We start from the raw sequence: 143005 nt of genomic DNA, 5'->3' as shown, positions 1-143005 counted from the left end.
TTTCTCATTTAAGGCTATTCCATTTACATGAATAGAAAACTGGTTTCTAGAATTTTCCCAACAAAAACTGTATTGGGATCTCATCCTCCTACTCCTCGAGTTGCAGCATTTTCTTCAAAAAGTCCTAATGCCTTAATCCCAGAAATTTTGAAGGTATATTCCTACTAAAGATCATCAAATTTTATGCTGGCTGCTCCTTTAATTACTTGTTTTTAATTTTACTCATGCTTTATTTCTGATTATTCTTCTTTGTAGCCTGATCTCACAGCTTTAATTTTCTGCAAATGTTGGAGATGTTATAATATTAGAACTGTTGATTTTCTATGATGCCTTGATGTCTTTTGATAAACTTAGAATGAATTGTGGACTTGGGAATGGAGGATTTCATCAATAAGCATGTAAGAAAACACCATAAGCACATGTCAGTAAGAGAGTGATTGAACTAGGGCATGAATACCAAAAAATGTAAAAATTGTAGCTATGGTAAAATAATGGAAGTTCAAACTCTGAAAATAATGCATTTTTCCTTTTTAAATTGATCTATGCATGAAAACATGAAAAAGATTGTTGAGGTTGTGACCATTAACAATCTATCCCTAGAGGGATAAAACAACATCATAAAGAGAAAATTTGGAAAAGGGACACCCTTGGGCTAGCCTAGAACTATTAGCTAGGACAAGAATTGGTCACAGCCATGTACCTACAATATCTACTTATAATTTATATGGAACTTGAGAGTGCATGTACATGTGTGTGCAAACGTATTCACTAGATACAAAAATTTCTTGGTGTCACTTGTTGAGACTAGAGAAATACCTATTTGGATGTGGTGATTAGATTTCAACATAGGTTTCTTGATGGTTGGTTCTTGAATTATGAGGCGGCAATGTCTATTGTACCCTTAAATTTTACTCTGTATCAAGTAATTACTAATTTATGACGGAAAAAAATCCTTGTATCATGAAAGGAATAACAGTTTCTTGTTCATACCATTTTGTTTGAATGTTAGGTTCCTATACTGTTCAAAAATGCGATTTTGATTAACTGATTGTTGCAACTCACATTTCATTTGTTGCTTCTGTTTTGCCTATAGGGTAATCTGATACTGTCTGATATTAGACTTGTTGAGAAGCGAATATATCATGCCGCTCTCAATGGTAATAATAGTTTGCCTAGTGTTTTGCATCGGAATGATGATTGATAATATCATGGCTTTGCCCCCTAATCTCAGCTAGTTTCTTTAGTTTTTGTCCATGAATGGCATTTTGTTCAAATAAGCATTGGTGTTTTGTTACTCGTATAATTTCTTTTATCTTATTCATAGAAAAAGTAACTATTTAAATATGTTGTTCCATGTCCTCATTGATCTCTGTTAACAAAACATCAAATCTCAAAGCTTCTTGGCCTGTCTTTTTTAGTGTCAAGTCATATCCTCAATATGTTGATCTAAAGGATCTCTTTCATGTTCGTGCAGGTTTGTTTTGCTGGGACTTCACCATCTATATATATTCATTGATGGTTCTATTATTTTTTTTTGCTGAAAAAAGGTTTACAAATGTAATATTGATATCATGTTTAGAAGAGGCATTTTTGTTGTTCTATGCGTTTTGTATTTCTCTAAATTTTGGAATAATACCATGAAGCTTTTGTGCCAATCTTGAAGGGGTTAGCCTTTTTCTTTTTCTGTTTACACAATCTACAATTTCTATTAGCGTTGAAAGGGATCCAGAAAAAAATGTCATTCAGTTAGGAGTTGGTTGGTATAAGGTCCAACTACTATTACAACATGAAATTGAATATAATATCAAAAGAAAAATTATATATACTCAAATTCTCAAAAGAAAATTTTTGAATGGAATGTCGAAATATCTAGATTCAAATTCTCAAAAGAAAAATGCTTTTGATCCAAACCATTTTTGTAGTGTTTGGAAGGATTTAATGGAGAACCTCGTAAATGAGTCTCAAAAAATTAATAATAATAACCTATAATTACAGCCAACTCCAAACTGCAATTATATGTCATTTAGTAGGGGCCAAAGCAACATGCAACTATAAGAACCATTTGTTGCACTTTCTTGTGGCTACTACTATTGCTTTGACTTTTGCTGTACTTTACCTGTGGTTGCTACTATTGCTTTAACCAATGTTTTAAAAACTGGATCGAACTGACTGGTCTAACCTGTCCAACCATCGGCCAGTGATCTTTCCGATCTGGTCCACCTTTTGAAGCCGACGACTTATTAAACTAGCCTCAAACTATTGGAACTGACGATTGGATCGGTAAACCGAGTGGATCAATAAACCAAGTGAATCGGTCAGTTTGTAGTGAATCGAATAGTTCACTACACTTTTTTTGTTCCCATGAGAGAGAGATAGTGGGATAGTGGGGATGGGATGTTGTTGGCAGGCAACCGATCGTTGTAGGAGCTATTGTTGGCAACGAGATGGTTGGCGGTGACAACAGGCGTGAGCACAACGAGAGAAAGAGAGAAAGAAAGAAAAGAAATGGGAGAAGATGAGAAGAAAAAGAAGAAGAAGAAAGAGAGGAGAAGAAGAGAAATGGGAAAAAAAAAATGGGGAGGTGCAATTGTGCTGGGAACTGGAAGAGATGGATTTTGAGGAGAAGAAGAAGAAGAAAGTGAGAAAAAGAAGAGACAGGAAAATATGGGGAGGCGATTATGGTGGAAGAGATGGGTTTTAGGGTTTGTTTCTGAATGAACGATGGAGATGAATTGAAAATGAAGGGTTAAATAGGTTCAAAATGAAGGGTCCAAATAGATTCTCTAAAAATAGGTATAAATGGGCATAAAATTGGGCTCTCTAGAAGTAAAAATTCATTTATATTTCATCTTTATTATTTTTATATTTGATATATCAAATATAAAATTGAAATATTATTAAAAAAATTTATTATATATACATATATATATAATTTCTTATAAATAGTTTATTTTTAATAATATTAAAAAAAATATTAATTTTATAATGTCACCGGTTCAACCACAGTTTGACCGTCGGTCCGACCACTGAACCGTGAACCATCAATTTTTTCGATTCAATGACCGGTTCGATTCTGAAAACATTGGCTTTAACTTGTGCTCACGGTCACCTTCACAGTTGCAGCTACAAGACATAGTTGCACCACTTATAGTTACAGTATGTGACGATCAACTTTTGTGCAACGATAATTTGTAGCCACACCATTTATGACCTTTAGTGAGAGTCATTGGCCGCTACTATAAGACATTATTCCTATAGTGAAACTTGTGACAACTATTTGGTGAAAGTCATTTTACAGGAATGATATTTAAAAACTTTCTCGACTAGATATGGTGAAGTACAGGTAAAAGTGTGTTTATTTGTAAAAATAAAAAAAATAATAAAAATAAAAAATAAAAAATAAAATCATAAAATAGGAATTCACTTTATAAAATTCAAATTTCATACATCTATCTAAAAAATAATTAAGACCTACCTACCTAAGTATGAAAAGAAAACACAAGAGGGCAGCGAAGATAGGAGTAGAATGAAATGAACAAAAAGGAGGCGGAGTCCACCAAAAAACACCAAAAAATTGAAGTCTAACTCAGAATGCGGTGAGACGGCCATCCACCGTTCTACACGGAAACGTCGGTGGCTAAGTGGATAGGGGGGTCCCACACCGGCAAGTGGATCCTCATATACGTCTGTACTAATCCAATAATGAATTCTGACCTCTTCCAAATGACTCATTTCCACGCAGAGTCGCATCACCTGCCCAGAAGAGACCAATTTTGTGCTCTCTTCTGATGATGTAATAATTAATCATGCTTTATCTTTAGTATGTTGTGATGATAGCAGTGAATGGACAGATAATTTATAAATCCATCCCCCTTTTGAAGTCTAACACGCATATCTATTGCCTTGGTCAATCGCACAGCAAATTTGAAACAAAGAGAATCTTTTCAAAGGTCAAGCTAACGCGGAGTTGAAAGCAAAAGCAAAGCATTGCTGCACCCACCTTCAAATTCTAAACACAAAGTGCATATTCCCTTAGTGGTGTTCCCTCTTCCCACCATCTCCTGCATCAGCTCTTGAAACCACTCAGCTTTTTTTTCCTTTTTTTTTTGAGACTCTGCTATGGAGGATAATCTTCATTCCACATCACTAAGAAGCATTAGAACAGTTGAAGAAGGCAGTATCGCTCAGTCACGCATGGATCAACCCAATACTTCTGATGATAGTGCAGATCTAGACAACTTGGTCCCATTTGCAGCTTACGATGATAGCCAAACCAAGACCACATACATGGATGCTGGTTTGTACACGGCTACATTAAAAGGCAACATCAGCAAGCTGGAGCAGATGCTAGAAGCTTGTGATCTTGGCCTCCAACTGACCCCAAAAAGGAACACTATCCTCCATATAGCAGCTCAATTCGGTCAAGTGGACTCTGTCAAACAGATCCTTCAATTGACTTCCTCTTCATCTCTACCGGGACAGAGCAATCTGAAAGGAGATACCCCACTTCACCTTGCAGCAAGAGAAGGGCATTTGACAGTCGTCCAAGCTCTAATTCAAGCCGCAAAAGCACTTCCCGATGAGATTGAAAGTGGGGTTGGAGTAGATAAGGCCATTCTGAGGATGGCCAATGAGGGGAAAGACACAGCCTTGCATGAAGCAGTGAGGTATCATCACCCTGAGGTGGTGAAATTATTGATTGAGGAAGACCCTCAGTTTACCTATGGTCCTAATATTTCTGGTGGAACGCCTCTTTACATGGCGGTGGAGCGAGGACATGGAGACTTGGTGCAAATAATCATAGACAACACCAGCACTTCACCAGCTTACAGTGGCATCTTGGGTAGAACTGTAACGACCCGCACCCAACCATGTAGATATTGTCCGCTTTAGGCCCAAAGGGGCCTTCACAGCTTTAAAACGCGTCTACTTGGTTAAGAGGAGTCTCTACATATATAGCGCCAGGAACTTGCTCCCCTATCCGATGTGGGACATCACAAATACCCCCCCATGCAGACACAACGTCCTCGTTGTGTCCCATGGGATTACGGGGCCAAATAGACAAACACCCCTTACGGAGCCAAACAAAACCCCACACCGGGGTCGGGGATCGGCTCTGATACCATTTGTAACGACCCGCACCCAACCATGTAGATATTGTCCGCTTTGGGCCCAAGGGGGCCCTCACGGTTTTAAAACGCGTCTACTTAGTTAAGAGGAGCCTCTACATATATAGCGTCAGGAACTTGCTCCCCTATCCGATGTGGGACATCACAAGAACTGCTCTGCATGCTGCTGTAATTCGCAACGACCAAGGTACCTATATGCAGATCTGAGTGGTTAATTAGTCATCCAATCTATTGTTAAATATATTTTTTTTTCTGTATTAATTTTAATCTTTATATATTCATTTATTATCAGAAATAACAACGAAGTTATTGGAATGGAAGCCATCTCTAATCAAAGAAGTGGACGAAAATGGATGGTCTCCCCTTCACTGTGCTGCCCACTTTGGTTATACTACCATTGTGAAGCAATTACTACACAAATCACCAGATAAATCTGTGGCTTACCTCGGAATCAAACGTGGCAAGCAAACAGCCCTTCTTATTGCAGCTAAACGTGGCCATAAAGACATAGTAGATCTGCTGCTATCTTACTCTCCAGATTGTTGCGAGCAGGTGGATGATAACGGCAAAAATGTCCTTCACTTTGCCATGATGAATAAGCAAGATTATTATCCTGGGATGTTTTTACAAAATGATGGATTAAGAGTGAGAGGACTTTTAAATGAGAAAGATGCTCAAGGAGACACGCCCCTCCACCTGCTTGCTTCTTACCTAGTTGATGATGAAGAATTTGTAAAGGACGATAGAGTGGATAAGATGCCTCTGAACAATGAAAACTTAACCCCTAAGGACATAGTTTCAAGAGTCAACGACCGTTGGCTGCAAAAGGTAAATCTCTAACTTGATTTCATATGACCGGTTACATTCATACACATCTAAATACATACACATAATTTTATATTATATTTTTACTTGCCTAATTTTGGTTACTACACAATTAATTTACATGATAATAACACAAGACAATAATATAGACATCGCTATTGACTGCTTCAATACAAGCTCACAATAACCTAGATTTTATTAGAATAGAATCACTCACAAACCGAGCCGAAGCAGTTGAGAGGACTGAATTTCGAACCTCATTCTTGCCTAAACAGCCACACATGTACTATGCTTCTTCTCATGACAAGGGATCAGAAGGCTAAAGTTTTTATTTTGTAAAATTTCAGAAATATTTCCTGGATTTCTTCAGCAAAAGTGAGGAAGTGGGTATTGGACCTTTAAGTTGGGTCCCGGGTGACAAGAAAGACAATGATAGCAGTGAAAGTAAAGACAGTAAAGACAATTCCATCTCTAAGTTAAAGAAAACGGGTGAAATTCATTTGATAGTGGCAGCACTTGTAGCAATTGTAACCTTTGCGGCTGGCTTCACCTTGCCTGGTGGTTACAATGAAAATGATGGCAAGGCAATCCTGGCAAAGAAAGCAGCTTTCAAAGCATTTGTTGTGACGGATACCTTAGCCATGGTTTTCTCGGTATCCGCTACATTTGTTTACTTTTATATGGCAATTCATGAAAAAGTGGAGTATCTCGAAAAACACTATGTCTGGGGCTGTCTTCTCACCATGCTTGGCATGGGGTCAATGGTGGTGGCATTCATGACCGGCATGTACGCTGTGCTACCACATTTCTCTGGGCTTCCGATCGTTGTTTGTGTCCTCTGCTGCTGCTTTTTCCTCTTCTTCTATTATTTATTTAGACAACTTCAAAAAGGCTAAAGGGCTTGATGGGATGTCATTTACTCATATGACAACCGTGAAATTAATGGAAGGTCTTCCTACATGGCACGACCCTTTAATTAATATATATTTTCATGTTTGTATATAAGAATGATTCTTGGTGAATTTTGAGTGGGGTATGAACTTAAATTATATAGTCTCCTAGTTGGATAAATTACCGGGTGCATGCTTTATCGTCATATCTTATCTTTCATTATGATTTTCAATTGCTTGTATTTATGTAATATCCGGTTTTCACTAATACTTCAGATTTAGAGGTTCATTTTTCGAAAAATTGTCAGTTGAAAGGTAAGAAAAGATGGTGAAAATCTTTGGCAAAATTTTGGAGTAGCTTTTCAAAATTCAATGGTTTGAATTTTTGCCATGTCAATTTTTTATGGTGAAATTTTCAGAATTTGAATTTAAATGTAGAGAGAAAATTTAACTAGTTTTGAATAATTTTCATTAATACTAGAGAGGTCCTAAAGATCCCCTTCTTCTTAGCCTAAACCACTACTTAAAAGATATGAAAATAGAGCACAAAGAAATCATCATTAGAACCCAAGATTCAACTTCAATATTGTTATAAACTAAAGCTTAAAAATAAGTACATCTAAGCATACTCATTCCCGCATGCTGATCTTAAAACTTATTACCAGCAGAATCAGAAAAATCATTAGGGAAATTATGAGCCTAGATCTTAAGACATGGTAGAAAGTAATCAACTTCTGAGTCGAAATTTTGAACCCAGTATAAAATAATCAATGTCACAATAGGATATAGAAACTCACAATATTGCCACATGCTCTTTTGAGATTCCCATCCATTATTTTCATAAATATTTCACCATTATTTTGTTATAATTTCTTTTAATATTTATTTATTTTGTTATTAAAGGAATGTTTATAGGTTATTTGAATGAATAAGGATTGTCTATTTATTGGTTCACTATATGATATACCTGTTTTAAAAATTTTATAAATTTTTTTTTTTTTTTTTTTTTTTTTTTTTTTTTTGCTTTCTCTTGTTTAAATAAAGTGTTAAAGTTGATTTTTTTGATAAACTAAAGTCATGGCTAATTGTGAGATTTTAATTGCTAGAATGTTGGAACTTACAAATGTGTTATCTTTGCAAACAAAATAGAGAATATTGACCATATTTTTAAATATTATCCTTTTGTTCAAGGGATTTGGGGTTGTATCAAGTATAATTGCCCTACACCTCTCTTCTATGAAAGTGACTTCCTATCTTGGCTTGAAACAATGTATAAAAACTATAAAATTAATTGCAAAATTTACAAGCATCCTATGGAAAAATTTTCCATTATTTAGTGGAATGTATGAATTCATAGAAATCAAGTTTTATTTAAGAAGATTCATCTCAACCTCTTTCTTGTCATTGAGAAAGCTACTTTAAACTTTTAAAATCTTCAGAAGTATATGATTGACTCCTATCTTCAAACCAAAGGACTCAAAGTCCCTCGAATTGTTGAAAAATGGATTCGTTGGATTCCTTTAATTAATGGAAGATTCAAATTAAATTTAGATGATTCAAGGATAAAGAATAAAAGTACTTCAAGATGGATTATTAGAGACTCTAATGGTACCATAAAAATGGTTGCTAGTAAACATATAGGTAATGCTTCAATAATTATTGCAAAATGTACTACTTTAAGAAATGGCATGTTAGCTGTCAAGAACAATGGGTTCTTAAACCTAGAAATTGAGGGTGACTCGAAAATAGTTATAAATTGTTATAATAAAATAATAAAAAAATAAAAAAGTAATATTCGTAGTTCTATTATGTTACTAATGAAGGATATTTTGAAGTTATCTTGGGACTTATATATTTATGATTGTCATCATATTTATAGGAAATTGCCATTATATTTATAAGAAAGCAAATAGAATAGTAGATTATTTAACGAAGAAATGTATTTGTAATCTAAATTCAATCATTTGATGGTCAAACTTTCCTTACGATGTTAAAAAGTTTAGTCTTAAAGATTATTGTAGCACATATTTCAATCATATTTGTCGGTATTCTATTTCGTAATCTCCTTTCATCATAAAAAAAAAAAAAAAAAAAAAAAAAAAAAAAAAGGGTCATGACTAATGAATTTCACAAACATTTTTTTAAATAACAATTTTAAAACCTTCTTATTTAAAATAAATAAAAAGTCAAACTATTTTTTATAAAATTAAATAATTTTTATTAAAGAAAATGAAGACTTTCCTTTCCAATGGATAATTGTCTTTTAATGGAAATTGAATTGAAATGCCTTTTAAATAAAATTTATAAAAAATAAAATAAATAAAAATAAAAAATCTTTTCTTTTTAATAAAAACTATTTGGAAAATAAGAATTGAATCCAAATATTTTTTTTGTAAATAAATTTGTAAAATTTAATTTTCTAAATAAAAGCTATAATTTTTTTAAAATAAATAAAAGTCCATTTTCCAATAAAAGTTGTTAAAATTTTGTTCTTAAATAAATTGAATTTGATTAGTTTTGTAAATAAAATTGTAAAAATCCATCTTTATTAAGAGTAAATCAAAATTCAACCTTTTAGATAAACTTATAATTTTATTTCATTATTTTACGCAAAGTTATCTCTTTCAATAAATTTTTTAAAAAAAAATCTTTTTTAAAGTGGGATAAAATCCTATAAAATTATAATTTTTTTTTTTTTTCAAAAGACAAAATTCTTTTTTTTTTTTAAGTAGAGTTAGATAAGAATTCCTTTTTAATAAAAGTTAAAAAATTCCATTTTTTTGGGATAAAATTGTGAATGTTGTAAAATTATAAAGTAAAAGGAGAAGAAAACAAGAAAGAGAAATTAGAATGTAGGTAGAGATTAGAATAGATTTTCATTAGAGGTATCTCCTTTTTATAGGGAGTCACAAAGAGATATACATTAATATGGTTGATCATCCACAAATTATCATAATCCGATAAATTCTCATATTTTCTAACACTACCCCTTGAATGATCATAAGAATATGGTAACTGCCTCATTAAAAATCTTATCAGTAAAACCCAATGGGACAAAACCTGGACGAAGGAAAAAAGAGTGCAATATATCCATATTAGCATTCTCACTCTCATATAAACATGATTATGATTTCTTCAACATTTCAAATGGTGGATCTCTCAATCTTCGCATTCCAATGTCATACCTTAACTTTTTCAATATGGTCGAAGATAACGCCTTTGTGAATAGATCTGCTGGATCATTGCATTACTGAATTTGTTGAACATCAATCCCACATTTCTTTTGGAGCTCATGAGTATAGAAGAATGTAGGAGAGATATGCTTAGGTCTGTCACCTTTTATGAATCCTCATTTAATTTGTGTAATAAAGGCAGCATTATCTTCATGTAACACGGTTGCATTGCCTCTGATGGAAGGTAGTCCACATGTTTCTCGTATATGTTGGATCATTGACCTTAGCCATACACATTCACGACTTACTTCATGAATTGCAAGAATTTCTTAATGATTTGAAGATGTGACTACCGTTGTTTGCTTCACTGATCTCCAAGACATTGTCGTTCCACCATAAGTAAAGACATATCCCATTTGAGATCAAGCTTTATGAGGATCTGAAATATATCCTGCATCTGCATACCCAATAAATTGTGATTTTGATTCTTTTGAATAATAGAAACCCATGTCACTTGTTCCACAAAGGTATTGCAATATATGTTTAATCTCATTCCAATGCCTTTTAGTTGGAGCAAAATTGTATCTTGCTAGCAAACTGACAAAGAATGCTATGTCTGGTCTAGTACAATTTGTAAGATACATTAATGCACTGATTGCACTAAGATATGGTACTTCTGGACCAAGCAATTCTTCATTTTCTTCTTTAGGACAAAATGGGTCTTTGTTCACTTCAAGTGAACGAACAACCATAGGGGAATTGACTGGATGTGATTTGTCCATATAAAATCGTTTTAATACTTTCTCTATATATGTCAATTAATGGACTAATATGCCATTTGAACAATACTCGATTTGCAGACCGAGGCAATATATTGTTTTCCCCAAGTCTTTCATTTCAAATTCCTTTTTTAAATAATTGGCTGCTTTTGTGAGCTCTTCAAGAGTTCCTATAAGGTTTAAATCATCCACATACACTGCAATTATTGTAAGCCCAAATTTTGATTTCTTGATAAAAACACATGGGCAAATTGAATTATTCACATATCCTTCTTTTAACAAATACTCAGTCAAACGATTATACCACATACGTCCAGATTGCTTTAATACGTACAAAGATCTTTGTAGTTTGATTGAGTACATGTTTCGAGGTTTTGGATTAGTTGTTTCAGGTAATTTGAATCCTTCAGAGATTTTCATATATATGTCAATATCTATAAACCCATATAAATAGGTTGTAACAACATCTATAAGACACATATCTAGTCCTTCAGAGACTGTTAAACTTATCAAGTACGTAGTGTGATTGCATCCATTACAGGGGAATAAGTTTCTTCATATTCTATACCAGGTCTTTGAGAGAAACCTTGAGCAATAAGTCGTGCTTTATATCTTATGATTTCATCATTCTCATTTCTTTTTTTCACAAAGACCCATTTATATCCAATAGGCTTTATGTTTCCAGGTGTTTGAACTACAGGTCAAAATTCCTCTCGTTTTGTTAACGAGTTTAGCTCTATTTGGATTGCTTCTTTCCATTTTGGCCAATCATTCATTTTTCGACATTCATTCACAGTTTGTAGTTCTTGATATTCATCATTTCTCATGATGTCCATAGCCACTTGGAATGCGAATATATTATCTATGATAATGCCACTATGGTCCTTTGTTTCTCCTGTGTGGCTCATTGAGATCTCTTCAATTTTTAGATACTTGTGCCCCTTCAAGGGCTTCTCATTCAATATATATGTGCCTTTTCAAAGGCTTCTTGTTCAATATATGTGCCTCTTCAGGGGCTTCTTGTTTATTTGTACCTCTTTTAGGGTTATAGATTTATCAATTTTAAATTAATTTATAAGCATCTTCTTTTTTTAATAATAAAAGTAAATCAAATTCTTTTCCTTTTCGATAAAATTGTTAAAGTGTAAACTTCTTTTTCAAACAAATAAAGTCTTTTTAAAAGAAAATAAAAATCAAAATTGGAAAATCAAAATAGGATGTTTTCATAAATAAAATGTGAAAATTGGTTTTCTTTAAATAAAATTGGATAAACTTTTTCTTTTATTTGTTTATTTATAAAATCCAAATCTGTAAAGATAAATAGAATTAAAGATTTTTATTTATTTTTTTTAGTTTTAATAGAATTGAAAAAATTTACTTTAAATCAAACAAAAATAAAATCTCTTCTTCAATCAATCTTTTTTTATAAACTTTCCTATTATTATTATTATTATTATTATTATTATTATTATTATTATTAAAATTGGATTAAATTTTAATATTGTTTTTAAATAAAGCTATAACAGTCTCTTTTTTTTTATAAATAAAGTCATAAAAATCTTTTTTAAATAATTCATATTAACCACTTTTCTTAAATGAAAATAAATTGAAATACTTTTATAAATAAAATCATAAGAATTCATCCTTTTTTTCTAGCAAAATAAGTAACAATTATTTTAATTGTAAATAAAATCAAATTGATTTTTTTTAATGATTTTTTTTTTTAATAATGACTATAAATGACTTTCTTGAAAATTGAATACAAACAAAATTAAATCAAATCACTTATTGAAAGTAAATTGAAACATTTTTTAGATAAATAAATTGAAATCACCAACTCAAAATTGTTTCTTTTTTTATGCCAATAAATTCTTTTAAAATTTCTTAAAATTGCATTGGGACATTTGAAATAATAAAATCTTTTTTAATTAACTTAATAAATTGATTCATGTATTTCTCTTTTTATTTATTTTGCCCATTATTATGATTTGATTTTATCATAATTTTTATATATTTATGCATATCATTCTATTCATGGTATCTATGATTAGTAGAGAACGTATGTATATAGGCTTAGAGAGTGTTATAGCTCACTACCGTACCTTCTCAATAGGTAACCCGATCCTCGAATCCGAACTCAAGTTTTTACAGACATATATTTTCCGAATAAAATGTCACATAGGTTTTCTTTTTTATTTTGCTTTCCCTTTTAAAAAATAAACTAAAATAAGTAGCAATTCTAACTTTTTTTTTAATTATTTTTTTCACAAATAAAAAGTGAGTCTTGTTCAAATGGGGACAACTTATCTATATACAAATATAAAATAAATTTAAATATTTAAAAACATCCTTTAAAAAAAGTAATAAAAAATTCAATAATTGTTCTTCCACCACAAAAAGTTCATTCAATCCACAAGGTCTCAAAAATCAAAACCTAAACCATATATTGGCTACTATTTTTATGATAACCGTTCGATCTTCTTTTAAATTCCAAATTATTTGTAAAAATTGCTAGGTTGTATAGTTGTTTCAAAAAGGAAATTAATCCTCATTTTTTATCTTTTTTTAATCCAAAAATTTTGGTATTAATTGACACAATATTATTGTACTTGTTTATAATTTAATTTAAATAAAATATTATTAATAATTTTTATTTTCTAAAAATATTTTTCTTTATTTTTTTTTTTTAACAGAGGCACAACTTATGGTTTTATTAAGATCATATTTTATAATTTTTACTGCTTTTAGGGAATATAAGGTGGAACATCTTTTGACAATTCTTAAAGAAATAATTCACTGATAGATAATTTGACTCATTCACGTCCATCCATATTATAAGTATTTAGAATCCATATTATGGAATGAGACATTGTTGATGAAATATCTAATGTTTAAAATCTATATTAATCTTCATATTCCCCTAAAATACTATTATTATTATTATTATATACCATTTATATTTTTACTATTGATATAACCATTTATAATTCGCTTAGAAAAGGAAATTCAATGAACGAGCAAGAATTAGGGAATTTTTTCTTGGACATTTACTTTTATTGAGGAATGCATTTATTCATTGTTTAAAAAAAAAAATACACATTTTTGGGTAATTTACAAATGTAATAGGAAACTTTATAGTAAAAGCATAAACAATATGTAAGACTTGAAACATGTTTAAAATCACTTACATTAATGTATAAGACTTTACTTTTTTGCCATACAAAATCCACCTTGGGTTGGGTGTCAATGTAAGAAATATTGGAAACAAAAACAAAAGCAAGAAGACCCGAAGGATGAAAGTGGTGGTACCTTCAAGCAATGAAGAAGGATGTAGAACAGCTCGCAGGCCCTCAACAAATGCAAACACCATTGCAGTCATCGCAGACATGGTGAGCGCATAGCCGTACCATAAGTATCCCTGGACAGTCTTCTTATTTTTTTATAGGGAATGACGCAAAGAAATAGATACCAATAGCACACATAGAAAGTAACATGGCTATGCTATCTTCCATTACAAAACTTTCGAAATTTTCCATTGTTGCAGTTGCCCTGTCTCGGTCCGTGCCCTTGGTGCCATTGGTAGAGAGCGACAAGACTGCCATGCCCTGGTTATTGCTATCGTTCTGAACGTAACCACCAGGTAGTGTGAAACCTGCCACGAAGGTTACAGTTACTATGAGTGCCGCCACCATCATATGGCTTTTCATTGTTTTCTTTATTTCAAATATTTCTTCACTTTCTTTGCTTTCACTGTTTCCAATGTCTTCCTTGATCTCTAGCGAACCCAAGGGTCTCATACTAACTCTGGAACTTCGCATCCGTCTCTGAAAGCGTGGATAGATATTCAATTAAAAGGGGTGAAATAGTAATCTATGGTGCAATTGTTTTTAAGAGAAAAATCCAAAAAAAGTGGTCAAATAAATTGGATGTCAAAAACTAACAGTACATAGGAAATCCAAAATTTTCATGGCCTTACCCTTAATCTTACTAATGATAAGGATATACAATCAAGTTGAGAAAGTCAAGGGAGAAAATCAAGGGATTTCCAAGTTTTGAATATTTTGGAATATTTGTAGTTATACCATTTATTTGTATAGTTACTCAATTTATTTTGTTTCCTATTTCTTTGTAATCAGTTTCCTATTTTCGTGTTCATGCAATCTGTATATATACTAACCATATCAATGAGAATCAGCAGTAATAATTCTTCAATTTCTCTCTTCCAAAAATCCTTTATGGTATCAGAGCAAAGGTTTGTTCTTTAATTTTTTTCCCAGCCACGTTCTTCAATCTTCAGCAAGCCTTTCATCCTCCTCATTCCAATGGCCACTAAGAATTCTCAACTCATCATTCCTAATGCCCAGGAACCCACAAAACCACTAACCATGATTACTATCCATAACTCCATTAAACTCACACCCACCAACTATCTTTCTTGGAAAACCCAAATGGAAGCCATTCTCATCGGCTATGATCTACAAAAATTCATTGATGGATCCCACCCTGCTCCTCCAACCACCATCACCACCAATAATGTTGTCTCTACTAACCCTGCATACCAAACATGGCTACGTCAAGACAAACTAATATTTGGAGCCCTTGTCGGCACTCTCTCATCTACTCTAGTTCCTCTCATCACCCAATCAAAAACCTCTTATGAAGCCTGGCAAATATTGGCCAACACCTATGCTCGCCCATCTCGTGGCCATATCAAGCAACTCAAAGACCATCTTAAAAACATCACCAAAGGTTCTCAGTCCATTACAGACTACATGCAGTCCATTAAAACCCGGGCCGATGAACTTGCTGCTCTTGGTAAGCCTCTTGACCAAGAAGATCTGATTGAAAAAGTACTTGAAGGCCTTGATGAAAATTATCAGTCCATCATTGATGTTGTCAACGGTCGTGATTCCACCATCTCTTTTGATGAACTCCATGAAAAACTCATCAACAAAGAATTGTCTCTCCGCAACAAGATAAGCCCCTCACCCCTACCGGCATCTGCTCATGCCACCAATGTTCGTTTCACTCCATGGTCTGTCACCAATCGCACTCCTCGGCTCCCTGGGTCCACATCCGCATCCACTCAAGGTATCATAAGAAATTCTCCCACCAACACCCACGACAACCGTTCTCCTGCTCGTCCATTCCTTGGTCGCTGCCAATGGTGCAGTACTCAAGGTCATGTAGTCTCTCGCTGTCCTCTTTTCCGACAACAGTTTCCACAGGTGCAGCCACCTTCTCGTCCCGGCAATTCATCACAATCTCGACCACCAGCTCCCTGGCAAGCTCAAGCAAATGTTACAACCACCATTCCCCCCAACACCACATGGCTACTTGATAGTGGAGCCTCACATCATGTCACCACTGACCTACACAATCTTGCTCTCCACAGTCCTTTTGATGGCACAGATGAAATTATGATCGGCGATGGCTCTGGTCTCCCCATATCTCACACTGGTTCCACCTCTCTTACCACTCCCTCTCATTCCTTTACTCTATCTAATGTTTTATGTGTTCCTACCATGAAACGTAATCTTATTTCTATTTCTCAATTTTGCAAGTCTAACAATACTTCCATTGAGTTCTTACCCTCTTCTTTTCATGTGAAGGATCTGCACACGGGGGCAATTCTTTTGCAGGGTCGAACTAAGGATGGTGTGTATGAATGGCCACTCTCCACTACCCAGTCACGTCCTCTAATTGCGTTTTCTAGTGTCAAGACCACTTTGTCCGAGTGGCATCATAGGCTCAGTCATCCTTCTTTGTCAATCTTCAAAAATATCATGTCTTCATTTCATTTAGATGTCTCTCGTCCGTCCAATTTCAATTTTAATTGTAATTCGTGTCAATGCAATAAAAGTCATAAATTACCATTTTCTACTTCTACTCTCTCTACCTCTTCCCCTCTTGAAGTTATATTTACTGATATATGGACATCACCAGTCTACTCTACTGATAACTTTAAATACTATGTCATCTTTGTCGACCATTTTACAAAATATATCTGGCTTTATCCCCTCAGACGCAAATCCGACACGCATGATGTCTTTGTGCGCTTTAAGGCCCTAGTCGAAAAATTCTTTAACCGTCCAATTATAACTCTCTACTCTGACAATGGGGGGGAATATCAGGCTCTCTTCTCATTCTTAACAATCAACGGGGTCTCACACCTTACTTCTCCACCTCACACTCCTGAACACAATGGGTACTCTGAACGTCGTCATCGTCACATTGTCGAAACGGGTCTTTCTCTACTTACCCATGCATCCATGCCTCTATCATATTGGCCTTTTGCCTTTTCTACTGCCGTCTACCTCATCAATCGTCTTCCTACACCGACTCTAAACCACCTCTCACCATATTTCAAACTCTTTGGCACATTCCCTAACTACTCCAAACTTCGAAGCTTTGGATGTCTCTGCTATCCTTGGCTTCACCCATACACATCCCACAAACTCGAGTCTCGTTCCTCCCCTTGCGTCTTTGTCGGGTACTCTCCCACTCAAAGTGCCTATCTATGTCTTGACACATCTACCGCTCGTCTATACACTTCCCGTCATGTCCGCTTTGTTGAGTCAATCTTTCCCTTTGTCACTCCTCATACTTCTCTTCCTCGCGCCACTTCATCCACCATCTCTGAATGGTGCTCTATCACTTTACCAGTCGTGGCCACACCATCCGTGAATGTCGACTCTGCTCCCCCATCAAGTCTGCTCACTCCTACCGCACCAAGCCAATCCCAAGACCCAAGCCAAAATAATACCACCTGTGCCACACCTATACCAGAGCCTGACAGCCATTCCAGTGTGCCCGTACCAGAAACCAAGTGCGACTATGCCAATAACCCACCCCTCCCGCCTACTCAAAATGACCCTAATCAACCACCCGACCTCTCACCCTCACCTCATGTCATAGTCACTCGCTCCAAACATAACATCCATAAACCAATTCAAAAGCTTAACCTCACAGCCCAACTCCAACAACCTACCCTTGAACCCACCACTGTTACCCAAGCCCTCAAGGACCCTAAGTGGCGACAAGCTATGTCTGCAGAGTTTGATGCTTTACTACGTAATGGGATATGGGACCTAGTGCCATCTCATCCCACTCAAAATTTGGTTGGTTGTAAGTGGATCTTTCGCACTAAATATTTACCTAATGGCTCCATAGACAGGTACAAAGCTCGATTGGTTGCTAAAGGCTTCCACCAACGCCCTGGCATTGACTACTCTGAAACCTTCAGTCCCGTCATCAAACCTACCACTGTCCGCCTTGTTCTCAGCCTTGCGGTCAGCCAGGGTTGGTCACTAAGACAACTTGATGTCAACAATGCCTTTCTTCAGGGCACTCTCACTGAGGATGTGTTTATGTCTCAACCACCGGGCTTCATTGATCGTGATCATCCTCATCATGTCTGCAAGCTACGCAAGGCTATCTATGGCCTCAAACAAGCCCCACGTGCCTGGTATCATGAGTTGCGCCAATTTCTTCTCCAATTTGGCTTCATCAATTCCATTGCCGATACCTCCTTGTTCATCTTCAATAACCATGGCACCATTCTTTATCTGTTAGTTTATGTCGACGATATCATTATCACTGGGAATAATGTTGAAGCAGCGCAGACTTTCATTCAACAACTTTCTCAGCGTTTCTCTCTCAAGGACCTTGGCCCCCTGACATACTTCATTGGAGTGGAAGTTACCTCCCACACCAATGGTATTTTCCTCAGTCAACGCAAATACATTGCCGATCTACTTAACATAACTCACATGACTGAAGCCAAGCCTGCTCCTACACCACTAGCAACTAGTCCAATTCTCACTTTACAATCAGGAACCCCACTATCTGACCAGACCGAGTATCGAACAGTGGTTGGTAGCCTCCAGTATCTCTCCCTCACTCGGCCGGACATTGCCTATACGGTGAACAAACTCTCTCAGTTTATGCATCAACCAACAAGTGACCACTGGAATGCAGTCAAGCGTCTGCTGCGGTATCTCTGTGGCACCTTAGACCACGGCATCACACTTCGTCGGACCTCCCCACTAGCACTTCATGCCTTTTCTGACTTTGATTGGGCAGGTAACAAAGATGATTTCACCTCCACCAGTGCATACATAATCTATTTGGGTCACAACCCTATTTCTTGGAGCTCTAAGAAACAGCGAACTGTGGCTCGCTCTTCCACTGAGGCTGAATACCGATCGGTGGCCTCTACTGCTACAGAAATTCGTTGGATTTGCTCTCTCCTCACCGAACTCGGTGTCACTCTTCCCCAACAACCAGTTATTTATTGTGATAATGTTGGTGCAACAAATCTCTGTTCCAATCCGGTCTTTCACTCGCGCATGAAACATGTTACCCTTAATCTTACTAATGATAAGGATATACAATCAAGTTGAGAAAGTCAAGGGAGAAAATCAAGGGATTTCCAAGTTTTGAATATTTTGGAATATTTGTAGTTATACCATTTATTTGTATAGTTACTCAATTTATTTTGTTTCCTATTTCTTTGTAATCAGTTTCCTATTTTCGTGCTCATGCAATCTGTATATATACTAACCATATCAATGAGAATCAGCAGTAATAATTCTTCAATTTCTCTCTTCCAAAAATCCTTTAACTAAGGTGTCCACTATCGACGTGAACGTCGTTTCCGAAGGTATGAAATTGTTGTTATCTTTAGACGAGGGAGAATTGTGAAACAGATGGATGGGTGTCTTTCCTTCAACATTCTTCTCATTCATGAGACCTCTCACCCTTAACTAGCGAATGTTTGACAAACCCGAAGTTACAAATATTTTCTTTTCTGGCATAACCAAGTGAAAAACATTATTGCCCTCATCATCAACTTTCCCACAACAATCTGGAAAGTGTGACAGCAGCACCTTCACTACGTCCACATGGCCTCGGCTCGCTGCAATGTGAAGAGTTGTCCTGTTTCCAATTTCATGGTCTTCAACACCTAGATAGACAACATACCTGTCAGATTTCTCTAGCAATTGCTGTTGGAAAATTTTTTATATGGGCTAACATTAATTGAATAATTTGTATTTGAAAAAACGTGTTAATGGATAGTCTATTATATAATGAGCCCAATTAACTAGTGATCACATTTTGGATTGGGTTTTGCATCTTTTGAGTAGAAGCTCAATTAAGTGGTAAGTGTAGGCTATGGGTCTCATTGAAGCCCATTATGGGAGGGCCTAATGAGAATCCAATTTGAGTTATGCTAAGTCCCCTCTCTAATCTAGATGAAAAGGGTTTTTCTGCTTTCCCATAGATCCACCATAGCTGTTATCAAGATCATAGAGAGGAAGACTTGGTTGCAACAATCAATCACGGTTTTTTATCATGGCTTAAACAGGTATGTTCTTTATAGTGATTTCCTATTGTTAGTATCATTTAATCATGTATGATTAATCTATGTGATTATGTAAATTATTTTACATATGGTATCAGAGCCAAATTTACATGATTTAGGATCTACAATTGGAAATCAAAAATAAAATTTTTAGTTTCTTATTTTATTTTATTTTCGGAGCCGAATCTGTGATCCATGAATGTGTATGTTTTTTTTTATAGTTTCTTTTGATTGTGACACTTTAGGCTTTTTTGTTCCTCTTGTCACAAGCTTCAAATTGATATATCATATGTGCAATTTCGTTGTTTAAATTGGGAGTAATTAAGTTTTTAAATTTTCAAAATTTTCTTGTTTAAAGATTCAAGAAAAAATTTATTTGTTCAAATTATTGTGTTTTACTCAAATTAAACTCTTAGATTTTGTTATTTACATATATTATAGTTGATATGTAGCATCAATTTCTATTTTTTGGCTCAATTTGGTGAAAATTGAAAATTCGAAAATATGGGTATGAACCCTAGAAAATTCGTTTTATATTTTTAAAAAAAATTGAGCAAGATTGAGAAGTTTTTTTGTTTAATTAATTTTTTTAGAGAGATTTCTTATATTGTTAAGGTAAAAATACATGTAAAATGGGGCTAAAATAGGTGTTAAAATAGAGTTTTTCGATCTTAGCTATGGAGGTATGAAAAACCGAATTTTGTTAATCAATTATGGAGATTTTTAAGTTGTTTTTTTTTTATGATTAAATGTCCTAGAATTGTTAGAAACAACCTAAAGTTTAAAACCCTCAAGATCTCGATCAAAAAAACCTTTTTTTTTCAATAGTTTGTAATCCGGGTTGCAACCAGGTCATTTGACCCGTATTGCAGAATTTTTGACCCAATGCTGGAGGTTGAAGATGACCTCCAACACATGCCACATGTGCCACACGTTCCCCACCTGCGGGTCAAGTGTGTGAGGCACATGTAACCTCATCCGGTGTCCGTTTTGAGCCCCATTTTTTTTCCTATGCGCTCATTTTTTTGTAATCTATTTTTTTTAAGTACCTTATAGTCAAGGACTTAGTGAAGAAAGGAGATATTGTGATTGAGCACATAAGAACTGAGTCTATGCTAGTTGATCCTCTAACCAAAGGTTTAAAGCCCATAACATTCAAGGAACATGTTGTAAATATAGGTGTCATTAAGTCTTTTGATTCTTTGGTTTAGTAGGAGCTTTTGTGATTTCCCTTATTTCAATTATTGTTTTATGTAAACATTGATCATTATTGTTCTGCGACTTGCAAAATTAAAATCTTTTTATTATGATCATCATAATTAAGTATTATATTATAGCATGTCGTAATTGAATTACATACAACATGGTATCTTGAGATATTGAACCTTAAGAATTACAGTTGTATACTATTGGATGTCACAAATACCACTATTTTGAGATCTTGTGGTGCACTATTTGTGACATATGACTTGTTAAAGTCAAGCAATTTCATATTGTTTAGAAATTGCAGCAATTTCACTTTGTTGAGAAATTGCAATTACAATTTCATTTTGCTGGTAAATTGTAATGAGGACTGATAAGAAACAATGCATATAGATGATGATCACATGTTGGCATTGATTTCTTACTACACTATTGGGTTTACGATCCATGTCGATATGGTTATAAATATTCGTGACTATAAGGGGCATTATGTTTGTTGAGATTAACATATAGACCATCATAGTCCAATATTAAGACCATGTTGGACCGGATAAGTTTAACAAGATGCTACTTATAAACTATCATTTCTTTAAAAAAAAAAAAAAAAAGTATGGCCACACAAAATAAACTTTTTTGTACTTAACCCGAGAGTCTTATTTTCAAAATGAATTTAAAGAATCCTAAAAAACAATTAATGTAGCCCAAGTGGGAAAATGTTGGAAAGATTTTTATATGGGCTAACATTAATTGAATAATTTGTATTTACAAAAACGGGTTAATGGATAGTCTATTATATAATGAGCCCAATTAACTAGTGATCACATTTTGGATTGGGTTTTGCATCTTTTGAGTAGAAGCTCAGTTGAGTGGCAAGTGTAGGCTATGGGTCTCATTAAAACCCATTATGGGAGGGCCCAATGAGAATCCAATTTGAGTTATGATAAGTCCCCTCTCTAATCTAAATAAAAAGGGTTTTTCTGCTTTCCCATAGAGCCACCATAGCTGTTATCAAGATTATAGAGAGGAAAACTTGGTTGCAACAATCAATCACGGTTTTTTATCATGGCTCAAACAGGTATGTTTTTTATAGTGATTTCCTATTGTTAGTATCATTTAATCATGTATGATTAATCTATGTGATTATGTAAATATTTTACAGTTGCCTCACTATTGTTGGATCACAGCCCACATATGCAGCAAAGTGAGGGGAGGACCACCCATTTTCATCCAATTCTTTAGTTAAAGTAGGCTTCCAGTATCTTCTTTGTCATTACTGATAAAATCAACAACTGAACAAAAGAGAAAAAAAACACAAGACAATAAAGAAAATGAATAAAGTTTCCTTTTGTAATGTGATTCGAGATTTGCAAAAAAAAAAAAAAATGGTGGATCCTCCACTACCTTGGTCATTGAGAATTACCACAGCATGCAAAGCCGTTGGACCCTTGATACCACTATGAGCTGGTGAAGAGCAATTGTCTAGGATCATCTGCACCAAGTCTCTGAATCCCCACTCAGCAGAAATGTAAAGAGGAGTGTTGCCTTCAGTATTAGCACCATAGGTGAACTCGAGATCTTCCTGAATCAATAACTTCACCACCTCAGGGTGATGATATCTCACTGCCTCATGCAAGGCTATGTCTTTGTCCTCATTTTTCATCCTCAACATCACCTTACAAACTGCTGTACCCCCTCTCTCCATGTCTCCCTCTTGAAGTTGTTTGGCAGCGGCGATCAGATTTTTCACCATTGCCAAATTCCCTTCTTTGGCTGCAAGGTGAAGCGGAGTGTCACCTTTCTCGTTGGGTTGTTGCAATAGTAATGAAGGAGAAGGCAACTGAAGGATCCACTTAACGCAGTCCGCTTGGCCAAATTGGGCTACAACATGAAGGATTGTGTTCTTTTTTGGGGTTAGCTGGACATGAATATCATATTGCTCAAGTACATGGATGTCACCATCTGCTGAAGCGACGTACAATTTAGGATCCATGAATGTGATCTAGGTCAGGCTACCATCTTCAGCTCCAACCTGATTGGACTCTGTACTCAAGTGAAGGCTGGAAGTAGCGGAATCGGCCATTGTTGTTTGATGAGCAGTCTCCTTTCTATACTTTGCTCCTCCAAGTATGAGAAACAAGTTGACCAATTGATTGGTGGAGTGGCTGGCTCTTAGCTCAACCCTCAACCTCAGCAGAAGTGGATACATTTTATAGGTCGCAGGCCAAAATGTTAGGGGTGCATCATCCACAAGTGTTTCTCTATTGTTCTTTTTTCGTTCATTTTTCCATTCATTTAGCTTCCTTCTCATCATGTTCTCCTGATTGTCGTTGTTGGTCAACTTCTTAATTAATTTTATTTACTAATTCTGTAAGACCAAAACTTATTTTAAAATTTTAATTGAATGGAATATAATTATTTAGTATTCAAAAACTTGCCACATTGACAAACTCGGGGTAATTTTCACTGGGTCAACTTGTTTGTTGTGGACCAATTGAAAGCTCTAAGCCATTTCCCATTCGTCAACAAATAAGCACAAAATTGAATAGTCAAATTTGTACACCTAATTAATAATTAGATTTAATTAATAATAAATTTTAAACTAAAATAATAATAGAATAAAACAAATTGGTAGTATTTTTCCTAGGGCTAGTAAAGCTTGATACAATTTGCTAACATGATTCGAATCCAACATGTTTTTAGCTAATTTAGATTGTATATCATCATATTTAGATCAAATTTGTATCAATCTATATAATTTGTTTAATAAATAGATAATTGTGGACCCCACATTTCGACTCATGCGTTTCCCACTTGATGGCGAGCTCGATTTTTTTTTATTTTGAAAAATTGATTTTTAGTTTATTAAGAAAATGACTTGGAGTCGCCACTTATTTTTATTTTGTTTTTAAAGGGTAAATAAAATAAGAAAGAAAACCCTAAGTGTGACTCCTTACTTTGGAAAAGGTGGTCTGTGAAAAACCGGATCGGATTCGAGGGTCAGGTTACTTATCGAGAAGGTACGGTAAAAGACCATAGCACCCCTCTAAGTCCCTAAAGTCGGGTCTCTACTAATAAAATGAAGCTGACGTGGCAATTGACGAGTAAATGAATGAATATCCTGAATGATCGTGCACACATAAGAGCCAAGACATGCATAGACAACGATTAAAGGGAAAATGGGTACATACTTGGGCAACGAGCCACCGTGTGCTATCAATAGAGAGGGTTAGTACGCCATATAGAGCACAAAACAAATCACATGCATCACTAAACAAGGATTAAAATTGTTCGAAGGACAACTGGATTTTTGAAATTCATTTGAGAATCAGAATCTTAGAGATTATTTGAAAATTGGATTCTTAGGAATTAAATGTAAGAATGAGAAATTTTAGAAATTAAATTTGAAAGAGAATTGGGATTTTGAAGAATCACATGCATCACTAAACAAGGATTAAAATTGTTCGAAGGACAACTGGATTTTTGAAATTCATTTGAGAATCAGAATCTTAGAGATTATTTGAAAATTGGATTCTTAGGAATTAAATGTAAGAATGAGAAATTTTAGAAATTAAATTTGAAAGAGAATTGGGATTTTGAAGAATTATTTGAAAGTTTGGGATTTTTAAGAATAATTAAGTTACGAAAATTGGGATTATAGGAGTTAAATTTTGAAAGAGATCAGAATCGTAAGTTATTTGAGGCGTAGAAATTATGAAAGTTGATGTGTAAAAATTGGATATCTTAGAAATCATTCGAAGGCAGAATTTATAGAAATAATGAATAAGATGATAATAATAATAATAATAATGATAATAAGTAGTGGGGCAAATACGGGAATTGGAGCATAGGAAACTGGAAATTAAGTTCGGAGATAGGACAATTGGAATTTCAAATAGCTAAATTTAAAAATCGGAATTTTGAAGAATTGGACTTTAATGATTGAAATTTTTAAGAGAAATAAATGGGTAAGTATGGAGTAATGTTACTAATTAATCAAAACGATATTTGGATGGGTGAATAGTGAATAGTGGGATTTTAAAAATTAAATTTTGAAGGTCGGACCTTTGAATAATTGAACTCTAATTATTGGAATTTTTAGAAGAAAAAAATAAGTAAACATGGAATTTACAATAATGATAACAAAGATGATATTAAATGAATAAAAGTGATTGATGGAATTTTTTAGTCTCAAGGTTAAATTTGGAAATCCGGTTTTGAATAATTAAATTTTAACGATTGAAATAAATAAATAAACAAATATGGAATAATAATACTAATTAACAAAAATAATTTTTAAACGAATAAAAAAGAGAATAGTGGAATTTTTCTAATTGAGAATTTGAATTAGGGCGTTGGATTTTTAAAGGATATGACTTTGAATAAATAAGTAGGTATGGGATTATAATACTAATTAGCGAGAATAATATTTTAGGCGAATAAAGATGGATAGTAGGATTTTTGGGATTGAAGTTTTAATTCAGAAATGGGATTTTTGAAGAATTGGACCTTATATAAATAAATAGATATGGAACAAGAATCCTAATTAACCAAAATAACATTTAGACGAATAATGGAATTTCTGGGATTGAATATTGGATTAAGACATGGGGTTTTCGGTAGATTGGACTTTGAATAGATATGGAATAATGATTCTAATTGATGAGGATAAAATTTAGACGAATTGTAAAATTTTTAGGATTGAAAAATTGAATTAAGACAAGAGATTTTTGAAGAACTGGGTTTTAAATAAATAGATGAATATGGGATAATAGTCCTGATTGATGAAAATAAGATTTAAATGAATTATTGAAAAATTAAATTAAGACAGGGTTTTTGAAGGTTTAGATTTTGAATAACTAAATGAACATGGGATAATAATTCTAATTGATGAAAATAAGATTTAAACAAATACTTGAAGAATTAAATTAAAACATAGGATTTTTGAAAGACTAGACTAGATGGATAGGTGAATATAAGATAATAATTCCAATTGATGATCATAAGTTTTAAACGAGTGTTTGAAGAATTAAATTAAGACACCTAATTTCTTTGAAAGCTTTATACTTTAAATAGCTAGATAATATATGATAATGATTCTTGATTGATGAAAATAAGATTTAAATGGATTATTGAAATATTAGATTAGGATACGGGGTTTTTCAAGGATTAGAATTTAACTTTGATGAATGAGATTTTAAAAAGATGGCAAATAGGTACATGCGAAATGATAATAATAATAAATGACAAACATAATATTTAAACGGATGAATTTGAACAGTATGAATTTCAAGATAAAAAATTAATTAACAATAACAATTTGTCTTTTAAATGCCTTTAAGTTTGAGTTAACTAAACTGGTAAAAATGAAATAAGGTAAAAATAAAAATGAATGAATGACTTAATAAATTACTAATTTAGAGGTCTTCCTTTTCTTTTCTTTTTCTAAAAAAAAAAATTATTTAGAAATGAAGTGGCCAAATGGGCTATCTTGGAATGGGTATGGGCCATGAGAGTGAATAGCACAGGGGGCATGAGGCCCTTCATTAATGCAACTGGGCTTGGGCTTCCAACCAGGCCCATATCCATCATCTTGGACAGGCCCCAAACTCTAACTCCATCACATGCTTGGATTGGGCTCCAACTCAAGCCCAAATATTCATCTTCTCCACAGCTCACCCCTCTGAACGCAACATCATCCTCAGAGGGAGCCTTTGCCATCGGCGGCAAGATAGAGAGAGGAGTCGTGGAGGCGGTTCGGCGGCAACCAGAAGGTGCAACCGTCAAGGTGGCTGATGCGAGTGATGGCGGCTGGTGAGGCGAGCAAGCGGCTGGTGAGGCGAGCAAGCGCCTCGCCGACGTGGTGCGCACAGCAAGGAGATGCAAGGAGGGGCAGCAGGCGTGCTTGGACTCCATGCGTGTAGAAGGGTGGCTTTGGGAGTCCTTGTGGAGACGGGTATGGCGGTTAGAGGGAGAAAGAGGTGATGAAGAAGATAGGTGAGGATGACGGCCATGCATGGGACGTGGGTGTGCAGATATGGGGCTGTTGAACAAAAAGGGACTGCTGGGGATATGCGTGGCAACAGCCTTTCGAGTGCTAGAGACGTCCGCTTGGAGGGCAGGGTTCGAGTATGGATCCTTCAAGGCATTCTCGACTTCGGGGTTGGCATTCTCTCTGATAAGAAAACGTCTGGGCAACTGATTCCTCAAGTTCAATGGGTCCAGAACCCCTTTTATCGATTTAAATCCATTGCACGGCTCCCCTTAGATGGACATCTGAAACAGGGGAAAGAGAGGAAGCTACGAGAAAATAAAAAGAAGGGCCCCAGCTAGCCAAACAACTAAGGCAAACAAACCTATGTTTCGCGCTTGGATCCATGGTCTCAAGATGGGTGGGATTAACGAAGCAAAGAAAAAAAGAAAACAAGAACAAAGCATGTATGCAGAGGACTAAATTTAACCAAAGCAAGCAAATAATGGTTTTGGACTAGAACTAAGAAAACGTCAAGAAGGATAGGAGAATAATGGAAGGTGAAAGACATGAGGTGCGCACCTGCAAGGGGACTCTCTACCAGCCAACACCAGCTTCCTTTTCGTTCTTCTCCCCCTTGTTCCGCCTCTCTTTTTCTTCCTTTTCTTTTCTGCCAATCCCTTCCCCTTAGCTATCTTTCCTTTCCCGCCTTTTTTTTTTTCTACCACCCTCACCCACTCTCTGCTGTTTTTCTAATCTAGCCGCCCCCATCAGCTTAAATCCCGGGGTGGTGAGAAGGGTAATCATGATAGAAAAATCACCACAAAAACTCCTCCCCGGGAGGGGTCTACAATAATATTTGGATTAATCTGTATAATACAAATTTCACCTTAATCGACCTATTTAATAATAATGTTTATTAATCTAGTTATAATTCTAAATTATTTAATCCATATTTAACCCATTTTAATTTTTTTTTAAAATAAATAAGTCAATTGAGTTATAAATATATATAGTTTAAACATTAATTATAGAACCTTATACAAAATCTAACTCAACTTAATTATTAAATATAATAATATTGATTATTAAATGAGTTTAAATGTGTTACATGACCGTTTATATTTTTTAACGCGATTATTATTTATGTCATCTCTCCAAACTTCATTCTTCTAAGAAATGGTAGGGATAGAAAGCTAAATTTGTTATATCACCTATGGACTCTCTCAAAGGTGATTTCATTTTTCCAACTTGTTTATTGATGAGTTGGTGATGGTGGGAATAATTTAAATTTTTTATTTATTTATTACTTCCTTCTAGCTAGGTGGACAAATTTAACTATTATAAAATGTGTAGGATTTCCATATATTCTAAAAAATTGTAACATGATTGACCTTTGGGTCATTTAAAATTTGTGCCCCTTTTCATCTAAATATTTAATGAAATATTAATTCATTTATTGAAATATAAATTTTATCATTAATTTTGAACATGGACACGTGTACAACACCCTTTAATCATAATAAAATGACATATAAGTAAATAAAATATAAAATGATGATTTAAGACTTAGGTGGCATTTGATAAAAATTAATACTTAATATAGACTTCAACTTAAAACTTGTTATCAAATTATTATTATTAAGTACTAAGATCATTTATAAAAATAATTTCTCAAAAAAATATATACTATTAAATTGTTATATTTACCTTTATTGATATCAATAATTATGAGGTCATAAGAGAGACACAAGAAAAGAAAGAGACATAAAAAATTAAAATAAAGTATTTTTGGGATTTGGAAAAGAAATTATTTTATTTTAACTTATTACTATAAACTATTTTTTTAAATTAAATTATAATATTAAGCTATTTTATTAAACATATTTAATATATTTATTCATGTAAATTCAATTATTAAGTCATTAAAGTAGTTTGTCAAATTTTAAGTCAAACTATATATGTTTATTTATTATTTTAGTTAGTTGAATTTCTTCTACTTGTTATTAAAGATTTAGATTATTTGTTCTTTATTCTTGTTTGAATGTTGTTAAGTATGAACTCATTTTTTTTTATTACTATTAAGTGCTAAATTAATTTTTTTATATATTTTAAAAACATCTATAAAATTATTATTATATTTTTTTCTTATTTTATGTATTTAAGATAAAAATATCAAAAATAATAATAATTAAAAAAATAGTAATTTAATATACTTTCAAATATCAAAATTTATTAAGTTAGCATGGAGAATATGGTTATATATCACTTTCATTTTGTTTTATTTTATTTTATTTATTTAGTGATGGTTAGATGGTGGTTTACTTTCAATAATGTCAACATAACTCTAAAAATAAGCATGAAGATGATATATGCCATGTCATGTATTAAAGGATATATTCCATCCTAAGCCTTATATATCAAACTCCATCCAAATTTCTAGACCAATCATTTTAGTTGAATGACACTATTTGGGCTTTGTTCACACCCACCCTCCTATGGGATTTTGCAAAAAAATAATTTTTAAAAATATTTCTTACAATATGTTAATTTAAAAAAAAAATCAAATTTTACAACACTTCAAAAGAATTTTGAAGTTTTTTTTTAATATTTAAACTAATGTTATCTTTTAAAGAGAATTTTGAGATAAATTTTGAAGTTTTATCATATATAATATTAATTTATGCTAAATTATATATATTTATCTGTAATTTATATTAGTTATTTAATGATAAAAGATAAGTATATATGATTTTTAAAAAAGATTTATTAGGGAGATTATTAAAATAGTTTTGATGTTTCCAATTATAAACTAAATGAAATTTAAAAATAAATAATTCAAATTAATTTATTTACTAAAATTTTAATTTACTATTTCATATATATATTATGTGGATATATAACAATAAGGTTAAAATTGTCCTGGTGGGTAAGGGACCCCCTTTCCCGTTGTAAGGCATAGGTTTGCTGCCTGCACTTCGAATTTTTTAACAGGCATTGATGTGGCGGAAAGCTCCTCATATTTGTGGCTTTTTCTACTTTCCCTCTAAATGCACTCCATTACACAAAACACACTCATTCATGCATCTTTCCTATCCATTACACACACCTTTAATACTGACATCATTACCACCCAAGCCCAACCCAAATAGAGACCACACTCACATGCAGAGGACAGCCATCTCTTCATTTCCCTACACATGCAACATGAAACGGTGAATCTCAATGGAATACACCTAGAGGGAGGTGAATAGGTATTGTAGAACAATTTAAAAAATTCTCCCAACAAAGATTACCTAACTTTAAACTTTCTCAATGTCAAGAAATTTCTCTTCCAACAACTATTCAACAAAGCATAACATCCACAAGCAAGAATGTATGCATTAACAGTCTCCCAACAATTTATAAATGCAATGCACATGCAAATGTTTCATCAATCCTTAAAAATAAATCAAAAGAACAATTATCTCTTCAACTAGTATCAATTTACTTCATTATATCATTAACCAAAATGAGCAGAAAAATTATTAAGGATATTTCATGGATCATCACACTTATATCACCTCGTATTTCTTCCATTCAAAAACAGAAATTAAATCAAAGTGTAGAGTGAGAGAAAGAGACAATTAACACCGGATTTTAACATGGAAAACCTCCGAATAGATCAAAAACCACGGGTCTGCCACCGATTGAAAAACTCCACTATAAAGAATAAAAACTGAGTACAAGGTTTTACCTAACTCAAGCCAACCAATCCTTCCCGAACCACTTAAGTAGTACTTTCACTTTCAACTTCTTACCTTCATCTTCCGGAGCACACTTGGAGTCCGCACCAAGCTCAATCTCGGCTTCTTCTTGAATCCACACAAGAAGAAAATGAGTTTTTGTACAAAACCAAATAGAATGAGAGATTGATATTGAGTGATCTCCAGAAAGTAGCAAATCTCCCCAAATTGAATATAGATAGAAAGGGAACCAACAGGACAATCATAATGATCAGAACCATTGAATGTATCCTAACATTTGCATGAAAAATAAAATACTAACACAACCTCTCTTGTGGATGACAGTTAAAGTAACACTGACATTAAGTTTATGATGTAGAGTCCAGTGATGAGAATAAACTGGTGCGTTTGCCACCTCTCTCTGTCACAGTCAAATTTGTCAAGTACAAGTGTGACCTCTTGCCTTTTCTTTCATATTTGTATATGGCATAAATATTGCAAAATTTTGTGAATGAAGGATCGGTTGAGTCAGAAAAGACCTACTCTGTATTTTAGTTAAGACTTGAAAAACAGCTACACCATAATCATGTTCAATGCTAGATAAAAATCAGGACTATAAAAAACCATGTTGAAAAATGTGAATTCACGTATGTTTACTTTGATGCAATCAATAAACAAAAGGAGGAAGACTCAAAAACTGATCCAAGGACAGGAAATTGCAGACTCTGAATGAACATTATCCATGAAAACCTCAATGAATGCAGGTAATGGAGTGGAAGAGAGCAGTGAATTGGAATTGCAAGACTATCCTTATCTTTACAAGTAATGAATAACACTAGTCAATGTTAAAATTAATTAAGCTAATATACCTATCAAAACAAGTAGGAAAGCTAAGTATAAACTATTCATACCTTGACCATTGAATACCTTCCAAGGATAAGCAAAGGCCAGGTCATAAGAGCCAATACCACTTGCTTGGTTTTTATCCACAAAATCCTTAACCATACTCAAGGTGCTCATCCCAGGAAGCTTCTCCTGTAGATATTACCATTTGCAATCGGATATTCAAATGAACATCTATTGTCAACTCACAGTTTGATGCCAGTCATTTCATCAATCCAATTACAATAGGGACAAAACCACTGCAAAAGAAAACTTCAACACTCTAGGTTTTTATTACAAACTTTATTTGGTCTTAATTCCATACCCCCAAATTGTTATAGAAGCAGTCACCAAATAAACAGAAAATATAGGCTTTAGGGGAATTTTGAATCAGCTTAAAAAATGTGAAGCCTTATTTAATACAAGAAATTATATGGGAATTTGCTTATACTACAGCAATCACTATCTTAGCAAATAATTTGCTAATTAGGACAAAAAAAGGGAATGCACACAATTAATTAAGCCTTGAACAATCCATGGCCTTCTCTAAAAATTTGAGTGTTGAGGGCAACAAGAATCACTTCCAGCTCATGATTTATTATTCGGGAAAAAGAAAAGTATCAGAATCAAAAAGGAATTTTGAAGAAAAAAGTCAGGAAATAATGCAAGACGAATACAATTAGAACACATCATCAGTAAAGAAATAAGATCCTTCAAAAATTTTTCTGTATAATTTTGAATCAAGTTGGCTCTGCCTAAAAGAATTAGGACACATTCTATTATCAATATTGGAAAAAGGTATCCTAAAATTTCTCTCAAGCATCCAAAAAAAATTTATGTGCATTTAGAAGCTATGGAATATCTGATCAAAAAGAAGCTACAGAATACAAAAGAGCCAACAAAAATCAACCACCCATCACAAAACAAAACAATATCGTAGGATCTATATGCACAGAAGAAATCTCAGAAATTTCACTGATTATAATTCAAACAACATCACTTTATGAAAGGCATTAATGAATATACACCAAAGGGAAATTTGAAATTCTTATTTTATTGAACCTTTACTTTCTTCAACCTGTACATTAGGGATTCTATAGATTTCTGTATCTTATTGCTGTCAGTTTGCATCACTGCCTGAGATGCTTGGTGTAAGCTTCGGATACCACGACCCAAACTAGCAATTGAAGGAGCTGCAGGGACTGACTCAACTGCACACTCAATTCCATCTCCATACATAAGCAGCCCTGAGCAAGTTGCAATACTACACCCAAACGTAGCCCATGGCAAGAAGCCAACTGCCCTGATGTTCCGCTTTCTCATTATTTCATAGAATGATGTTCTCATTGCTGAAAAGCTGGTCTTTTCAGCAGAGGCTATCATACTGTGGGCCACTGCCCGAATTTTCTCGGCAGAAGCAGCTGCTTTCAAGACAGAAGTTGTTTTAGTTCCAGAGCTAGCAATACCAGGCACTACCACTTTTGTTGGACCAACAGTTTTACCAAGGCCAATTGCAACTGCCTTCTGGGTTTGGGTCAGGATGAGCTTAAATGAAGCAGGAACTTTGAAGGAAACAGCTTTCATAAAAGTAGATACAGGAAGAACTTTTGAAAAAGATGAAGCTCCTAAAACCGCTGTTGCTCCAGCCCCAACTGCCACCACTGGTTTATCAGTTAATAACCGTCTTCTGTCAGTGTGGTTTGAGGTGTCCTCATCACCCTCACAACTTGTTACAAGCTGTCCTACCAAATCCTTGACCTCCAGAGGAACAGGAGTGTTCCAGTGTTTCCTAAGACCTGATAAGCCACTAGCATCCACTACTGCTACGATTGTTTTGAATTTCTTGGTCTGACTCCGAAGGACTTGCGCAAATAGAGCATGTGACTTATCCTCAACCGGAAGATCCGAAAACTCAATTTCATCCAAGTTTGTACTGCTCAATTTGTTAATGGGGAGCCGAGCAGCATTATTTAAAGCAATTCTCAGCCCCTCAACTGCAATCCGAAAGGTGTAAATTTCAGATAAGAGCTTGGTATCCACAATTTCCCCTCTGTTCACATCAGAAAGCATCTTCTGTGCTTGAGCTAGAGCCCTTCCAATAGAAGGGAGATCAGAAAAAATATTATGCAAATCCTCAAGTAAGGGGTAAACAGACTGCGCAAATGGTGGAGCCTCATAATCGCATCTTGGCACAAAATCTCCTAATCCCACATCCGAAACAGAACTTGAACTCGTTAATTTCAACACAGATGAATCCAAATACGACGACAATAATTTCACCATACGTGACCCAGCTTCATCAGTAACACAGAATCTCTTTGAACCCACTGAAGCAACATTACCCACTTTCTGTGACACCAAACTACTCTGCCCCAAAGCTAAACCCTGAAACTTGTTTCCCAATTCAGGAGAAGCACTATCGTTACTCAGAGACCCCACAATTGGAGATTCAACCAATAAGAATGATGAACCTACTTCCTCTGCTGCCCGTTTGGCAGCCAAGAAATGACCATGAAAACCAATCCCAAAAACCTCTCGCAAAACCAAGCTGCCAGCCACATTCTCATATTTCTCCTTATTAATCTTATCAATAAAACACCGCTTAATTACTGCAAAAGATGATGTAGGGACTGGGTCATTGATACCATTCTCCAATTGGCCCTCTTCATGTTGAACATCAGCCACAACTGACTGCCCCACCTGAGCAACAACTGCATCAGGCCCAATTGCCCTAATCAAGTGGTCTGCATCTGACGCAGACCGCTCCGATAAATTCTGAGCACAGAGTATGTAAATCACAGATTGTGATTCTGGATCACGGACAGCAAACACGAATTGTTTGGTATGTTCTGGAATTGGAAGTTTCCTAACTAGTGCATCTGAGGCTTTTAAATCATCAAATTTGAGAGCTGAAAAGGGCCATAATTTTTGCAAATTCTCGTATAGCAATGCAAGTCCCATCGCAAGAACATTGAATTTTATGGTACCCAACCTACAAGGTTATTGAAAATTCTGACTACTTTGAGAGAGAATGAAAGAAACTTTAAAGGAAAAACAAACAGAGATTAATGCGTTTTCTCGATGACTAGTTGACTCTAACCATCCTAAAAAGTTTATCTGCAAAACCATAAAGAACAAGCCGAGAAAACGACAGAAAATCAAAACGCCAAAGAGAGAGATCGATGTGCTTTCTCGATACCAAGTTGCGTTTGATGCTAACTGATCTAAAGAAGGAATTCCTAACTTTTGATTGTGTCCCGCGAAAAACGAAAGAAAATCGAAAGGAATAAAAAGAAAAAGAAAAAAACACACACCGAAAAGAAACAGAGAGATCGCCGATTTTCGATATACCTACTTGAGTTTGATGCTAACAAACCCTAAAAGGGTTAATCGGCTAAACCCTAAAGGAGAAACCCCAGAATTCTGTCTGCTTCCCGAGAAAACGAGAAAATATCGAATTTGCCGATAGCATATTGGTTTTTACTTTTCAGATATCAACTGGCCACTGAAATTTGTCAGCCTTCACAACAAAAGTATCACGTGGAGCACACGTGATTTCAAAGAAAATTTTTCCATTTTAAAAATATTTAATAATTTGATTTCAATGACCTAATTAATTCAATTTCTGAAATCTTAACCTAAAATTAGAAGAAAAGTGGGATAATTCTTAAACGGTATAATAAATATTAATGTTAGTCAAAGGGTTATCCTAATCATGTTTTGATGAAAACAAACCATGATTAAGTTACTAATTGGTTTGAATTATAAAGAATTTCAGATGTTAGTTTGAAAATTCATCAAATGACCTGGATATAAGATTAAGACTTTTGAAAGACCTTTTAATTATAGGAAACATATATAAGATGAATGCATAGGTGCACTTAAAATTTACGTATCATTTCATGCATCTTTGAAAAACTTGGTTAATACTTTAAAATTACATTTCCATCAAAATCCGAGTTCTATCAAATGAACCTTAGGCAAAACGTTTTAAAATTTGCATATTATTTTACCTAAAGACCTTGTCTAAGTGTTAGAAGTAAAAATACCAGAAAAAGATAGGTTTTAAGGCCAAAAATAGTGAACCGGTCGAGGCATTAGCCAAACCGGCTCAATCGGCTAGGGTACCGGCTGACCGATTACCCTTTCCTAATTGAGGTTCGATCAAAAGATGCAAAAAACACACACACACACTCTCTCTCTCTCTTCCAGTAGCCTTTTGTTCCCAGTCAAAGGATTTGCCTTCTCGATCGAGGTCCGATTAAGGGTAACAATCACCTGCCAAACATTAAATGTTCAAACGATTAATGAACCAATCGACCCTCAGCTTGACTGGTCGAAGCTGTTTTTTGGTTTTTTGGCTCTTGAGGTTAGAAACCTATAAATTGAGAACTCCACTTCATTTATAAGTAAGAGAACACTTGCATTTATTTGTTTACCTACTTGTTTTTGTCATAAAAACTCTCATTATTTTTTTGGTGCATTAAATCTTCATTTGCATATTCTTTAGTGCATCCTAGTGATTCATCCTAAACTTCGAGTTGTATTTGAATAATTGTTGAGCTAGGTTGAGAGATTCATATTTGTTAATTGAATGTTAAAATCTTTGAGAGAGTAGAGACTTGAAGAGATTGTATAAGAAAAGAGCTTGAGGAGAGTGAATGTAGGTAAGGAAGTGTCGAACCACTATAAATTCAAGTTTGCTTTCTATATTCTTATCTCTTTATATTTGTGTTTTTTGTGTTTAATTTTATTGTGTTTAAAAAGAAATTTTTTTAAACTCCAATTCATGTGTTTTTATAATTTTAGATTAGCCATTTATTTTCTCAATTAATATTGTATTTTATTTTCTATTAAAATTTAATTAAAAATGACATGCTAATTAAAAAGATCTTATGGCCTTATCTTATAAAATTCAATTAAGACTCAATTAATTATTGTTAAATAAAAATAAAATTAAATTATACGATACATTTAAAAATAATATATATATATATATAATAAATACAAATATTTTATTTTATTAGAAACTTATTTGAAAATAAAAATATTTTAATTGTAATTTTTGAAAATAAGATAATATTCGCAAATCTAAATTTCTTTTACAAAAAAAATATTTATTATTTTAGGTATGATACAATTTTTGTTTTTAAAAATTAGAAAATAGTAGCAATATTTATATAAAATATAAAATTTTTAAATGTTTATACTACAAAAATATAAGGTTTGGTCATGTTTTTTAAAACTTACTTTTTTTAAATATTTTTTATTATTTAACTTAAAAATAGTTTTTAAAAACAAGTTTCAAAAAATATGGTAAAATGAGTTCATATTTTCCTTTTATTTTAAAAAACCAGTGAAAATAATTCATACTTATTCTCTAAATATTATCATTTATTTCACTTCGTTTTTAAAAATTGTTTGAAAAGAACAACGGTCAAATAGTATTAAAAAAAATTAAATAGTTTTCTATTTTCAAAAACAAAAAACTATTTTTAAATTACATGACCAAATAGACTCATATAGTCTTAAAAATTATTTTAAAATTTTGGGATATCAAAAATTACTTCAAATTTTAAAATTTTTAAAAGTGATTCTTAAATATAAATTTATGGTTTTGTACAAGTTCTATTTTTGTATAAAAGTTTATTATTGTTTAAGAAAAAAAAATAGAAAGTGTATCCAAATGAACGATATTCTTTTTTGGATATTTTAATTGTAAATTTTGAAAATAATATAATATTGGCATATTTAAATTATTTTTATAGAAAAATACTTATGTTTCGAGACTTAAAAAAAACGATATTAACTTCTATATAAAATGTAAAAAATCTTTAAAACTTAATTATTTTTAAATATATAAGGTAAGTTGACGTGTTTTATATAAGTCTCTATATTTTATATAAAAATTATTATTATTTTTTTATTTTAAAAATAAAAAATAGAAATGGTATCTAAATGAATACTTATATATATAAGATTTTCACTTATTACATTTTTAAAATATTAAAAATATTATTTATATTAATATTATCCTTTACTCTAATGCTTTACTATTTAGACCATTTTCTAATTATTATTTTCATTAAATTTTTTACAAAATTTGGAATTAAATTAAAATGTAGCATGATAAAAAATAGGCTATACTTTTTGTGTATCAAATAAATATGATTAACATTTTAATAATTGCCATTTGTTTATTGTCTCGATATAGTAAACAAATTTAGAATATTTTATAAAAATGATGAAGCATTATATAAATTATTATTAAAACTAGTGAACAAAACCTACCATGCACCTTAGGTTATTGAAAAGAACAATAAATAACGTGTATTTTGTTTTCAATTAAAAATTTAAAATAAAAATAAAATATATTAATACTTTCAAAAAAATTTAAAAATATATTTTGGTTATAAATTTTGAAAATATACATCTTTATTTATAGATCACATGAAAGATTACTTGTACACAAAAAAAAGGTTTATTAATTTAATTATAAAAAATCTAATTAATAATCTCTAAATACATCAACATTAACTACATTAAGTTATAGTAGGGCAACCCCCTTCTATTTATTCAAGATAATTTTGATCCTTGTCTTATTAAAAAAAATTAAATAAGATAGGGTTGGTATGAGAATTTCTTATACATTTTTTTTTTTGAATTTTTTTATTTTTAAAAGTTATTTTAAAATTTTTAATTATATTAAAATAAATATATTTTATAAATAATTAAATAATTATATTTTTATAATTTATTTTATTAAAAGAAATTATCATTATTATTATTATCTATGTATTAAAAATAAGAAAATAAAAATTAAATTAAATTAATTTTATATATAATCAAAATGGAGTGGGACGAGTCAAGACAATACCCAAACCGGCCATAAATCTTCCCCGAACCTATCATGGGTTTTTTTTTAAAAAAAATTCTCAAACTCATTTCAAGCTCATTTATTTAAATTTCAAATTGGTCTGTATCCGAAAAAACTTGTCCCGTTGTATCCCTATGCATGGCTTCTTGCAAGGAAACTATAATAACTTTTTTATAATTAGGAAACTATAATAACTTGTATATAATTTTTATTTGTATGTAATATAGTTTAGACCAAGTAACAATCCTATCATGATTTGAAAGAAAATAAGGGATGGGATATTAATAATGATTTGGATATCAATAAAAATCTTATTTACTTCATATATTTGTTGGAATTTTTTATGTGTGTACTTACATAATCAATATGATAATGTCATAAATCAATGTTGCTTTAATTTTTGCATTGTGGTCCATAATGAGGCTGGACACATTATTGCTTGATTTATGGGCTCACCCTAATTCACTTGACTGACCCATTAAGTCAAGTGGTCCAAATTGTGTATGTGTGATATGTGGTATATATATGAATTATTTATATATAAGGGAAAAAGGCAAGGTGTTGTTCTATTCTGTTCTGTTTTCTCTTGGGGCTGAGAAGAGCACACACACATATTGTTTTGGGTGTTGAAAGGGAAGAGCCAATTGAACCCGGGTTTTTACTCCATCACGAACTGATCATAGTCTTGGACATCAGTGCAACACAAAATGGCTTTCCATAGGATTAATCGAGGTCATTTTTTCATCAATTCCCAATTTTACTGCATGCTTTAATGTCTACATGAGATCCTGTGTGGTTTAATTTTTTCAACAATTGGTATCAAAGCCACCATGGATAACATTTAAGCTGCATTTTTTTGGATTATTTAGGGTTTCCGTTTTTTGATGTGGAAGCCATTTTTTGGGGCTTTTTTCGTTTGGTGTTAATTCTCCAATTTGAAGCCCAATTGATGTTGGAGACTTGTAGAAAACACTATTTGGAGCAAAACCCATCATTTTTTTTTTTTTTTGGTTTTTGGAGATCATTTGATGGGATTTCGAAAATTAGGGTTTGTTGTGGTTCTTCATTTGATGCGTTTTTGTGCTTTTTTTTTGGGGGGGCTTAGATGGAAAGATTAATGTTTGAGGATGGAAATTTGATTGTTTTTCGTCGAAAATACACAATTTTTTGGTCGGAAATTTTTTTTTTCTTTTCCAAGAAGAACCAGGACTCTTTAGCCCGAACCAGGTTTGTTCATCCCGTGGAGAAGACGATGACATCATCATGATGTCATTAAAAAAAAGAAAAAAAAATTTGGTTGTCTTGGTATTATTGGAATGATAATGCATATGTTGGAATTATTATGCATTTGTTAAGTTTGGCTTTATTGGGACAATTATTATTATTATTATTATTGTTCTTTTGAGTATATTTTTTTTATATATATACAAATAATGTTGTCCTAAGCTATTTTGTTAAATATTTCAATTTATTGTGACATTAAAGAACACTTGTGTGATTGCCTATCGCAATTCCAAGTGTGTCAAGTTGTACAAATTGAGATATTTTGAATTTATCATGACAATTGTGAACATATATGTGGTTGCCTATCGTGATCCTATATGTGTCAAATTATCTTTGTTGAGATATTTTATCTCCCACTTTTTATTTTATTATTATGATTACTAAGGTCCATACGGGTATTGTAATTGTCTTATCGATGATTATAATACTTGATATAATGCTTAAATTGGTAAATGAAATTAATTATATATTATGAACTATACTAAATTTCTTTGTCCTTTCGATAATAAAATTAGTGCATCTTAATTATGATATTTAATTAGTTGTCCTTACCGCTGTGGAATTTTCAAAATTCCAAACTATTAGTAAATTGAGTAATTCTGGAAACTAGCAAATGGCATGATTTTGTGGTAACATGCATATTGTTTGATTTTGCTATTTTCCAGCTACTAGCAATCATGGAATTACTCTACAATTGTCTGCCATCAAGCCTCTCACTGGAAATACTTTTGAGGAATGGTATGAGTCCTTTAATGTGCATATGACTCTGCACAATTTGGACTTGGCTTTGAGAGTTGATGAGCCAAGTAAGCCCACTGGTATGAGCTCTACAAATGAAAGATCCTTTAATGAGAAATGGGAGCACTCCAATAGGAGTTGTTTGATGGTGATGAAATACACTATGGATAAATCTATCAAAAAATGTGTGCCAAAGACGGAAAGAGCCAAAGACTTTTTGGAATATGTGAAGGCTAATTATACCAAGATTGATAAGGCAGAAATGACAACTTACTTGAAGCTTCTCATAACCAGCATGTATGATGGAGTAGGTGGGGTTAGAGATCACATCATCAAGCTAAAGCACTACTTCAACAAGGCAAATGAGATGAAAGTGGAGTTGAGTGAGAAATTCCTGAAATGGTCGATACTTGAGTCTCTTCCTACTTCCTTTGATGCAATGAAGTTGACTTATAATGCCTTGAAGGAAGAATGGACTTTGGAGGAGTTGATGTCCATTGTGGTGCAACATGAAGTCTCACTGAAGAAAAATGAGACTCACTCCTTTGCTCTTGTTACTAACCAAGGGAGCAATATGAAGAAAAAACCTCCACACAAGAATTTTGGAGGCTCTAAGCAATTCAAGAGGAAAGAGAATTTGAGTCAAGGAGCCTCTAGTGCATCTGCTTCATCTGATGCTACAAAGAATGAGAAATTCAAGGGGAAGTGCAACTTTTGCCGCAAGATTGGGCAGAAGCGGGTTGATTGCTTCAAGTTTAAAAATTGGCTAGAGAATAAGAAAAAAGGTAAAATTGTGGTTGTGGTTGATTTGAATGCAAACATGATTGAGACTAATATTGTTGATGTTCATGTCAATTCTTGGTGGTTAGATACTAGTGTCACTATTCATGTTACTAATTCTTTGCAGGAGATGACAAACAAAAGGAGGTCGTCAAAACATGAAGAATTTGTGTATATGGGTGATGGAAGCAAAGTGAAAGTAGATTTTTTTGGCTTGATAAAGCTAAGATTGGCCACTGAAAGCTTTTTATTGTTACACAATGTTGCTTACATACCCTCACTTAGGAGGAATTTGATTTATGTATCTATTTTGGATAGACAAGGTTACTCTTTCCACTTTGGAGGAGGAAAAGTGGATATTTTTAGCAACTTAGTTTTAATTGGCAATGGTGTTTTGTTTGGCAGTCTTTATAGTCTCAGTTTGCATCATGGTCCTTTATGTGATTCATCTTCTGTTAATTTTTTTATTGGTTGCAAGCGTGTTAGAATGAATTTGAGTTCTTCCATGTTGTGGCACAAACGCCTAGGTCATATTTCTAGGCAAAGATTAGAAAGATTGGTTAAAGATGGTGTGCTTTCTAATCTTGATTTCTCAAATTTCGAGACTTGTGTTGTTTGCTTAAAGGGGAAGATGACAACTAAGACCAGAAATGAGAAAATTGATAGGTGTGGAAGTACTTTAGACTTGATCCACACAGATATATGTGGTCATTTGACACCAACTGCTTTAGGGGGTTATAAATATTTCATCACTTTTATTGATGATTTCTCTAGATATGGTCATGTTGAACTAATCCATGAGAAATTTGACTCCCTAAATGTGTTTAAGGCCTTTAAGGCTAAAGTGGAGTTGTAGTTGGGAAAGTCCATTAAAGCTGTGAAGTCTAATAGAGGTTGTGAGTATTATGGGAGATATGATGAGACTGGACGGAATCCTGGACCATTCACTAAGTTTTTGTTGGAATGCGGCATTGATGCTAGATATACAATGTCAGACACTCCTCAACAGAATGGGGTTGTAGAAAAGAGGAATCACACATTGTTGGATATGGTGAGGTGCATGTTGTCTAATTCCTCCTTATCAGAATTTCTATGGGGTGAAGCCTTAACGACTGCAACATATTTTTTGAATCAAGTGCCTAGTAAGTCTATGCCTAAGACACCTTATGAGCTATGGTCAAGGAAGAAACCGAGTCTTCATCATTTCCATGTTTGGGGATGTAAGGCTGAGGTTAGGCCATATAACCCACAATCAAAGAAACTTGATCCTAAAACCATTAGTGGTTTCTTCATTGGTTATTGCATTGGATCAAGGGGTTCCAGATTTTATTGTCCATCTCATACCACCAGGATCATTGAGTTAGACAGGGTTGTATACTTTGAAGATGAAGTTAAAGTTGATCTCAATTTTGTTCCTCATGAGATACCTTTTGGAGAAGAGCATGTTGAAATTCTTTTTCCTACATCTCATGTTCCAAATGTGGATGTTCTTATTGTCCAACAGCCAACCACTAATCAAAGAGAGCATGGTGATCAAGTGGAACCTGACATTCCTGTTGATGATACTGTTGTTGATGGGATTTCTTTGAGAATATCACAAAGGGTTTGTAGGTCGGCTATTTCAGATGACTACATGATTTATTTGCAGGAGCATGAGTATGATGGTTATGATGTTTCTGATCCAGTCACTTATCAAGAAGCAATTCATTGTCCTCAATTCACTTCTTGGAAAGAAGTCATGGATGATGAAATGAATTCTATGTATATGAACGGTGTTTGGGATTTGGTCGAATCGCCACATGGTTGTAAACTAGTTAGGTGCAAGTAGGTCTTTAAGACCAAACATGATTGTAGTAGGCAAATAGAGAGATATAAAGATAGACTTGTGGTTAAAGGTTATAGTCGAAGAGAAGAGATTGATTTTAAAAAAACATTCCCACCTATGTTGACCAAGGACTCTTTCAGAGTGATTATGGTCATAGTGGCTCATTTTGATTTGGAGCTACATCAAATGGATGTCAAGACAACCTTCTTGAATGGTGATCTGGATGAGGACGTGTATATGGAGCAGCATATTGGTTTTACAGAAGTTGGAAAGGAAGACTTAGTTTGCAAGCTTAATAAGTCAATTTATGGTCTTAAACAGGCTTCGAGGCAGTGGTATCTGAAGTTTGATAGGATTATTACCCAAAATGGTTTTAAAGAGAATACAGTTGACAGATGTATATATTTGAGGGTCAGTGAGAGTAGTTACATATTTCTTGTTTTATATGTTGATGATATACTACTCGTATCAAATGATTCTGACTTGTTGATTGAGACAAAACACATGTTGTCAACCCATTTTGACATGAAGGATCTTGGTGAGGCTTCTTATGTTTTGGGCATAAAGATTCTTCGTGATAGGGCTAATGGGATGCTTAAATTGTCTTAAAGAACCTATATTGAGAAGATATTGAAAATGTTCAATATGCACAACTGTAGTTCTACTAAAGCGCCAATTGAAGGGTGATAAGTTTTCAAATGCTCAGTGTCCTCAAAATGATGATGAGAGAGAGGAAATGAGAACCATTCCTTATTCATCTTTAGTTGGCAACCTTATGTGTGCTCAAGTATGTACATGCCCTGATACTGTTTTTGTTGTGGGCATGTTGGGAAGATACTTGAGCAATCCTGGGAGTCAACATTGGAAAGTTGCTAAGAAGGTCCTTAGGTATTTGCAAGGAACTAAGGACTTAATGTTGACATATCGATGCACCAACATACTTGATGTAGTTGGGTTTTGTGATGCTGATTTTGCTGGCTACATAGATGATAAGAAATCCACTATGGGCTATATTTTTATGATGGTAGGAGGAGCTGTATCTTGGAAAAGTGTCAAGCAGACACTTACAACATCCTCAACTATGGAGGCAGAGTATGTGGCATGTTATGAGGCTTGTTGTCATACTATATGGATGCAAAATTTTATTTCAGCTTTTGGAGTTGTTGACTCCATTTCTAGACCGCTGAAATTGTTTTGTGATAATTCCGTAGTTGTTGCTTTCTCTAAAAACACTAGGAGTCTTTCTCGCTCCAAACATATTGATGTAAAGTTCTATTTTGTTAAGGAGAAAGTGGCAGAGTCTCTTATTGATATTGAGCACATGTCCACAAAAGGTATGTTGGCGGATCCACTAACAAAAGGCTTACCCATAGTTGTGTTTCAAGAACATGTATCTCAAATGGGGTTGTTGGAAGCCTAAATGATTGGAGCCAAAATATGTGCTCTAATGACACATATTCTATATGATTTGTGCACCAAAGGACATTCAAATCACCCTACTTGACCTAAATCAATGCTAAGGCCCTAGCCATGAGTTTAATCTGTACTTTGGAGACTTATCTCAGGTTCAAGGGAAGAAAATTGTGCAAATTGAATGACTTCAGATTTTGAAAGATCAAGAAAGGGCTAAATGAGGAAATAAGTGAGTCAAGACTCATTGAACGTAAGGAAAGGCAAAACGAGGATATCATGAGGTTGGAAGATAATAAATGACCATTATGGAGTAAGAAAGAAGGCAAGAAAGCATGGGAAATGAGGCATCAAGCAAGATTTAGCTGCATGGAAATTTAAAACTCAAAAATCTGATGGCATTATATACTTTGACTTTGAGGACAAATTTGGAGCACTTTATGGAGTCCATTATATACACACTATATATCGTTTCGAAGCTCAGGAAGTCAGGAGTCCAACGCTTCAAACGGTTTGCAAATCGGAGCTGAAATGAAGAAGTTATGGCCATTTGAAGACAACTACACCAAGCTGGAGGGTCATTTCGAAATGATTTCGAAATTCAACTTATGATTTCGAAATCCACTTCGAAATGACACCAATTTCGAATTCACCCACTGCCACTTTGATGTTCTGCCTCCTCTACCCTAGGAATTGCATCTGTTCAACTTACGAATTTGAAATCCACTTCGAAATGACACCAATTTCGAATTCACCTACTACCACTTTGATGTTCCGGCTCCTCTACCTCGGGAATTGCATCTAAAGCACTCCATCCACCCTAGGTGGACCCCACACGACTAGAAATCACCATTTTATTATTTTTTTAATCATTTTTAGGAAATTATTTTGTAATAAGTGGCCAATGAGAGTATGCCACATGTTAGGTAATTGAGGATATTATATAAACTCTCTCAATTCTAGGTTTTAGGGATCTTGGATTTTTTTTTTCTGGAGAGTTTGACATTGAAGGTGGAAAAAGACGAGAACTTTGGTTTATTTTCTTTTTCTTCTTTATTGAATATATTGTTTTTAGTTTCTTTTGATTCAAATTATGGATTTTTACCCTATTATGGATTGTGAATGTGACATCACCCCCATGAGAGGCTAAGAGCCAACTTGGGGTTTGAAGCATGAAAACCTAAGGGCTAAGAAACCTATAGGGACAATGGGTAAATTATTATAACAATGAAATTAATTATTGGTTGGGTGACAATTTATCATTTTTTTATCTTATCCTTGTGAGTTCGTTTAGGGAATGATACGGTAGGTTATTACTTAATACTTGTGATTTTTGGTAATTCTTGATCATTAGTTATCCTTGTCTTACCTACCGTTATTTGCCCCTAAACAAAACTATAATGAGTATAAAGGGTTAAAAAGTCAAATCTTAAATTGATAATCAATCTCATTCATTTGATGGTTTTAGGAATCTGTTTTAAAAAGGGAAAATTAGGTTTCGGATGCAATTTTGAGTTATAGAACTCAACTTGATCGCGAGCGGCCAAGGATCCCAAAACCTTAAGATCATATTACTTAAAATACCCTTGTTTTCTCTAATTTCTATACCCTAGGTTGGATTGTGGAAAACTCCAAACTTGAATCAATTGAATTTAAAATCAATATTCATTTTTTCTTATTAATTTAATTTCTTTTACTTAGTTTCACATTATTCACATATTGTTTTTCACTTAAGGATTTAAACAAAAACAATTCATTTATTCTAGTATTGACAATTTTCATAAGCCAGTCCTTGAGAACGATACCCGGAATACTACAAAAGTCGTAGTGACTCTTTCTCTAGTTTTTCTTGACCACAATTACTACGTAAAAAGGCTAAGTATTTTGGTACAATAGAGAATTTCGGTCATTAGGTTGCATTAAGTTAGTGGGAGCCATTTTTGGTATTGTAATATTATGCTATTGTTGGAAGGATTGCTATTATTGTATATTTCTCTATGAATCAAGCAATAAAGCATGTATGATTGCTTTTTTTATTATTTGTTTTTTATGAGATTCTATAGGACAGTGATTTATAATTATGTATATGTTGTGATGTTTGATTATGTAGTCCAAGTGGGAAAATTGTTGGAATTTTTTATGTGTGGACTTACATAATCAATGTGATAATGCCATAAATCAATGTTGCTTTAATTTTTGCATTGTGGTCCATAATGGGATTGGACACATTATTGCTTAATTTTTATGGGCTCACCCTTATTCACTTGACTGACCCATTAAGTCAAATGGTCCAAATTGTATATGTGTGATATGTAGTATATATATGAACTATATATATATATATATATATATATATATAAGGGAAAAAGGTAGGCTATTGTTTTATTCTGTTCTGTTTTCTCTTGGGGCTAAGAAGAGCACACACACAGATTGTTTTAGGTGTTGAAAGGGAAAAGCCAATTGAACCCGGGTTTTCACTCCATCACGAACTGATTATAGTCTTGAATATCAGTGCAACACAAAATGGCTTTCCATGGGATTAATCAAGGTCAGTTTTTCATCAATTCCCAATTTTACTGCATGCTTTAATGTCTACATGAGATCCTGTGTGGTTTAATTTTTTCAACAATAGTAAGAAATAAAAAGTAGTTGTCCATGTTTCTTTTCTTTTATTTTACCAAATACTATTGGATAACAAATTTTACCAAATTAAGGCAAGTTTATATCTAATGAAATCCAATATTTTATTTCCAAATATTCCCATGAACCGGAATTTAGGATATATTTTTTAAAACAGTTCTTAAAAATAGTTTTTGAGAATAATTTTTTAAAATTGGTTTTTAACGCTTTATAGAACAAAAATCAGCTTGAAAACTTAAAAAGGTTTTAACATGTTTTTAATAATATAGATGTTTTTTGAAAACAAAATTTTTATTTTTATTTTTTTGTTCTTAAGAATAAAAAATAGAAAACAATTTTGTTTTTTGTCAAACTCGTATTTTCCTTATTTTTTATTCTAAAGAACAAAAAAAAATTATCAGAAGCAGTTATCAAACAACCCTTTAACTTCCCATCCATGATTTCAGTTGTTCTCTGAATAGAATATTCCAAAAAAAAAAAAAAAAAAAGTCATTTCCCACTAATTTCCAAAGTCTATACCATATATATTTTCTTATTTCTAGAAATAGTGAAATACAGACCTATAAAATTGATTAAAATAATATTTCTCTTTAGAAATTATTTTTTTCTATCCCTTAGCATTTCATCTATATGTGCCTCCTATCATTATTTTATTTAATTAGTTTGGATGGTATTTACGTTTTTCTTAAACACTGATTATCCCTTGATTTAGATAATATTTATCTTTAAAAAATTATCTGTGGACCCCATATTTTGCTCAATGCGTTCCCACTCAATGGTGCACCTCGCTTTTCATTTATTTGGTGAAAATATGATTTTTAAAAAAGACTTAGAATCGCCACTTATTTTTGTTTTATTTTTAAAGAGAAAACAAAATAAGAAAGAAAAACTCTAAGTTTGACTCCTTATTTGGAAAAGCAGGTCTGTGAAAAATCGAGTTGGGTCCAGAGGTCAGGTTACTTATTGGGAAGGTACGATAAAAGACCGAAAGCACCCCTCTAAGTTCCTAAAAACGGGTCTCTATTAAATAAGGTGAGGCAGATGTGGCAATTGATAAGAAAATCGATAGATACTAGTGAAATAATCAAATAATAAAGTGAATCATGCATCAAAATAAGCAAAATAGGAGTGAGATCGTACCTTAGCAGCAAATAATAGTGCGCTATCATGGAAACAATGTTAGCTCAAGTATGAAATTATCACATGCATATCAAAGAGCAAGATTAAGATCAAGCAACATTCATTAAGTATAACAGTCAACAATTAAAAGAGAAAACTGATATGTAGGGCCTCTACCAAAGTTCGATTTATCTTGCATGAATTGGTCTCACAAATTTCATTATTTCGGAATTATGAAAAATTTATTCTTGCTCATGTAAAATCAAGAGAAACGAAAAATTATTTGAAAACCGGTGTGAAATTAAAACTATTTGAAAGAAAACTAGAGTTTTGAAATTTATTTGAAAATTGAAATCTTGAAAATTAATTTTAAAAAATCGAAATTTTGAAGAATTATTTGAAAATGAAAGTTTTGAAAATTAAATCTTAGTGAATTATTTGAGAATGAGATTTCTTAAAATAAATTAAATTTGAAAATTGGAGTTTGAAAATTAAATTTGAAAGAAATTGGAGTTTCGAAAATTATTTGAAAATTAAATTTTGAAAAGAAAAAAAAAAAGAGTTTTGAAAATTAATTGAGAATTGGAGTTTGAAAATTAAATTTGAAAGAAATTGGAATTTTGAAAATTAAATTTGAAAGAAATTGGTATTTTGAAAATTATTTGAGAGTTTGGAGTTTTAAAAATTAAATTTAAGAATTGGAGTTTTTGAAAATTAATTTTGAAAGAAATTGGAGTTTTGAAAATTAAATTTAAGAATTAGAATTTTGGCAATTAAATTTGAAAGAAATTGGGGTTTTGAAAATTAAATTTGAGAATTAGAATTTTGAAGAATTATTTAAAAATGGAAATTATGAAAATTGGAATTTTGAAAATTTGTTTGAGAATTGGATTTTTTGAAAATTAAATTTAAAAATTGGAGTTTTAAGAATTAAATTTGAAAGAAATTGAAATTTTAAAAATCATTTAAAAATTGAGCTTTTAAAAATTAAATTTGAGAATCGGAATTTTAAAAAATTATTTGAAAATTAGAATTTGAAAATTTAAATTTAAAAATTGAAATTTTGAAAAATTATTTAAGAATGGAATTTTTAAAAGATCAATTTTTTTTTAAACATAAAAAAAAAAATGAATTAGGAGGGTGACAATTCTTATTTTCTAGCATCCATAGTGCAATGAGTGTGTGAAGCATGATACTTGACAGCTAAAAATAAAAATAAAAAAAACGGAATTGAACCATAAAATGGTACTTTAAGTTGATAAACAAATTTTCAAACATGAAAAAAAAAAGTGCTTGGCTTCTTAATAATAGATTAAATAAAGCAAAAATAGAGTGGGTGTTTTCTTTTACAAAGTGTGTGTGGATGTATTTGGCTAAACACTATCAAGGCACTCTACCTAGATTTTATGGCATCATCTTTATTCGAAAATAGTCAAAGTAAGGGGCATAAACCAAACTGTATTAAGATGTATTTGCATCTTTTGAAAAATAGAAAACTGGAAGAACAATTAAAACAAGCTGAAGAGAGGCCACATTGTGAACTAAATATCCCTTAATGGGGAGCAAAGAGAACTGTCAGCTTACTCTACCCAACATACAACAAGGAACATGGTTTACCTCTTCAATAGAAGAATTTGAAGGTTCCCTTTCTCCTTCCTCAAGACCCTTCTCACACATCTTTTCTGGAAATTCCTCTCTACAATAACCACCCGGAATCCTCTCTACTCTCTGTTTTTTTTTTTTCTTTTCTTTTTTAGTTTCTTCAGCTCTCCTTGCTCTGTTTCAACTCTCTCAGGTACTAGCTCACTTTTTGTTTTCCTTTCCTGAGCTCGTTTTCCTCTCCTTACAGCTCCTTTTCTCTCTCAAATGCTCCGAAAATCCCCTCACCCCTAGACAACCCTCTCCAAAATCTCTCATTTCCCAACTCTTTTTCTCACGGTCCTCTCAGCGCTCCCACAACTTTTTTTTTTCAACCTCCCGTGCTCTCTGTTTTTGCTCCATCTCCCCGCTTCTACCCAACCAATTACATATCACAACCCCTCACAAAACCACCACAAAACGAACTCAAACCCAGGTCATAACCAGAAAATCTAGCAACGCCCACTAGAAAAAAGACTGAATTTTGAAGATGGATTCAGGCCTGGAGAGGAAAATGAGGAAGACCCACCAACACCCAATCTATCGAAAGAAGAGCAACCTTCATAGGATTCGTGGTAGCAGCAGTAACCCTTTACCCCTTTCTCTATCTGTCCCTTTTTCAGATATCCTCTTCCCCATCTGGCCGCAAACAGCTCACTCGTGCCCTGTTTTTCTTCCCCTCCCAGTCCCATCTAGCCAGCCAATACAACTCATTCTCGAGGTGGTAAGAAGAAGAAAGAAGAAAAAAAGAATTCCTCCATCCGAGCGGGTCTACACTATCATAATTTTAACATGAAAATTTAAATATTATTATTGGAAATTTTTTGATAAAAAAAATAGATTTTTTTTTCTATTTCTATAAAATGTAAACCTACGAAACAACCAAAATTTTAATTTAGATAATGTTTCTCTTTAAAATTTAATATATATATATATATAATCAAACATTAAAAACCATTTTTTTTTTCTCTTTCTCTTTGCAACATTCTATTTGCTTACAAAATGATACAAATTGGCATTTTCTCATTGTTAAATTATGTTTGCTTACAAAATAACATAAGTTAGCATTGTAAAGGGTTTGGTGTTTGGTGCTATTTTATTTATTTATTTTGCCGACAGGAATCTTGTCATTTATGCTTTGTGCCTTTTTTTCAATGTTCTAAAACGTTGGGTATCCAGCATTGGGCCGCAACGATGGGCTTCTGTTCAACGCGTTCAACATTAGGCCTCTGTTCCACGTATTTGTACTTTCTGTCTTTTTTCAATGTTCTTAATTGTTATACACTTATACCTCTATTTTCTCTCATTTTTTCTCTAACGAGAAACATGAAGTTTCAATTTATTATTTTAATATTTTTCCTGTTATACTTATAGTATGTTTCATAGTGATTTTAGGAAGTATTTCAATTCTTTTTAATACTCGAGAAATAAAAATTTTTAAATATTATCTCTCAAATATTAAAAAGACTAAAAACACTTCATATAATCACTATCAAACATACTTTTAGAGTGTGTTTGACCATAATTCTTAAAAGTGTTTTTAGTTTTTCTAATATTTGAAATTTTTCATTTTTAAAATATTAGAAAGAATAAAATCACTTTTGAAAATTACTATCAAACACATTATTATAGTGCGTTTGACAATGATTTTAAGAAGTGTTTTTAGCATTCTTAATACTTAAAAAATAAAAAATTTCAATATTAAAAAGGTTATAAACGCTTACCAGAATCACTGTTAAACATACTCTTAAAGTGTGTTTGATAGTGATTTTAGGAAACGTTTCTTATATTTTTAACACTTAAATGATAAAAAAATTTTAAGTATTAGAAATGTTAAAAATGCTTTATAAAATTATTATCAAACCAACTCTTAGAGTGCATTTGATAGTGATTTTATGAAGTGTTTCTAATATTTATAACACTTTAAAATTTTTATCTTTCAAGTATTAAAAATATTATAAACACTTCTTAGAATTATTGTCCAACAACTCTAAGAGTAAGTTTGATAGTAATTGTATAAAGTGTTTCTAATATTTTTAATAATTGAAAGATAAAAATTTTCAAATGTTAGAAATGTTAAAAACACTTCACAGTATCACTGTCAAATGCACTCATAATAAATATCAAGTAACATTTATTTATTTATTTTATATTTTTTGTATTTTTATCTATACTATATTTACCTAATAAAAAACTCCTTCAAAATTTTTTATTGCTTTTTAAGTCCAAAAAAACCTCCAATCTATGCTATATTAAAAAAATTACTTTCTTGTAAACTTACCAAAAAAACCCTTCAATCATCATATTGTTTTTTTAAGTTCTCACTATTGATTTAGTTGACACCAATCCATTCCCCTTTTACATTGGCTTTCAAGTTCTTTTGTTATCTTCTTCTTCCTATTACGATCTTCATAACGTGTGCTCTTTTTTGACTTTTAAGATCTGAGTTTATCATTTCATTGTTTTTTCGTGACATGCAAATACCCCAAAATCTCCATTTAAAAATTTGTACTACCTATAAGCCCATTATTAGTATTTTCACTACGATTCATTTCAATTCTTTAATAAGTAACATCACTTATCACTTAGCACTTATTCACCTTTATATTCAAATTTATTATAGAATTTTAAAAAAACATTTATGGAAAAAATTCTTTAATAATTAAAAATTCTATTTCCTAAGCCAAAAAAAAATCAATAACTAAAAATTTCATTAAAATGTGTTTGACAGTGATTATTAAAAGTGTTTTTAATATTTTTAATACTTGAAAAATGAAAATTTTTAAGTGTTACAAAAATTAAAAACACTTTTTAAAATCACTATCAAACTTTAGACTCTTTATTCACCTTTATAAAGACTTAGACCCACTTATATGCATTGACAACATTTAAAAAATTACAATTTTTTCTTCTTTTTAATGTTTCTCACGTATTCTTTACCTACCCACTAATGTTTCCTCTTACCATAATATTTCCTTCATTGCCAAGATTGGATTAGGTTTTTTGTGCATATCTTCAAACAATTGAGTTTTGATGGGATTGATGTGCTTGTATTGGATTTAATTTTAATAAAATGGAAGCATTATTTATTAAATAAAAAAATTATAAATTTATTATAAAAATATTTATTAGTAATTATCTTTATTTTTATTTAATTATTCTACTTTTGATTGAAACAATGATACAATAGAAATCCAAGAAAAAAAATATCTTTTAAGATTTAAAAAAAAAAAACTAGAATTTTCCACCAAAAAAAAATGCATCTTTTAAGAATTCTTTTTTAAAAGCATCTTTTAAGATTTTTTAAAAATAAATTTTTAAGAATTTTCAATTATTTACGATATAGTAAAGATAATTGTGATTAGAGTTATTTATGTTATTTTATACATTTATATATTATTTTAATTAATTTTAAAATATCTAAAATTTATTTACTTTAAATAATTTTTTAAACTACATTTTTTTAACAATGAATATGGATAAAAAATTTCAAATTTAATTTAAATTATTCTATAAAAAAAATTTAAATCTTCATAATCACTAATCATCTTTTAAAACGTATCCTTAAAGATTAAAGAAAACAATTTGAAAATATGTTTGAATGATATTTTTCATTTTTATTTGTTATAAAATTGAGCGAAAAAAATAGAAAAGGCAAAACCATCATTTTGGCATTTTTAAAATTTTCTTAAAAAACATTTTTTTTTGTTTGAAAAAACTTGAAACTAAAGACTTTATGGGACCCAACATAAAATGAATATAAATATTATTGATATAAAATAAATATTAATATAAATAAAAAGTTATCTCCTATATATTTGAAGACAAATATTATATTTCTTATTAATATTTTATTTATTTATTAGACTATATTATAATAAATAAATATATTTTTTATATTAAAATAATTTTTTTGATTAATCATAAATATATTAGAAAATTTTATTAAAGCATTTTAAAATAAAAGGTAAAAAATTAATGAATTCATGCAATTTAATATAAGATATGCATTTAAAATAATAAAATCAAATTTTTATAATCACCAATTAGTTTTTATAGCTTTATTTCCTCTCGCTAACTCCACCTGTATCACGTATATTTGTATTAGTGATGTAGTTTTAACATTTGCATTAAAAAAATCATTCAAATAATTCAGTTAAAATAAAGATTAAATGAAAATCTAGATGTACATATAGTTTAAAATCTAGAGCGTCTTTCAATTCAAAGCCAACAATATTTATATGGTTGGATATCCATAATTATATAATTTGTATTTAAAGTAAAAATAAATTTGTTATCATTTTTTTAAAGTGAAAAATAGTAAATGTTTGTCTTTTTCATATTTATATTATTCTATTACCCCATTAAGATGGAGATTTACTACCTTATTTCACTTGTCATTGTTCCCATATTTATTAATTCATCATAATTACAGCCACAGGGCATTTTAGGAAATAAATAGTCAATTCAAGGGTATTACCGGAATAAAATGATTAATTCAACCTCACCACTTTCCTCACTACAGGTTCAAGCGAAAGATACAGCTAACCTGAAAAAAGGAAAAATAAACCTTGTGATAGAGTCATTGGCTGTGAGTCACCCACCCATCTTTGACCAATGCTTTCCGTACAAACTCGATATATTACTGGGCTGTGATGTATGTGAATAATAAAGAACAGTTCGTAGGGCGTGTTGTGAAATCGAAGCGAAGTAGAAATAAGAGCGAGAAACCCCGAAATAATATCACCCGAGGAGTGTCACCTGTCTGGTTTGACCTCGTATTTTCCACGCAAACTCCGCATCTCATTGGGCTGTGATGTGAATAAAAAAGGACAAACGCAGCACGGGATTGAATCACCCGCAGTATCTCACCCAACTTACTTTGAGTCCACTGCTTCCAAGGAAACTCGGTGTCTCATTGGTCCGTGACGCAAATTTAAAAGAGGGAGTGACACCGAGTGGGTGGTGTGAAACCGAAGCAAAATGGAAATATAACCGAAGCAAAATGGAAAAAGGGAGCGAGAAAGTGGAGAGAGAGAGTTGGAGGAGGCTTTAAAAACATTGCCCATAAAGCTCTCGCTCGGTGCCTCTGCATATTCCTAGCATCTCTTTCTTCTCTATTTCTCTCTCTTCACCAACTCCGATTCGCGCCCTATAAATCTCTGCTGCTCAATTCCCGAAATCTTGATTTGAGTTGCGGTTTCCGGTTGCCGGACCTGCGGATCTAGCCGGAAAATCCACTGCATACGGTGAAACTCTCCTTCGTGTTCCGGGATCGATCAGGTCAGATTCGTTTCCTGTTTTTCTATTTATTGAATGCTGTTTCTGATTGATTGGATGCGGTATTTAATTTGGAAATTCTGTGAGATTCGTTTCGGCAGCTTGATTTTGGTTTTAGAGTGGTAGGATCTGGATCTCTATGTTTGTCATGGTTTTGGTTAATGAAAGTGTATGACTTGAATTTGGTTGTTTTGAGGAGGAGATCTGGTTGAATTGTGGTTGTTTTGTGAGTTGTTCTTCGTTGAGTTTTATATTGGACTTGGTCGTTGGTTTAGTTGTTTGAGAATGTAGGAGAAGAGAGAGGAATTGAGGTTTTGAATATTGGAATTTAGGTCTTTGGGAGCTGTGGTAACGGAAATCTCCAGTCGTTTCATACTAATATGACTGCCTCGCTTAGTTGAGGTGACTTTTATTGTAAAAACACGAGGTTCAAAAGTATTGTTTTGTTTCGTTTTGCTTTCTTTTTTCCTCACATTTCTCGTGAACCAAATGGATGCTGGTGCTCAGGTCTGTTTTTTACGTTGGTAGCGTGCTTAATCTGTGGGAGTGCTGGCTTGTAAAAGAAAAAGGTTTCAAAATTATGCTAAATTTGGTTGCTGAGAAACGTAGGAAAATGAGTTAGTTCTTTCAATTTCTGGCACCCAGGGATTAAAAAATCTAGATTTGGCCGACCATATTACAACCATATTCACTTAGTTAAGGTGTTTGTGTTTTTTTTTTTTTTGACAGCCCCAATAATATAAACCATGAGATTCAAAATTCCGGTATCTTTTCTTTTCCTTAGTTTTCTTCGAAACGAAACCAGGGGATGTGTGCTAGTATTTTATGGTGTTTTTTTTTGGTAATTGGGGATCTGTGGGAATTATGGCTGATTTATGAATTTATCACATTCAGCTTATGTTGTTTCACAGAAAGAAGGGTATGGTCCATAGCTATGTATAATTTTTGGGATATAAACAGTTCTCATATGGTTTTCTTGATTCAAATGGCTGTCCTTTTTGTAGATCCAACTTTTCTATAGAGTGACAACTGGTTGGGGGGTAAAGTAATGAAGAACGGGATGATAGAATGCAGTGTCTGCCATTCTAGATTGGTATCCCCAAGTGCGAAAACTGTCTCAAGGGCTTATGATCGGCACAGGAGCAAGATATCTTCAAAGCATCGTGCCCTCAATGTCTTCTTGGTTGTTGGTGATTGTATCCTAGTTGGTTTTCAGGTAATTTTCTTTTCATGTTCTGTTTAATTGTTTGATCAAATTTCTGGTTAAAAGGAAATTTAAGAAAACTGTGATTGGCATTGAATGCATTTTTTGCATTTTAGTTTACCCGTTTGTTTCCTTCAGACTATGGTCTTTAAAGCTCATGGCAAGGGTGTTTATTAGTTTACACCTAAGCATACCTGTTTCTTCAGAAAATTACAAACATATATTCTTAAAAAAAATAAAATTCCCTTATTGAACATTGCAACTAAAACATCCAAGCGAATCCAGATATTTTGATGTGAGATTTCCTTAGGTTAATACCTACTTTGTTTTGTACTGTGTAAAAGGGAAAATGTAAAGACTACCATCAAGGAAGCAGCGGGAAGACTTGCTATTTTATGTGAATTATGCCCCTATCTCTGTTGATGGGACTAATGAGGATCTGAAAATGTGAAAAATTGATGGAAATGTGAATTTGAAAAATGATGGAAATCTATAGCAAACATGAAATTTTAATGAAATTTTGAAAGTAGTTAATAGAGACACTTGCATGCTCCAGAGTATTGTAAATAAATCTACTTATACAATAGATATTTGGTGTTTAGGGGGAAAGAGTATGTGCTTTTGGAGCATTCAAAGAGTGAAAAGTCATTTTTATGGTATAGTTAAATGGCTAGGGCAAATGCTAGGATGTGTGGTAGAGGCTCACAATCTTGGGTTTGATTACTTGGTGTTGGTTGTGGCAAGCATGGTTAGCACCTCAAGGTTTGTATCCCCATGGAAAATCCGATGGGCTCGACCATGGAAGGTTCCTTGGTTTTAATAAATCAATAAATAAATAAAGGTGATAAAAAATTTTAAACACAACCCAATCATGTAATCAAGATTATTACCAATTGTTCTATCCTCCATATTGTAAATCTATTTATTAGTAGGAAGAATAAATTTATAATTGAACTCTAAATTATAGTACATACAAAATGCATCTCTTATGTGTGTGTCTCTCTTTCTCTCTCTCTCTCTCTCTCTATGTATGTGTATGGATACACACACACACACACACATATATACATAGTTTTAAAAGGCACAAGGCACAAAAGTCTCCTATAGCTAAGGCGCAACACAAGGAGCGCACTTGAGTGAAATGAAATGCGACTTGGAATGCATATCAATTTTATAAAATATGATTCAAAATCTAATCCAATTAATAAAAAATTTAAAATTCCAAACATCTAAAAGAAGTATTCAATAAAATAGTAATGAAAGAAATTTCAAGAATAAAAGTGTTTAAAAAGGAAGAGTAAAGTTGACAAGGCACGCCTATTCAATAAGTCACATGTCTTAGCAAGCAAGGTGTTATAACTAGGGAGTGATTGCGCCTTGAGCCTAGGCATGTTTAAAACACTTCTTTTAAAACTATGTATATATATATATATATATATATATAGAGAGAGAGAGAGAGAGAGAGAGAGAGAGAGAGAGAAGACACATTGTTCTTAAGTATTTCCTTCTATGCAACATGGAAAACTTGGTGGAGATTGTAGTTGCTCTTTTGCATAGGATGCACGAGAAGCAAAGGGAGCCTCTAACTGTTTTATTTTTTATTTTTTTATGTTATATGTAGAAAATAAAATTTTAAATTGAATTTTTTTAAAGATTCCATCTGGTTGAACCATGCTTGTGTTTTACATTGATATTGTCTCTTTAGTTTTGTGTTATGTATTGCAACATACTTATCAAGATCCCAGACATATTTTTTAATAATTTTCATTCGTGTGAAAAATATTATCTTGTGTATTATGGGATACTGATTTTTATTTTTATTTTCGATCAAGGGTAATATTGATGATTTGACATTTTATTTATGCAGCCTATTTTGGTGTTTATGTCCAAGGTGGATGGAAAATTCGAGTTTAGCCCTATTAGTGTTAACTTTTTGACTGAGATTGCAAAGGTTCTATTTGCAATTGTTATGCTTTTGCTCCAGGTAAATATGACTTTTTCTTCACTGTCTAACTCAAATATCCTTAACTGAAGGGAAGATCTTGAACAAATTGAATCATTATCATTCCTTAGCTTGTTGGTTCTGCCTTGCATGGAGGTTTTAGTGTATTGTTAAAGTAGAATGGAAGTGAGTTGAGTAGCATTTCAAGAACCAAGGAATGGGTGCACCTTGGCCTAAGCACGCCTATGGCGTGTCTTTAAAAACTATGATGAGCACATGCCTTTCCAACCACCCATGCCCATGCCCACACCATTGCACATGCATAGAATTTTACTATGTATTTGACATATCAAAAAGTTGTGGATTTTGGTGAATTTATCCGAAGTTGAGAGTGTTTTATTTTTGGTGTTATATTTATTGACAAGCATAAGCTTGTTTTAATCTTGTTGAGGTTGTGGTAATTTGCAGGCTAGGCGTCAGAAAGTTGGAGAGAAGCCCCTTCTCTCAGTTTCCACATTTGTGCAGGTTCCTTTCTGATGCTACTACTTTTATGATTTAATATTTGATTTTTAGCCAATGTTTGTAATGTCTTTTGATAGGCATAGGCCAATGATAGTACTTTGTTGTCATGTTAAAGGTCTTTTTAGCTAATATCCAATAACTTGACAGTTATTAGAAAACAGGAATGCAGTTTTAGGGGGAAAAAAGGCCCATCCGAGACACCTTTCACTAAATGCAATGATCCCTAAATCTGGGTTGCCTGTTGGTGCATAACACTGCACTCTCCTGATATGAATTTCATTTTCATGATGTACACATCTTAGTATGCTTTTGTCTACTTTTATAAATGTTGATGGGCTAGATCTAGGAGATAGGTTCCTATGGGACTGAAATAGTTGTCATTTGAAGGTTTTTAACCACATTAGATAATTTTCATAATCATATTCATGGAGAGAAATATTATTCATTGGCATGTACACACTCTAGTTTTGGCTTGCTTGCTACATGCTGATATGGACTGGTGGAAATGTAGGTATTCAGCATTAGATGGACTGTGGTACAGTTGTTATGCATTGATATCTATCTGGGTATAAGATCTGTTTAATCCCAGCATCTCTGGATCCAGGGGAGAATAAATAAATAATTTTCATGTTCTCATTTTGCCTAAGGCTACTTACTATGAGTTGGGAATTTGTTTCCTTTTTCTTTGTTGGAAACAACTGGTTGTTGCATTTATGACTAATAGACATTTGAGATATATAACCCTTGCCTAAATCCTTTGTTCCATGTCCAACATGGGTATTATTTCATATTCTCTGAATAGTCACATAGGCATAGGTTCTGGGTTTTAGGGTGTAGCATGGATATGAGAGTACAATATGATTATCTCCAAAGATGGGATATGATAGTGAATATGATGTGTGTGCCGACAAAAATGGATATGATGTCTCCAATATGGTGCAAGGAGCCAATAGAGGAGTTTTCTTCTCCGTTTTTTTTAATAGGTAAAAAGGCAAATATATTAAAAGAGCTTGGAAAAGGTGCACCAAGTATACATGAAATGCACAAAAAGCACCAAAAGGCAAGCAAAGGGAAAAGAGAAACAAATCACAACACGATATAAAAATAGTGCCCTAAAGATCTAGAAAAATAGAGGGACACCCATATGATCTACTTTCAGACAAACCAAGTTTGCTATATTCTATCCGATCAAAGCCTTCATGTCGCCCTAAACTCGAGCATCAATGACCCACTTCAACAATTTCCATTATCCCTAGCCATTACCTAACACGACAACCTTCTACCAAAACAATTCAACTTCTTTAAATCCCTTTCAGGCTTTGGAGAGAAAGCATTCTTCCTCATCTACCCATCCTCTCAACCATTCACCTCATCTCTAGCTTGGATACTCAGAAACCAATTCCCATATGCTATTCCATCTCCTTTTTTTTTTTTTTTTTTGTTTTCTACTTGATTGATTATAATTCACCAAGCACTCTAACTTCTGAAGCTCCCTATCAAAGCAAGACATAGAGGATACCTTCTCTTAATACTCGAGGCCCCCACTCTACGGCCCTTTCTAGCTTCCAACTTTCTCAACAGGGATGTAAGTGCCTTCTCAAAACCACCCACTGGTAATCCTAACAACTTACTAAAGAAGACAAATCTCCTGAAAGACATATTAGATAGGCTCCCATCTCCCATCATGACCTTACTAGGCTTGCTCTTGAGGCGACCTTCTCATTGCACAATTTAGAGTCTGCACACTTGGCATCTTTGGAATAGTTCTTTGGGAAGTCCCCTCATTGGAAATCATTTGTAAAGGCAAGCAACCATTGCCCTTTCTTTCTATTGAAAGCCTCTTGTCCTTCTCCTACCACAAAACTAAGCTCTTAGTTCACACCATTGAAGCACCCCCATCTTTGAAAATAGAAGGGAAAGTCTTACCCCCAACAAAAGAATTGAATACGAGGCCTTACCTGCAACATTTCGCTTTAAACAAGAGGGCAACATCTATAGATAACACTCTTTCCTCGATGCTCTATGTTGTTGTTGAGAAGCAAAGGTCTGGGACAAGCTTTTGGACCATGCTTCCTTTACCCAACAGCAGAGGAGGCTTCTTAAAAAGGCCTCTGGGTTGGTCCACGACAATATTGCAAGAGCCTTGTACAAGAAGAGCCTGACCTAGGACAGAGAGGGGCTCTCCTCCAACTAAAGAGGAACGACTTGAAGAACACCAACCTATTGAAGTGGACTGGGATAAGTCAATAGAAGGAAGGTAAGGCTAAAGGCACTCAAGGCCTCTCAAGAAAGAGGGCTTAAGACTATGTGGCCTATCAACCCATCAAGGCCAAACAGGAGGCTTAGAGGCCTCCCCCCACCCCTATCTTATCTGACTCATCAACAACTAAATCTTTGATGTAGACAGAAAAAAGGTAGGCTTGCCACAACTTGGTCAACACACAAAGACTTAGTGGGCGACACCAACCTTTTTACATGCCTCCCAACCTCTACCCCCACACTCCATCCTCTGTGTGGCCTCTCCTCGCAGTCATCCTTGACCTCCAACACCCTGTGATCCTCCTTTAAGAACGCCAATGACACCCATTGTGGGATCTCCCACCATAACTAAATGATGTAGACCAAATACCCTACCACCACCTATAGGATCCCGAGGACACCCTCCTCTTGTTGGAACTGACTAGAATTTTAACCCACTATAAATGGCATCTCTCTATTGTATCCACAACCATAGCCACAAAACCGTCGCAAGCATCATCCATCGTCTTAAAGAAGTCCTTTCTCCACAAGTGTAATGGCAACCCAATCACTCTCACCCAAATTTCTTTTGCACAAGCCCTTTCCTTGAAACAACCAACTTTTGGGCTCCACTACTCCATCTACAATCTCTTCCTTCAAAAAAGCATAAACCCAAATGCCACACCCTTTCGACATTATTAGCATTCTCAAAATCAGACAAAATGAGGGCACTACTCATCAACACCAAATGAAGATTTCCATTTAACTTCCTATTAATACTAGCCCATGATTTCAAAGAAACTAACTCCATAACCTCATATGTAGAATCTCCCCATCTATTTATCAAAAAAAAAAAAATATGTAGAATCTCCCCATCTACTCACCAAACAATGCTCCAAATGCTCCAGATTGTTCTTTAAATCCTCCCTCCCAAAGTGGATCCAAACCTCACCCACTCCCCCATTGCCTCTGGATGCCACATTTGCATAAGGAGCATCTTCGCTAGGGGTTTCCTTTGTACACTCCCTTAGCTGACGAACATCCCCTTGGGGCACCTTCATAGGTCTAGGCACTGGAACAACATTGATAACCCTCAATTTGCTTGCTAGGATCTTCCATCCCCCCTACCTTGTGGAAAGATTAAGAAGAATCTCTTCCCCTCTACAAACAAAACAGAACACTACAAGAAACTACCTGCATTATTGCTTTGAAGCTCTAACTTGAAAACTCTCCCCCTCTTCTTTCCACTCCATCCTGAAAGGATTTTGGGTAAAATTTCCACAACAAAGTTCATCCCCCTCCAACAACATAGCAAGGCCTCTCTTGCTAAATCTGATCCAAGAGGAAAGACCTTGTCTCCTCTCCACAGTCAGAACAACTTCCTTATCTTTAACCATCTCCTTTGAAATATTAAAGGATTTTGAATCTACCTTGAACCAGCACTCTTCCCCCATTTCTGCAGGAGATCCGATTTTTGCACTACATCCATTTTCATGCTAAAATTTAAAAAGTGGGAATTAGTTGGATGAAGATAGATTCAGCATTATACTTGTGAGTTCTTGATGAAGTTGAGTTCCATGTGAAGGAAGTTGCTGAGATAATTTTTTTTTGTATCTTGGGTTTGGGGATTGTCTCCTCTATCATTTTTTTTTTTTTTTTTAAACTTTCCTTGAATTCTATTTAGAAGGACAAAGACATGGGTGTTAGTATCTAACATGAGGCATGGTGATTGACTGGATGTTTTCACAAAGTTGTTTCTCAGGCTTTATGCTTGGCTCCTAAAATTATTTTGTCCTACAAATTTTTGGTCACCCAGGCCCCTTACCAAGGCTGCTGGAAAATTGACTTTCACAAAAAATACTGCAATATTTCATCTAGAACTTGTTACATATAATCCATAATCTCTCAAATGTTTTAATAGACAGCTTGATTATTAACTAAGTTCAGGGTTTTTGTGTTTTGCATTCCATGATGTTTTCATATCTTAGATTTGGATTACTTTTTTCCCATTGGGGCTGCTTGCCACATTGGAAATCCTAGGTTATTGTTTATGTGCTTGTAACATTTTGTGTGGACTTGTTTAAGATTTAAATATTTTTTTAAGAAGCTAAATAGTTTCATTATATGGTTTTATTGGTTCTCAATACTGATGAGTTTTGACTTAATCCCTTGAAAACCAATTATTATTATATTAATTCATTTATTTTCTTTGCTTTCTTCTATGAGTTTTATGTTGTATAAATTGTAAGTTAAGTTCCTGCAAAATTTATAGTTGGGTCTGCAACTGATGGCCTTTAATCCCATAGATATATATTTTTTTCTTTTTCCGCAGGCAGCCCGCAACAATGTGCTTCTTGCTGTTCCAGCACTTCTATATGCTATCAATAACTACCTTAAGTTCATCATGCAGGTATAATTCCTTTAAAAGGTCGTTTTGCATATTTTTATGCTTGTGATGTGTGTATAACATAGTGTGCAATCTTAATGAATTGTAAGAGTGGCTACTTGGTTTGTGATTCGGCAATTTCAGCCTGTGGCCATGCTAGCATGTCTGGGATGGTTTTGAAGGCTGTTTTTGGGTGCTTTGCTAGAAGGTTACTCAAAGCTAGAAATTGTGGTTTAAAGTGTAGACCTCCTAGAGAAGTGTTATACTAGATGCTTAATCAGGGTTGTACATTGTGGTTCAGAATATAGGTCGGTGCCAAGTCATATTGCCTGAAACATATAAATGTTGATTGGGCCTTTCTAGATTTATAATCTAATGCTCAAATTCTATAAATAGAAATTCTAGTAATTGTCTCAAATACTGATATGATGTGCTTCAAGTTATTGTGATGTATCACTGACATATATGGTGATGCATATTGATGCTTGTTTCTTGCAGTAGTAAGATTATATAACTTCTAATCTGATAAAGAAAGATTTGTATAACTCAAAAGATAAAAAGAACAAATTAACAATTTGAGTTCTGTAGAATTGAAAATCACTTCTACTAAAAAAATTTGATGTGATCTTCAATTATGGCATAAGTTAATTGACCGAATAACAGATTAGAGATGCTTTTCATGGGAAAGATTGTATTTGTGGTATTAATTATGGAAATTCTGGTATCAATTTGTTATTTCAAAACCTTCCTTTGAGAATAATACGGAAGATTGAATATACAATATCAAAATCTCATGTAATGGAGTGATACAATGACATGGTCTGGTAAAAAATAAAAGTGTGGTAAATCTCAAGTAATGGAGCAATGCATTGCAATAGAAGTGTTAGCACATGTGCTGATCTTTTTATCCTATTACATGTAAAATACTGGTAAATCTCAAATAATGGAGTGATGCAATGCAATAGAAGTGCTAGCACATGTGCTGAACCTTTTATCTTATTACATGTAAAATTCCATATATTTTACTCATTTTATGATCCGCTGTGCCTCTTTTTTACATTATTGGTTTTCATATGCATTATTTTTGCATAATGCAATTTATCAGCAAATACCTAGCAGTATTAATGACAAGAAATTCTATCAATGCCCACAAATACCGTGAATGACATTGAAATTTGAAGCTATACAAATGCATGTCTACACTTTCGTTACTGCTGAATGGCAACTGTTTACTCAGAATATTTGTTAGGAGAATGTCTTATCACATAAAATACACTTAAATACACTTTCTAAGGATTTTACTTTAAATGTAATTGTACAACTTGATGCTGTACCTAGAATGGAGAAAAGGCAGGACATGAATTGAAATAGCGACAAAGAACAAAAGGAATGGCATGTGAATCAGCCAATGCCAATGATAATTCATGAATTGATTCGTATGAATAAAAAAATTCATATTTCATGTGAAATGGGGCAAAAAATAGAAATAAAAGAGTTGAGCCACTTGTCATCTTGGTTGTAGTAGTAGGGTAATTTGTTATGTGTAGTTTCTTATAAATGCCTTCAGGTGAGTGCTTGGCCTGCATATGAGCCAGTATTAAGCCAATGTCTATAAATTTAGTGAAGCATTAACATCAGCTTGTTCCTTGTAACTTCCATTACTGCATGTGAATTTTTCATCGTAAACCATCATGGATCTCCCTTTTCTAACTAGCAGAGCATTCTGTCTCTCCACATGGTTTTCCATCTGTAAGCAATGGAACTGGAATTGTTGTTTGCATTGTTCAACCTGTAACTGTCACAAATGGGGTAGTTTGTTCATTGAATTATCATAACTTACTAAGTATTTTTTTCCAAGTAGTAACATGGACAACCACTTGCAATGTAGAGATCACCCTGCCTCTGATTAACCTCATATTGGTCTGTCTATTTGTGGATAGAAATATGATGAGAGATTGTGTTTGATATTCAACAGCTTCCATAATCTTCAACAAGAATAGCTTGTAAATTTACAGAAAAAGTAGTCGTAGGTAATTCATTTAAGTGTGCTAATTCTTTAAAGAAAATTTTGGCTTCATATATTAAATGAAAAACATATTAACCTAGTTTCAAGTCTGGAGAAGATTTTTTTTTTTTGATAGATAACTCAAAATATTAAAGGGCAAAAGCCACCGAGCATACAGGACGTATACAAATCAGCCTCAAAATGAGAGCACAAAAAACAAGCACCCTTACCCTCCCTTAAGTGGCCGCTAGCCACTCCAAAAAACCTAAGAGTGAAGAGGACTCCTCTCCAATATACACCCTAGCCCAACTCCACAAGGTACAAACAAAAGAATTTTTGAGTTTCTGTATATTTAACACCCCTCCCTTGAAAGCTAACCTATTCCTTTCCTTCCATACCGTCCAAAAAATACACAACGGGATAGAATTCCAAATTTTTTTCCTCTTTTTCCCCACAAAGGGACCCCTCCAACTGAATAACGCCTCCTTCACCAACTCTGGGAACACCCACTGAACCCCCACAAGGGCAAAGACGATTTCCCATAAAGCCCTTACCACTATACAATGTAAAAGAATGTGATTTACACTCTCCTCTTCACAACCACACAAAAAACATCGGTTAGGAAGCTGCCAACCCCGTTTTTGAAGCCTATCCAAGGTGAGAATCTTCCCCCACGCGGCTTCCCAAGCAAAAAAAGCCGCTTTGGTTGGGACCTTGTCCACCCAAACGCCTCTATACGGAAAGTCGCAAGCATTGATACCAACCAGCCCGTTGTAGGCATCCTTCACCCCATACTTCCCATGACCCTCCCCTTTCCAAAGCACCATGTCCTCCTCTAAAGATAACTTGAAGTCCCTGAGCATAAAGCAATCCTCTAATCAAGTCCAGCTCCCAATCATTGAAGTCTCTATGAAATCTAAGATTCCACCCTCCTGGACCACTGCTATGATCCCACATCTCATAAACCATTGCATTCCTGTTGACCGCCATCTCATAAAGCTGGGGAAAAGAATGGGACAGCCTCTCATTCCTACACCACTGGTCAGACCAGAATTTTACTCTGGTCCCTTTCCCTATCTTAAACTTTATATTCTCCCAACACCACTTAGCTTCCTTCATAATCTCCTTCCATACCCCCACTCCATAAGTACCACGGGCTTCTTTAGTTCTCCACCCAAACTCTTCCTGACCATATTTCACCCCAATCATTAACCTCCAGAGATTATCCTTTTCAACGGCAAATCTCCAAACCCATTTTCCCAACAAAGCTTTGTTCAGGGAGTCAATCTTCCGAATGCCAAGGCCACCCTTCTCCCTTTGAGTACACACCACCTTCTAATTAATTAAATGGACCTTCCTCTCCAAGCTGCTCCCTCCCCAAAGAAAGTCTCTTTGTAATTTTTTGAGTCTATTTACAACACTCTTCGGCATTCGAAAAAGGGACATATTGTAAATAGGAAGGCTGGCCATAGTACACTTGATTAAGGCGATACGCCCTCCCTTCGAAATATACTGTCTTTTCCACTGGGCTAATCTCTTTCTCATTCTCTCTTCCACCCCATCCCAAATGGAGACAGCTTTGTGATGAGCTTCAAGGGGCAGCCCTAAGTAAACAGTGGGCAGCAATCCCACTTTCCAACCAAGTTCCACAGCCATCTCCTCAATATCTTCCACCTCACCAACTGGAATTAAAACGCTTTTATCAAGATTAATTCTAAGACCGGAAGCTGCCTCAAACCAAGCCAAAATCCAGCTTAGAGCGGGCAATTGCTCTTTGCTAGCTTCACAAAAGATGATCGTGTCATCAGCAAAGAGCAGGTGGGAAACTATCATCTCCTCTTCCCCTCTCCCCCGAATTCTGCAACCCGACAAGAAACCCCCATCAACCGCCCTTCTAATTAGATTACTAAGAACTTCCATCCCCAACACAAAAAGATATGGGGAGAGGGGATCTCCTTGTCTTAGCCCCTTAGAATTCGAGAAGAAACCAGCCGACACCCCATTGATCATGACTGAAAATTTGGCGGTTGAGATGCACCACCAAATCCACTCCAGCCACCGCGACCCAAAACCCATTTTAACCAGAACTTTCATGAGAAAGTTCCAATTAATGTTGTCATAGGCTTTCTCAATGTCCAATTTACAGATCAGCCCTTTCTCGTTTCTCTTATGCCAGAAATCGATTACCTCATTGGCAATAAGAGACGCATCCAAGATCTGTTTGCCCCTCACAAAGGCGTTTTGGTCCCCGGACACCACCTTATCTAACACCTTCTTTATTCGCGAACACCTTAGCCAAAAGCTTGTACAAACCCCCTAACAAGCTGATTGGCCGGAAATCACCCAAGTCTTCCGCCCCTCCTTTCTTAGGAATGAGGACTATAAAGGTGGAATTAAGACTTTTGGCAAAAGAGCACTGGTCATAGAATTCTCTAAACAATTCCATAATCTCCTCCTTCACTAACTCCCAGCTTGATTGCCAAAAAGCAATTGTAAACCCGTCCGGGCCCGGAGCTTTATCCCCATTCATTCCCATTAAGGCTGCGTAAATTTCATCTTCAGTAAATTGCACCTCTAGAATTTCAGCTTCACTGGAACTTAGACGTTTAAAGTGCAGCCCCTCAATATCCGCCCTCTAGCCTGGTTCTTCTGAAAGCACCTGCTGAAAAGCACTCACTATTTCCTCCCTCATCTCCTGCTCCTTAGTCATCCAAACTCCATTAATTTTTACTCTATCCAGAGAGTTATTCCTTCGGTGAGCATTAGCCATTCTATGGAAGAAACCAGTGTTTCTATCTCCCTCCTTAAGCCACAATTCCCTTGACAGTTGTCTCCAATGGGTCTCCTCCAATAAGACCCATTTTTTAAAGGAATCCTTGGCTTCTTTTTTCAGTTCAGTTTCACCTTCAGACAAGCTCCTTTCCCTTTCCACCCTGTCCCAAAACTCCACTTGTTGCAGGGCTGAGTTCTTGTTAGCTTCCAGCCTACCAAACACCTCTCTATTCCACACTTTAATCTTTTGCTTCAGCACTTTCATTTTAGTGGCTAGTCTGACACTGGCCCTCCCTCTCACCTCAACTCCCTGCCACCAGCCCTAAGAAGATCCGTGAAGCCATCAGCTTTAAGCCACATATTTTCAAACCTAAACGGGGACGGACCTCTCCTTAACCCTCCCCCCATCAGCACAATAGGAAAATGATCTGAGGTAGGTCTGGGCAGCCTACATTGCACGACCTCATTGAAGTGGTCAAACCAACTCTGGGTCACCAGGAACCTATCCAATCTGGCCCACGCCTGATTATTCCTCCTCCCACTCCAAGTAAGCACCCCTCCTTGTAATGGAAGATCAATGAGTTCTAACTCATCAACAACTTGAGCAAACCTTCTCATTGCACTCGTTAGTCTCCCCTGATTGCTTCTTTCCCTCAGTGACGGGGTAATATTGAAGTCACCCCCTATACACCATGGATCCTCCCAAATGCCTCGGATTGCTCCTATCTCCTCCCACATCCACTCCCTGTCCTCTTTAGAAAATGGCCCATAAACCCCAGTAAACATCCAGACTAGTCCGTCTTCCACATTCCTTATTTTACAAGAAATTGAGAAGCTCCCCACTTCCATTTCCATTACTTCCAAGGTTCTCTTATCCCAGTAGATCAGTATCCCTCCCGCGGACCCCTAAGCATCCAGAGTACCCCAATTAAGAAACCTGCCAGTGCCTAAGCTTCTCACCAGCCCCTCTGTCATTGCCTGAATCTTGGTCTCTTGGAGACAGAACAGATCCACTCTTTGACTCCTGATCATGGCCTTAATCACCTTTCTTTTTGAGCTATCGTTAGCTCCCCGAACATTCCAACTCAAGATTCTAAGCTTCATTTGACCACCATAATCTGACACCCTCCTACTTTCATTCCACTCTTCTGCTTCTTCCCCCCCTCATAGTTAATAGAGCATTCCAGCCTTTTCAATTCTCCAAACTTGGATTTTTCTAGTAGGTTTTTGCTATGGACTTTTTCCCTTCTCTTTCGGATTTTAATCAGAAACTCCAAAATTTCTTTCTCCAGACCTTCTGTTGAAAATCCCAAGAACTTACTAAATTTGGCCAACTCACTTTCCCCCCAACTTTCCTCCTCCCATCCCTTTCCGTCTTGTGGCATAGGTTGGGCTAACCTCAACTCCTTGCCACTGCTATCCATGCAGTCGCTTGGGCCCTCCCTCAAATCCCAGCGGCAAGCACTCTCCTCTTCAGGGGGTCCCAAGGGGAGAAGCATACGTAAGGGAGTTTCTCTCAGGTGGGTTACCCTATCATCCCCAGAAATGTCGCAAAAGTCCCCCAACGGGGTCCGACCAAAAAAGAAGAGAGAAGAAGGAGAAAGTCCAGATGCCATCAAGCCACAAGGGGTAGGAACACACCCGTACCTCGACGCTTCTTCAATTAGGGCGCAATTGGTCCTTGACTTCTCCGCGAGAAAGGGCTCCATTTCAGCTTGCCTCCGCCTGTCATCATAGTCCTAGAAAGGGAAGCCTTCGGCATCTGACTCCCTCAGCTGACTTGGGCCAGCCCACACAAGAGGCAGAGCCACTCCAGAGCAGCCCACCAAGGACTGGGTAGGACCATGACAATCTTCCTTCCCAATTAGCCCACTCGACTTGATGGACTTCACTGGCTTAAGGCCCACTAAGGATGAAGGTCCTTCAGATGACGAAGCCCCACTAGAAAGCGGCCCGGCCTTAGGCGAAGAATCGAGCCCAACGGGCCCAACACCCAAGCCAAGGCCTCGAGGAGGCCCAGTAGGGCCAAGCATCCCAAACAAGCCTTCTTGGTTCCCCAGAGCCGGCCCAATTGGGCCTCGGGACCGAGCCTAAAGGGACCCCGGCCCACCTGTCTGCTCCCTCATCCCATCAGTAGACTGCAGGTGGGTCTCAAGCCCCGCGCCTTCCACCACTTCCCCCACGCGCTTACCCGCGCGTGTAGCGACATCACCCTCAACCTCTCCTACATCACCGCTGTTCTTTCCCCTCCTTTCTGCCGGCTGCACTCTCATTACCGGCCTTACCTCCCACCATAGGACAAGCGAGTAACACACCCCTTCGACCCCAATTTCTAGCATACTAGGGAGCTCCTCGTCGGATAGTTTCACCAGGATTCTTGCCCATTGCAACTCTTCCAGCCTCTTCGTCTGAGAATCAATCGCTAAGAACCCCCCGCATTTCTCCCCTACCTTTCTAAGGATGTCCCGATCCCATAACGAGATGGGAAGCCCCACAATTCTCACCCAGGCCTTATTCTTCTCCTCGCCTTCTAACAGACACCCTATCCTAGGGTTCCACTTCTCTATTCGCAGCAATGTCTTCCCTACCAAAATCCCCCCCATATTTAAGGCTCTTTCGGCTTCAGCACTCATCTCAAACTCTAACAACACCTTACCCCTTTCCAACTTAGCCAAACCTAAATTGCCCCTCAACCCCCACACTCGAGCCATTTGGTTCCCCCAACTCCTCAAATCCTCCCCCTTTGCTGACTTCGGATCCCACAATCCAACAATGCACTGATCCAACCTTTTTAGGTTTCGGCATAGGTCCTTGTGGCTTACTTCTACCCTAGCCACTGACCTGCCATTGTGTTTTTGTCCCTTCACCACTTCCGCGTAGCTACTCCCCACACATGGCGCCACCGGCATCTTTTCCTCCTTCTGACACTCCTTCCTCTCCGTTGAAACGACCAGCGCCTTAAGAGTCTCCAACATCGCAATCCAGCCCCCTTTCCCTCCATTTCCTTTGGGGATAAAAATATTAAACCTCTTCTTCTCCCGATCCTCTACACCCAGACGGATGAAGCTTCCTCCCTTATTCTCATCCCGCAACAGTGAAAAGATCCTCCCTCTCTCCCTCCAATTTCTCACCCATCTGCCTATTCGTGTATCCTCAATACACAAAGCCAACCCTTCCACAAAAAACCCTAGAATATCCGGCCCCATCTTAATCCACGAGGAAACCCCTCTTTTCCTTTCCTCAATGAAGACTTGCATTTTGCCTTTTTTTCTCTCAACCTCGATCTCGAAAGTCTTCGACTCCACCTCGAAGCTTCTCTTCCACCGGCTGGAACGAGCTTCTAGGCCACTGAAATCATTCTCACCATCGCTCGCGCACAGATCCGCTCGTTCTCCTCCCTTACTCACACTCACTCTCTCTACCGCCCTCTCTCTCTCTCTCTCCTCCATCTTCAAGTCTGGAGAAGATTGTTAATTTTATTCTGCTTGTTCCAAATGTGGAGAAGAGTGTTATTCTCTCTCTCTCTCTCTCTCTCTCTCCCCTCTCCTCTCCTCTCCTCTCTTTTCCCTTTGTTCTATTTATACAGTACAAGTATGGTTTGATATGTATTTTTCTCACAATAAATTGTTCTATGATATTTTTATTATTTAAGACAGTTTCTGTAGACTAGTAATTGATTTAGTGAAAATAGTATCATGTATCACATGTATGTTGTGCAAATGACTAGTTGCCTGTCATCTAAGCTAACAGTAGGGTCCATCACCCTGGCTCACAGACATTTATACATTTATATTTCTGCTGGTTTATCATACAAAAGTTCATTGAGCCATTTTCTTATTGGATGTTGAATCTCATTGATATTGGGGTGCTAAATGTTTGATCAAATGATTTAATTATAAGTACTTCCTGTGCAGCTTTATTTTAATCCCGCAACTGTGAAGATGCTTAGCAATCTGAAGGTATTTTGTTGTTTACTACTTCTATGTTGGATTTTCAAATCATGATAACTCTATAATCATATTTTTAACTTACTTTTACATATAAAAATGCTTTGGTTAAAGTTGTCATAAGCTTCTTTTTTGGATTTTATTTCTTTTTTTTGGTCTATTTGTTTCGATATTATGTTGTGACTATATGGAAGGGTGTAAGTTTGTGCCTGTATATTCATCAGTTTTTGAACTTAGATATACCTTTCCATGTAAATGTTCTCACATTTATCCTTCCAAGCCATTTCTCTCTCACTTTTAAGTATTTCTGGTAAAAAAAAGAAAAAAATTAGATTTTCATTTCCTTGTGCTTCTTGTTTTCTTGAAGCTTTGATAAGAGCTGATGTTCATCTTCAAGACAAATTCTGGGTGATGGTTTTAGAAAATTAATATAAATTTCCCTTTAAACAACAGTCAGTGATCTTCTGGACTTGATATAGTTTCAGAACTGTTGAGTTACATCTGTATTGAATGTAAGTGCTGGTTCAAGCAATCTAATTGCCTACTATGGAAGGGCTTGCCCTTGTCAAACACAACAAGTGAAAGATTTTAAGGTTTTTTTCCAGCTTAACTGAGTTCACCGTTTCCATTACCTCTTTTCTTTTTTGATAGATATTTTTCCCCATCGGGACTTGAACTTGAAACCACCCACATCCCCATACCAACCCCTGGCCACGTGATCCAGGCCTCAAGGGCAGAGTTTTCATAATCTCCCTTAATTTTTAAACTATTACTCATGGACAATCTAAAGGACACTACAGTAGGTATTAATGTTTGATGCAGATACAGCATGCACTTGAAAAAAAATGTAACTGCAATCCAGGTGTTGACACCCTAAGAAGTGTTGGGACGTGGTTGTATGGCTGTTTTAATGAACAAGACGAAAATGTTGATATCATAGTGCGGTCATTACTTAGCTTACAATATAGAGTATACTTGTCTCAAATGATTAATTTCTAGCCTTAAATTTTTATTGTGAGCCATGAAAATGCAGGTTTTGGTAATTGCTGTTTTGTTGAAGATGATTATGAGACGGCGTTTTTCCACGATTCAGGTTAGTTCCATAATAGAGAACTATTTGATGTGAACTCTTTTGATGATCACACATGAGCGACTTTTATGTTGCTTTACCATGGTTTGTGCGATGCTGATTCATTATCTTGTTATAGTGGGAAGCTCTTGCTCTGTTGCTCATCGGGATTAGTGTTAATCAGATGCGTTCTCTACCTGAGGGTACCACTGCTTTAGGCCTTCCAGTGGCTACGGGCGCATATCTTTATACATTGATCTTTGTAAGTGATTGTCTGTTGTTTCTTAGATAGCATTAAACTATTGAGCTAGTGGTTATTCTAGCAGCTTGGCTTTAAATGAGTCTTTGGTTACTGTTTATGGTGGAAACTTACATAATTTCATGTTCAGGTAACTGTTCCGTCTTTGGCCTCAGTCTACAATGAGTATGCACTGAAGAGCCAATATGATACAAGCATTTATCTTCAGGTGATCAATAGCATTAACTGGGTTTTGGAATATATATATATATATATTTTTTTTTTTTGTGTCAATTTGTGTAATTTAGATGACTTTTTTTTTTTTTTTTTTCAATTTCCATGATATCTAAAAACTATCCTACAGTTTATATGAAAGTATTTTCTTGTTTTGATCATCATTGTGTTTCTGATTTATATTGGAAGAACTACATTTGAAGCTTTTCTGGGTGCATTCATTTACTTGTACATAAACTTTGATACCCAGATTTTTCACCTTCACCCATCATACCCATGTCGATATGACATGACAAGAGCATGGTTGTGGAATGCTTGTCAGATACTCCTATTTATCTTAAGATATTGACTATTTTGATTTTTTTTTTCCTTTTCAAAAATAGGGATAAAAGAGAAAAAAAAGAGTGAGGTTTTTCTATCAAGGGTATAGGGATAAAAGAGAAAAAAAAGGGTGAGGTTTTTCTATCAAGGATATCTTATTCGTTGCTTCTAATTGCCTTTTATTTTCTGCGGGTATGGGAACCTTATTGGGTACACCTATTTTTCTTAAGATTGATTATTTTGATTCTTTTCTTTTTTAAGAAAAGAGATTGATTTTTTTAATCAAGGATATGTTATTTTTTGTTTATAAATGACTTCTAATTAATTTTTTTTCTATAGTATGTTATATCCAAGTACCATTTGAGATTATTTTCAGCTGAGTGTTCATATTCTAAAATTTGAGATGTGAACTGTAACATAGTGCATAACTGCATGCTCTGGGATGAACACTGAAAATGTTGCAATATGAGATAATTTTTTTCTTTTTAGCCTTGATTGCTCACATGACTGTTGCAAGTCTCTTCACTTTGGGTATTGAAAAGAAGCCCATCAAAAAAAAAAAAAAAATGGTATTGAAAAAGAAGGAATCATAAAACATCTTTAGGAATTCTTTTGAGTAATATTTTGTGGTCATCTAGAAGGAAAGAAATTGTCAGCTTTTTCAAAGGTGATGTTCATTGGACTTTGTGGTTCCATCCTGGTGGTTCAGTTAATTGATCTCAAGGCACTTCTCCAATGAATGATCAATGATGAATGACTCAGAATCTGTAGCATTCTCTAAATATAAATTATAAAATTCCCTTATCCATTTTCGTTTTCATATATGTTTTCTTGAGGTAGAAGTTTCAAGTGCTTTGAATGTATTGGGTGGGGGTGGTGAAGGAAGAGAATCCAACTTCAGCAGCAAGTGATCTAACCTCTGAATTTTGACATACCATTGTTTGGTTTTTTTGCAGAACTTATTTTTATATGGGTATGGTGCTATATTCAACTTTCTTGGAATTGTGGGAACTGCCGTTGTCAAAGGTATTGGCATGAATATCTGTTTCTCAGTCCTGTTAGGACGTTGGTATTATATAGGAGATAATGGTTTTGATTTATTCTTATAAAAAATAATGATGACGATGACCATGCTTTGTTGTGGTATTGTTAAGTGTTTTAGAGAGAATACAGTCTCCTGCAATTGTTCTATTATCATTGTTTCTGCTGTTGTTGTTATGTGTTAAATTTTATCTTGTTTGGTTCAGTTGTCACACAAATTTGTTTACAAACAATCCATTTCTAATTCCATTAACCAAATGTTTGGTAGCAGCTTCCTTCTTCGCCAATCCCAGTTGGTTGCTAGATTTGCAAATTAGATGGAATAGTTGGGGCAAATGGATGCCTCTTAGAAGTTGAAATGAGGCTTTATTTGTAAATTCTATTTGCAAATCTATCAGGAGAAAGAGGCAACTAAATATTAACCATTACCATGAATATCTATGAAAAAATTGCATTGCTTGAATTTTATGAAATTCTTAAACTCTATGGCATTAGTTGAGGTGTGATGGCATCCATTTTCTTCTATGGCCCATTGATGATGGATTCGTAGCTCTAAATGCCTCTGTAAGATGTGGGAGGCCCATTCACCCACATTTACCCTCAGCATATGGTTTTATTTTTATTTTTATTTTTTATGAGATGTTTTGAATCAAACCAAGAACTGTAGTAGCCTGATAAAATGATTATCTTGATTGTTTCAGGTCCCAGTAGCTTTGACATCCTGCATGGACATTCAAAGGCTACCATGCTTCTGATATTTAACAATGCGGCACAAGGAATTTTGTCCTCTTTTTTCTTTAAATATGCTGGTTAGTTTGTTCTTAATCTTTCAAATTTTGTTTTTTACACCGAGTATCTTGGCTTGGGATCTCATGCAAACCTCTTCATGGTTTAATTCATTAAGAAGAGAATTTGCTACCTTAGCTTGTCGGGAAACAGTCAAAATTATTTAATGTTGTCTGATTATCATCTTTTGCTTTATTCAGGAGTACACAGTAATTTGTTTTGTGCTTTATTACTCAAATGCTTCATTTGTTGTGTTCAGATACAATTTTGAAGAAGTATTCGTCAACTGTAGCCACCATCTTTACAGGCATAGCATCTGCTGCAATGTTTGGTCATACACTGACCATTAACTTTATTTTAGGAATTTCTATTGTGTTTATCTCTATGCACCAGGTACCCAAAGAGCAGAAATATTCTTTTTTATTGTTTACCATTTTGTTTTGGCACCTACCTCATGCGTCATTTTTCTCTTCAGTTCTTTTCACCTCTTTCGAAAGTCAAAGATGAGGAACAAAATGGGAAGCTGGAGGTAATGGACATTCAGGGTGACCACAGGTATATTATTGCTCCTTCTGCTTATTTCTTGATATTCCTCTATTCTAGAGGATAGTTTTAGTGAGACGCTCTCTTCAGTAGGGAGTTCAGAGCAACCCCTCCTTGCTGGTGTTTAATTCTTTCTTGCTGGGTAAATTAAGACCTGGAGTATGCAATTGTCTCTCATCTTGTACACTTAAGCACAATACAAGAAAATGTCCTAGCTAGAATATGCAAATGAGCCTGATTTAAGTTGGTACCATACAAAATAATGAAAGTTTTTATTTCTGAACGGTTGGAAGGCTATAAATTTCAAGGGATAAAAGTCCTTTCTTTGCGTGGATGATTTCCTTTATGAACTGGTTATTTTTTGTACGTCTCATGGTTGCTCACTATAAATACTCTGCTATGCGGGACTGCTGTCAGCAGCTTTCTTGAAACAAGTTTGGTAGTTTCCCTGTTCCACTGTTTGTCTTAGGGGTTACAAAATTGTTTTCCCAAAATTAGAGTAATTTTACATCCCACATTTAATCATAAATATATGATTTCCTTCACAGGTTGAAGGATTCATCTTTCATAAATATGGCGGCAGGAGCAAATGAAGAAGTAAGTTTTTTTTTTTTTCCCTTAAATAAAGTGGGATTATTTGGTCTCTTCACTTTTAGATGGAGTATTATGTTTCTTTCCCTCCACCTACAGAAACTGATAGTTTTTCCTTCCTAATTTACTATTTTTTCCAGGCTAGTCATCGCGTAGGATCTGATGAAAGACAACCACTTCTTCCTACCTAAAGTCACTTGGTGGTATGTTACTGCATGTTTATTATTTTGTTGATAGTGGTCTCTTTCTTGCATCTGCTCTAGCCCCATGTCTTGAAAATCAATAGAATATTATCATTGAGAAAGAAATAGTCTTAATTCCAATCAATAAATAGTACTGTAATACAAAAAATCAAACATCTAAAAGTCTCCAACCGCACACCTGTGCTTTTGTCACCCAACTTGGATCCAATGGAGCACATCATCCAGAATCTCTCTCTATATGGATGGCATTCAAGCCAAGTTAATTGCATATTTTGAATGATTATTACTTAAAAACACGACATTAGAAAATGAGATCGTAGATTTGGATAGAGGTGTAGCATGTAAAACATGTCAAAATGATGTATAAATATCATTTATAATTGCTTTCAGATATGGAACATTTCTCTCTTATTTGTTGTATGATATTAATAGGCATTTTTTTTTCCGTGCTAATCTGATACCTTTGAACATGCAAAAAGCTATATAATCTGAAACTTTTGTTGCAGGTAATTTCTTCAAATGAATTCTTTTGGCTGGACTTATTGGACAGTACAGGAGATAAGCCAGCTCTCAGAATCAGTCAATAAAATAAAATCTAAAGTGAAATTAAATTCTTTGCCATTTTCTTGGATCACTATCCTGCTTCTTGGGATTCCAACATTCGGTTTATAGAGAGCCTTTTGTGAAATCTGGAGTATAGATGCTGGTGACCAACCCGGTTTCTGGTGGAAGAGGTTTAGATAGAGAATAGCAATGTGGGTGTGTTCAAGCTCAGTTATCTGCTTCACCGCATGCCATGAACATGCCAATGTTGTGGTAGTTGGGGTATATGTATTTTTTATCTTAGACCAGTTAATAGATTAGTATTTTTATTTTATCCTTTTTTTTTCTTTCTTTTTTTCCTGATTCGAATGTCATATTTTTGATAAAGTATTCCCATAATGGATTAGAGTTTTGATGTTTGAGTGGGATTTGTTGCTTAAGCTTTGAGATCAGTGCCACAGAAAAAAAGAGGAAAAAAGTTAAACCATATTCTTGATTTATATGGAAACTTTTATTTTTAAGCGTACTGGTATGGAGTTACTATGTAACATTTCTCTCATATGGAGCAGGGATGTTTGATTTTTGGCAGGATAAGTTAAAATTTTGATTCAGGTGATGGCTACCAGGAACAAAAGCACTTTTTAAATGCAAAAAAATTAGCAAAAATAGGGAAGGGAGTTCTGCTTTTATGAACAAGCTTTAGAAATTTAAAAAGAAAGAAAAATTAATAAAATTATTGAGCCCATGCTCCATTACAATGATAGATCATGCTTGTGCTTTTATTTGATTTTTTTGTCTCCCCAAATAATTTATCTATTCAACCATAATTGGAAAAAAAACCCGCTACTAGCATTGGTCGGGGATTTGGGCATAATGAAGCGTAGAATGCTAATTTGTCAATGTTGACCACCACGGGTAGTACTTAGTAGGGTGGGATCGGCGAATGGATAACTGAAAGACACTTACATTACTTGATCCACACTCCAGCTTCCAGAGAAAAATAGTTCTTTTTTTTTTTAATAGTTGATATATTAACAACATATTGATTCCTTACTGCCACCCAAAGCCTAAGTCCCACCCTGTTGTACAAATGAATATTCTCAGTGAATAAACAAATGTGATTCATGGAGGAGACATGTTTCTCAGGCAACCGTGGGGCACTTAAATAAGCGAAGCCATTCGTTGAGGTGGCTGAACACCATTTCTCATTCCTTTCTATGTAATGAACTCCATTCACAGTCTCACAAACTCTCCACGACTCACCCCCAATGGCCACCCACGGCTTTATCCTCCAATCTCTTCCTCAATACGACGTCGTAACGCCCTCAAGAAACCCCACCACTACCATCCTCACCACAACAACAAGCCTTCCCCCGATCCCAAACTCCACATGGTCGTTGACCTCCACCGTCTTTCCGATCGAGCTCAAATACTCCTCAACCGCCTTGTCTCCTCCGGGGCTGACGCCATCGACGACCTTCGCACACTCGTCGCCGTCGATCGTGCTACCCAGAGCGTTGTGATAGCCTGCCGCCCCTCCACGTTGCGTTTCGTGGGGGGTTTCGTTGTCTGGAGCTTAGTGGTTGTTTTTGGTTTTAGGGTTTTGGTGCGATTAGGGTTAAGGCTTCGGCGCGAGTTTGGGTTTGGGTCGGGCCGGGGTGTGGTGGTGCGGCGGGACCGGAGTTTGGGGGGAAAGGAGGTGGTGGTGGGGAGAGCAGAGGAGAGCGAGTGGAGGATGAGGAATCATTCTAGAGTGTTGGGGAGTCCACTTTCGGTAGTGCCTGGGATAGGGGTGAATGGTGGTGATTGGAGTCCTGGGAGGAGTCGAACGGAGAAGAGACTGCCAAAGTGGTGGCCGGTGACGCTACCGCCGCCGCTTGAGGTGTTTGACAAGCAGGAGTATCAGAGAGAGGCTAACAGATTGATTCGAGGTCAGCTGTTGTTGTACTTTGCTTTTTCCTTTGCAGAAAAATGTGTGCTTCTCATGGTGTTGCTGTGGCTTTAGAGAATTTCGTAAACTGCATTGCTGAATTTAACCCTGAAATTTTTTATTTATAGTCAAAATTTACGTAATTGTCTGAACTGGGTCCCATTTGATAATCATTTTTTTAAACAAACATCTTCATTCATTAAATGATAAATACAAGAAGAGCAAGCAACCTTTGAAAATGAGCAATCCTTCGAAGATGTATCCTGCACCCCAAAAAACTAGACCATCCTCCAAGGAAAGAAAAACTAATGTACACACAGTAGAGAAGCTTTATAAAATGGTTGTTCTTGGATAGATGGATGCTAGAGGTGGAGTGCTTTCTGAGCAACATCCATGCCAAGACACTACCAAGCATTGAAATTTACAGCAGGCAAGGATTCTTGTATAGTCTACAAGTGGTGGTGGGAAGTTCCACCATGGATTTTATAGGTAGTTTCTAAGGGAGGTTTAGGGTTTTTCACACATTGGAGAGAGGGTGAAAGATAAGTTATTGAATGGTTCTAAGTACATAAGAAACATGTTGAGCTATGGGGTAAAGAGGGACCATAAAGGTGGGGAGAAAACCAATGGCCTTGAAAAGCTAATGTTAGCTGACCTAAAAGAGGCTGAAGAGGTAGGTAGTGGTGGGCTTCCAATTGAGAGAAGACTTAAGAGTGCTAGGTTGTGAGGTGATGGACATAGCCTATAGTGAGAGAGTGAAAGTAGTTGCTTTGGGTCGAGGCTTAAATGGCTCAATTCTGATTTTTAATGATGCAAGCCTTTTAGTTGAAGAGATGTTTGGGTTGTTCTAGGCCCATTATGCTAAGAGTCATTTTAATGGTGGCCACAAAAGTAGTGCGGGTTAGGCCTTTGTAGACCTTGAGTGCTTTAAAAGCCCTTTTGCCCATTACAAGAGCTACTTTAGGGGGGTTGAGTGTCAGGCCTTGGTCAAAAGCAGTGTCGTCCCTTGAGAGGGGGTCTTTTGCGATGAGAAGGGGTAAAGCTCCAGTGTTTGTCAAGCAAGGTAAGATGCAGTGGGATCCATTGAGACACTTAAATGATTGGGAGCTAAACAATGTAAAGACTTTTTTCCCAATGTTAGAAGGAAAATCTGTGAAGTGGGAAGGGAAGGATAGGGAGGTGTGGATGGACTAAAGGAATGATGTCTTTTTGGTCCAATCTCTATATTCTATACTAGAGCTAGGGCACTCAATGCCTTTCCCAGTGACCATCATTAGAATTCATGGGTCTAGTCTAAAACAAGTTTTTTTACTTGGGAAGCTAGTAAGGGAAATGTATTACCTTATATTAACTTTAGAAAAGAGGATGGTCATAGGTAAATAGGCGTTACCTATGTAAAAGTGAAGTGGAATCAATTGATCACATCTTCCTTCATTGTCCTAAAGCCAAGGTGTTATGGTGGCTACTTTTCTCTTTATTTGTTGTTATTTGAGTCCTTCCTTTTTCAATTAGGAAGACTTTCTTAAGTTTGTATGACCCCTTTGTGGGAATAAAATGCAAGAAGGTCTGGAGAGCTGCAAGAAAACAAACCGAAGAGTGTTCATAAATATGGAGTAGTGGATTCAGTCATTGAAGAGGTCCTTTGTTAGAAGTTTGTCATCATAGATTAGGATGTACATAACAAAAGGATTAATGTCTTTAATCGATTTTGTAGATTGGGGGGGTTTGAATAAGGGAGATAATAGTTTTTATTAGTTTTCCTCATCTAAACTACACCTTCTGTTTATCCATCGTATGCAACATGTGTACGCTGATGTATAATTTTTTGAAGTCATCAATATATTCTCTTTGCTTATCTATCTATCTATCTATCTAACTATTTGTCTAGCTATCTATCTATATATAAAGAGGATTGAATACCTTTTAACAGTTTGTTTATTTGTTTTACTTCTGTTTTTTCCTTTCAAAATCTCTAGCAAAAGTTCTAAAAATAAAATAGGAGGAATAACTAGCTATGTCAGCCAGGGTTGTGGGTTCTTGTTGTCCATTTTACTAGTGGATATGGTATGGGTTTTAGGTGCAGCTGTTAATGTAGGTTCTCAACCATGTCTTTTTTTTTTATCATGTTTCCAAGCCTAATGTTAATCTAAATAATTACTTCGATGACCTATGTGCATTGTAGTTGTAACACTAATGTAGGACAATCCTAAGATGGTTGTCTCCAATCAAATAAGGTGGGCTGAAGCTTCAATCTTTTACGATTTAAGGAGGGGAACAAAAATAAAATTATAGCAATGAGAAAAAAAAAATGTAAAATAGGAGATCAGAAAAGCAAATACAAAGAAGAAAGATAAGAAACCTTAAGAGTCTTTTAAAGCCTTTTAGGAGTCTCACTTAGAAGAAAAGTAATGAAGTTTCACCATTGAAAATTGCAAATTATGCAAAAGAACTTAATATTGTTCATCATTAGTCATTCATTAATCTTGTTTTACATCAATTAGTCTTCTTTTTAGGCTTTAGAAAACATTTAAAACTAAATAAAACTATGAAAAAGTAAATTAGGACTCTTCTTCTTTTCCTATGAATTTTAGATCTTCTAAAAAATTAAAAAAACACCAACTTTTTTTTTTAGAATTAAAATTTACTTCATAGAAACTTCTTGTAACAAGAGTTGAATAAAGAAGACTTCTCAATTCAAAGAAGAACTCAAATAGAAACTTTAGAAAAAGAGATCTTATTTAGAAAATATAAAGTTTAGAAATATAGATACTTCTTTTAAGGAGAAATTTCCAGATAAAAACCTTTCCAAATCGTAGCTGAAACTGAAATACCAACTACTAACTATGACTCTAAAGAATTTAAAGAACTGCAAAATTACCTAAATATTCCTGATCAAGTAATTTGGGTTTATTTCCTTTCATTCCTTCGTTTAGGAGATCTTGGGGATTCATCCTCATTAAGCATTGCCAATTTGCACCTAAAATAGATATATATGGCTTTTTCATGAGCATTGCTCTCTGATTCTTTTTTTTTCCTTTTTGCGGTTTTGTTTTATGCTTATGTTTTTAATAATTTATTAACATATGGTGTTAGACATGGTTTTATTGTTGGACCTTGTGTTTGTTGTAGGTAACAATGCACATTCCTCAAATTTTTTAAGTGTTATGCTCATGCTTTACTTCCTCAAATCACAATTTATCAACTTGATTTCCAGAGATCATGGCCAATAGAATGAGCGGAAAGGACATATTGGAAGATGATATGATTCAAGTCAGTGCTTTTTGCATCCTGCTAAATTTTATATAGTGCAGATAACTTCACTCAGTGTTATGATGCATAATTTTGATTTAACTGTTTTCTTTTGGTGAATTCATTGAGTTAAAAATCCAAAAGATTTATAAATTTTTGTTGGTTGAAACAAATTTAGTTTGCCTGTATGAAACACTTGTATTCACTATGCTTATGATTTGATGTTGTATTTTGATCACCTCTCATGCAATGCCAAGGAAGGAAATAGTCTTACTTTTCTAAGGATGAAGTGTGTAACTTTTTCTGAAACTTAATTCACATGGAAAACTGAATGATGAGTATATTTTATGCATCAGAAAGTTCTCACTTTCTTTGCATGCACCAACAAATTGAATGAGCTGATTTCACGTTAATTTTAGAGCTACTTTTCTTTGAGTAATTGCGATATACAGTTTTGGTGATTGCATTAGCCAATCCTTAAATAATGCAATGGATTTTGCTTCTGTGGGCATGCAGTTGCGTCGAATATGCAGGACATCTGGAGCAAGGGCATCCATTGACACAGCCAATGCACGGGATTCCTTCTATCGTACATCCGTTGAGTTTGTTATAAACATTTGCAGCAGGTATGCATTTTTTAGGATTGCATAATAGATCTTTGCTTGTCGGTAGTTAATGATTTTAGTAATGTACCGGTGTTAGCTCAACAAGGCAGCTGACAGCTGAGGTAAAACTTAGATTTTCATGGATATGAATCCAAAAAATGTTTAATCAAATTCTAGGGCACTGAAGATATGTCCCTGAATATGGCTTGACGAAACAGGATTTATATAGCCAACGTTGAGTAGGTGGATTGTAAAAATATCTTTTCTCATCCATTTGTAACTTATTTAGGAATTTCACAGGGCTTCAGGTCAGTCTACTTCTGTTGAGATTGATGGTGAGGATGCTCGGCAATTCATTGCTGGACTTGCTGATAATCTTGGGCTTGAAAACACTCGTGCAGCTAGAATTGTTTCTGCATCTGTAGCTGCACGGACACGTTCATGTTTTTTACAAGCATGGGTAATTTTTTGAATTCTCATTCTGAGGATTGTATTATGTGGGCTACACTATCACTGTCGTTTGGCATTGGAAGTCATGTTATGTATATATGTACACACACAGAGTCCTGAAATTCTTGCAGTGTTGAACTTTTCCCTTTTGTTATTTGGAATCTCCCACAATTTTTCCTCTTGTGCCATTTAAATCATTTGCCTATCATCATTCTTTCTGAGAAGCAAGTAGAGGGGTAGGTCTTATCAAAGGGACAATTGTGGTAAAATGTGTAGAATACATTGTGAAACATTGTTTAGAGCAAACAAATGTTAATCTATTGCTATAAGTGAGTTTGAGAAAATGATACTCAATGTTTCCTTATTTTGAATCTTGAAATAAAAATCTGAACTTGTTCTTTTTCTTCTTCCAATTATTTTTTACTTTTTATTTTTTGGGCGCTCTTGATGATTTTAGGCTCTGTATAAATGTTTGTGCCATATGCTGTTTTGATTCAGGCTTTAGAAATGCAAGGCAGGCATTCAGAGGCTGTGGTGGAACTGTCAAAGATATGTCTCATTCACCAGATATTTCCTCCTGAAGAGTCCTCTGTATGTGATCCTGTTTTTTCAAAATTTATTTTTGGAATTCTTTTTGACTTTTTATCTGACCATGACTCTTATTTCTTTTCCTCTTTTTCCTGCTCTTTTCCTCCAACTACTTACATCCTGGTTCTTCCTCAGTCGTCCGGTTTGTTATTTTAGAGCCATTTACCGATACCAAAGAACTGTCTCGTTGTTATTGTGTCAAACTTCTCACTACACAATACCTTTGAAAAATCAATTACTTTTATAAGATAAAATGGTTTTATGTTTATTACCATTGTTTTTGTTTTGGTTGTCATCACTAATACCTTACTGCTCTCCATTTTTAGGAGATTGTGTGCTACTTCTGAATTGATCACAATGTGCATCGAAATGATATTTCATGAGCACTCCTTGATATTAACTTAACAAGGAGCTTCCAATAGATGCCTTCTTAGTGATCTTCTAGTTAATTTTCATCTGGTTTTTAGGATTTGGTTACTTGATGCATGCAATTGTCAGGTTGAGGCAAATAGTTAAACATCTGGATGATCTCTTATGATGGATGTGCCTTTGCAGCCTGAGATGGAGATGGTGGCTCGAGGCCTTGAGAAACAGTTAAAATATGAACAGAGGGAATTTCTGATGAATATGCTTCTTGCGGGGTGTGGTGAAGAGTGTCATAGAAGTGCAGCAGAAGCTCTTGGACTGGTGCATCCACGCGTTACTATCTTTTTGTGCTAGCTTTTTGTAACTTTTGCTCATTCTCAATTTTTTTTTCTCCTTGCAGCCACTTTCACCTACAAGTACTCACAATCAACGGGAAAACAAGTATACATAACAGTGAAACAGTTCATTGGACCAAAATTTTCTGTCTGGGTTTGAAGCAATTCAAAGGTAGACAGTTCATTATTCTTAGCTTCTCACATTAAAATTTTACCCATTGATCCCATTATAACGCCATGTTAGCAATCATAACAATCCAGGGAATGAGTTGTAAAATGTGAAAATGGTTCCTTTTCTTGGTCAGGAAATCCTGTTTTATGTTTGTATTATTAAAGAAATTCTAGTTGTAATATAATATAATAGTTGGCTCTACCTTTAAAGTGTACGTGGGTTGTGGAGCAGCAGCAGCTGTTCTCTGGAATCTTACCTTGCGTCAAAGCAAGCTGAAAGAAGATGCCATGCCTTAACATCATGATAACATGAGGTTACAAATTCTTACTTAGCTTGGAACTTTGTAAAACTGGATCCTTAAACTGAGCCATAAGTGGAAGATTATCAGCATCTGAGGTGAACTCAACCAAATTGTAGAGGCAAGTGTGAGCCAAAGATGTATCAATGGATTGTGTCCTCTTAAAGTCTTGCAGGTATTGATATGAAACATTCTCTACTGCCTTGGCATTCTGAGATATACTTGTGTATTCCTGGTTCTCTCCTGATTTTGCTCACAATTCTTAGGAAAAAAACCAAGGTGCTGAATCTATGTAAAATCTAAACCATTGAAAGTATATGGTAAAATCTTAAACTGTTGGATGAGGGTACAATGGGATCAGGAACAAAGTGATATGATTAATTTTGATGTAAAATAATGGATCAAAATGCACACATGGCTATACCTAATTGGTCAAGCTTCTTGGTGGTTGGACCATGATTCTTATGCTGATACAAAGCAAAAATCCTTGACCCTTTTTCAAAGAAACTAGTAGGACAGGCCAGCAAGCTCATTTCAGAGGTGAGTTAAAGCCTAAACTCTTGCAGAAATCCAGCAGCCGTGTGGATTAACCCTCAAGTCACAGAGGTTAATTGAATCCCATTGAGTTTTTGCGTCAAAATGCCCTAAGTTCTTGTAAAAAGCGTAATGGGAGATGAGCACGTAGTGATTCATTTCTAAATGATTACGAAATGCATGCCTCAACAAAATTCCAGACACAATAAGTCTCTACAGCCGAAGTAGCACATCCAAGCAAATTGTGATTTGCATGTCTAGCAGATTGCTGGGTTAGATTTGCAGGCAAAAAGTTTTCCATGGGTATGAGATTTTTCCAAATTTTAGGAAGTGATATCCGAGGAAATCAAAATTTCCTAAACTGTGTACCCAAACAGGGTAATTTGACATTTGGGTATGAGACTTATATTATCTAATTAAGATAGGCAGGGAACCAAAACCAAACTTATCCTATAGGATTTAGCTTTCGATTACTACTGTGGCACATGCATGCTTCTAAGTTTCAAAATGCATTGCAAAGAGTGTTCGTAGGCTCCTAAGCTCATGTAAAAGTTGGTTTTTCCTCCCTAGATCCCTTCCGGGGCTCAACTTCTAGTGGGTTTGTGAACGTACCTCCTGGAAGAGTGACAGAATCTTGTAGCTCTACAGGCTTAGCTTTTGAGAAATTCACCTGCAAATTATCCATGGATGTAGAGTAAACCATGGTCACCAGATAATCAACTTAAACAATTACCAATAAATTGTATAGCAAAAGGGGTTGATACTTGTAGCAAATTGTTGAAACTGCTTCTACATAGAAAGAATCCAAATCTATTCTTTATAGTGCAGAACCCTTGATAAGAAACTCCATAGGGCTGAGAGAATTGAAGAGTGGATGAAATTTACCTTTCATGAAACCTTTGATAATTACAGAACCTGTCTTCCCAAATGTTTACATTGCCCCGTCTTCTGGTCTGTGATGCTGACAGATATTCCCTTGACATTAAATCCAGTGGCAGAAAATATTGGCATCATCAAAGTCATTTTTTAGAGGACACTTCAACATTGTTGATCACAAAAAGTATTGCCCAAGTCTGATCTTCCTGGATTAGAAAGATAAATGCATGATAGGCCTTATGGCATTTTGAACTTTTTGCCTGTGTTAAAAATTATTATAAAGTATGGCACTAGCTAAGACCTGGAAAATTAAGACGATAGATGCCACTTTCCAGTTCATGAATGAACCAAGAATCATGGCCTGTGCCTGAACATCCAAATCAAAATGACATTCAGGAAAGCAAGTTAAACACTTAAATAGGCCACATATTCCTTAGTATTTTTTCACTACTCAACAAAAATAATGAATGGACATCAAAAAATTGGATTTAATCCCAGATTAGATGTGGCAAAAATAAGAATAAAGGTGGAGGTCAAAATTCTCATTCCACAAAATGTTTATGCTGATCATAATAAATTTATTCTAAAGCAAAGGCCTTTAGATTGCCATCAATGTCACACCAGACAAGCAGAGCAACCTTGACAATACCTTAAACCAAAGATGTACTTTGAGGAGTGGATTTGAACAAGTTCTAAAATCATCAGAGGCAACCCCAGAAACATAATTTGAGGTTCAAGTGCTTGCTATCTCTACTAATGAGAAAACAGGAAGCAAAATAGGAGGCTGCGGTAGTTTCTACATGGAAGTTAATGTCACAAATAAGCAGCATAATACATATGGTAAAGCATCAATAGAGGCAGCGGAAAGTACATAAAACATCATTCCAAGAAAAATCTAATAAAAAATAACTTTCAAATGCATCAATAGTCATTTCTTTCATTAAAGAGATTGAAGCTGTTCAGTTTTTTGCAGGTCATTTCAATATTTACAGCAATCTTTCCAGGACCCAAATGTGTCAATACTCGTTCATTTCATTTTCTAGTTCATGGTTGTACTTGTACATGTGCATCTGACAGATCATATCTTTTGTTTCTTCAGCTTATTCCTTGATCTTCTGATTGCAGATCTTTCAGGGTTTTCCTAAAGTTCACATTCCCATCCAGATGGCATGGCTGTATTACTCTTGTTGAAGCACTTTCTTTAGTTACCATCCCTCCATATTGGTCTTCAATGGCCTCTGATGAAGAAAAAGAGATCACTAAGAGTTTGATGAGAGATATTCTCATGGGTTGTTTTTGACATTCTTCAATCTAGCCATGCTTCTTGTGGCAACACCCCTATCTGGGGAAAGGGCATGCATACCCACTTCTGATCGACAAAAATATTTCTGACATTCTTCTTTTCTAATATCCATGGTATCCATGGATACACAGTTATCTGTGCGCTTCTGCTCAACCTTTGCCATCTTATGTTTAATAAATTTATCCAAATCAGAATCCATAGTCTTTATTGGACCATTAGTTTTCATGTCTTTTCTAGCATGTTTGAAATCATTACCACTGGATCTTCTCAGTACATCATTACTACTATTTGTCAACAGGCGTTTTTCAGAATTCTCCCGAGTCTTTTGCTTCTTGGAAGTGCTTGATGAAAGATTCCATTCCAGCTGGCTTTTTAAATTCTTCAACCTTGTCATGGTTCTAGTCGAAACACGTCTACTTGGGGTAGAGTCATTCATAACCCCGCTAGATTGACAAATATTTTTCTTACATTCTTCAGTTCTCATATCTGACACATCCAAGATGCTGTTGTCATCTTCGAACTTCTCAACCTCGGCCTTTTTATGATTCCTTGGAGTTCTATCCAATTCAGTATCCACAGTGGTTGGGCTATTACCTTTCATGTTTGAAAGGTTAGATACTCTTCCCACTATATCACTAAAAATACTATTTGTTAGTGTTTTAGAATCTCCAAGAGTGGACATTAAAAGATCACGAACCCTAGTCACCGGGAGCTCATCCAAAGATGCAGGCAGTAGATTATTTTCACTACTGGTTGAAGGCAAGTTGAACTCTTCACAACCAGAAGGTTTTTTTGAAACACCACTTTTGGTAGATTCTCCAACAAAACATTGAACCGCATACTCCTCCCAGTGATATGGAAATCCAAACAGGAAATGTTTGCAAACCTATCCAGGTCAGTGTTAAGTTTTGAACCTTGTTTAAAATAAAAAGGGATGCAACTTTTATTCACATACCTCAGATGGAAAGCCATTTTGATGTGTGCGAGACTTGTTTAAGAAACCAACAATGGTAATAGTTATGCCATCTGCTGTTTCAAGAGTGGTGGCATCATGCCTCTTGGCAATTGCTCCAGAGCTGAAAACTCTTATTCCTTGTCTCCTACAGTGTGAAAATCATTCAACTTTTTTTAATAATAAACATTATATTCCTTAACTTGCAATGAAAGAAGATAACACAAACACTGCAGAACTATAATTAGCTAAAATTATTGGATAACAGAGACAAAAAAAGTAATAAAAAAAATAAGAACAAGGGAGCAAGTATAAGGATGGATCATCATTCAAACCATCTGGTCAGAGGACTATGATGGGACCAGAAAAACAATTAACATGACTGGAGAAATAGCAAAAATTATACATGATCAGGATCATCTGTAGCAATGAACATATGTGATCAAACACCAAGGAACGAATGAAAACTGCAGAAAGGGAAACATGGTGATGTAGTTTTTATGCCTTGACCAAAGCGAAACTACTGAATCTGGATTGGAAATGTGAACCAAAACAGCAGTCAACATGAAATTCTTTTTCCTGTCAGTCTTTTAGTTTCTTGTTTCAATTGGAGAATACAATGAATTAATTGGTTACACGGGGAATTCCAATATATGAGATTCGGAAATCATACTCATGCTGTGGAACTGATTTCATAGGATTTGTTGCATGGCATTTAATTTCAATTCCAAACTCCATGCTCAATAGTAACCAAACTGTTGATTTGAAATTGGAGTCTAATTTGAGATAGGGTTTGTATATAATGGTTCAAGTGGAACAGCTTCAATGATGAAGCTTGGGTAGATTCCTTCATTTGGGTTTTCAGGCAGGATTTTGATTTGAACCTCTTCGCTGTCCCCATTATAATTAACATGTTAGAGAAGCGGAAATTTTTTTCACACTTTTCTCTTCAACTTCTTCTGCTGCTTTTCAATCAACAAAAAATAATTTTTATTTGAAATTTGAATGCATCAAAAAAGGTAACTTTAGAAAAGGGCAAACAAATGTTAATTATAAATAAATAAATAAAAAGCAGCAAGAGCAGTAGGAATAGAGAAATGTAGAGTACTTTAATTTGAGCCCTAATTCTCCCAAACCCAGAAACCCTAGGTTCGAAAATGAGTCCAAATTCTTCCATTTATTCTAGAAATTGAAAAGACAGAAGAAGAAGAAGAAGAAGAAGAAGAAAAGAAAGGAAAAGGGAATATTAGTTACTCTCGAGTAGCGAAGCCTCCAACGGCCAAGCGGTTGGCGTTTGTCTTAAGCAGCCACCAGTCGTGCAAAGTCACCTGTACAGAAACACAGAAACCAAAAGATGAATCTAATAACAATAATAATTAAGAAGAAGCAGAAGAAGAAGAAGACGAAGAAGAAGGAAGACAATAGAGAAGTAGCATACAGATCTGAGGAAGGAGGATGCCGAGATGATTGTGGCCTTCGTGTTGCTGCTTTCACCCTTTCCCATTCTCTCGCGCTTTTTGGCGGGAGTTTCCAGATTCCTTTCCCTTATATCTCTTTCTCCTCTCAAGACGACGTCGTTCTGCACCGTGCCTCATCATCAAGCCCAAATTTTCCGTGTATTTTATATATATAATTTCCATAACCTTATAAATACATTTTAAAGCTCAAAGAATCTTTAAAACTTAGAACGGTGTAGGTGTAAATATTACTAATTCATCGTATAATCTCTAGATAAGAAACAAATAAAATACTAATAAAAAAGATATTTGTAATTTATTTTCTTTTCATACAAACAATAAAACTCATATTGGATAGAAAATATTTTGCAATAGAGTGACATTTTTTTATATGATATAAAAAAAATTGTTTGTCTGATTAAAATCACACAAGGTACAAAAAATTAATATGGACAATTCTTGGGTATGGAAAAAATTTCTAAAATAAATAATGAGGAGGCATAATTGACCAATTCAAAAAGTAGATGAAGTGGGTAATGTTAGGTGTGGGAAAATATGATACCAAAAATTTCTGCTAGAGAACAACTGGCATTATGATTGTTTGTACCAATCTTACAGCTGAAAGTGGTGGATCCCTTTTTCAGTGGGAAAAATATTAGTGGTTGGAAGTTGACACCTATCACATTGACTTTGAAATTCTATCCCAAGAAATTCACCTTCCAATCTCTTCACCTCACTCTGCTCCCAATTTCTCTCTCCCATTATTATCACTGGTTTTTTTAGCCGACACATTAGATTGAAGTTTAAGCTTAAAGAAAAGGTAAAATGAAGGTAGAACTCATTTTCCATTGTCTTGTTCTTGTGAGAAAGAAAGGATAATAGATAAATATCTCAAAGGTTGCAGAGAAAAGAAGGTAGCAGACACAAAAAAAAATTCTTTCTTACCAAACAGGTCAAGGTAGAAACAAAAGGAGGAAAGAGGGCCACAGGAGAAAAGTCATCCAGACTCCACGCTTCCATAGGTCACTGCCACTTTGCAGTGTCCAAAGCTCATCCAGAATTCGACAGAAAAATGGCTACACAGCAACACCCACCACCGACTCCAAACCTCCTCAGGAGACCTTTAATCAAGGTCTTCTTCGTTGCCATTGTATTCTGTGCCTGCTACTTTCTTGGCTCCTACAGCAATCCCAGTTCGACACTCTCCACAATTCAGGCCCACCCACAGCACTGTTTCCCCTCAAATGCCTCAACTCCTAAACACCCTTCACCTTCACTGGTTCTAGACTTTGAAGCTCACCACATTCTCCCTCTTCCCCAAGAAAGCTCACAAAGTGGGGGTTTCTTTGAATTATGCCCCAGCAATTTCACACATTACTGCCCATGTCAAGACCCTTCAAGAGCGAAGGAGTTCAATGTGACTAAGTTTTTCCATAGGGAGAGGCATTGCCCTGGGAGCCACCAGGCCTTGAGGTGCTTGGTGCCTAGGCCTAAAGGGTACAGGAGGCCATTTCCGTGGCCAAAAAGTAGAGACTACGCATGGTTCAACAACGTGCCTTTCCCAAAGTTGTCTGTGTACAAGAAATCCCAGAATTGGGTTCGAGTGGAAGGCGATCGGCTTGTTTTTCCAGGCGGTGGGACTTCGTTTCCAAAGGGGGTGAAGGACTATGTGGATGAGATTAGGCGGGTCGTGCCATTGAAGTCTGGGAACATAAGAACAGCTCTTGATGTTGGATGTGGGGTGAGTTTGATATTATGTTCCGGTTATATCTCATTTCTTGTTTAGACTGAGTTTTGTTGTTTCATTGTGCCTGTTTGATAACAAAATTCAGTACTCAGCACTAACTTGATAGCCAAAATCTTCGTTTTTCACTGAAAATTAAGCTGGAGTTTCCTGTTTTATTTCATTTATCAAACATTGGCCACTGTAAATGGTTATGGTGGTAAGTGGCTAATTATATTAGGGTTTTTCATCTTCTATTGTTAAATATATTAATTCTTTCTGGATGCTATTCTTTTTATCAGTAATGGCCCCATTTTGACGAATATTTTTTTCCTGTGGGTGGGGTCTTCAGGAAAGAAAAATACAGGAGAACATTACAGATTCTATGAACATTTTTCATATGTGTCCTTTACATCATATATATAAAGAGAGAGAGAGAGAGAGAGCTCCACAAAGAACTGATAGTTGTTGTGTTCTGTGGGTAATTTTAGTTTTCTTTGTTTTGACATTTACTTTAAATTTGGCAAATGGCATTGAGAAATTGAATTACTAAAAGATAGTGAATGTGAACGATCTTTTATTGTTAGTCTCTAAGGTGCATTATCATCTAGGTTTTGTCTTCTTTCATCTTTTTCCAACTTGGGCTCTTTTTGGTACTATGGAACCTCCATGTGAATAGAGCCTTAGAGTACTTGTAAAGTTGGATACAAACTCTATAATTCTACTAATGAAGTAAGGAGGCCTCTACATTCAACTCTGGAAGCTGCTTTTCTGTGAAATAAGTCAGTAGTCCACACCAAATTTATTTTGTGTTATTCAATTATTTCAACAACACAACACACTGATGTCACCTCAATATCCGTTCTTCCCGGCATTCATGTTACTCTCAAACAAATTGGCCATAATTTCTGCTTGTTGTCATGATAAAAGACAAATTTGATATTGTTGTGCTGTTGAATTTGGTCCTTTTGGATGGGATAGGACCTTCTTGTGGGGTTTGAAATCATAGTTAAGATAAGGGTAAAAAGAAACAGATACTATAAGAAAAAGAAAAAAAAAAAAAAAAATTGGAAATGAGAGCTGTTGTCGTCTTGTGTGGTTAATGTACCTCTGCTCTCAAGTTTGTTAACTTTTACTGAATTTGTTGCTTTGTTTGGAATTTGATGTCAATGAGCTCACAAGGAAGATAAAGACATGACCTATTTGTTACTGGTCCATGTTTCATATCATCACTCCATGCATTCAGATATTGTGGTTCTCTGATAAGAAGCAAGATATCAAGATACACAATTTAGCCGATTCTTATTGTCTAGTTCCATGATGAATGTTAAGTCACGCTCTTTAAATCTGTTTCACTTTGAACTATGATGGCCCTGAGACAAAACTTAAAAAGTAATATCAGAAGATAGCTTTATCTTGTAGATGTAGTTTGAAACTTTTCTGTTAATTCTATCTCAATTGCAGTTGCAAAAGCTCATGTATACCTAAGTAAATCTTCTATACCTAGATACAGGCTTTTGATCCTTTTTCCTTGGTTGATAAAGGAAGCCCAAACAAGAACAAATCCTACCAAATTCAAAATTTAAAATTTACCACCTAATAGATGATATCATTATGTTTTTCAATGTTAAAATTTTAAGAAGGAAGCTTTTATAACCAGTTGTGTATGGTCCTGAGTTATTGAATCATATGCAATATCTTAATGGTTAAGGGGAAATTTGGGCATTCTCTTGCTTTGAGTTCAATGATGGTTAACCAGGAATTTGGATATTCTCATACTTTGAGTTGAACGAGAAATTAAGGAATCTTTTAACATTGTCCTCAGGTTGCAAGCTTTGGAGCCTCTCTAATGGATTATAACATCTTGACAATGTCAATTGCACCAATGGATATACATGAAGCTCAAGTACAGTTCGCCTTGGAAAGAGGACTTCCAGCCATGCTTGGTATTCTAAGCACCTACAGATTACCATACCCATCAAGATCTTTTGATATGGCACACTGCTCCAGATGCCTTGTGCCATGGACTGCTTACGGTACTCAATACTGGAATCTTGAACTTGGTGGTGTTTATCAGACTATCTTAAAAAGCAAAATGGTTAAAACATATGTTATTTCTCTATAGCTGAGTTGTTCAGTAAGGAGAAACTCATAGCAGAATAGAATGATATATTGTCTGGATACCAAGTAAAATCGAGTTGTTTCTTATCTATGAGATGTCCAAATGCCCCTCTCAGCACACAGATTTCTCAATTTCAAGACCATATTATTTTAACTATCTTTTTCATAAAATGTCTAGATGGAGTATATCTGATGGAAATTGACCGAGTTTTGCGTCCTGGTGGCTACTGGGTAGTGTCTGGGCCACCAATAAGTTGGAAGTCTAGCTACAAGGGTTGGGAGAGAAAGGCTCAGGACTTGGAAAAGGAGCAAATCAGTTTAGAAGATCTTGCGAGGCGGCTATGCTGGAAAAAGATTGCAGAGAGGGGACCAATTGCAGTATGGAGAAAGCCCACTAATCATATCCACTGCATCCAAAAGTTGAAGGCTTGGAAGTCTCCTCATTTCTGTGCTGAAACTGACCCTGATGCGGGTTGGTGAGTTTCGTCATTCCATATTAGTCATTGTGCAGCTTAAAGGCTTGGTGTTTCCTAATTTATATTTGTATCTTTTTTACTTGATGAAACCACCAACAGGTATAAGGAGATGGATCCATGCATTACTCCTCTTCCAAAAGTGACGGACATCCGCAGTATATCTGGAGGTGCACTTGAAAGATGGCCTAAAATGTTGAATACTGCTCCACCCAGGATTAGAAATGGGGTTACTAGAGGAGCCACTGTCAATACCTTTAATAAAGACAATCAAATATGGATAAAAAGAGTTTCATACTACGGAAGTGTTCTCAAATCTCTTGGTGCAGGTAAATATAGAAATATCATGGATATGAATGCAGGCCTAGGTGGTTTTGCAGCTGCAATTTCTAAGCAACAAGTTTGGGTTATGAATGTTGTTCCTTTTGATGCACAAAACAACACTCTTGGGATTGTCTATGAGCGTGGCCTCATTGGAACTTACATGAACTGGTAAGACTTGTAACATGTATTCTTGTAGTTTACAAAGAACCGTGCAATACTTTGACCTATTAAAGTACCTTTGTGGCTGTTGCTGTCAATTTATGAATTAAATCGAGTTTGGAAATGATTTATGCCTTCTTCTATTTGTTTTTAAGGGTGAAAATATTGAGAGTACATCAATACTTGCTTGCAGGTGTGAGGCCTTCTCAACATATCCTCGAACATATGATTTGATACATGCTCATGGAGTCTTCAGCATGTACATGGGCAAGTAAGTTTTCACTTCATGCTATTTCAACAATGATGCTCACCATTGGCTGTCTTCTTGTCCTTTTTCCTGTAACAAAGAGAAGTTATTTCAGGAAACTTTCAGGGCTACAGAAAGCCAGCAAGTATCTCATGGAACTATCCGTCTTCCTAAACTTCTGTTGGGTCCTGCTTTAGTATTGAACTTTTTATTTGTTGATGCACCCTTTATTCAAATTTGACAAAACCCGTGTTCTATTCAAAACTGGAAATGTGAACTTCCAGATTAAAGTTGTTAACAGCCTTGAAAGATTTCAATGGTCTAGGATATGCTAAGGTTGTTATTATCTTTTGAATTTTAAATGGCCTCCAGAGTAAGACCATTTAGATGATGTTTTTCTTAAACTGTGCAGAGTATTTGCTAAGCTTTCCTTATGAAAAACTGTACTCTTTCACTAAAGTTACAGTTTGCCTTGAAATTTTCCAAAGTTGCTCTAGAGCTAGATGTAGGAAAATGTGCTGTGAATTCTTGTGATATTAGGGAAAGTTAAAGTTCAAAACCATTTTAATCAGGTAAATGGACAGAACAATTCAAGAACTTGTCCTTTTTCATATGTTTCCTTGTCACAATCTCCATGGTGAAGCTCATTTATTTGGGCAGTAGAATGATCTTTTCATTATATAGATTCCAACAAAGAAACCCGAACATAAAACTTCTATTGTTCTTGTGCCTCATACAGATGTGACATTCTTGATATTCTCTTTGAGATGTACCGAATTCTTCGTCCTGAAGGGGCTGCTATAATCAGAGATCACATTGACATCATTGTGAAAGTAAAAGGCATCACAGATCGAATGAGATGGAAAAGCAAAATTCTACACAGCGAGTATGGACCTTTCCATCCAGAGAAGATACTCTTTGTAGACAACTCTGAAGCCTGAATAGGTAAATTTTGCTAGCTGCTTTGTGAAATTTTCTTGTTATTGATCCAAAGCATTAAATACACATAAATCATGTTAATAGGATAGAGATTCTGATTGATTTTTAGTGCTCTTTAGAGATGGAGAGACAGTTATTCAGACAGATATCTATATTCAGCAGTGAATAAATAATGATGCTAGTTGAGGTTTGCTATGTGAAAAGTGGAAACTGATTAACCGATTACTTATTTATCTTTCTGAAAGGATTTATGAACTTCTGTCCTCCACAATATGATCTCATTGGTGTGTCTACAAATGGGTTCAATTTTGAGTTGCAGGCTATCTTCACATTCAGTTTTGAGATATTGAGCCTCCTATTGAACTACAATAACGCTACATTGCAACTGGTGATGTAGAATGAGCCCAAGATGACTTGAAGCCTGCAAAAACTGCTCACTTGAGCTCGAGGGTTACCAAAACAAGCTCATACCAAGGCTGAACTGCAGCAATCAAAGTTTATCTTGGCAGGTTTACAGCCATAAACTCTTCATTTCACTGAAAAGCAAGAGTATAAAAAATTCACTTGTTTTGCTTTTCCTATCGAGTCATAAATGTAACTTTGTGTATCTGTGGAGGATGAAAAGAGTAAACAAGGAAATACACAGGAAGTAGAAGAAGATATCTAATCATTTACTTTAATGGATGACGGCAATGCAGAAGCTTTAAGTCCTCCATATGCTAAAAATCTAGATTTTTTCAGAATGATGATCAATTGAATTATGCAGCTGACAACATTAGCTAAACAAGTCTAGTTGCAGACACCAAGCAATATGATTCGGGGTAGTAAATGGCAAGATGGTTTTGGAGGAGGGTTCTAGTTCATGTCCTTGTAAAATGATCTACTGGGAAATGATTTTTTATTTTCCTGTGTTACTTGAAAATTGAAACACATGATGGCCTCAAAATCTCCCTTCTAGGGACACTTTTGAAATGCAACTTGAGAAGTTTACCAAGTTGAGCTCATAGGTCTGGGACAAAGAAGTTTGGCTCCCTTGAACAACTGATAAATTGAATGTGGCAATGATCTGCATCCTGGAAAATTTCATGATCAACCATTTGGCAGTTTTCACCAACTGTGAAAGATGCAATTCTGGCAACTTTTAATCAATTTCTCATAATAGTTCTTCACACTACCTAGAAGTCTTCCTTGTCATATGAGAAACTTTGCTTGTCATTCAAGAAGTCTTCCTTGTCGTTGGAGAAGCCCTCCTTGTCATTTGATAAGCCTTCCTTATTACATGAGCATATTGTCAGTGTTCCACAAGACAACTAATTGTTTTCCCAGCACATCATCTTCTGAGTACCAACTGCAAGGCTTATTGAACTAGAAGGCTCATCCACTTGGACACATTAGTGATTGTGAAGCTAAGCTAGTCTACCTAGGTTAATCGTCAAAGGGGAGGGGCCAGGTGAATTGAGTGATGATCAATTTTAACCAATTTTTAGCAAAATTAATGCAAATGATTATAACTAGTGACGATAAGCAATTAAATGGACAATAAATTAAATTATGAGAATGGAAGAGAGTTGCAAATACAAGGTTTATAAAGTTTGGCCCCAACCAAGCCTACATCTCCACTCCTCAAGCTCCAATTAAATTGAGTCCACTAGTTTCCAAAGTTTCAACCAAGCTCTAATTCTGTACACTAAGATTATTGATTCCAATAATTTCCTCAAGATAATCCTTATTCTTGAACACACTCACAAGTTATTAATTTCGCCAGAATATGTCAGCCATTTGAAGCCTGAGTATTGCAGTTGGTTCTTGCAATATTCCTATTCCATAGGTCCAAAAGTGTATAAAAACAACACATCTTGTATGCTTGTTCTCAAATCACTGATATACTTGCAAGTTTGCAACCAGCAGTTCATCCATCTCCAACAAGTCATTCCTTGGTCTTAGGTAACAGAAATTCAGTAGTTAGATACCTTGGGTACATGACTTGAATGTAATTAAACAGAATAACTTTTCTTTTTCATTTTTCTCCAATTTTTGAATTTGGGGGCTTACCCTTTCTTTGCTGAAAAGACTTGTAGCTGCTCCTACCAGACCCTCCCTTTAAGGGAACTAGTACTAATTTATCCCTCTCTTCAGGAGCTTGATAGAACTTGGAAATCCAACCTCTCGTTCACAAAATCTGCAAATTCCCCAGGTTTGAGACTTCCAAGAAACTCTGGAATTTCTACCATGATAGATGACTCCTATCAAGAACACAATCAGTCCTCTGCTGATTTCCAAACCTAGCAGCATAGAAGTTATTCATTTCATAGTAAGTGCTAGAAGAATCATCTGTATTCACTGAGACACGTTCTGCAGGCATCAATGGACTCTATGAATCTTTAGAAATGTTATTGTGCTGGTTTAACAGATCTCTAGAGTCCAGACCAAGTCATCCAACTGGGTATGAATTTGTGTATCAAGTGGCACAATCATAACTTGTCATCCTTCCTCCAACTAATGAACATAAATTTAAATGACAAAGCAGTACTTATATGCAAAATACTCATAAAAATTGCCAAGTTATCATTAGCTAGGTTTATAAAAACAGCCTTGGGGAAACAAAGAAAATGCTGTAGTTTGGAGCTACATGAATATATGATATAACACAGAGATAGGAGAAAACAGAGATAGAGAGATAGTTATACTCACACACACACACACACAGAGATAGATAGATAGATAGATAGATAGATATGCATCCATCCATCCATCCATCCATCCATCCATACATACATACACTTCTATGGATAATCAAATTCAACTTGGATTTTGTATTTCAAGTATACATTTTCTTGGATCTTAATGTTTCCACCTCTTTCACGATATTATACTTTGACATTGCTTTGATATCTCATACTTACAAAATACATAGATAATACAAAGACATGCACAAGACATACATAGTACAAGATTATTTATTATGATGATAGAAAAAGCTCCTCATTTAAAACTAAAAGAAATTAAGCATGTTATGTGCACTGCAGTTGATATTTAAGCACAGCACATATGATACATGCTTAAGCCCTGGAATTTGTTTAGAGTATGCAATAATAACTGGTACAATGAGCAATTTTCACATTATCATTTCCTTGACTAATGAATTTTAAGTTTAGGTTTACAACCCATATGTAACTTATTCTTTGCTTTCATAGTGTGGAAATCTCAGTTATCGGTCTGATTTCTAGGAGTTTTACTGCTGTAAATTAGTTGACTAGTCGACTCTGTTTGGTATTTTATATAATAAGGAGATTTGGGAAGCATGTTACCCGATCTCATAGGCAGTTTGTTTCCTAAAATTAGTGGGTCTTTCTAGGTAAGTTAGTAGTTGTATCCCATGAATAATGGGATGCTATTTTCAGCCACTCCATTTTTTATAGCATTGTGTTTTCTTCTCTATTAAAAATAGAATCGCTTTTTCCTTCTCACATTTCTTCCTGTATCAAAGCCTCCTCTGAAACCTTAGTTTTTTGAATGACAAAATACTGAATGGCCACAAAAAGGCAAAGCTTAACCTTCAAAGTCACCTCCAATCATCCAGCTGTTGTCTCAAACAACAATGGAGGATCAGATGGCAATCTTCTTCCCATTACAGGGCACAAACTGAATGGGCACAACTATCTCCAGTGGTCCCAATATCTCATGATGTCCATCTGTGGAAAAGTGAAAGATGATCATCTCACAGGGGCTGCAGTTCTTCCCAAGAAGGAAGATCTGAAATTTAAATCATGGAAGTCAGAGAATAACATGGTCATTTCCTGGTTTATCAACTCCATGATCAATGATATAGAAGAAAACTTTCTGCTCTATGGAACTGTGAAGGAATATGGGATGCAACTAAAGAGACCTACTCCAGCAATGAAAATACATTAAAATTATTTAAGTTGAAAGTATTCTATATGATCATGTCCATCGCTCAATACTACAGCACACTCATATGTCACTGGCAACAGTTGGACATATTCAAAGAACATGATTGGAACTGCCCAAAAGATGGAATCAAGTACATGAAGATCATCGAACAGAGAAGAATATTCAAGTTCGAGGGTGTTGGGATCGAAGCCTCCACCAAATATCCGAGAAGATTTCTCAGAATCTGCAGAGAAGAGAGCCGAAAAAAGGTAATGATGGCATCACAAAATGTGACACCTACCATAGAAAATTCTGCCCTTGCTGCTCTAGGGATTGAACACCATAGCAATGAAAATTGACAAAAGAAAGGAAGATCACGGTGTAATCACTATCGCAGACCTAGACACATCAAAGAAACCTGCTACAAGATTCATGATAAACCAGCAAATTGATGAGAACTCGACACCATTCAAACCTAGTCTTTTCAGCAAAGAACAGCTAGAACTTCTGCAAAAAATGTTCGGCCAGTCACAACAAGCTCATGTCACTTCTATGATTGGAACCAGGGCCTTGGCACAGAAAGGTAATTTTTTAAATGCCTTGAATGTTAAAAGAGAGAAGATGAGTCTATGGATTGTGGACTCAAGAGCATCGGACCATATGACTGGAAATGCTAATATTTTCCATAAATATAGCCCATGCCATGAAAATTTTACTGTCATGATAGTAGATGGATCTCTCTCAAAGGTGGCTGATACAAACTCTATTGTTATTTCAAAGAACCTAAACCTGGATTCTGTTCTCTTAGTTCCAAATTTAGATTGTAATCTATCGTCTATTAGGAAACTCACTTGAGAACTCAATTATGTTACTAAATTTTTCCTAAACTCTTGTGAATTTCAGAACTTGGATTTGGGAAAGACGATTGGCAGTGCTGAGATGTGTTTAGGGCTCATCTCCTCAAAGTTGATGATTCGCTTGAAGAACAAGCTCACAAGGCAGATTATGTTGCATCAAAAAGTTTGTTTCATAAAAGTTCTTTTTCGGTTGATAATTCTAATAATGATAGTGCAGTAGAAATTTTAGAGTGTTTGTTCCCCTAATTTCTTATACCTTGAGAAACTTTTCTCTCCATTATTCAATAATACAAAGTCCAAAATTTTTTCAGTGTGAAAATTTTCAATTTTCCAAGCATATCCATAATTCCTATCCCAATTAACCATATAGAGTGTCTTATTCTTTCTCAATGATTCATAGTGATGTGCGGGGGCCATCTAAAATAAAAAACATCACCGGAACTCAATGGTTTATATCTTTTGTTGATGATCACACTAGGATTACATGACTATTTCTCATGGAAGAAAAATAAGAAGCTAGTTAGATTTTAAAATTTCAAGAATATGATTCATGCTCAACTCCAAGCCAAAATACGAGTGTTAAGAATTGACAACGCAAAAGAGTAATTAAAACCAATCCTTGGTTATTATCTCTCAAGTCAGGGCATAGTACATCAAAGTTCTTGTGTAGATACTCCTCAACAAAATGGGGCTGCTAAGAGAAAAAATAGACATCTTCTAGACGTTACTAGATCACTAATGCACACATATTCCAAAATATTTTTAGGGTGAGGCATTTCTTACGGCAATTTATCTTATAAATAGAATGCCCTCTTGAGTTCTAAACTTCCAAACACCTTGCAAAGTTCTTCTCAATCCATATCCTAGAACTCAAATTATTTCCACCATTCCTATTAAAGTGTTCGGGTGCTCTGAGAAGAACTTGATCCCAAAGCAATCAAGTGCATATTCATTGGGTACTCTCCAAATCAAAAGGGGTACAAGTGCTATTCACCAGTCACAAAAAGATACTATAACTCCATGGATGTCACATTTCTATGAACAACAACCTTACTATCCCAAATTTGATATTCAAGGGATGAATTACACACGGGAATACCAACTTTGGGATATTGAAGCCAATATTGCAAACTCGTCTCAAAGTCCTTTAAATTCATATACCGATCCTAGTTCTCAAGTCCCCCAAACTGAATCACTAAGGGCTTTTGTTCCTACTCCAAGTCCTCGATTGGAAATCCCTCAAGCCAAACCTCAAAATCCCTTACCAGGTCCCTTAAGTCCTTAACAACATCCAAAGTCCACTCGAACCTATAGAAAATAGTGAGCTTATTGTCTTTTCAAGGAGAAAAAAGACTCAAGAGGGTATAGAGCAATGAACACTTCCCAAGCAAATCCAAGAGTTTGATCCAAGTTCAAGATCAATTGAAATTTCACCAAGTAACACTAGTTTTGAATCTTCTAATATTGAGCTTTCTAATGATGATCTTAATCATCTTATTGCCTTCAGGAAAGGTGTGAGATCGTGTACAAGTCACCCAATCTATAATTTTGTCTCTTATAAAGGGTTATCACCTAGTTTTTTTCTTTCTTTTTTTTTGCCTTTGTTTACAATCTCAACAAAATCCAAATTCCTAACACTATCCAAGAAGCTTTAACGTTATCAAAATGGAAAGTCACCATTTGGGGAGAGATTCGTGCACTAGAGAAAAATAGAACTTGGGAAATCTCAAATTTACCAACTAGAAAACATCTAATGAGATGTAAATGGATATTCACAGTTGTAAGGCAGATGAAAGTTTGGACAAGTTCAAGCCTCAACTTGTTGCTAAGGTGTTCACTCAGTCCTATGTAATTGACTACCAGTAGACATTTGCCCTAGTAGCCAAACTCAATACAATCTGGGTATTCTTATCGTTGATAAAAGACTTAGATTAGCTTCTTTATCAAGTAGATGTAAAGAATGTTTTCCTTAATTGAGATCTAGAAGAAGACGTATATATGGAAATTCCTCCTGACTCTTGTCGACAAAGTGTGTAAGCTCAAAAAGTCATATGGTCTTAAACAATCCCTAAGAGCTTGGTTTGATAGGTTTACAAAGGCAGTAAACAGATATGAGTATTCTCAGGGTCAGACAAACCACATCTTATCTGTTAAACACTCACCCAAAGGAAAAATAGTTATTCTCATCGTGAATGTAGATGGCATCATTCCATCAGGGGACTATGAGGAGGAAATAAGCAAACTTACGGGTTTTGTAGCTAAAGAGTTTAAAATCAAGGACTTGGGCAATCTCAAATACTTCCTTAATAGGGAAGTTGCCTGATCAAGAAAGGGTATTTTTGTTTCTAAATGAAAGTATATCTTACTAAAGGAAACAGGGATGCTCGAATGCAACTCTGTTGATACTTCGATGGATTCAACAACTAAATAGGAGCTAAAGAAGACAGTGCACTAGTAGACAAAGGTAGATACCAAAGATTAGTGCAAAACTTCATATATCTTTCTCAAACTAGACTTGATATCAGTTTCTCTATTAATGTGGTAAGTCAGTTTATGAACAATCCAACCAAAGAACACATGGAGGTTGTGCATCAAATCCTAAGATACCTAAAGATGACACTAGGGAAGGGCCTATACTTCAAGCAAACATCGAGCAAAGATACTAAAATCTTTAGACATGGTGATTAGGCCAGATTAATAACTGACCGTAGATTAACATTTGGATATTTGTATGTATGTATTGGGAAATTTGGTTACATGGTGAAGCAAGAAACAATTTGTCATGTCAAAAAGTAGTGCATAATCTAAGTTTAGAGTCATGGCACATGACATTTGTGAAGGAATATGGCTGAGTAGGGTACTAAGAGAATTGAGGATCTCAATTGAAAAACCTATGAAGACATTCCGAGATAGACAGTCTGTCATAAACATTGCCAAGAACCCAATTCATCATGACAGGACAAAACATATCGACGTAGGACAACCTTAGGATGGTTGCCTACACTCAAGGGTAGGTGGGCTAGGGTTTTATTTTTAGGGTGTAAGGAGAGGAACAATGAATAAATTTTATGGTAGAGAAAAATATAAGATAAGAAATGGAGAGAAAGAAAAAATAACGAAGAAAAGATCAAAAATGTTATAGTCTCACTAAGGCCTTCTAGGAGTCTCACCTAGACGAAAATCAATGGAGTCTCACCATTGAGGGTTGCAACCTTGCAATAAAAGAAAACATAATATTATTAATATCAATCATCCCTTTGATTTACATTGATTAGCCTATTTATAGGCTTCTCTAAGAAATCCAAAATTTACTAGGACTCTAATAACCTATTATGATTCTAATTCTAATTATAACATCCAAAGTCTACTAGGACTCTAATAACCTATCATGACTCAAATTCTAATTATATTATAACTCAACTAGCTAATCCTAATTAGACTTCAACAAATACCAATCCTAATTCAATTCTAATTAATATAAATCCTACTTAAAGTTTACTTAGGTCTTCCCTTTCCCCCTTGAATAAACTTTAAAAGGCTTTCCCTCATCACATATGGAGATAGATCATCACTTCATAAAAGAAAAAATAGAGGAAGGGATAATTCAGTTGGCATACACACCAACATGCCTTCAAATAATAGATATCCCCACCAAAGCTTTACCAAGAATCAACTTTGAAAATTTTATACCAAATTGTGCTTGATCAACATCTACAACCAAGCTTGAGGGGAAATATGGAAATCTTTCAGTTATATCTGATTTCTAAGAGTTTTACAGCTGTAAATTAGTTGACTAGTTGACTTTGTTTGGTATTTTCTATAATGAGATTCTGGCAACATGTTACCCAATCTCAAAGGCACTTTGTTTCCTGAAATTAGTGAGTCTTTCTTGATAGGTTTGTAGCTATATCCCATGAATAATGGGGTGGTATTTTCAGCCACTCCATTATATATAGTAGTGTATTTTCTTCTCTATTCAAGAAATGAAAAATAGAATTAGTTTTTCTTTCTCTATTTCTTCACATAGGATATTAAGAGACTTTTGGAATAAACTCAAGTACATCTGGGGATAAACGAACATTTTTCAGAAAGGCCTCTGCATGACCTCGCCACCAGTTATCACCCTGAAGTACAGGTTGCCTAAAAAAAGAGTTAAAAAAAATAGTAAACCCAAATTAACTTAAGAAAGCTTTAAATCTCAACTAAATTAAATGTAGTTGGCTCTAGATTAGTATCAGATATGGAATACATGCACATAAAGAAAGATGCCTATAAATTAACTACCTATTGTGAGTCCAGGGACCTAGAATCCCTTGCCTATAGATCCAAATGCAAGGAAATAAGATGGGATTTCTTCCAAAATCAAGCAGTGGACCCTGTATCATACACACCTTAAAATTTATAAAACACCATTATAAGCTAAAGAAGTGCTAATTCAAGAACCTTCGTTTATCATAATACCGTATAAGCAGCTTCAGCAAATGGATGAAAAACAGCAGCATCCTGAATCCTTTCCACAGATATTTCCTTTTACTGCTTACCAACAAAAGAACACCAGTGTCAACTCAATTAATCACATCTAACCCTATGTCATGCCCATCTAGTTTGAATTTGAAGCATTACAGTTCAGAATTTGAAACTGAAATCTCTCTCCGTGACATCCCTTATTTGGGTTATTAAATTTTCAAAAAAAAAAAAAAGAAAAAAAAATTCCTCAAAGGTTCTCATATTTCTGAATTTTTCTCAACTTTTTGGTAAAGTAAATCTAACCCAAATAAATTCCATATAGTCCAAAAATAATGCAAAAGTTCCTTGGTTCGGATGTCAGTGAAACTGAAATTTCTTTTAAATTCCAAAAACAATCAGCAAAATCTACTCTAAATACTTGGAACACGATTTTCAAATTCCAAAATCAAATCCAATTGTGCTCAACCCAACCCACCAAACAATGAAGGAGGATCATAATCATCTACCACCACAAACCAATTTAAAACGACAAATAGATACAACCCAGTATTTGTACCTTTAAATCACCAAATATTCAACAACCCATAATAATTGTAGCTTTAAATCACCAAATGTTCAACAACCCATAATATCTAATAATAAATATACAAACCAGAAGAGGTAGAAGATTCATTGTGGCCTTTAACATCATTTTCAGAGGCTTCCTCAGCAGAGGTCTCTTCTTCTGCTTCAGCTTCCGCTTCTATTTTGGAGTCCGAAGACGAAACAGAAGCATCATCATTGCCATCAACATGTTCTATCCTGTAGAATCGCCTCTTTATCATTTTTTTTTTTTTTTCCTTCTCTTCTTCTTCACCTATGAAGAGCACAAAACAAGAAACAATAGTCTTACCAGAGAGACTTTGCCCTCACAGTTTCTTATGAGGAAGAGAGGTAAGGGTTTTCTCTTGCTTTTGAGATCCTTGCAGTGATTACAAAGTTCGCTGATGTGTAGGAGGAGAAAAAACAAAAATAAATTTCATTGAAATTTGATAAAAAAATTCAGGGTTAAATAGTAAATAAAAAAATAGGGCTGAGTTGTTGTCACACCAGCCACCTCCCTCCTCCGATAGTAAATAAAAATTCTGGGCTGAATTGTTCCCACACCAGCCACCTCCCTCCTACGATAATCTCAAATAGGGCTGAGTTGTTGGCAGTGTCTTTCTTATCCATAATTTTGCCTTCAAACTTGTCATCTCAGGATGAAGATAGTTTAAAAAATGCGCAAAAAGCCTATCAATTGTAACATTTATCACAACCGGTTTCCTTAAAGAAAAAGATTCGGCAAGGGCAGACTTTAGTTCATCAGGTGTCCCAACAAGATAACCCCTGCCTCCAAAGGCTTCAATTAGAACATGATATGCTGCACCTGGAACGAAAGAAGTGGGTGCTGGATCATCTTTGTAAGGTCCTGTAATCTCTTCAGGGTTTCTCCGATCGCCACCATATACACCACCATTGTTAAAAACAATCACCACCACTGCCAACTGGTAGCGTACCAATGTCTGCCAAAGTTTGCGAATAGCTATTACCCTATTCAACTGATTTTGAAAGTGATCATATTAAATGTTTATATGGCAGCCTTCTCACGACTTGCTATTATAATTTATGCTACTCCCATCTCTTTTCCCTTTGCCTATTAAAAAAATAAAAAAAATAAAAAAAATTGAAAGAAAAACAAAAACAATAATTCACTACTCAAAAAAATGTGTAGACAAAACCTGAGTTTCTCCGATTTAACTTTCAACAGAGAAAGAAAGAAAAATAGAAATGAACTTGTTAATTATTCCAATGACCTACAATGTTATTATTCATGTTTTTAATTCTGAAATTACCACTACTGATATACATCAACCTCCATTTATGCCTATACATGCTAACAAATATGTTTATGTTTTAAAAGATAATAATAAATAAGAGGAAAATCAAAAACTTAGATCCTATGTATTTTGATTTCCTTCTGTTTCATTTTCAAAGAAAGTAGAAATCAAGTCTAAAAACATATCCGGTCAGTGTTTTTCTATTTTCAATTTCTTGAAAATTAACTTCAAAACATGGGAAAAAATAAAAATAAAAACACTAGTTTGGTGTTTTCAAAATTTCCTTGAGAAAAGTGGAAACTGTTTTCTAAAAAAATTGAATATGAAGAAGAGAATAAAATTGTACAAAATACCTTGTGTGATCTACAATATAAAAAGAATATAAATATTGTAAACATAAAATAAAATATTAATATAAATAAACATTATCTCATATATATTGGAAAACAATTATCATCTTAGAAATGTAATATAAGTCTTTTGCTTATTTATTAAACTATGGATTTTTATATTGCAATAATTTAGTTGATTAATTATATGTATATTAGAATATTTTATTCTATGAAACAAGCATAAGCATGATATGATATATTCCATCAGATATAATATCCTAGGATATTATTTATTGCAAGGATACCATATCTCACTGATATAATCTTCTTATGTATGTCCTATCTAGTCAACCAAACATAGCCACAATGCCTTAAGTTTGGAACATGAGTCATGGCTTAAGTTAATGGCTACTCTTATTCACACACTCACATCAGTTGATGATAAGAAAAACTCCCATACATTACAAGACCATTAACAGAACTAAAGTCACACCATAATGATTTCAATGGTGAGGAAGATAAATATAAGCTAACTTTTTAAACCCTCAAAGGCAGGAGATTCAACTCTATTACCCTCTGTATGCTCCTAGGTACCCGTCTACACAATATGAAGAGGTTATAATAGGTTTTCCAAGTAGGATAATCTTTTGGAGGAGTTCCTTAAGGCCTTTATGTGATGAACAAGACTATCAAACAAAGAAAGAAAAATGCACATGGTAAACAATCTTTTTACTTAAATTTATATTATTCAATAAGTAGAGTGTTCTTTTATTCTTAATCAAATTTATGCAAACTTGTTTTGTTTTACTAATAATGAATATTAACAACACTAGTGTATCTTGTGGGAGTTTTTCCTGGATGAGATCTTTTATCTCACTTTGCTGATGTGGAGTTGTTGTGTATAGCACTTTCAATAGTGGGAGTTTCTAAAAAGATGCTGTTAAGAGAGAGAGCGAGAGAGTGCGAGAGCGAGGGTGAGGGCGATGGCAACGAGGGAGAAAACCAAATGGAGAAACAGATGAAACGGCTAGGAAAGAGTTTCGGGGTGGAATCGAAGGTCTTTGAAGTAGAGGTGGAGAAGAGAAGAGGTAAAACCCTACTCTTAATTGTGGAAAGCAAAAGAGGGGTTTCTTCATGGGTTAGATTGGGGCCGGCAAGCTTTGGGATTTTTCTAGAAGGGTTGGACTAGTGCGTTAAGGATGTGAAAGACGACAAATGGGAGAAGGGTTGGAAGGAAAAAGGGAGAAGTTACTCCATGGTGCGCGAAGTCAATAAGGCGGGGAGTTTTATCCGGTTAGAGGTTGTAAATGCGGAGGAGAAAAAATACAGCGTTTGTATCCCGAGAGGCAGAAGGGGAAGGGAGGGATGGTCAGCTATGGCGGAGGTGGTACGGGATCTGATCGCGAGGATTGACAGAAAGGAGGAAAAAAAGGAAGAATCGATCCCTGAAAGAATGCAAGCTGAAATGGGAAAGAAATGGGGGAATAGGGATAGTCTCTTGGTCATAATGAAAGTAGAGGGAGAGGAAATTAGCAGAAATGTGAATAGATTGGGGCATTATTTGGTGGGAAAATGGCACCCTAGGGTAGCAAGAGGAGAGGATTTGGAGAGGTTAGGGTGGCTGATGGCGAGTGTTTGGGGGCTGAAAGGGAAGCTAGGTTTGGCCTAGCTGGAAGAGGGTCAGGCCCTTTTAGATTTCGAACTTGCGGTAGAAGCCAGGAAAGTTTTCGCCGCCGGGAAGAGGTTGGTGGTTGGGATTCAGGTCAAATTGGAGCTTTGGAGTCCAAGTTTCGGGTGTTTGGAAGAAGGGGAAGTAAGAGAAGAAGTTTGGGTGAGGGTTAAGGGCTTGCCATTATCGCTCTAGGTTCCGACCATTCTGCGAAGGGTGGGGGATGAGTGCGGTGGCTTTGTAGCCATGGATCATTCGACGAAAAAAACGGAAAACCTCTGGTGGGCTAGGATCTTGGTGAAAACGAAGAGAGGTGAGCTGCCAAGCTCGTTAGAAATTGGAATCGAATGGAATTTTTATAATCTTCCTCTTTGGTGGGAGGTGTTGCCGTTGATTAGACAGAAGCCGGAGGGTTACCGGGGCTCAATAGATCGTGGTAGAGGAGAGGTCAAGGGCAATGGAGGCGCATGCGCTGGCTGACGAGTGGAAGAGTGGGGTAGCGTAGGGATCGAGGCGCTGTCACGGACAACTGACAAGATGGAAGGGCAGATGGACGGGACGGGTAGGGTTTCGTCTGTGGGTCGGATCCAATTCGGGTCAATGATCCGACCCTTAGTGGGTGGGACAAAAGATGGGTCACCCTTGGATGGGCTCATTGAGATCAATCTGGGCTTGAGGAGGGCTGGGGGGCCTAGTCCGCAATTCTTATCTGAAGGAGTAATTTCTAAAGAGGCTGGAGTTGGTGGGGTAAGGCCTGCGGGTGGGACGAAAGGCTTTAAAGGAAAGGAGAAGGTCTTAGAGGAGGAGTTTGGGCCGCGATTTGGGCCTAATATGGTCCAAAGAAAGAGCAGCGGGCCGTTATTGAGCCGCTTTAAGGATATCGGGGTGCAGCCTGGTGGGCCTTCAGTCAAGAAGAGAAAAGGCCCAGTGGAGGCTCAGTTTAATAAAGGCCCGATAGGGTTCTTAGCTCAACCTGGGCTTTGTGGAGAAGCCAACTTTGAGCTGGAGTTTCTAAGTGCGTGGGAAAAGGAAGCTCAGAGAGTTCAAAAGGCAGACCTCCACTACTTGTTGATAGACAGTGCCCTAGTGGAAGAAGTCTCGAGGTATGGGTCTCTTTCAATCTTAGGGGGTTTATGGGACTCGGGGACTCCTTCTCATTCTTCTTTGTTTTCGTTTGGTCGGACTCTAGAGAGGGAGTTCTTTGATCATTCTGGGGTGTTAAGGGAGGTGTGCCAAAATGGCAGTGTGTCAAATCGTCAAGATGCAGCTGGGCCTAGTGAGAATGGCAATGTCTGTTGGGAGTTGGTTGAGTTTAATGGCCCCATCTCAGTGGCAAGGGATTTGGAGGGGGGGTCATCCCAGTATGAGTTCCAAGAAGGAAGGGGGGAAGGGGCCTTGGATTGGCAAGAAAGTAGCCTAGCAAGGTTCAGCCAATTCCTAGGATTTTCAACTGAAGGACTGGAAAATGACATATTAAGTTTCTTGGTCAAAATTAGGAAAATAAGGGAAAAGATCCACAGCAAAGGACTATTGGAAAAATCGAGATTTGAAAGGGAGTTAAAGAGATTGGAATGCTTAGTCAACTATGAGGGGGATGGTAGAAGGAAATGTCCTCTTCAGGGCAAAGGGGTGCAGTTAGTGGTTGTCCAATGAATCTCAAGTTGTTGAGCTGGAATGTAAGGGGAGCGAACGAAAGCATGAAAAGGAAAGTAATCAAATCGGTAATCAGGAAGTAGAAAGTGGATCTATTCTGCATTCAGGAGACAAAAGTTCAGGTTATGTCTGACAGGGTGGTGAGTAGTTTAGGGTCTGGAAGATTCTTAGATTGGAAGGCCCTAGATGCGTGTAGTTCGGCTGGAGGTATTCTGATTTGTTGGGATAAAAGAGTTCTGGATTTGTTGGAGTGGGAGGAGAGGCAGTTTTCACTATCCTGTAGATTCAGAATAGTGGATAATGGGGTGATTTGGGTAATCACAAGTGTTTATGGCCCGTTTACTAGAGTTGAGAGGGAGTGTTTGTGGGAAGAAGTTGGGGCGATCAGAGGAATTTGGGAGGAGCCTTGGTGCCTTGGGGGTGTCTTCAACATCACCCTCTCTCAAAGTGAAAGGAGCAAGCAAGGGAGAATAACCTCAGCAATGAGGAGGTTTGCAGAAGTAGTAGATGAGCTAGGCCTCATGGACTTACAGCTGCAAAGGGGAGCTTTCACGTGGAGCAGGGGTGTGAATAGTCAATCAAGGGCTAGGCTAGATAGATTTTTGTTAACTCCCTGCTGGCTTGATCAGTTTAGTAGGGTGAGCCAGCAAAGGTTGCCTACATCGACTTCAGATCATTTCCTAGTGTTACTTGAGGGGGGTAGCTTTAGGAGAGGGCTTGCCCCTTTCAGATTCGAAAACATGTGGTTCAAAGTTGAGGGGTTCAAAGATTTAATCCGTAATTGGTGGCGGGGGATAGAGGTCAATGGTAGCGCCAGCTTTAGATTGTCTGCAAAGCTGAAGGAGCTGAAAAAGAAGCTTAAAGTTTGGAATAGGGAGGTGTTCGGGAATCTAGAATGTAACAAGGAGGCAGCACTCTAACAAGTGGAGTATTAGAATAGGATGGAAGGTGAGAGAAGTTTGACAGTGGAGGAATTAGCTTGTAAGAAGGAAGCCAATGAGGGATATGCCAAATGGGTAGATCTGGAAGAAACGCATTGGAGACAGGCGTCAAGGGAATTATGGTTAAAGGCAGGGGATAGAAACACGGGATATTTCCATCGTATGGCCTCTGTTCATAAAAGAGCCAACTACATGGACAGAATTAAGATAAATGGGGTAAGGCTGACAGAGGAGCATGAAATTAAGGAAGGGGTAGTGAATGTCTTTCAACAGCAGTTTTTAGAAAGTTCGGGGTAGAGGGCGGACATTGGAAGCCTTCATTTTAATCAAATTTGTTTGCAAGAAGCGGAGATGTTGGAGCTCTCCTTCACTGAGGATGAGGTCCAGGCGGCTTTGGTGGATATGAACGGGGATAAAGCCCTAAGTCCTGATGGTTTCACTTTGTTCTTCTGGCAAAGTTGTTGGGACTTTGTAAATGAGGAAATTTTGGAGATGTTCAAGGAGTTTTATGACCAGAATATTTTCCTCAAGAGTCTCAACAATACCTTTCTGGTGTTGTTACCAAAGAAATGAGGAGCTGAGAAACTAGGGGACTTTAGACCCATCAACCTTTTGGGGGGGCTTTATAAGTTGTTAGCTAAGGTGTTGGCCAATAGGCTTAAGAAAGTGATAGGAAAAGTGGTCTCCCCTGATCAGAACGTGTTTGTCATGGGAAGACAGATTCTAGACGCCTCTCTAATAGCAAACAAAGTGATTGACGCGTGGAATAAAAGGGGGGGAAATGGGTTAATTTGTAAGCTAGATATTGAGAAGACCTATGATAGTATTAATTGGCAGTTCATTTTGAAGGTTATGGAAAAAATGGGGTTTGGCTCAAAGTGGCTGAGGTGGATGTGGTGGTGTATCTCCATAGCTAAATTTTCAGTCATGGTGAACGGAGCCCCAGCTTGTTTCTTCTCTAGCTCAAAGGAGTTGCGTCAAGGGGACCCCCTGTCCTCATATCTTTTTGTCATGGGGATGGAAGTGTTGAGCGTTCTAATCAGAAGGGCTATGGAAAGGGGGTTTTATTTCAGGGTGTAAAATTCGGTGTGGTAGAGGGCGGGCTGTCCACATTGCTCATTTGCTCTTTGCCGATGACACAATCGTTTTTTGTGAGGCTAAAAAGGAGTACTTAACGAATTTAAGTTGGATTTTGTTCTGGTTTGAAGCCGCTTCAGGGTTAAGAATCAATTTGGCTAAAAGTGAGATCATTCCAATAGGGGAGGTGGAAGAGGTGGATGAGCTGGCTGTGGAGTTAGGGTGTAGGGTTAGGAATGGCAATTTCGCGGGTCAATCGGGTCACCCGCCCCGCCCCGCCCCTATTGGGACGGGTATGGGATAAATTAATCGGGTATGGGACGGGTATAGGAAAGCTTTGTGAAACCCGAATCGGGTTCGGGGCGGGTATGGGTTTGTAGTTACCCGCCCCGCCCCGGAATTAGAATTACCAATTTACCCTTAAATATTATAAAATACCCAAAATCTCCTCTGTATATATAAGTTATTCTTCCTAAATTTTTAGGGTTTTTCTCTCTAGGAAGACAGACTTCGTCTTCTCAGTTCGAACGGCCTTGAAAGCAAAATCTATACTCTAAAAACCAGATTTGCAATCTCGTAAACAAGTGATTATTGGAGTTCTTGTGGATTCCTTCATTCCAGGTAAGAAAACCCTAATTTTTTGAAGCTTTGTTAAAAATTTGGCTTGTTTTTCGAATTTTTTTGGTTTTAGTTTATGGGTTTAGGGTTTTTCTCTCTCGGAAGAAAGGTTTCGTCTTCTCAGTTCAAGCGGCCCTAAAATCAAAATCTTTGCTCTAAAAACCAGATTTTCAATCTCGTAAACAAGTGATTATTGGAGTTCTTGTGGATTCCTTCCTTCCAGGTAAGAAAACCTTAACTTTTGAAGCTTTGTTAAAAATTTGGCTTTGTTTTTCAATTTTTTTTTGGTTTTAGTTTATGAGTTTGAGGTTTTTTCAATTGTTTATCAGTAGATTTGTAATTTATATGCACTCTTGGTCTTCGTCTTAAATGTATTTTTCAGTTGAATCAACTTTCGTCTTTGGCTCTTATTGTTCATGTTTCTGACATTATTTTTCACCCTGTCTAAATCAATTTCATCCACATATAAACTGATTTTTGGGGTTTATACAAATAAGAATGATGATTTATGGGTTTTTCATTATTTTAGGGTTCAATTTTGGTATTCACGTTTTTGCAGAAACAAGTTGTTATAATTTCATTATTTTAGGGTTCAATTTTGGTATTCATGTTTTTGCATAAACAAGTTGTTATAAGAGAATGATCTAATTTCATAGATGAAAACCCTAAATTTTTTTTTCTAAACAACTTCCTGAAACATATTATTCATGCTTCCAGAAACATACAAATAGAATTTTATTGTGGTTAAATTGGTTTCAAACTATTTCAGAATATCCTAAGGATTCAACAAAATGACATCAGAAGGGGAGGAAAATTTTTTCATGCCAAGTACTGGTTCCAATCCAGCTACAGGTAGTACTTCAACTACTGATGGATCATTGACATGTAAAAAAAGAAAGCTGACTTCAATTGTTTGGAATGAGTTTGAGAAAGTCATAATAGATGGACAAGATTATGCTATTTGTAAGCATTGTAAATCAAAACTCAAGGCCGATAGTAAGAATGGGACTAAACATTTGCATGTACATTTAGATAGGTGCATCAAATGGAGAAATGTTGATATTAAGCAACAATTTTTAGCAATAGAGAGAAAAGGCTATGGAAAAGTGCAAATTGGTGGTTTCACATTTGATCAAGATATCTCAAGAGAGAAGCTTGCACGTGCAATTATATTGCATGAGTACCCTCTTTCAATTGTTGACCATGCAGGCTTTAGAGATTTTGCTAGTAGCCTTCAACCTTTGTTTAAGATGGTTTCCCGCAATACAATTAAGGATGACATAATGAAGATTTATGAGTTTGAGAAAGGGAAAATGAGTAGCTACTTGGAAAAGCTTGAAACTAGAATGGCTATCACAACTGATATGTGGACATCTAATCAGAAGAAAGGTTACATGGCTATCACTGTGCATTACATTGATGAGTCTTGGTTACTACATCATCATATTGTAAGGTTAGATATGTTATTTGTTCAAGTTTTCAATTTTTATTTTATTTTATTATCATTTAATGATGTCACTTATATTAATAATATGTTTTTATATATCGTTTAATGTAGGTTTGTTTATGTGCCTCCTCCACATACAAAAGAAGTTCTTTCTGATGTGTTATTGGATTTTTTATTGGATTGGAATATGGATAGGAAACTATCTACAATCACCGTGGATAATTGCTCAAGTAATGATGGCATGATTAATATCCTCTCAGAGAAATTATCTTCAAGTGGGTCACTTTTATTAAATGGAAAAATCTTTCATATGCGATGTGCAGCACATGTCTTGAACTTGATTGTGAAAGAAGGTCTAGATGTCATTAGAGTAGAAATTGAAAAAATTCGTGAGAGTGTTGCATATTGGTCAGCAACACCATCAAGAGTGGAAAAGTTTGAAGATGCAGCTCGCCAATTGCGCCTTCCATGCAACAAGAAGCTATGCCTTGATTGTAAAACACGATGGAATTCTACATACTTGATGTTATCAATAGCTATAACTTATAAAGATGTGTTCCCGCGTTTGAAGCAACGTGAAAAGCTCTACACCACAGTGCCATCAGAGGAAGAATGGAATTTAGCAAGAGAAATATGTGAAAGGCTGAAATTGTTTTATAATATAACAAAGTTGTTCTCAGGGCGAAATTATCCCACTGCGAATACCTTTTTCATCAAAGTGTGTGAGATTAAAGAAGCATTGTATGATTGGTTGATTTGCTCAAATGAAGTTGTAAGCACAATGGCATCAAGTATGTTAGAAAAATTTGACAAGTATTGGAGTGGATGTCATATTGTAATGGCAATAGCAGTTGTATTGGACCCAAGATACAAGATGAAGATTTTAGAATTTTATTTTCCGATAATGTATGGGTCTGAAGCTTCAAGTGAGATTGGAAAAATTCGTCAACTATGTTATGATTTGCTTTCTGAGTACCAATCAAAGTCTAAGATGGGTCAACAAACTTCATCTCATGGTGCTTCATCAGTTTCAAATCTCTTTGAGTTGACCTATGACGAACAAGATCCTCTTTCGAAGTTTGACTTATTTGTTCATAGTACCAGTGAAGAAGGTCATGCGAAGTCGGAGTTAGACTACTACTTAGAAGAAACTGTTTTGCCAAGGATTTCAGATTTTGATGTTTTGAATTGGTGGAAAACAAATGGTATTAAGTATCCGACTTTACAAATGATTGTTCGAGATATCTATGCCATTCTAGTATCTACAGTTGCATCTGAGTCAGCCTTCAGTACGGGTGGTAGGATGGTATCAAAACATCGTAGTAGACTCCATCCAAATACTTTGGAGGCCTTAATGTGTGCTCAAAGTTGGTTGGGAAATGAAATGGAAGGTAGTTAATCTAAAATATTTTCAATCTTATGAAACAACTATGTTGAATTTTTTAATAAAGTTGTTTCTTGTTATTCTTACTTTTATTGGGTGATTCTTTGCTTGTTAACCGAGGGGGCAAACTCACAATCATGGATGAAGATGATGAATCACTCTTGCTATAGGTTCTTTTCTTGAAGTGAAGTTGGTATTGGAGATATATTTTGGGACCCAAGATACACTTTTTATTTTAATGCTCTTTTTTAATCTTAATGTGGTTATATGTATGAATATGTTGGGAAGACTTTATGTTTAATGTTTTTTTTTAATGTTGCCATATCCATGGAGATTTTCTATTTTTATATGTTGTAGTTGTGATATTTATTTATTTTTCATTTTTATCTTAATGTTATAATTTATATTGTTATATCCATGGTATTAAGCATCAAAGTTGTATTTTTTGGCAAAGAAGGCATTAGTGCTGACCTAATTGCAGTAAATGAAGACGTTGGGGCTGCTTGTTGGGGCATTAGTGTTTATATTTCTCCAATGCCTCTCAGAATTGTTGTTGCTGGTGCTAGATTATTAAAGAACAAAGGTATACTGCCTAAATAACTTGGATGATTTAGGTTGATAAATCTATCTTTTCTTCTAGGGTCAATCACATTTAATTTGTTCCTAGGATATGGAAAGCAAAAGAGAGAGGGCCCTTTGCAGGCTTTGGGGTCAACTGTGGAATACTCTGAGCGTGTGGGGATGATGAGCAAGGCGGCTTGTTTGTAAGTAACATGGGCTCTAGTGGAGTGAACTTTTCAGCATTGAGGATAAAGAAGGGACCAACAAATCAAGTGAGCTTCATATTTCTTCTATATAAATGGACTAGCTTTTTGACATTTTCTCATTGGAATTCTGGATAATAAGTGCTGGAAATTTATTGACACTGGTACATCATAGTGTGTTTGCCTGGTTGATGCATTGGGCAATCATACTATGCGGCCCTGTATCTCAAGTGTTGTTAAGATTCAGGTGCATGCTGCTTTTCTGGTTTTATTTCTTTTCACTTAAAATAGTTTAGGCTCCAAGTCTTTCTTTTCATACAGTTTTCTTATTAAGATGAGCATACATGGAGTCTTATTATTGTTTTGTCCCTTGCAGGCAGAGGAATTAACTAAAGAGGATTTTAACGGGGTAAAGGTAAGGCATCTCTAGATGGAAATAGGATATCATGGATCAAGTGTGACCATGGAATTTCTTTTTACTGTTATCTTATTATTCTTTTTCTTCTTGACATGGTAGGTTAACTTACTATTAACTAGTTGGATTAAATTTGTAATCCAACAAATGATATTAGCTACTTTGTAAGTATCTAAACTATAGGCATAAAAGTGCATCTATACGTTTAATTTATAGCTTAGCATCAAATACATAGATGCAATGTAATTGCTCTGTTTGGTTATTGGTAGTGCATAGCTTCTGAAAAACATATCATTCAGCAATTGCTGATCCATCTGTTGTTACAGTGGTTGGTAATGAGATATGGGATATATAATTTGGAAGTTATTCATGCTGCAATTCAGATGGCCAAAGAGGAGGGCATATTTGTATCCTTGGATTTGGCCAGTTTTGAGGTATGACTGTATGAGTTTCTTTGCATGTGATTGAAAGAAGGTCTTCCATTTGGTTTTCTGCATTGTGATAAACAGAATGAAATTATCACCAAAATGTTAATGAAAAAAAAAAAGGAAATTGAGCTTCATAATCTTTATAATTAGTTCCCCTACACTCCCTAAAATGATCATACCTTGTAGACAGAATTTTATGCCCTTTTCAATTAAAGGACTCACCAGTCCTCCAGTGGCATAATACCATGTTTGAAAAACAAAAAAAATGAGGGTATTCATTTACTTGTCCTTAAATTTTTGGGATATGGCTTCCCCAGCCATTCCCTGAGCAATGGCTCTTCAAACCTTGAGCTTTTGAATAAGTTAACGACCATGTCTAGCTTATGGTTGGAACTAGGTTTTGTGTTCATTGCTTCTTTATCCATCTCTTGTTTAGGTGGTATGGACCTCTAAGAATCTGATATATTATTTCACAGGATTAGACAAGGATTAGGTTGGTTGATATGATCATTCTTGTCTTGTTCCCCAGTGTTTCTCTTAATGTGGACGCTAATTATTGGTTGAATTTGGATTCCTTTTTATTGACATCTTCTTTTCTGCAGATTGGCCAGGGAACTTACAGTAATGTTTACAGGGCTCGTGATCTGGACAAACGGAAAATTGTTGCTTTGAAGAAAGTTAGGTTTGATAACCTGGAGCAAGAGAGTGTCCGCTTTATGGCAAGGGAAATTCATGTTCTGCGCAGGCTTGATCATCCAAATATAATAAAACTGGAAGGTCTAGTCACATCAAGGATGTCTTGCAGCTTGTATCTTGTTTTTGAGTACATGGAACATGATCTAGCAGGTCTCGCCTCACACCCTGGTCTCAAGTTTACAGAACCACAGGTATTTGTGCAAGCTTTGTCTCATTAAATAGTTGTAATTTACATTATGATTTATACTTCAAAGTTCCATTTTTATAAGGCTACAACTGTAATTCAATTTGATGTTTCTACAAGTTTGGTTTCTTAGTGTTAGCATCACTGCCATCACATGATTTTACATTAGCAAAATTTGAAAATAGCACTTATGTGTAAAGTGTTCTTGATAAATCCAGTAATATTTTATATTAAGCTTAATCTATGTTTGTTTACTTTGATATGCAAGCTCTGAGGTTTTATTTATATATTGGCAGGTTAAATGTTATATGCAGCAACTTTTACGTGGACTTGATCATTGTCACAGCCGTGGTGTTTTGTATCGTGATATAAAGGGTTCCAACCTTCTAATTGACAACAGTGGCATCTTGAAGATAGCAGACTTTGGTTTGGCAAGTTTTTTTTATCCCCATCAAATCCAGCCACTGACAAGCCGTGTGGTAACACTTTGGTACCGGCCACCTGAGCTCTTACTTGGAGCCACTTACTATGGGACTGTTGTGGATTTATGGAGCACTGGTTGTATACTGGCTGAACTATATGTTGGCAAGCCTATAATGCCAGGAAGAACAGAGGTATCATTTATGCTTATCTATTTCCCACAAGATGTGCAGAGTACTGCCTGTTATTCATGGAATCATGATTGTGCAATCTATAGATTTTCTCTTTGGAAAAAACACCTAGCATTTGTTGTTATTAGAGTTCTGTTTTGAACATAATATTGGATGTAAAATACTAACAGTAATTGAGTCTGATTTTACCTGCTTACTTTCAGGCATATGAAAAAAAAAAAAAAAATGGTGACATTCATCTCAAGATCATGACTAAAATGTTGGAAAAGAGGTTTACTCTTAATGGCTGTTTGATGGCAAACTAGTGCTGAACACTGAAACTTTCCATTTTAATTTGTGTTAGATAACATGTTATAATAATCACTCATTTTTTTTAGTCTCACTGAAAATGAGGCTCAACAATCCAGCTGAAGTTTGCTAACTTATAGCCGAACCCTGAATTTGCTACCTATGTGATTTTAAACGATAAAGTCCAAGCCCCAAACTTGCCCTCACTTACCCTGCTGGGTGATGAATTTCCCTTGCAACACCTTGAAGTTTCTAGTGGTACAAAATCTGCATAGAAGATTTTTTATATCACATTTATAAACTGTGAAATAGTGCCTCAATCATTATGAAAATTTCCGTTATAAATTTCAGATTGAAAGTGAGATTCTCATGTTGGAATGGTTTCCAAAGTGAGATTCTATTTTTGCTTATCTTCATTGAAGAATTTTGAATCTATGCCCCCATTCTTTCTATTTAATTATTCCGTTGGGCCTGCCACTAATCAAGTAACATCTCCATCTACTTCTTCAACTTTAGCATGTCCTCATTAAGTTTGGTTCTTCTCCTTTGTAGGTGGAACAGTTGCATAAAATTTTCAAGCTTTGTGGCTCTCCATCTGAGGATTATTGGAGAAAATCAAAGTTGCCACATGCAACCATATTTAAGCCCCAACAGCCTTATAGGCGCTGTGTTGCAGAAACATTTAAAGACTTTCCTACACCTGCATTAGGGCTTATGGAAACACTTCTTTCCATAGATCCTGCTGATCGTGGATCTGCAGCCTCTGCTTTTAAAAGTAAGGTATGAAATTCTGGAGAAATTGGGTCCTTTGGGAGCCCTTTCCTTCTTTTTTAATTGATCTCTCCTCTCTCTCTCTCTTGTAGTAGTTCTTGACTTGTTTTGATTTATGTTTCCCAGTTCTTTACAGTAAAGCCACTTCCTGGTGCTCCTTCAAGCTTGCCTAAGTATCCTCCCAGCAAAGAGTTTGATGCAAAAGTACGAGATGAAGAAGCTAGAAGGTACTTATTGTTAGATGGTTTGAGTGCATAATGTGATGTTTAACAATTAAGTATACTTAAGGCACCCTGTTTTTCTACATAATATAATCCTGTTTGAAAGTGGAGCCATACTTTGGCTTCCCAAATGAATAATGCTTAAGTGGCATCTATGTGACATTTATAGAGGCGACCTGTTTTTACATCTTCATTCTAACAGAATCAGGCTGTGGTAACTGTATTAAAACCACTTTGCCCAGTTATGATGATAATATTTGGCAGATAAGATAATGATGCTGTCATTTTGTGAAGCAGTCACTGTAGAACTATGCATTATGTCAGATTGGATGCTCATTCTAGAGATGCGATTTACTTGTTACTACTGATATTTAGGATTTAAAATTTTTAGCTATTATGCCCCTTCAATTGCTGATACTAGTTATCATTCCATTTGTTGGATTTTAGTGATTCTATTGGCTTCATTTTATAATGCATTATTAGGAAGATAATATGTTTGTTGCATTTGCTACTTCGACATGTTCTTTTTTATGCTCCAGCCACTGCTAAGGAAATAAATCTTGACTGCAATATCCTACTCATGCACTGGAACAGACTTGTTCTGAATTACTGGGTGAGGAATTGTCTCTTTTAACCATTGTTTTTTTTTTTTTTTTACCTTGGCCAGATGGTTCGGAACTTTAGAGGACCTCTTCTAGAGTTACTGCAATAAGGGGATATAGATCTTTGCTTTGCCAATGAGGATGAAACAAGAGAGCTGTTAAGGTGATTGCCAATTGATTTTTCCTAACCTATCATGCTAAAACAATCGGTGATGAAAGAGAATTAATCCTCCTCATCCAGCTTAAAATTTTTGGTGCAATTTGTGGTAAATGGTGCTAATTTCTCTTATGATGGTTGTAGAGATGACGAAAATGCTAGTCCTCAGGCTGCTCTTGAATTTCTTGCTAAGCACTGCCAATGGGCAGTGGTGACACTAGGTTCTAATAGATGCCTTGCAAAATGCGGAAGAGAGGTTAGTGCAATGTAGCTACACTGCACTTCTGTTGATGTCACTAATAAAATGCATTTTACTTGTATTCAGATGTGCCCTGTGGAGAATTAGCTGCATTTTGTTGTTAGTTTGAGTAACGTATAGAATGTTCCATTTTTCTTTCAGATGGTCTAAGTTCCAGCCATATATTCTGGGACAAGAAACAAAAAAACCATAAACTTAATGTCTTTGGTTAAGGCTGCACTTTTTTCCCAATTCCCAGAGGCAAATTGATGTAGACATGTACATTACGCATCTGAAGCTTTATGCTCATCTTCTGCACATTGCTGTTGGTGGATGTTGCACAGTGGACAAGTAATCGTATAAGGATGTAGGTGATGCCGATTTCCAATGTTACCCAACTCTGAAGTATTTTCTGCATAACAGAGGTGGGTTGCAGTTGCTACAGAGTCCTCCATTGTGGTCACCATTTGAATGGCAACTGGAAGTTAAATTACTTGACTGTTTTATATCTCAAAGGTTTGAAGTGGTAGGGCAACATCACAATTAGCCATTTAGTTAATTGTCTATCAAGTGACAGTGGAATTTTAGCATAAAGGAGTATCACTGGAAGAATGCTGCTGAGTGGGCACATGTAGTGGTTGTGTTTGTTATTTAGGTTGTGTTTTTTGCCATAGAAAAACAGATTCAAAAGATTGTATATTTATTGAAAATAAATTTGTGTTTTGCCACGTTGACTGAATGCTAAATAGTATGTGAAGAAAATGTTAATTGTTGATGTTTTTAAGAGTTGCAATCTATATCATTGTGATGTTGAATAAGACAGGAAAATAACCATGGAACCTATGTCACAGAATTTTTCAAACTGGGAAAAACCCAATACCCGAACCCGTACCCGAACCCGAGCCCCGCCCCCCCCCCCCCCCCCCCCCCCCCCCCCGAAAACACATTTGGTACGGGGATGGGATTATCAAGTCTATTCTAAACGGGAACGGGACACATTAACCCGCCCCGCCCCGGGTTTGGGACGGGGATGGGAAAGAGATTCAGATAATTAGGACGGGAATGGGGTAGGGGTGGCCCGGCCCAAACCCGCCCCGTTGCCAATCCTATGTAGGGTGGGGCAGCTGTCGGCAGTGTACTTGGGGCTGTGGAGTTAGGGTGTAGGGGGGAGGGGAGGAAACTTGGAAAGGAAAGTTCATCTTGTCAAATGGGAAGTGGTGTGTGGGGATAAGGAGAAAGGGGGGCTTGGAATAAGGAAGCTAACCCTTGTGAATAAAGCGTTACTTGGCAAATGGATTTGGAGATTTGCTTGTGATAAGGAGGCTCTTTGGAAGCAAGTGTTGGTGGCAAAGTATGGTCAAGAGGACTACGGATGGAGGACCAAAAAGGCTGTGGGTGCGTTTGGGGTGGGGGTTTGGAAGGAGATTTTAGAGGAAGCTGGCTGGTACCGGGAAAACTTGGTGTTTAAAGTGGGGAAAGACAATAAAATTATGTTCTGGACTGACACTTGGTGTGGGGATATAGTGTTGTCCCAAAGGTTCTCACACCTCTACATTTTGGCAGCTCATAGAAACGTGTCAATTGAAGAAATGTGGGACCAGAATGTTGGAGAAGGAGGCTGGAATTTGAGATTTATTAGGGATTTTAATGATTGGGAGGTGGAGATGGTAGGCGATTTGCTCTAGGTGTTGAGGGAAGTCAGGATTACTTGGGAGGAAGATTCGGTTTTTTGGAAGGAATAGGGAAGTGGGCAGTTTAGAGTGAAGGAAGCGTACAATCGGTTGGATAGGCCTTTGGAGGTCGTCTTCCCGAAAAACAAAATTTGGGTGGAGAGAGTTCCAACTAAAATCATGTTTTTTGCGTGGGAAGCCACTTGGGGGAAGATATTGACTCTTGATATGCTCTAGAAGAGAGGATGACAGCTTTCCAACTGCTATTTTTTGTGTGCTTGTGAAGCGAAAAATGTGAACCACATTCTTGTACATTGTACAATGGCCAGAGTGCTGTGAGATTTAGTGTTAGGTTTAGTTGGGGTTCAGTGGGTGTTTCCTAAAACTGTAAAGGAGGTTTTATATAATTGGGGGGGTACTTTTGTGGGGAAAAAAAAAAGGAAAAAACTTTGGAATTCCATTCCGTTATTTATTTTTTGGACGGTTTGGAAGGAAATGAATAGACTAGCTTTTAGGGGGGAGGGGGGGAGTTAGCAATTCAGAGGCTTAAATATTCTTTTGTATGTAACATTTGGGGTTGGGCTAAATTGTATATGGATGAGGAGCCATATTCCCTTATATGATTCCTGGAATGGCTAGCCTCTAGTTAAGGGGTGGTAAGTTTTTGGTCTTTTTTACTTGTAAGGCCTTAGCTGCCTTGTATACGTCTTGTATACTATGGGGCTTTTTAGCCTTCTTTCAATGAATTCTGTGTTTACTTGTCAAAAAAAAAAAAAAAACAATTGAATTTTAGTATGCATATGAATCCACTACTCCAAATTTATAATACTTTGTTATTGGATTTACTAGATAACTTTTAATACAACTATCTGCAATGAAATTAGGTTGTCACATAAGTTACCTTGTGAATTCTCACATATTCATTGTAAAAAGAGGAAGACAACTGGGGAAAAAAACAAAAAACAAAAAAAAAAAGAAACAAGACAAAAGACAAAAAACAGAAAAAGGGTCATCTCAATTATGTGGGATCCATTAAGTAATTGAACCTCAATGTGTGACAATGCAGTTGGGTGACACAGTTAATGTGCCAAAAAATGTCCACTCATTTAAGATGATGGAGCCTGCAGAGTGTAAATAATGTGTAGAAAATTACTGGGTTTGAAAATGGTTATCTGACATGTAGGCATGTTGTTAGAGCTGCTGGATTCGAGAAGGTTAGATCTAATAATAGATGAAGATCTAGCAAGACAGCTACAGAAAAAGGAATGTCCTCAAGCTACTTCAGTACCAAATGTGAGTGACACAAAGGCCAATTCAGAGATATAGAAGAGGAAGAAGACAGCAAAACATGACACTAAAACACGATATATTTTCATAATGACAGACAAACGTATCTCTATACTAACAACTGCATAACTAGTTACTAGGAAGAAGAAACTCAGCAAAGAACATTTAATCACATTAGATGCTCATATCACTCATCTCTTGCTATATTTTCCTCTTAAACACCATATTGTTTTTCTTTATTAAAGCAAAACGATAATATTTTGACATGTTCACTCAGTGTTTGACCCATTTAAGTGGTGCATACAATGTGGGGCAAAAAATTGCCCTGAAATTGAAGACCCCTTTGAGGAGTTTCTGACATGTATCTATAAGGAGTGCTATTCATACAGGGAAGTGGCTCCTCTCCAGTAGATACATTGTGATAATCTAATAAAGATGAAGATAGCAATTTTGTTCTTCTAGTCTTTGGGTGCTTTAGGTTAGGGTCATGACAAGATAAATTTTAAGTTTCATGCCACTTTTTTTCACTTGGATCTATTTTGGCACAGCTATGCATGCGACTGGTTTAATTTGACATGTCATGTGCTATTATGGTTGAATTTAGTGGTGATGTGCTTGGTATGTAGGCAGTGAACTTAATTGCATAGCTAATATACAAGATGATACACTTCCTAGAAGAGAGAAAAATGATAAAAAAAAACTGCATGAGAAAAAGTTGTTTGTAAAAAGATGCAAGTTTATGATACCCACAAACTATTAGTTTAACCTTCAAAAACTATAAATTAACCAAACTAAAAATTTGAGCCACAAGTAAGAACAAGCAAACCCAAAATATTAAAAGGCAAGATACAGAATTCTTCAAACTTATCAATTTCCAATTTGTGGAAAGGATGAACACAAATATCATTCACTATCCTATCAACATCAAATTAAGATGTATACTCATTTGGAGCTTTAAGCAACAATCCAAGATCAGAGATGCTTTCTCTTGGGTCTAAGGGTTTTACTTACTGCTCAAATGGATTAAATGCTTCCCTTTGAGAAATTTGTTGCCACTAGATTACAATTTCCTAAGATGGAGAAAAGATACAGCCTCAAGATCAGGGGAAAGCAGTAAGAAGGACTCACTAGAGTCCTTATCTACTAGAGAAGCAAATTTCCCAGATGAAATCAGCCAAGTGTTTCAACAAGAAAATCATAGCAGTAAGAATCTCTCATAAGCAGAACATCGAATGTGAGTTTTACACCATGCTTGTTCATGACTAATTGCAATAAAACATGGTAAGACTCCCCCATCACTGTGCAGTTATGAATATATCTAAATAAATAAATAAAAGCATTTTCACACAAAAGGGATCATACCTCAACTTCCATGGCACTGAACCCAAATCCAGAGTCACCTTCAACTGCAACCACAAGGCGATCATGTGAAGCCACAACAGCAACAATGTAGCAACCTAAACCAACCCCCATAGTCCCCCAAGTCCTTGCATCCAACCTGGTCCTCGGCTCAGTCTGAATCAATACTGACCTCCTAACTTCTAAAATCAATATTGGAGCAGGGCTACCCACTTCCAGGATTGCATCTCTAATAATTCTCATGGGCGTAAGAAAATTAAAAGGCACAACATCCTTCGCCAACTAAGCCTCCATCCTCGACACATTATCCCTAACCTTCTTTGAAATGGCCTTGACCCATGGATGAGACTTCCCCAAACAAAAGGGTTGTCCTTAATCTCCAAATTGATCATATCCAACACCTACTTTGCATCCCCAGCAAGACCCAAACACGGTTGCCTCAACTGAATTTCTTCCTCACACACATCAACCAAAATAAACTTCACATCCTTAGACTACTTAGGAGGCTCCCCAAAGTGCAACAACCAGTTTAGACGCACACCAACTACAAGTGCAACATCACATTTACCAATACAAAGCGACCACGCACCTGTCGAGTTCGTGCATATCCGGAAATAGTCCCTTCCCCATTGGAGTTGGCAAAAATGGAATCCCAGTGCTCTCCACCAGCGTTTTTATCGAATTCTCAACACGTGCAAATGCAACCTCTTTTCTGAACACAATGAGAGGCCTTTTGGCTTGTCTGAGCAGAGAAACTGCCTTCTCGATCAGGGAAGGCTCAACAGATGGAGATTGTGGCTTTGTCCTAGAATTTTCAACAGCAGCCAACAGACTCTTGGCCTCGGATTGAGAAACAGTTTGGTGGAGAACATCCGTTGGAAGATCAAAGTAACAACCATCGGGCCGACCAGAAAGAGCTTGATCCAGGACTTTAAAAACGCTCTTAGGTATTTGGGAAATATCAGTGGCTTTTGCAGAGAACTTGGAGAAAGGCTCGACGGCGGCCACCTGATCAAGCTCTTGGAAGTCGCCGCGATCGAAGTCAGCCTGATCGCAGGAGCCAGAAATCATCACCATAGGCCAAGTGTTGGCGGCGGCGTTGGAGAGCCCAACCAGGCCATGGACACAGCTAGGGCTAGAGACAATGAGAAGAAGGTCGGGCTTGCCGGTAAGATAGTCGTAGGCGGAGGCAGCATAGCCCGCCGACTGCTCGTTGTGGAAGGCGAGGAAGAGAATGCCGATTGACACAGCACGACTAGCAAATGAGGTGACAGGAATGCCGAGAACGCCAAACATGTGCGTGACACCAGCGGCCGTAAAAGCTTTAGCAGTGAGGAGGTTGTCGTCTACAAGGGTTTGGGAATCGTGGATTTTGCGATCAGAGTCGGCCATTGGAAGTGATGGAAGTGAGATCAGTGGGGTGCTTTGGATATATCTTCTAAGGAGGAGAGGTTAGGATCTATCCCGTAGAATTGCCTCTTTATCAATTTTTTTTTCTTCTCTTCTTCACCTGTGAAGAGCACAAAACAAGAAACAAACCTCAATGAACTCTGTTTGGTCACCGAGAAAAAAAAAACACACACAAGCAAATAGAATAATCTAGGGATTGAGATTGCCACTAGCACAAACTAATCGTTAAACAATGATTAGTTAGGGTCGGTTTCAATATGTAAAAGATCAAAGCAAGTGGTCCACATCTTACCATAGAGACTGCCCTCACAATTTCTTCCGAGGGGGAGAGGTTGTATTTGCATGTTAATTTAGGATATTAGATGCGCTTTGAGACCATAATTTCATCCTGATGTTCTTGGCATCTTTAAGGAAGATGTCTACTGTGAAATTTCATATTAAAATCAACATTGTTTTATTTTTGTAAAGACCTCAACTGTGTAGATATTGTCCGCTTTAAACCCAAAGGGTCCCTATAGATATTGTCCGCTTTAGACCCAAAGGGTCTGTGTAGATATTGTCCGCTTTGAACCCAAAGGGCCCCTCACGGCTTTAAAAGCAGTCTATTTGGTTAAGAGGAGTCTCCACATATATAGAGTCGGGAACTTTCTCCCATATCCGATGTGAGACATTACAAACACCCCTCATATAGACACAACGTCCTCGTTGTGTCCCATGGGATTGTCGGGTCAAACAGATAAACACCCCTTACAAGGCCTAACAAACCCCCACACAAGGGTCAAGGATCAACTCTAATACCATTTGTAACGACCTGCTCTCAACCATGTAGATATTGTCCACTTTGAACCCAAATGGGCCCTCACGGCTTTAAAACGCATCTATTTGGTTAAGAGGAGCCTCTACATATATAGCACCAAGAACTTTCTCTCATATCCGATGTGGGACATCACAAACACCATCCGATGCAGACACAACGTCCTCGTTGTGTCCCATGGGATTGCGGGGTCAAACAGACAAACACCCCTTACAGGGCTAAACAAACCCCCACATCGAGGTCAGAGATCGACTTTGATACCATTTGTAATGGTCTGCTCTCAACCGTGTAGATATTATCCGCTTTGAACCCTCACGACTTTAAAACGCATCTACTCGGTTAAGAGGAGCCTCTACATATATAGCGTCAGGAACTTTTTCCCCTATCCGATATGGGACATCACTATACACTACAAATCCTCATGAACTTGAAGGGATAGTCAAAATAGGAGTTATCACTAATCTATTCTTTAAGATTGATCTTCGGTCTGGATATCATCAGTTGAGGGTCAGAGGCGATGATGTACCCAAAACTGCTTTTCGAACTAGGTATGGACACTATGAGTTTTTGGTTATGCCTTTTGGTTTAACTAATGCACCTGCTACTTTTATGGATTTAATGAATAGTGTATTTAAACCTTATCTAGATCAGTTTGTGGTGGTTTTTATAGATGATATTTTGGTGTACTCAAGGAGTGGAGAAGAGCATGAGCGCCATTTGAGTATTGTATTACAGACTCTAAGAGATAAGCAATTGTTTGCTAAATTGAAGAAGTGTGAGTTTTGGTTAGATAAAGTCTTTTTCCTTAGGCATGTGATAACTAAGATGGTATCTCAGTTGACCTTGGAAAAATAGATGTTGTAACAAATTGGAGAAGACCTAATACCGTGACTGAAAAATGATGTTTCTTATGAATACTGGTTATTATAGACAGTTTATTGAGGGGTTCTCTAAGATTGCCTTACCTTTGACTAAGTTGACACAGAAAGGGGTTAAGTTTGAGTGGTCTGATGACTGTGAACATAACTTCCAAGAGTTAAAGAATAGATTAGTTATAACTCCTATTTTGACTATCCCTTCAGGTTCAGGAGGATTTGTAATGTATAGTGATGTCCCACATTGGATATCGAAGAAAGTTTCTAGCGCTATATATGTAGAGGCTTCTCTTAACCAAGTATACGCGTTTTAAAGCCGTGAGGGCCCTTTTGGGTTCAAAGCAGACAATATCTACACAGTTGAGAGCAGGTCATTACAAATGTATCAGAGCTGATCCCTGACCCCGGTGTGGGGGTTTGTTTGGCCCCATAAGGGGTGTTTGTCTGTTTGACCCCGCAATCCCATGGAACACAACGAGGACGTTGTGTCTGTATGGGGGGGTGTTTGTGATGTCCCACATCGGATAGGGGAGAAAGTTCCTAGCGCTATATATGTAGAGGCTCCTCTTAACCAAGTAGACGGGTTTTAAAGCCATGAGGGCCTCTTTGGGTTCAAAGCGGACAATATCTACACGGTTGAGAGCAGGTCGTTACAATTTTAATGGAGGAAGATAGAGCAGAAGTTAAGAGCAGACTTGAATTCATCTCAAAATCTAAAATACGCTTTTCCTTTTGAACATGGAATCACACATTCACACTTGGAATTAACTGTTGTATCCCCACCCCAATTCCTTATCATCGGAGTAACCTCAGTGCCTCATTCTGAAATACATATGCAGTAAAACACAAATTCCTTTGTAGAGAAGACATTGAGACCGATAGGACTTCTAACCTTATGGATGATGCCATCGCTCCATGTTAAAGCCCCAAAAACTAAAAGCTTCCACTACTATTCTTGAAAGGTATGAGATCCACCCTAAAAGACATCTTCTCCCTAGCTTTTGTAAATTTTAGCTTGTTAGGTGTTCCTATAACTTCAACACCAGTTGGGTAATCTACATATGCATAGTAGATTGTGGAGCCATGGCCACAATAAGTAATATTTTATATCCATAAAAAAGACCAACAAAATTAAGATGGCCACCTCTAGTAGAACATGATGAAAACAGGGGATATAACACTGGTATCCTAACAAATCAGTTGATCAAAACGATTTTTCTATCCATTACAAGGAACTCCTCTACTACAGGTAAGATTACATTGCGTATGTTTTCAGGGGTTTTGCTCCTCCACTCTAAGAAGAAGAAGCATTCCCTCAGAACTGGCTATTCCAGTTAATTTATCAGTAGCTAGTATCAAAACAAAGTGATTTTTCTTTGACAAATGAGGTACTTGGTTGTAGATTTTGGTATAAAACATTTAATTTGTAGTGCAAGTCCAAATTAAAGCCCAAGAAATGCAAAGATGAAACAAATAGATTGTTTAAAATTATCTCAGATCAATGCCATAAGAACATCATTCATAGTCAAAACTAAAAAAAAAAAAAAAAAACCAAAGAAATTCACATAGGTTGTTATGATTTTCAATAGTAGAACTTAAATAATGAAACTAAAGTATGCCTGAAGCATGGTAGGCTTGTTGGCTCAAAAGATTCAATTCGCCAAAAGAGAAAAACACATGAAAAAAAAATTGTACTTTTGAAAAAGTTGTATCTAAAAATGGGATATTAAAAATTATTAATCAATCCTAAAAGGCCCTTAAAAATGTACAGTTTAAACAAATGGTATCAGAAGAGGCACATATTATACAATTAGCTCTTGAAAAGGTACAAATACCTAATAATGATTGGATCTCAATTAGTTATTTACATTCATGAGAAAAATGGAATTGAAATATCATTTTTATGGATGATATATTTTCTTTCCAAGTGACCATTGACATAATAAGAAATGATAATAACCCTAAATCATAAAGTGTGGAAGAATGTTGACATAGAAAAAATTGGCTAAAATCGAAAGAAGTTATCCGAACATAATTAGATTGGTTAGAAAAACGAGAAGTATTTGGACCTATAGTCTAGACGTCTGAAGTCGTCAAACCTATTGGATGTAAATGGGTATTTGTAATAAAGCATAAAGAGAAAATTGAAATCACAAGATATAAAACGCAACTCATAGCTCAAGGTCTCTTATAGAGATTGGGTGTTAACTATAAGAAAACATATTCTTTTGTGATGGACATAATCACATTTAGATATTTAATTAATTTAGTAGTCTTAGAATGACTGGATATGTATCTTATGGATGTAATTACTACATATTTATATGAATCTTTGGATAACGACATATATATGAAAATCCCTCAAGGCTTTCAAATGCCTAAAGCAAATAATTTGAAACATCGTAACATGAACTCAATTAAGTTATAAAGATCCTTGTATGGATTAAAATAATCTAGACGCATGTGGTATAACCACCTCAAAGAATATTTATAGAAAGAATGATACATAAATAATCCTCTTTGTCCATGTGCATTCATTAAGAAATCGACGACTAGATTTGCAATTGTTGCAATGTATATAGATGATTTGAATCTTATTATAACTTAAAAAGTTCACAAAAACAACTAATTATCTAAAAGACGAACTCGAAATGAAAGATTTGGGAAAAACAAAGTTTTGTCATGGCCCATAGATCAGTCACTTTTCAAATTGAGTGTTTGTCCATCAATCAATGTATACAAAGAAAGTCTTGAAATGTTTTCATATGGACAAATCACACTCATTAAGTTCCCATATGGTTGTTTGTTTACTTGAAGTGAACAAATGCCTCTTTTGTCCTAAAGAATATAATGTAGAACTTCTTGATCCAAAAGTAGCAAATCTCAATGCAATTTGCGTATTGATGTATTTTGCAAATTGTATAAGAACAAATATAGCTTTTTATGCACACTTATTAGCAAGATATGGTTTTGCATCAACTTAACGACATTAGAATAAAATCAAGCATCTATTGTGTTATCTTCATGGAACCATATATATGAATTTATTTATGTAAAAGGAGTGAAATCATATCTACTTAAACACATAGATGTTAGTTATCTTTCAGTTAGGTTTCAAACATGATATGTGTTTGCTTGTGGTAATATGATAATATCGGAGCGATGAGTAAAGCAAACAATGGTAGTTACTTTTCCAAATCAATCAGAAATACTTGTAATCCATGAAACAAGTCAAGAATGTGTGTGGTTAAGATCTATAATTCAATATATTCGAGAATCATGCAGACTGTCTTCCATTAAAGACAATCAAACAATACTACATAAAGATAATATTGCATGAATTACACATATTATAGAAGGATGAATTAAAGACGATAAAAGTAATTATATATTGCCTAAATTTTTTTACACTCATGAGCTCCAAAGAGTAGTGAAATCAATGTTCAATAAGTACGATCAATCAACAATTTAGCAAACTTATTCATATAAGCATTGTTAACTATAACACTCAAGGAACTCGTATATAACATTAGAATGTAATGACTCAAAGATTTCTCTTCAAAAAAAAATTTTCCTTAATGTTATCCGAACCAAACATAACCTAGTTATGTTTGATTCCCATAAAGTTTGAAGGAAAATGCGAGGGAGAGAAAATAAAGAGAAAAAATATAAAGAAAATAAAAATTGATTTAAAATCAATAAATTATTTTTATATGTTATTTCAATTTCATTTCTCTTACTTTTTTTTATATATATAAAAGTTAAATAACTTAAAACTATATAAATTTCTAATTAATTTTAAGTGAATTTTATTTTATTTTCCTATTCCATAATGAAATCAAATAAAAAAATATTATTATTTTTAACAAATTTTTTCTTCCCTTTGTAATTTGCGGAACAAGCATAGCCTAAAATCTGTTCGGTAAAAGAAAAGTTTCCCAAACGCGTCTTTTGGGATACAAAACTGAAACCAAAACCTCTTTCCTATAGCATTTTCAAAATGGTCCGAGTTTGTATTCCTGCTTTTCACTTCCGAATAGCGTGAGTCGCCTGTCTGAACCATGAGAAAATCTCAAACCCAAGCCACCACTCTCATTGCTTACTATTCTTCTCTCGGTTTCCTTAAACCCTAATTCTTATCAGGCAATGTGTCAAAGGGGTTTAAGGATTTTGCTCTCTAACTCACTTCCAATGACAACCCACTTCTTTGCTTCTAAACCTTTCAAAATTTCAACCATCAGTAGATTCATCTGCACCTCTTCTTCCGAGGATAATCTCCACGGTTTGGTCGATTCCGATTTCAGTGTCCCCGAAAGTTCGCGGGTGGAATCCTTTTTGGCCGAGGAGTTTGCATTCTTGCGGGATTCTTTGTTGGAAACTGGTTCTGACACTGGCGCTTCAGTGAATAAATCGGTATCTGGTAGGTGTTCTAATGATGCGGTTTTGATTTCGGATGTTATTAGGAATACTGGTGATGGGTTTGGGCACAAAACCCAGAAGTTTCTTAGGCAATTTAGGGAGAAATTGAATGAAACTTTGGTGGTTGATGTGTTGAGTCTTGTGAAAAACCCTGAATTGGGTGTTAAATTCTTTATCTGGGCAGGCAGGCAGATTGGGTATGGTCACACGGGGCCTGTTTATCATGCCTTATTGGAGGTATTGGGTTGTGGGGGCAATGATAGAGTACCGGAACAATTTCTCCGAGAAATTAGAGATGAAGATAAGGAAATACTTGGGAAGTTGCTTAATGTTTTGATTCGGAAGTGTTGCCGAAATGGACTGTGGAATGTGGCACTGGAGGAGTTGGGGAGGCTTAAGGACTTAGGATACAAGCCCTCAAGATTGACTTATAATGCTTTGGTTAGAGTTTTTCTAGAGGCAGATAGGTTGGACACAGCTTATTTGGTTCATAGAGAAATGTCTGATTCTGGTTTTAATATGGATGGGTATACACTGGGTTGCTTTGTGCATTTGCTGTGCAAAGCAGGCAGGTGGAGGGAGGCGCTTGCACTGATTGAGAAGGAAGAATTTAAACTTGATACAGTGATTTATACACAGATGATATCTGGGTTGTGTGAAGCTTCGCTTTTTGAAGAAGCTATGGATTTCCTGAGTAGGATGCGGTCTAGTTCTTGCATTCCTAATGTTGTCACTTATAGGATTTTGCTTTGTGGGTGTTTGAGAAAAAGACAGCTCGGTAGGTGTAAGAGGATTCTTAGTATGATGATTACAGAAGGTTGTTATCCAAGTCGTAGAATATTTAATTCTCTTATTCATGCCTATTGCAGATCGGGAGACTACTCTTATGCCTATAAGTTGCTCAAGAAAATGGGAGATTGTGGCTGCCAGCCAGGTTATGTGGTTTATAATATACTAATTGGTGGTATTTGTGGCAATGAGAAGTTACCTAGCTTGGATGTGTTAGAATTGGCTGAAAAAGCTTATGGTGAAATGCTTGATGCTCACGTTGTATTAAACAAGGTCAATGTCAGCAATTTGGCACGGTGTCTCTGTGGGGCTGGAAAGTTTGAGAAAGCATATAGCATTATTCGTGAAATGATGAGTAAGGGTTTCATACCTGACACCAGCACGTACTCAAAAGTGATTGGTTTACTTTGTAATGCGTCCAAGGTAGACAACGCTTTCCTATTGTTTGAAGAAATGAAAAGTAATCATGTTGTTCCAGATGTCTTTACATATACAATTTTAATTGATAGCTTTTGTAAAGTGGGCCTTCTTCAACAGGCTCGTAAATGGTTTGATGAAATGGTAAGGGATGGTTGTGCCCCTAATGTGGTGACTTATACTGCCCTTATACATGCTTACCTTAAGGCAAGGAAGATGTCCAGTGCAAATGAGCTCTTTGAGATGATGCTATCTGAAGGTTGCATTCCAAATGTTGTCACGTATACTGCCCTGATTGATGGTCACTGTAAATCTGGGCAAATTGAAAAAGCTTGCCAGATTTATGCAAGAATGAGGGGAAATGCAGATATTCCGGATGTGGACATGTACTTCAAGATTGATGATGGCAACATCAGAGATCCAAACATTTTTACTTATGGAGCTCTGGTGGATGGTTTGTGCAAAGCACACAAGGTTAAAGAAGCACGTGATTTATTGGATGTCATGTCAGTGGAAGGTTGTGAGCCAAATCATATTGTTTATGATGCTCTTATCGATGGGTTTTGCAAGGTTGGAAAATTAGATGAAGCACAAATGGTTTTTACCAAGATGTCAGAACGTGGGTATGGTCCAAATGTGTATACTTATAGCTCTCTTATTGATCGGTTGTTTAAAGATAAACGGTTGGATCTCGCTTTAAAAGTCTTGTCCAGAATGCTAGAAAATTCTTGTGCTCCCAATGTTATTATCTATACGGAGATGATTGATGGCCTCTGTAAAGTTGGGAAGACAGATGAGGCTTATAGGCTTATGTCGATGATGGAAGAAAAGGGGTGTCATCCAAATGTTGTGACTTATACTGCAATGATAGATGGATTTGGAAAGGCCGGTAAAGTTGACAAATGTCTTGAGCTCATGAGACAAATGGGTGCCAAGGGTTGTGCTCCAAATTTTGTCACCTACAGGGTTTTGATAAACCATTGTTGTGCTGCTGGCCTTTTGGATGATGCTCACCAACTTTTGGATGAGATGAAACAGACATATTGGCCTAAACATATGGCAGGCTATCGTAAGGTCATTGAAGGTTTCAACAGAGAGTTCATAATCTCTCTTGGCCTTCTAGATGAGATAGCTGAGAATGTTGCAGTGCCAATAATTCCAGCCTATAGAATTCTGATTGATAGCTTCTGCAAGGCGGGGAGGCTGGAATTGGCTCTAGAGCTGCATAAAGAGATGTCGTCATGTACATCTTATTCAGCTGCAGACAAGGATTTGTACTCTTCTTTAATTGAGAGCCTCTCCCTTGCAAGTAAGGTTGATAAGGCTTTTGAGTTGTATGCTGACATGATAAAGAGGGGTGGTATTCCAGAGCTAAGCATTTTTTTCTACCTCGTGAAGGGGCTCATTAGAATTAACAGGTGGGAAGAGGCACTTCAACTTTCAGATTGCATATGTCAAATGGTACATGTCTCTAATTCTTCCTCTCTTATTTTGAAACATGCTATATATTGATACAGAACCGCAGATTCAGAATTCCATCTTTGTGGCTAGAATCTTCAATTTAGGTTACATTCCTGATTCTGAACCCCAATCCTGGACTTCCTCCTTATAAACTTGATAAACTTGTGATTTTCTTGTGACAGAATCAGTGAGCTACTATTTAATCAGGGCAGAATCTTAGATAGCTTAAAAAAAATTTTGGCTGAGTAAAATTTTTAATGAAAATTTAAATTAACTATTCTGAAAAGAAAGTATGACCCTATTTCTTAACTTCTAATTCTAGAGACAAAAAGAGCTTTTTTTCCTTATAAAATCAACTATTCCCTCTATTCCTAAAATTAGATGCATCTTATAGAATTAACATTCTTTATTTGGTCCAGATTTTGTGTGAGAGTGGAATGCTCATCTGTGTTTGACTTTTGGATTGTGTGGGGTCACACTAGTGTGTTCCCTTTTCCTGTTTCTCACCCTTTGATGACCTTTGCATACTTCCTGTACACTGGGGTCTGCCCCTTCTTGATTGGTGTTTTAAATAAATTGTTCTTTTTGCCTATCAAAAAAAGAAATTTCATTAATACTTGGTTTCATTGTGAAGTTTTCATACTTAGTTAATGTGGAACCATGCTTGGCCAAGCTGATCTTCAAATTTTTTGTCGCTCCCATGTTTTTCATGCACAGAAAATTTCAAATTGATTGCATGTTGAGAGTTATCTTATCCATGTGTTGCTCCAAATTAAGGCTTATTTATTTTTTCTATAAACACATTAAAGTTCTATTTGTTGTGGATCCAGTGATTGGACAACTATGTATCTTAGTACTGCACTTACCTATCAGTACTGCACTTATTTTGAAATGCCCATTAACCATCCTGTATACTAACTGATCACAAGGAGGGTTTCCCCCCCCTCTTTGGTGCATGTGTGTATACATTTTAGGTGTGTGTGTTGAATGGTTTGAGTCTTATCTTTCTCCTCTACTTAAGGTATCAGTGGGTGCTTCTATATGAAGAATTCAACTTGATTATGGAAAGAATTGGGCTGACTAGGTTGTCTCACTGTGCGCTATGTACTAAAATCTTACTTGTTGGGGATACATTTTAAACACCTGTTATAAATAATTAAACAGGATGTCACTTCCTCAGTTATCTAAATTTGACAAGGGTCCATAAATGTCCCAACTGATGAAGGTTCATTTAGTGTCTCAGAAATATCCTAGAAGACTTGGAGGCCAGACATGAAAAAATTGGATTAATGTGTTTTGGCAAGCAAAGATTGAAAATAAAGTTTAATGGAGGTCTTTGATCCTATTTATTACAGTGTGGATTGAATAATAGAATAGAGAACACTGATGTTTGCTTGTTTGTCAAACAAAGGAAAAAGGTAAAAAAATACACGGCTGTTTGCTTGATGCTTGTTGGATATCTGGTCAATCTTTTATGGATAAAAAAACTTCTTAGAGAAAGTGAGCATAATGTTTGGTTGAATTCTTATTAGTCTGCATTCTGCAATATCATATTCTCCTTCAAAAAGTGACAATTTTCTCTGTTGAGATGTATTATGGAACTCCTTTCCTTTTCCTTTCTGATAGGCAAATGATAAGATTTTAAGATGGACTATGGTTATTTGGACTTGTGTAACTTTGGCCTGGTATTGTAAAAAAGGCCTTAGTTCTGTCTCTGCAGTTCCTATATTAATGATGTTATTCATTTCTGCAAGAATGTTTTCATGAAGAACAATAAAGTAAATTGTATGCTATGTTTCTTCTATGGTATAACTTATATGCAATGTTTAAAAAATCAAAATTTTAAATGTCTGGTTCTGCTGAAGTTTGTTATTTCCCCTCCTCTATCACTGCCTTTTTGAGAGTTTGGAATGTTTTTTCTTAAAACTGTTTGGTGATGGTTATCAATATTTATGGTTCAAAGTTTTTCAATTTGAGCAGGATATCCATTGGCTTCAAGTTGAAGAGACATCTCTCAAGGGAGAGGAGTTTGGTAAAGTTCCTGTCCCTTGAATGAGTATGTTGGTTGAGAATCCTCTGTGCACCCATTTGAAAACATCAACTGATGATTAACAACTCTGTCAGTTGTAAAGTGAGAGTAATCACTGGACGGCTTTGAATCACCGTCTGGAAAGACTACAAACCAAGAAAAACTACAGCCAGTGGATTGCTGGATTGAAGAAATGAAAATTTGTGATTTGATCACACAATATAAATACTGGTATACTTTTTCACCTTGGTTCCACTCGTATTATTTTGTGCTACAGTGTGGTGTTATATACAATTGATGTTGCTTATTGCCTGCATTGCAGGTGGGTGCAGCTAGAATCCTGGAACTGTTTTTCTATTGGGGCATGCTGATGTTGCAATTAGGAGCATCTCACAAATCCAAGCAATGAAATCCACAATTTTTTGTGAATACAGTCAGTGAGATGGTAATGAAATGGAGAAATTACCAAGTAATATGTTTTTAATGTTGTATTGTTTGATTTTTTTTACTTTCCTGCACCTTCTTTTTAAGCAGGTAAGCTTGTTTGAATTTTCCAGATGTTTTTTTTTTTCCTTCTTTTCTCTTTTAGTTTAAAATAAAGGTTGGGGCCTAAGCATGTAAGCAAGAGACACCGTTTGAATCAGCAAGGACCAGATTCCCATCCTTCTGCTCAGTAACTCTAGACAGCAAGACTTATCTGCCTTATGGTTCCTTTTATTAGCAAGGAATTCAGCACAGAACTTTTACTTCCTTAGCTCATATTAAACCTATTCCTGAAGGTGTATCTCTATGCAATTGAGGATGAGGTACTCTTTATGAGTGATGATATCCCATCTCTGGAGTATTGACTGCAGTCCCAGTATCTGTCTCACTGATGGAATTTCTTATGCCTCTGCTCCAAGCAAAAAGAAGAGTTGATGAGCAGTGTAAATTTCTGTCACTCTGTTTGTGCAAAAGCAATTGTCAAAGGATTCCACCAGCCCAACTCTTCAGTGGGCTCCCAGCCGAATTTCCATCTCTATTAAGGTTAACTCCATCTAAGCAGAGGACTGGATCAGCCTATAAGTCTTGGTTTTTGATATGCAATCCTGCAGCTGGGTGGTTGGAAGATTTGATAAAGCTCTAGGTTGGGATGCTTCTCAATATTTCCTGCACCAAGGTCCATTTATGTTCAATAGCCTCTTTGTTCTTGCTCTTTTATTTCATACTCTTCCATTTTTTTATAATGATTTTTTGTCAATTTTATCTTGAACAGATGGTTGACTTTGTAAGAGAAGGATTTCTTGGTAGCAGCCATGATTATGAGTTCCTAAACTGGCAAGACTTCTTCAATGCTATTATTCTGATTGCTATATTCCTTTTTATTTTTTATTTCTGTGCCCCATGATAATGCTTTCCCATCTATGCAGCCTCCAATCCTACAGAGAATGGTCAATATATGAATTCCACATCTGAGGGTTTGTCCAAATAATGGACATGAGTGTGGTCAAGAATGGCATGCTGCCTAAAATTGTTTTGATAATGGCTGTAAAGCTTCCTCCCTTGAAAAGTAAATCATTGTTTTGCTGGGTATCAGGCCTTACCTCAGGTATTCCTCGTCAGTATGTTTATCAAGTTCCCAGAGCTGATGTTATATGCGCATGCACACACACCCACAGCTGATAGCAAGTTACATTCTTTGCTGCTGTTATACATACTCTGGTTAAATGGCAAATGCGGGCATATCTCCTCTTTCCTTTGAACTGTAGGGCGACTAATGTGTTCATAACTGACTTTTTGATGAATCTAATACACAGGACTTTGTGCTCGACCACTTGGGCTTCGTACTACCTATGGGGTCAGTCTGCAGCAACTGGGCATGCAGTAGCAGAACAGAAATTGGAAATAGCAGGGACGAGGCCAGTGACAACAAAGGCAAAGATAACAAAGTAAGCTCTCGCTCACATAAAACTTAAAACCATGTAACTGTATTGAAGATGGCTCTTTGGGGTAAAGCATATGGAAACCACCAGTATAAAAAGCAGCAGCATTGGATGTTCTAACTTGTGAGAATTATTTGTTGGAATAAGCATATGGAACCCTGATGTTGTCTATGTCTACACAATGAGGGAATTGGATGAATAAAATGGGAATTTGGTGAATTTTTGTTGAGCTTGTAGTTTATATGAATTCACCTGGTGTTAGGGAATTAATGTTGTATTCTATTGCCTTAATTGCTTGTGTTTTCCTTCTATTGAATATCATTGCTCTACTATTTTTCTTTTACATTATGTTTGGTTCTTATAAAGTATCAAGGAAAGGAAAAAAAAATATAAGGAAAATGTATTTATCATATTTGGTTGTATTATCGAAAATTTGAGGGAAAATGCGAGAGAAAAAAAAAAAAGTAGAAGAAAAGAAAAACTGAAGGAAAATAAAAATTAAATTTAAAAGTTAATAAATTATTTTTATATACTTCATATTCATTTTACTTATTTTAACTCTTCAATACAAAAATTTTGAAAATGCATTACTTTATAATTAATTTTAATTATATTTATTTTCTTTATTATTTTCCATAACACATATAAGAAAATAATTTTTCTTAGCATCTTTTATTTCCTTATTAATACTTTCAAGGAGCAAATCATAACCTAAAAGTCAAAAGTCCATTTGAGAATTTAGAATTTTTTGTATTTTTAAAAAATAATTTTTATCAATAGTGATTTATTGTTGATTATTCTTTGTATTTATGCAATTATTTTTTAAAAGTATCTTTAAAAACAAGTGAAAAAAACAAACAACATATTCTCCAAAAATATTATATTTTCAGAATAAGTTCTTAAAAAAACAGGGGAACAGAGCAGGGCAAATGTTACATTGGAATTATTCTACGGGTGACTACTCTGCTGTTGGATGATTTAATTCTTCACAAGGCACCCTTGGCATCATTTGATCATAGATTAAGGACGATATCATGTCATTTATCATCCACAAATTAGGCAACGGAGGTGAAATTGGCTTCTTCTCAAATCAGGCCACCAAAATCCATGGAAAGTGAAGAGACGAAAATTGAATATTGACAACTTCTGCGGTAAATGGACCTTTTCCTAACCATGCATAGTTTAGAGCTCGTTTGATAATGATTTTAGAAAATATTTTAAATTTATACTTCAAAAATTTTTACAGTGTTAAAAAAGGAAAAAATATTTCTTAAAATCATTACCAAACATACTCCTAATCTTTATCTCAAATGATTTTTTTTTCCCTCCTTGAAGGACAAAATGATTTGATCATTTTCAAAGAAAAGCAGGGTTATGATAAAATCAATGATATATCGGAGATAAAATGCTGCACGTCCATACACATACATATACAGTCCAAGCAGTCAAATAAGTAATAACCATATCAGACTAATACAATAACTATGTTTCCATCAATGTTTTTCTCACTCCTCGAAATTCTCACTTTCAAAACGATATCCCATCAGCTTATAATCCACCTCATTATCTCTATCGAACAACAGGGTACAGAGAAGTAAGTAGGCAAACCAGTTTTTTCCCCTCTGTAAATTGCTTTTTTTCTTGTTGACAGTTGAGTGATCTCGATTGTTTAATTTCATTGATGAGCTCTAGGCAGACCAACGGGCTTCAACCCACTTGGATGGATACTCTAGCCCAACAAGAATGTACTGATAGCCAAAGGATA

General features: G+C 35.7%; 11 protein-coding genes, 1 long non-coding RNA gene and 1 pseudogene across 28 annotated transcripts; 8 read left to right on the top strand and 5 right to left on the bottom strand.

Moving 5' to 3' along the window:
* Positions 1-3948: 3948 nt before the first annotated feature.
* Positions 3949-7000, top strand: LOC104879424 (protein ACCELERATED CELL DEATH 6). The gene is made up of 4 exons (XM_059737123.1): positions 3949-4852; positions 5284-5316; positions 5422-5957; positions 6302-7000. Exons 1-4 carry the CDS (start codon positions 4120-4122, stop codon positions 6848-6850), a joined length of 1851 nt encoding a protein of 616 aa, XP_059593106.1. The 5' UTR covers positions 3949-4119; the 3' UTR covers positions 6851-7000.
* A 15605-nt stretch (positions 7001-22605) lies between these two features.
* Positions 22606-23356, bottom strand: LOC109122615 (uncharacterized). Its single transcript, XM_019219886.1, has 2 exons — positions 22768-23356; positions 22606-22655 (listed from the first exon to the last, which is right to left on the bottom strand). The coding sequence occupies exons 1-2, from the start codon at positions 23354-23356 to the stop codon at positions 22606-22608; spliced, it is 639 nt and encodes a 212-aa protein (XP_019075431.1).
* A 9533-nt stretch (positions 23357-32889) lies between these two features.
* Positions 32890-35439, bottom strand: LOC100266921 (uncharacterized). Its single transcript, XM_002273481.4, has one exon. It carries the CDS (start codon positions 34900-34902, stop codon positions 32995-32997), a length of 1908 nt encoding a protein of 635 aa, XP_002273517.1. The 5' UTR covers positions 34903-35439; the 3' UTR covers positions 32890-32994.
* Positions 35440-55220: 19781 nt separating this feature from the next.
* LOC100855157 (CMP-sialic acid transporter 2) lies at positions 55221-78643 on the top strand. Its single transcript, XM_003632018.4, has 16 exons — positions 55221-55535; positions 56537-56748; positions 58604-58720; positions 59147-59203; positions 63771-63848; positions 72516-72560; positions 73582-73641; positions 73757-73879; positions 74007-74084; positions 75367-75436; positions 76153-76260; positions 76497-76630; positions 76713-76792; positions 77329-77377; positions 77512-77574; positions 78081-78643. The coding sequence occupies exons 2-15, from the start codon at positions 56581-56583 to the stop codon at positions 77560-77562; spliced, it is 1218 nt and encodes a 405-aa protein (XP_003632066.1). The 5' UTR covers positions 55221-55535; positions 56537-56580; the 3' UTR covers positions 77563-77574; positions 78081-78643.
* Positions 78644-79197: 554 nt separating this feature from the next.
* LOC100854590 (uncharacterized) lies at positions 79198-89038 on the top strand. Of its 5 annotated transcripts, none has more exons than XR_002030106.2 (8): positions 79204-80048; positions 83262-83317; positions 83813-83922; positions 84202-84361; positions 84850-84942; positions 85495-85626; positions 85706-85812; positions 88646-89038. XR_002030106.2 is itself a non-coding variant. In XM_003632017.4 (7 exons), exons 1-7 carry the CDS (start codon positions 79340-79342, stop codon positions 85754-85756), a joined length of 1311 nt encoding a protein of 436 aa, XP_003632065.1. In that variant the 5' UTR covers positions 79205-79339; the 3' UTR covers positions 85757-86327. The 5 variants fall into 5 exon arrangements, 2 of the variants coding, with proteins under 2 accessions (XP_010650491.1, XP_003632065.1); XR_785877.3 differs by lacking the exon at positions 88646-89038 and adding an exon at positions 86023-86327; XR_009465753.1 differs by lacking the exon at positions 84850-84942 and having other exon boundaries at positions 79198-80048.
* On the bottom strand, positions 87360-91933 carry LOC104879423 (protein EMBRYO DEFECTIVE 1674). 5 transcript variants are annotated; one of them, XM_019220051.2, is made up of 5 exons: positions 91214-91378; positions 91030-91103; positions 89779-89923; positions 87849-87887; positions 87360-87722 (listed from the first exon to the last, which is right to left on the bottom strand). In XM_019220051.2, the coding sequence occupies exons 1-5, from the start codon at positions 91277-91279 to the stop codon at positions 87696-87698; spliced, it is 351 nt and encodes a 116-aa protein (XP_019075596.1). In that variant the 5' UTR covers positions 91280-91378; the 3' UTR covers positions 87360-87695. The 5 variants fall into 5 exon arrangements, 4 of the variants coding, with proteins under 4 accessions (XP_019075596.1, XP_010650493.1, XP_010650495.1 ...); XR_009465755.1 differs by having other exon boundaries at positions 87669-87722; positions 87849-88316; XM_010652191.3 differs by having other exon boundaries at positions 87632-87887; positions 91214-91379.
* A 144-nt stretch (positions 91934-92077) lies between these two features.
* Positions 92078-102276, top strand: LOC104879421 (probable methyltransferase PMT19). Of its 3 annotated transcripts, XR_002030125.2 has the most exons (8): positions 92078-92973; positions 94781-94991; positions 95255-95552; positions 95652-96041; positions 96226-96303; positions 97019-97224; positions 100799-101692; positions 102013-102276. XR_002030125.2 is itself a non-coding variant. In XM_010652187.3 (7 exons), exons 1-6 carry the CDS (start codon positions 92305-92307, stop codon positions 97218-97220), a joined length of 1848 nt encoding a protein of 615 aa, XP_010650489.1. In that variant the 5' UTR covers positions 92078-92304; the 3' UTR covers positions 97221-97224; positions 97616-97935. The 3 variants fall into 3 exon arrangements, 2 of the variants coding, with proteins under 2 accessions (XP_010650489.1, XP_010650488.1); XM_010652187.3 differs by lacking the exons at positions 100799-101692; positions 102013-102276 and adding an exon at positions 97616-97935; XM_010652186.3 differs by lacking the exons at positions 100799-101692; positions 102013-102276 and adding an exon at positions 97538-97935.
* Positions 102277-106296: 4020 nt separating this feature from the next.
* Positions 106297-108332, bottom strand: LOC132253852 (uncharacterized). Of its 2 annotated transcripts, XR_009465756.1 has the most exons (3): positions 107086-108162; positions 106428-106499; positions 106297-106342 (listed from the first exon to the last, which is right to left on the bottom strand). It is a non-coding gene; the product is annotated as an uncharacterized LOC132253852 (long non-coding RNA). The 2 variants fall into 2 exon arrangements; XR_009465757.1 differs by having other exon boundaries at positions 106297-106499; positions 107086-108332.
* Positions 108333-116149: 7817 nt separating this feature from the next.
* LOC132253850 (zinc finger BED domain-containing protein RICESLEEPER 2-like) lies at positions 116150-118681 on the top strand. Its single transcript, XM_059737115.1, has 3 exons — positions 116150-117996; positions 118081-118246; positions 118554-118681. Exon 1 carries the CDS (start codon positions 116217-116219, stop codon positions 117426-117428), a length of 1212 nt encoding a protein of 403 aa, XP_059593098.1. The 5' UTR covers positions 116150-116216; the 3' UTR covers positions 117429-117996; positions 118081-118246; positions 118554-118681.
* A 105-nt stretch (positions 118682-118786) lies between these two features.
* On the top strand, positions 118787-123169 carry LOC132253851 (uncharacterized; annotated as a pseudogene).
* LOC104879425 (probable serine/threonine-protein kinase At1g09600) lies at positions 119509-121948 on the top strand. Its single transcript, XM_019220122.2, has 4 exons — positions 119509-119907; positions 120197-120514; positions 121352-121579; positions 121697-121948. Exons 1-4 carry the CDS (start codon positions 119524-119526, stop codon positions 121826-121828), a joined length of 1062 nt encoding a protein of 353 aa, XP_019075667.2. The 5' UTR covers positions 119509-119523; the 3' UTR covers positions 121829-121948.
* A 4499-nt stretch (positions 123170-127668) lies between the features above and the next one.
* On the bottom strand, positions 127669-128496 carry LOC109122614 (2-hydroxyacyl-CoA lyase-like). Its single transcript, XM_019219884.1, has one exon. The coding sequence runs from the start codon at positions 128494-128496 to the stop codon at positions 127669-127671; it is 828 nt and encodes a 275-aa protein (XP_019075429.1).
* Positions 128497-134131: 5635 nt separating this feature from the next.
* Positions 134132-141531, top strand: LOC100261818 (pentatricopeptide repeat-containing protein At1g06710, mitochondrial). Of its 6 annotated transcripts, none has more exons than XM_059737113.1 (7): positions 134138-137289; positions 139270-139549; positions 139641-139763; positions 140098-140477; positions 140574-140635; positions 140728-140906; positions 141115-141531. In XM_059737113.1, exons 1-2 carry the CDS (start codon positions 134350-134352, stop codon positions 139339-139341), a joined length of 3012 nt encoding a protein of 1003 aa, XP_059593096.1. In that variant the 5' UTR covers positions 134138-134349; the 3' UTR covers positions 139342-139549; positions 139641-139763; positions 140098-140477; positions 140574-140635; positions 140728-140906; positions 141115-141531. The 6 variants fall into 6 exon arrangements, with proteins under 6 accessions (XP_059593094.1, XP_059593096.1, XP_059593095.1 ...); XM_059737112.1 differs by having other exon boundaries at positions 139908-140477; XM_059737111.1 differs by having other exon boundaries at positions 134132-137289; positions 139641-140477.
* The last annotated feature ends 1474 nt before the right edge of the window (positions 141532-143005 follow it).

Source organism: Vitis vinifera, chromosome 5 (genome assembly GCF_030704535.1).
Source record: "Vitis vinifera cultivar Pinot Noir 40024 chromosome 5, ASM3070453v1".
NCBI classification, from domain to species: Eukaryota; Viridiplantae; Streptophyta; class Magnoliopsida; order Vitales; family Vitaceae; genus Vitis; species Vitis vinifera.
This window is presented reverse-complemented; position numbering and strand designations above follow the sequence as displayed.

Coding starts and splice junctions, on each gene's coding strand:
- LOC100266921 (XM_002273481.4), bottom strand. CDS start 34,902: ATGGGACTTGCATTGCTATACGAGAATTTGCAAAAATTATGGCCCTTT.
- LOC132253850 (XM_059737115.1), top strand. CDS start 116,217: ATGGATAGGAAACTATCTACAATCACCGTGGATAATTGCTCAAGTAAT.
- LOC104879425 (XM_019220122.2), top strand. CDS start 119,524: ATGATCATTCTTGTCTTGTTCCCCAGTGTTTCTCTTAATGTGGACGCT. Junction 119,908..120,196: donor TCAAGTTTACAGAACCACAG/GTATTTGTGCAA, acceptor ATATATTGGCAG/GTTAAATGTTATATGCAGCA. Junction 121,580..121,696: donor CCTCTGCTTTTAAAAGTAAG/GTATGAAATTCT, acceptor TATGTTTCCCAG/TTCTTTACAGTAAAGCCACT.
- LOC100855157 (XM_003632018.4), top strand. CDS start 56,581: ATGAAGAACGGGATGATAGAATGCAGTGTCTGCCATTCTAGATTGGTA. Junction 74,085..75,366: donor ATACAAGCATTTATCTTCAG/GTGATCAATAGC, acceptor GTTTTTTTGCAG/AACTTATTTTTATATGGGTA. Junction 76,793..77,328: donor GACATTCAGGGTGACCACAG/GTATATTATTGC, acceptor TTTCCTTCACAG/GTTGAAGGATTCATCTTTCA.
- LOC104879423 (XM_010652190.3), bottom strand. CDS start 91,279: ATGGGAAAGGGTGAAAGCAGCAACACGAAGGCCACAATCATCTCGGCA. Junction 89,924..91,029: donor GGAGGCTTCGCTACTCGAGA/GTAACTAATATT, acceptor TTCACACTGTAG/GAGACAAGGAATAAGAGTTT. Junction 89,710..89,778: donor AAAATGGCTTTCCATCTGAG/GTATGTGAATAA, acceptor TGACCTGGATAG/GTTTGCAAACATTTCCTGTT.
- LOC100854590 (XM_003632017.4), top strand. CDS start 79,340: ATGAACTCCATTCACAGTCTCACAAACTCTCCACGACTCACCCCCAAT. Junction 80,049..83,261: donor GGCTAACAGATTGATTCGAG/GTCAGCTGTTGT, acceptor CTTGATTTCCAG/AGATCATGGCCAATAGAATG. Junction 84,362..84,849: donor CATGTTTTTTACAAGCATGG/GTAATTTTTTGA, acceptor GTTTTGATTCAG/GCTTTAGAAATGCAAGGCAG.
- LOC109122614 (XM_019219884.1), bottom strand. CDS start 128,496: ATGGCCGACTCTGATCGCAAAATCCACGATTCCCAAACCCTTGTAGAC.
- LOC100261818 (XM_059737111.1), top strand. CDS start 134,350: ATGTGTCAAAGGGGTTTAAGGATTTTGCTCTCTAACTCACTTCCAATG. Junction 137,290..139,269: donor CAGATTGCATATGTCAAATG/GTACATGTCTCT, acceptor CAATTTGAGCAG/GATATCCATTGGCTTCAAGT.
- LOC104879424 (XM_059737123.1), top strand. CDS start 4,120: ATGGAGGATAATCTTCATTCCACATCACTAAGAAGCATTAGAACAGTT. Junction 4,853..5,283: donor TGGCATCTTGGGTAGAACTG/TAACGACCCGCA, acceptor TCACAAGAACTG/CTCTGCATGCTGCTGTAATT. Junction 5,317..5,421: donor TGTAATTCGCAACGACCAAG/GTACCTATATGC, acceptor ATTTATTATCAG/AAATAACAACGAAGTTATTG.
- LOC109122615 (XM_019219886.1), bottom strand. CDS start 23,356: ATGGATCCTAAATTGTACGTCGCTTCAGCAGATGGTGACATCCATGTA. Junction 22,656..22,767: donor GGTAATTCTCAATGACCAAG/GTAGTGGAGGAT, acceptor TCTTTTGTTCAG/TTGTTGATTTTATCAGTAAT.
- LOC104879421 (XM_010652187.3), top strand. CDS start 92,305: ATGGCTACACAGCAACACCCACCACCGACTCCAAACCTCCTCAGGAGA. Junction 94,992..95,254: donor TGTGCCATGGACTGCTTACG/GTACTCAATACT, acceptor TAAAATGTCTAG/ATGGAGTATATCTGATGGAA. Junction 96,042..96,225: donor ATTGGAACTTACATGAACTG/GTAAGACTTGTA, acceptor ACTTGCTTGCAG/GTGTGAGGCCTTCTCAACAT.